Source organism: Ambystoma mexicanum, chromosome 6p (assembly GCF_040938575.1).
Source record: "Ambystoma mexicanum isolate Mex_15411 chromosome 6p, UKY_AmexF1_1, whole genome shotgun sequence".
Taxonomy (NCBI): Eukaryota; Metazoa; Chordata; class Amphibia; order Caudata; family Ambystomatidae; genus Ambystoma; species Ambystoma mexicanum.
The window spans coordinates 758876067-759020245 of record NC_090935.1 but is presented as its reverse complement, the minus strand read 5'-3'; the positions used below and the strand labels follow the sequence as shown (position 1 = coordinate 759020245).

Here is a 144179-nt window from a genome sequence, read left to right as displayed (position 1 = left end):
GCCACAGCTCTGCATACGACTATGCCTTCTTCCCAACCATCTGGAGAAAGTACTGTTCCCCAGATCTGCATCTGGCCTCTTTCCTTGCATCTTCGTATTTCTTCATCAGTCTTTCCTTGGCAATTGCGCTTCTTATTTATTTCCCATATGATTCCTGCTCCTTTCATTACAGGCTGCTCATATCTTATCACATGATCTCTCGTGTGTGCTCTTGCTCTTGTCTTCAAATCTTGAACATAATCATCTTCTTCTGCATCTGACCATTCAGTCACACATACCAAGGATGCTGTTCGACCCTGGAATTTACCTCTTGTATGGCAGAGTGCAAGGTGAGTCAGGCAATGAGCTGTCTGGACGTCTTTTTCTATAGCTATGACTATCTTAGACTTCCTCATAGCATAAGGTAGGAGAGCACAAACATAGCAATCCTCTGAGGTTCTCTTTCCTACCTCCTTCATGTGTTGATACCACATGTTGTTCCCCAAATGTGCTGTACTGTCTAGATAACTATTTTGCTCATAATCATCATCCCTTGCACTTCTCTTGGGTCTCTTTCTTGTAAAATGAGTGTGTACATAATGATCATGGAGTATATCAAAAACAGTCCTTCCTACAGTGGGAATCATAGGAACACTTGTCGGAGAAATAGGTGACCTTACATGTGTCACTGGTGTAGAGACAATGACATATGGCCTTGGTTTCCTTGCAACATCTAATTCTGCATAGGTCACTGGAGTGAGGAGAATCAAAGGGACTCCTACCTTTCTGGGACCAGCAGGGTAAGTAGCGTGTATTAGCAAAAACAGAAAGACAATGATAGGTGCTGTGCACGCATATATTATGCACCAATACATGCGAGCCCACCACTAGTGTCTCTTCACACGTCGTCGTGTCTGCTCCCTTTTTGGAACTGAATTATTTTCAACGGACCACATTGTGCCTGTGTACTACTTTTAAGGAAGGAAAAAACCTTTTTAATCAGGCAGCCTTGTTAAATGCTCAGGTAGCTGCAATATCTGCAGAAATTATCGCTGCAAGCAATCTTATAATCGCAGGGCCATTCTTAGGATCCTGCACAAAAACATGCATGTCAGTGCTGCACCAACAAGAGCAGGGTAAGCTCGGAGTATAAAAATGAAGACAGCAAGAAGGAGTCTATGGGCATCGCCGTCAGATAGGACCATGAATCTGACCAAAGAGAAAACTCAGTGAGGAATGAATCGGGGAACTGCTCCCTTTTCCAGACGTCGAATATGAAGTCAAGATCTGGCATTTTTTTCACACCAGCACTTTTTAAAGTCCAAATTGACATGATCCCTGTGGCTCAAGCACAGTTACTTTTTGCACTCCTACTAAAATATCTGTAAAGAGTGTCCAGGGTAAGCCACAGTCCAAATGCATAATGCATTTATTTAATCAGCTATCTTAGTGTCCTTCTTCCTCGTCATTGATCGAGTCTGCACACACTGAACTGCTTCTTCTTGTCTTCCGAATCAGGTGGGGGTGTGCCAGTCTCACCAACATACGGCTTCACGTCTCCCAGGTGAATCCAGGCATGCTTTTCTTGGACCTTTACTGCTGAAGGAGTGATATTCTCGACAATGTACGGTCCACTGAAACGGGCTCATGCCACTTCTTATTGAAGTTGCGTATTAAAACGGAATCTCCAACAAATAATTTTGGTACAGGAAGTTCTTTAGGTCCGGTTGCTGAATGGTCTTCATCTGTGTCCTGAGACCGACACCCCTTACGCTTGAGTTGATCTGGAATGACAGGGATACTAGCGGTCATACATGTTAAATATGCATGCAGCTAATTTCCTAACAATTCTGCAGTTGTCTGGGCATCACTTCTACTCCTCCATGGTGGTGACAGGAGTGTTCTCATTTGCCTTCCTGTAACTAGCTCATGGGGTGTGAGGTGGTGGTCCAACCCAGGCTGATTCCTTATTGCATGTAATGTAAGGGGGGGAATGCAGCCATTACTTCTTCAGTATCAATTTGAATTTAGAAAATGTCTCTTTAAGAAGATCATTGAGTCTCTCACATATCCTGTTCGCTTGCAGGTGATGAGCAGAAGAAAACATGTGTTTTATACTAAGCAATAGGCTGATCTGTTCAAATACTTTATTAACAAAATGGGGCCCATTGTCGGTTCTCAGCACCTCACGTACACCCAATCTAGGAAATACTTCTCTGAGAAAAACCTTCTCAGCACAGGTGGCATCAAGGTGTGTACATGGACCAGTTCAATCCATCTCAAAAAGGGGCACACCACCACTATCATATAGATATATCCACTACATACTGCAAGCATATCGGCCAATTCGGTCAAGGAATTACTCCTCTGATTGTTCGCAATGTTTGCCCAGCAGTAAACTTTTGACATACAATGCAATTTACTACATAAAAGGTAACGTGTTCTAACAAATTTGGTACCAACCAGTCCTCCGCAATAGCTGCTGCAAGGCTTTCCCTAGTTACATGTGCAGGGTAGTGTAGCTGTTCTAGCTCTACCCTTAATAAGGCTAGAGACATCACCAGCTTTCCAGTGCTATCCTGTCACCACAATGCTTCAGAGAGGGGTAACCCCCTCTGCTTCCATAACTCTTTTTCTTCCTGAGGAGCACTGTCTTGAACTTCTATCAACTGTGTTCTGGACAAATGATTAAACCCTTCATTTACAATCATAATCATGACCACTTTTGACTTCACATCTGGAGTATCAAAACTAAAAATATCTGGAGAATATGCAACCCTTTTGGCCTATTCATCTGCGGCTTCGTTCCCACCTAAAATAAAGTCAATTCTCTTAGTATGTGCTGTGCATTTAACTATTGCGATGGCTACTGGGAGTTGTAGTGCTATAATAAGCCTGTCCAATAATGCAGCGTGTTGCACTGGAGTGCTGTCTGCTCAGAGATAGCCCCTCCTTTTCCAACGTGCTAGCCCAGCATGCACAGTTGATGGCACATAGGCAGAGTCACTGTATACTGTTACTTCCTGCCCTGCGTGATTCTCGAGTGCAACAATAAGCCCACCAATTCTGCAGCCTGTGCCAAAAAGTGAGACAGTAGTCTTGCTCTTGCTACCACTTCAAATTCCATATTCGCTCTGTGCCTTACCACTGCTGACCCTGAATGCCTTTCTCCATCAGTTTGATAAATATGGGATGACCCGTCAGTAAAGAGAACCCCCACCCTCCCCGCTAGAGCATTCTCCTTCACCCTTGGGATCTCTTCATAAAACTCTTTGTAGTTGGAACAATCATGCACTTGCTCATCCACCGTCACGGGTAAGGCTACAAACCTGACATGGTTCACTATTTTACATCTGACTATTTTGATTGTTGGATTCAATATAGCTACCTCATACGCAGAAACCCTCTGAGATGTCAGTGTACCGTTATGTTTCTCCAACACAGCAAACAATGCATGCTCAACAAATAAAGTCATGGAACACCCCATCACAATGCTTGTAGACTTCTCAATGCCGAATGTGGCTTCTGCCAGCGATTGTTCGCAAGGAAAGTATCCTCTCATAAGTGGATTTAAAATCCCACTGTAATATGCCAGAGGTGTATACCCTAGTGTAGTCCTCTTTATAAGTACCGCTGTCATAACTGTCCCATTCATGTGCGAAAACAGGAAGAACTTGTCAGAATAATTTGAAATTCCTAAAACTGGAGCATTACAATTTGCTTTTTTAATTCTTCAAACCCTCCCTCCATTTCCTCAGTCCATTCTATTTTTTCCTTGTTCACTTGGGCTTTTTTCAAATCCTTCAACAGGGGTCTTGTGTGTGAACTATAATGAAATACCCATGCTCTAACATAGTTGCACAATCCCAGAAACTGCTGCATTTGCTTTATTGTGTCCGGGTTTGGTGTTTTCAGGTTTAACTTTCTTTCCCTCACGCAAAATTAACTGGCCTATGTACAACACCTTCTCCTGACAATATTGCAATTTTTCCTTGTCTACTTTATATCCCTTCTCTGCTAGGATAGTCATTAATTGAATCGAATCTTGTCTGCACTCATCATCTGTCGTGCTGCAAACTAAAATGTCATCTACGTACTGCAGCACGACACTTAAAATCGATATTGCTTGGATCCATCTGCAGGACCCTATTAAAGATCGATGGAGATTCACAGTACCCCTGGAGCAAACGAGTACTCTTCAGTTTAGTCTTACGAAATGTGAATGATGTAAGGTCTTGAGAGTCCTTATTTAATGGGATTGAGAAAATCACATTTTTCAAGTCATTCACTGTGAAATATCGTGCCTTTGTGGGGATACTACATAAAATCATTGCAGGTTCGGAACTAGAGGAAACTCTGCCTCTACAATCTGGTTAATTGGTCTCATGTCCTCTATTAATCTCCACGACTCCTCCTTTAGATTTCTTCACAGGTTACACAGCAGTATTACATGGTAATCTGATGTCACTAAAACACCTTGCTCCATCATAGTTGATATAGTCTTAAAAATACCCTCAATCCCAGGAACTGCTGCATTTGCTTTATCGTGTGGGGTTTTGGTGTTTTCAGGGGTAACTTTCTTTCCCTTATGCGAAATTAACTGGCCTATGTACAACACCATCTCCTGACAATATTACAATTTTTCCTTGTCTACTTTATATCACTTGTCTGCTAGGATAGTCATTAACTGAATGAAATCTTGTCTGCACTCATCATCTGCCGTGCTGCAAACTAAAATGTCATCTACGTACTGCAGCACAACACTTTGCAAATCGATATTGCTTAGGTCCATCTGCAGGACCCTATTAAAGATCGATGGAGACTCGCAGTTCCCCTGGGGCAAACAAGTACTCTTCAGTTTAGTCTTCCGAAACGTGAACGATGTAAGGTCTTGAGAGTCCTTATGCAATGGGATTGAGAAAAACGCATTGTTCAAGTCAATCACCGTGAAATATCGTGCCTCTGAGGAGATACGACATAAAATCGTCACATAATTCGGAACAGGAGGAAACTCTGCCTCTACAATCTGGTTAATTGGTCTCATGTCCTCTATTAATCTCCACAGCCCCTCCTCCCCTGTTTCGATTTCTTCACAGAGTACACAGCAGTATGACATGGTAAGCTGATGTCACTAAGATACCTTGTTCCATCATGGCTGATATAGTCTTAAAAATACTCTCATCCGCCTCTCGAGACATCAGGTACTGCCTTGCCTGAGGTAAAATTGCTTCTGGTTTCAGTTTAATCTTAACTTCTCCCACCACCTTCAATAGGTTTACGTGATAGGGCCTGTAGTCCATAAAGAGGTTGGCGCTTATTCCATGTCCCCATCCAAAAATGCTGGGTGCTGCCGCACTATCACCATTCGCTGTGGGATTTCCCTTCTCTCTATTCTGATCCAATATGTAATACTAATCCCGAATGCTACTTCATCATCTGGCGTATCATCTGTAAACATATATTCGTCTGTGACGTCAGTCAATCTATACCCTTCCCTAATAGCAATTACCGCTCTCCATGGCCTGCCCTTGTCATCGGTTCCTTCGAGCATGGCCAATTCCCCTCGCACTATGGCTGCCTGTAACTCTAGGGGAATAGTCTATCCCCCCTCTTCGTCCATAGGTACCTCTGGCCTGAACAAGAACTCATCAGGTATCCTCATAATTTTGCCCACTAAGCTGGGTAGCCATGTCAACAAAATGCATACCCCATACAGAAAGACTTCTGGCTCTAATGGCATCCCGTGCAGACCTATTTGTCCTATAAATGCCATGATAAATTCACCCACGTTTAGATAATGTATTCCTGGAGTGGAACACGGTGTCCAGTCAACTGGTCGACTGCAATTTGGTCGACTGCAATTTGGTCGACACCATTTGGTCGAATGCCAAATGGTCGAATTTTTTTTTTTTTTTATATATATGTGTTTTGTGGGTTTTCGTGTGGGGAAAAAAAATAAAAAAGAAAAAAGGGGGTTGGGGGGGGACCCCCCCAAAAAAACCCAAAAAATGGGTAAAAAAAAAAAAAAAAAAAAAATTCGACCATTTGGCATTCGACCAAATGGTGTCGACCAAATTGTCTGTCGACCAAATGTTTTCAACCATTTGACTGGTAACCGTGGAACACACTATGCCTTCATCAGTGAAGGAAATCTTCATATTTAACTTAGTCATTAAATCTCGGCCCAGAATATCAACCAATGTCTGTTTTGATACATGCTTTGAATACAATAACGGTACAGACATGTCACACTCTCCTATAGAGACTGGTAATTCGACAGTAAAAGGAACTCTACTTGTAGCTTCAGAGAAGCCCTGAGCATTCATGGCATTTCTTGATAATGGATATTTTCCCTCTCGTATAAATGAGCGAGTTGCCCCAGTGTCTACTAAAAAAGAAAAAGATTTGCCTCCTATGGTAACATCAACCCTGGGTTCCTCTTGGGGGTTCGGTGTTACCGAGAGTACTGAACACATCAAGTCACCCTGTGAGCTGCCCTTTCTTTTGTGGATACAAACTTATCCCTGTACCTGTAAAATGACTTCCTCCCACGACAGTGACACCCCCTTCTCTAGGTGTCAATAATTGTCCCGTATTTGCACTCTGCTGTATCTGCATGGGTGGGTATGTGCTGTGACTGCTCTTGCAGCGGATTCAATGGTGCTTGCTAAGGTTGCAAAGTCTGTTGCATTTGCGGCGCTTGTGCTTTGTTCACTGTCTGACCTTGGGCAAACCCATCCCTACTATGTGAGCTATATGCTGGAGGATAAGCTGTTCCCCCTCTTGAGAATTGCCCATTCTGTACATACCCTTGGCTCCCACATGTTCGCATGATGTTCCCTGTCAAGCCACATGTCCAACATATACGAGGGAGCCTTCTAATTTGCCCTCCTTACATATTTTGATTGTCATTCTGCATATTCTTAAACCCCCTTGATTATTTTGAAAGCCAACCTAATTATTCTGGAAACCACCTCTTCCTCTGAAGCCCATTCCTTTGCCCCGCTGCATAAACCCATTCCCTCCTTGATCTGATTGGCGTTGATTATTTGCCTGCGATGTACCTATTGCTTGCTGCATTCTCAGTCCTTCTCAGTACCGCTCCTTCTATTGTGTACTTTGACAATTTCTTCTGAACTGGCTTAGCGTCCTCGAGTTTCCTAGCAACTTCCTTCCTCTTATTTTTCTCTTTTAGCAATCAGCAATGATGCGTGATAGTCAACTGTATCTCTGCCCATGGCTCCGCTTCCATTCCCACTAGTTTCTTGAGCTGTCTGTGTACTTGCTCTCGCTATCCCTGGCACAAAATGTGGTAAAATACTGGCACTGATTTCCCCCAAGGCTCTCACATTTCCAAAGTCCAACATTCCTGAATACTTTGAATATAAGCAAGCGGATCTTCGTCATCTTTCATTTTGCATGACATAATTGCACCCATGTCTGACATATCAGGATACTGAACACTGAGCGCTTTCCAAACAGCCGCCCTACAATTATTAAATGGTTCTCCATCATGAGCTGTGTTCTGTGCCGTGACACTTAAGTAACCTGCTCTCATCCAAATGTCATCAGCCCTTTCCCCAAGAATAGCTGCTATGAGACCCTTAATGTCCCCTATGGCTAGAGTATTTCTTCCTGTCATCTTTTCTAACTCAAATCCATTTTCACGCACTCGCCTTTAAACTAGTGAGTTTACATCTTAAATGATCCTACAGTCGCCGCTGAAAGCCTCTACTTCTCAGTTTACTCCAATCTACCTGTTCAATCGGCACCAACAATGACTAAAGCATACATAACAACTTTTCACCTCTATTCAACACAGCCTATCTTTGTTGCTCTTCGAACACTTCACTTTTTCAATACAATAAATACATAAACAGACAAACTAGTTGACTTTAACATGTATCTCCTCAGCGCTTTTCGCTGCTATCTCTTTCCCCTAAAATACACCGATAGAAGTTTGAATCATTTCCTCTCATAGATCCATCTATGTGCCGCTTAAGTACCCCTTGTTTGTTTGTTTGTTTGTTTGTTTATTTGGTAATACGCACCAAACCCTTAGGTAGCTGGGTGCAGCGGAACAAGAATACTTAATGCTTAGTTACAACAAAAACAGTGAGTACAAACATGCAAAGAGAAACTCTGATTGCCACTTGTGGGTTACAGGGAGACAGTGGTAATGTAGGTCACGTGTCTCATTCAAATAGTACAGAGGATCACATGGATATAGTGATTATGGTAAGGCCCAGGCCAGCGTTACCATGAGACAATATTATTGAACATGAAATAGATAAGGGGAAAAAGGTACCTGGGGTGGCCTGGGCTGGCGCCAAAGTGATGTTAGTGGTTGCTTGTTCGTAGCCAGTTTAGCCTGTCGTATCTACATTTTGTTTAGGGTTGTTCCGTTCTTAAGGCAATGGGGAGTGCGTTTCAAGAGAGGGCTGCTTTGACCGAGAAGCTGGAGCTGCCTGGTTTGGTTAGTTTGTATTTAGGAATCTCTAGCAGATGGGCATTGGCAGATCTAGTGGGGCGAGTTGACGTTTTACTATTTATTTTATCTGAGAGATACGGTGGTGCTACGTTATTTAGACATTTGGAGGTGATTGATGCTGTTTTGAGAAGAATCCTGTCGTTTATGTTTAGCCAGTGGACGTTTCTTCTGAAGTTGGAGATGGGCTCTCTGTTAGGGATATTCACTGCTGCTCTTAGGGCATTATTTTGTAACATTTGGATTTTGTCAATGATGTATTTATTAGCACCTAGTTAAAGGCCATTGCAATAATCCAATCTGGACATTATTAGAGCGTAAGCCAGGGTGATGCAGCTAGCTTCAGAGAGAAATGGTCTGCAAGCTCGGATACGTTTGCAAGTGTAGGCAGTTGATGATGCTAGCGAGTTGACTTGCTTCTTGAGTTTTAAGGTGGAAGCAAGGTAAAAGCCTAGAGTTTTAACTACGGGCATCACTTTGATTATGTTACTGTCAATGTTGAAAGAGGCGTAGCTAGGTCTGAGTTTTTTTAGGTTTGCCTCTGAACCCAGGATCAGTTTCTCAGTTTTGTTGTCGTTCAGGCAGAGGCCATGGGATGCCATCCATGCCTGAATGAGGAGGTATATTTTGTTTACCAAGGCTGTATCCTTGAGAAAGTTGCCAGAAAGGGGAATGAGGATCTGGGTGTCGTCTGAATAGTTAGTGTAGGTGACACCCAATCTATCTAACTTGTCGAACAGGGGCTTGGTAAATATATTATACATAGTAGGTGAGACACAGGATCCTGTGTCCTACTAACGATGTTAGTATAGGGTCAGCAGAGGCTGAGGGGGAGAAGACTCTCATTGTGTGGTTTGCCAAGAAGGATTGGACCCAGGCTATGGAATCACTAGAAAAATGGGCAGCCGACCTGAGATGGTTGCATAAGACTGCATGGTCCACTAAGTCGAAGGCTGCCAATAAGTCAAGGAGTAGCATAGCTGTTTTCCCATTATCCTTCAGTTCGTCAATTTGAGTTTTGAGTTCTATCAGTGCCGTGTAGTGGACGAAAGCCGGACTGACGGGATACTAGTAGGTGGTTAGTTTCAAGGTAGTCCTGAATTTGAAGATAGGCTAATCTATCAATTATTTTGTGGAGGAAGAGGACTGTGGTGATGGGTCTTTAGTTAGTTGGGATGGATGGGTCTAGGGTTTGCTTTTTTAGTAATGGGAGAACCCAAGATTTTTTGAGAATGTTGGGCACTGTGTTTGTCTTACATGAGGCGTTCATACGCTTATAGATGAATGGGGCTATGTCTCTAGCTGCGTCCTTTATAATTTGGGCCGGGCAACTGTCACCTTGAGAATTTTATGGTTTTAGGGAGAGTATGATTTTCTCTGCCTTAGGGATGGAGATTTTAGTGAATCTAAATGGTAAGGTAGTGCTGTCCGGTGTGGATGGAGGATTGGGTTGCTGCTCCAATGGGGGTAGCAAGGCCTTTTTGTTGGCTATTTTAAGTTGGAGGGATGCAATTTTATTCGACAAAGGATTTTGTATGTCAGTGCACTATTGCTTGTCTTTGGGGACATTGTCAGGGAGTGTTATAGGTGCTTCCATTTTCCGGGGGATAGTGAATAATTCCTTAGTATTGGAATTGGCCTTTGAGAATCTGTCGTTGAATGTGTTTTTTTTGTGTGAATTATTTCTTTTTTATACATATTGGCAAAGTCAGTTAGCTTGGCTTTATTCTCATCAGTGGGCGAGTGACGCCAGGTGGATTGGAGTTTTCTTTTTTGGAGTCTTAGTTCTTTCAGATGAGGTGTAAACCAGGCATTGAGGTGTGATTTTATTTCCTACTTTAGCAAAGTTTGACAGGTGCGATAGTGTCCAATGCCTGGGTCATGGAATTGTTAAAGACCTCCACTAGGAGGTTAGGGTCTGTATTGCTAGTGAGGTCATTGATGGAGGGAAGGAGGTGGGGGGAGTAGATTTTCCACAGTAATATCCTTTTTACTTCTAGTTGGGAGCGGTGGTGCCATGGCAATAGTTTTTGGGCTAAGGAGTTCTAGTGTAGAGGAGAATGTAATTAGGAGGTAGTCGGTCCATGCTTGTGGGGCAATGTTAGTGATTGAGATATTGCAATTCAGATCAGCCACCCAGTCAAGGGTTCTTCCTTTGATATCGGTGGGGGTAAGGACCTTTTTGTGAGAGGCCATGTTCCGCCAATATGGCTGCCACTGATTGGGTGTGTTTGTTGTCAGGGTCATTAAAGCCTAGGTTAAAATCTGCCATCAGTAGGATCTGTGAAGAGTTTTTCGTGTTGTTGGCCAGAAGGTTGGTTAAATCCTTCTCCAAGGTTCCCAATGGACCAGGAGGTCTATATATCAAGTGGATAGTTAGAGTACGGTTACTGGATAAGGGAAGTTTGGCTGTAAGTACCTCACACGATTGGCATATGGGTGAGGTAGCAAGTCTAGTGGCAAGGTTAGTTTTAGATATAATTGCGAGACCGCCACCTCTGGCATTTGGTCTGTCAACTCTGAGTATGTGGTTACTATCTGGTATAGCTAGCATGAGGGCGGGGCCTGCTGCCTCATGAAGCCAGGACTATTGCTAGAAAGTCCAAGTTCCCATTTGTTAGAGTGTCTGCAATCTCGGTGGCATGTGCCACAAGGGATCTAGCATTAATAAGGGAACCCAATAGGGTTATGGTCCTGTTAAGACTGGGTGTGGGAGGGTATTTAATTCTAGATGCGTTGATTCTCGTGAGGGTTTTACTAGAGGGGGCGTACGCATAATTGCGGTTGTTATGCCGATCCTCCTGCCCTGGCCTAGTAGAAGATTTAAAATATTGAGTGAAGGCATTGGGTTTGGGGTGGATATTTTGGGTAGCTTTGTTATTCATTTTTGGGTCATGGTGACGGGACAGTCTTGATCTAAGTCTGTTGTTTCTATTCAGAGGGGGCCATGATGCGATTTTAACAAGGTCCATTATAAAATAAATGCTGAGTAGTAGTAGGAGTAACTGGTTATGCTGGTTGGTTTTACTCGTATTCATGGTCTCGCTGCATAAGAGGGGGGCACTCCTAGTAGTCTTAGTTAGTAGGTGGGGGTGGGGTTGGGTCGAACCCTTGGGTTTTGAAGTCACTCCTTTAAAAGCTCTTTTAGCTTAGGACTCTAGGCTATACAGTGCTCCTCGTCTAGATGCTCCTCGTCATATATTAACCAAATAACCCTGCTACCTTATACTTTTACCACAATCCCCATTCCCTTATTTTGACAGCCCCCTCAATCTACTCACCATTCACCTTTCAGCTCCTGACCCCCGGATCGTCTCCTCCTCCAACCAGCCACCATCACCTTCAGTCCTCTCGGCACCTGTGGAAACCAGGAGGGATTTCGTAGAAGAGGGACCCTTCCCACCTGTATCAGTCTTCTTGCAGGAGATCTATAATGGCCACTCTCCACAGGAAGCCTTGCGATCCCCCAGCTAAATGGCAGAGGATGCCCAATATTCGAAAAGTTCTAAAAGCCTACTGGCCGATGGGTCTGAACCATCCTCTTTCTGCTACCAAGTGAACCCATTAGGGTTCTTTAAGACGAGGTAACAGTATGTGAGATGGATGGGGATACTCATACTTCTCAGGAGCATTTTTCCCTACCTCTCCTTCCCGAACAGACTTGCTGCTGTTATGTCTATTGTAATGTCGAGACTTGACTATGCCAACTCCCTATATCTAGGGGTCCCGGCATACCACCTTAATAAACTCCAAAGAGTGCAAAATTCTGCTGCTAAACTACTCCTCGCCTGAGTCCATGAGACCACACCTCTCCGGCTCGCCGAACCCTCCACTGGCTCCCATTTGGACAAAGGGCCACTTTCAAGACCCTGTGCATCACTCATCGTGCAGTGGACCGGACCGGCCCACTATGACTGCGAGATAAGCTAAAACCTTAACTCCCACCCGCACCCTAAGATCAAGCACTGCCCTCCTTTTAGTGATCCCAACCACTAACTCCATCAGGATCAGAGGATTCTCTTTCTCAGCATTGGCCCCGACTCTGTGGAACTCGCTTCCACCACACATTCAACACACCCATGACCATATGACATGCCGCAAAGCATAAAAATGTGGCTCTTTCCATAACACCAACACCAACTTTAAAGATGCAACTGAACCTCCATCAATCCAATGACTAAATACACAATGTGACTCTCATCCTTGTCCACAATGAATACACTAATAAATCTGACTCTTTACAAGAAAGACTAGAATAAGAGATACATGATTTGCCCGAATAGGCCTATGGAATGGATGGATAGGTGGAATGGATGGTATGGGATCGATAGACGGCACGAATGGCATGGATGAATGGATGGAATGAACGAATGGATGGATGGAAGGGATGGAACGTATAGATGGAATGTGTAGATGAAACATATGGATCGAACGTATGGATGGGTGGCGTATGGATGGAATAGGATGGGATGGAGGGGATGGAATGGATGTATGTGAAATAGATAGATGGAATGGATATATAGAATGGATAGGTGGAATGATTGATTGACTGGATGGGTGGAATGATTGATTGATGGATCGATGGATGGATCGATGGATGATGGAATGGATGGAATGGACAGATGGAATGGATGTATGTGGAATGGATGGATGGAAGAGATGGAATGGGTGCATGTGGAATGTATGGATGGAAGGGATGGGAGGGATGGGACGGATGAGACGGATGGAACAGGATGGAATGGATGGGATGGGATGGAACGAATGGGATAGGATGGAACGGATGGGATGGAATGGAAGTGACGTGATAGATGGAAGTGACGGGATGGATGGAAGTGACGGGATGGAAGGATGGAATGGAGGAGATGGCTGGATGGAACGGACGGGATGGATGGAAGGTACAGGATGGATGGATAGAAGGGACGGGATGGAGGTGACGGGATGGATGGATGGAAGGGACGGATGGAGGTCACAGGATGGAGGGATGGATGGAAGGAAGTGATGGGATGGAGGCATGGATGGATGGAAGGATGGAAGTGACGGGATGGATAGATGGATGGAAAGATGGAAGTGATGGGATGGATGGATGAAAGTAACGGGATAGATGGAAGGAAGTGACAGGATGGATGGATGGAAGGAAGTGACGGAATGGATGGATGGATGGAAGTGACGGGGTGGATGAATGGATGGATGGAAGTGATGGGATGGATGGATGGAAGTGATGGGAGAGATGGATGATGGAATGACGGGAGGGATGGATGGAAGTGACGGATGGATGGATGGAAGTGACGGGTTGGATGGATGGATGGATAGATGGATGGATGGAAGTAACGGAATTATAAACCCACGCAAACACTCCCATCCCATATCATTACGATTACTTTCAACTCTACACCATGACACAATTAGAATGCAGCTATACCCCTGATCAATTCAGCCTAGCTGTTCGCATATGAATATTACCCCATGAACACCTCATCACTCTAATAAAAACGCAGCTATCCCATGACATTCCAGCCTAGCTGCTCACATAAGCGTCCTACTGGCCTAACAGTCAGAACCCAGTCTGGGTGTCCACCCACCAGTCTAGACACATTCAACTGATACCTTCACCACCTAATGCTAGGATGCAGCTACCACCTGGCATTTACATCAGCTGCACACATAACTGGTGCACCCACACACCCTACAACACTTTCTCTCTCTACTGACCAGGACTGTGGTTCCCGAGGGCGTTCAACCTACCAGCGCTTTGAGATCATACCAATGATATATAGGGAGCTATATAAAAGCCAAATAACAAAACATAACATACATCAATAATCAGACCGGCTCAGGAAGTTTGGCAAAAATCACAACTGTTTTATTAACAATTATCTGAAACAGGGAGTACAATGGACATCAACGGACGTTCGCTCGAGTCTCTCAATGATTTACATGAAAAAACACAACTTTGTACAAAAAATGTGTCATAAGTGACATCATACTATGTGGACAAATAAGAAAACCTACTAGGGGATGTGATAGGCTTAAAGGGAACATCTATGTATACTTTCTGTAGGGGGCGATCGTGATTGGGTCTCTAAGGTCAGGTGGGCAACTAAGCCCACCCCAAGTGCAAGTTATCTTCCATGTCAGACTCATACACAATGTTCTATTGTCTTCTCAAACTATAGGGCTCCTTGCTACGTGGCCCTCTACAATTGGTTGCCACGTTTGTACCCTTCTGGAATATTCCACTCGCTAGCAGCATGCAAGCTGGTACCCCAAGTGCTGGGGGGTTGGCTTTGGTCATGCTCCCCACCCAATTAGCCCAACATCCATCATCACTCCTGTGGTCTGCCATTCAATAACTTCGTTTGAACTCGGACTTGCAAAGGCTCACTGTGCCTGAGAATAAAAGGGAGTGATGGCATGGCCTTATCTTCTGGTCTCGGTGTAGCTTGCACCAGCGTGTATTTTCATCTGACCATGTGACTAGAGAACACATTCCCATACAGCTCCTTTGTTGTATTTAATACTATTAAATGAAGAATCCTTGGCACTTCTAGTGATTTTCCGTTACACTTCAAACAGGAGCTCATCTCGCTTCTCACGTTCATTGTATCTTCTCGAGTAGATAACCAGGCTCTTGGCAGCCTGACTCTTGACACTGGGCCAGACAAGCCTTCTCAAATCTTCCTTCTATTTTATTCAACTGCACCACATTTCCATCCCTTTTATTCACGGGATCCAAGTTTGCTAAAATGCGTAGTGGAACATCCTGATTCTATACATTCCTATATATATGCATTTGCGGCACCACCTGCAATCTATTCACTTTGTAGCCAGCCTCATGATTATTTCGTCTACTTGCGTTACTGCATCTGTACATTTGTGAACTGGTTTTGCATTTTCTTCAGTGCTTCTCCTCACGTGCAATCTTCATTTCTCTCGTGAAATGTTGCTTACTTGCTACTTTGTTATCAGATTCTAAGCTCTATATTCTTTCTTCATTAGCATCTCTTCTGGGTGTGTCATTTCTGCTTCATGTGATGTCACCAGTCTTCTCTTTCACTCATCTTCACACTTCTTCTGGAAATTCCTTCAGAAGACCGTAATTTCTTTGCAGGGGTTTTCTCAATGGATACCTTGTTTCAAAGACTCTTCGTGGTATAGGTACCATTATTGGCTTTGCGCATGTCCCAATTTCCGGCTGCCAACATATATGCACAATAGGCCAGGACTTCCAGTAGAGGTACTTGGCTCCTCCTCTACAGTAGTAGCAGCAAAACAATAAGACCACAATTAAAGAAAAGGCAGGTCTGCGATTCACACCTATATCGGGAGAGAGCCAAAGTAATCTTCATAGTCACAGTACTTGGCAGGAGAGTATACATGGTTGGCTGTGAACAATGAAGTAGTAGTAGAAGTAAAACAAGAAGACCACAATTAAAGAAAAGATGAGTCTGGGATTCAAACACATAACAAGAGAGAGCCAAATCAATCTTCATACTCCCAGTACCTGGCAGGAGAGTATACCAGGTTGGCTCAGACCAACAAAGTAGTAGTACTCAAACAATAGAGAAAATACAATCTGAAAGCACTCTTCATGGTCACAGTACCTGGTGGTATGGTGTACCAGGTTGGCTGTGAAACCAAGGAGAATACAAGTGGAAACAAGATCATAATTGTCATGATCACAGTGTCTGAGAGAAACGAGAGCCAAGTGAGTTGTCAAATATGCTGGGTAGAAACTAGGGGAAGGGAAGCCACCTCCCTAGCAATTTGTATAGACAATATCGGGGACATTTTTGGAACACTAAAAGAGGAAAGACCCTGATTGGACATTTGCAAGGTGCAGCAACCTGGGAGCAAGGATTCCTTGCTTTTGAAGTTTATTTGTTGACACTTTTGGAAGACTAAAAGAGAAAAGACCCTCATTGGACATTCAGAGGGCATGACAGCCTCGCAGTAAGGTTGTCCTTTCTTTTGTTGCACCCTACTGGAACTTTGTTTTTCAAGTTGTACAAGAACTTTGAGAGGGCTGGTAATGGGATTTTTGACACAACTGTGGACTTATTCCTTTGGACTATCTTGACAGACTCTGTAGAAGATAATTTCGAGGCAGGGAAACCCCTATTGGTAGTAGGGTCAGAAAGGTATTTCTCCAACCTTTTATTGTTTAATAAATGTCTCTGTTTTACAAAAAGGCCATCCCCTACTCTGTCCAGGACTGGGGATTTTTTAATACTCAACACGAAAAATTGTCCCGACAGAAAAGTGAATCTAAGCAGGAAATGATTTCTTATAACTAGTAAGGCATAGAGTATACAAGGCGAATTCACAAGTAGATGCCTATAGCTATTCTAGTACAGATTTAGAATTTTTATCTTTGTCCAAAATGAATCACTTCCAAAGACATATTGATATGTTTTCTTTGCACCATGCAGCATTATTTACTCTGTAACTATTTATTCTGAACTAACTCAAAACTAAGGATCTGTCATGTAGTTGTCTGGTCTGTTAGAATTTCCTTCAGGAACCCAACTCGTGAGAAAATTGGGATCAAGTGTGAGAATTTGTTGGGTCGTATTATTGCGCAATGGGAATTCTTCAGGGTAACAAGTTTAATTTTCCACAGTTGCCAATATGTATTGATTCCCCAATTTCGATGGTTCAAGCATCCCAACTATATCCATACCTATATGTTAAAAGTGCATATCAATGATTGGTAAAGGTTGTAAAGGAGCTGGAGGGTGCATCTGAGAACTGGTCTTCTGGCACAGAGCACAAGTAAGCACAACGTGTTTCAGCTCTACGTAACTCCCTGGACAATTGAACTGGCTTAACATTTGTGCCTCTGTTTTAGCTGTTTCTAAGTGACCACCGGTCAAATAGGAGTGAGCGATTTCTAACACCAACCTTTTGTGGCTCTTGGGTACCATTATCGGTGATCTGGGAGTACCATCTGCACCTATATCCCCTCTATAATAGTAGTCCAGCCTTTAGAAAGAAACATGGTCCTCCTTTTTCTCTGCCTTCCTCTTCAGGTAATAACTGAAGAAAAGGTTTTGCCAGTAGGAGATAATTTCTTTGGGCTAACTCCAGGTCTGGAATGATTTTGGCTTCCTTCCCAAGGGCTTTGGGTGGTAATACCGCAGATGGTTCAGGGATTTCTACGTCTCCCTCTCCAAAACCTTTGCTTCCCCTCTCTGTTTTGTCAGAATGTTTTATTTCTATTGTCTTGGGGAATAGAGTCCTCTCTAAGATTCCTTGGGCTATTCTTTCCCCCGCATTGATTTGATATGCCTCTTTCCCGCTATTCTGAACCAATATATTTATGTCACACCTGTAATCAAGATCTAGGACACCTGCTAAAATGTCTAGACCACAGCGCCAGGTGAGACCCAATTTAGAGGCAAGTCTGACATTGGTTCCTGTATTGGCTATCCCATGTCTGACACCATATATGAAGAGTCAGGAATGAAACTCGGCACAAGTTAGACATGCTTAGTGAAAGATGGGGCTACTTCAGCTTAGCTGCGCTTGGGAACATCGATATGGGGTGGACTGCCACTACGGTAGGTGCATGAGGGCTACCCCACAGCCCATAACAATAGGACGTTTATTATTACTGCACCATATCCTATGTGGAAGTCCCATATTGTTTGTATTCAAGCTGATTTAGGGCTGGTATCCAATGAATGATCAGGAATAGCAATTCGGTTAAATGTCCTGGTGAAAATTGCTGATTGCCTTAATTCAATTTTACATACATTCTGTATCTCTTCAAATAGTACTAATGCCCTGGAACAGTTTCTTTTTCACATTATTCCTTGAGAGAGAATTACACAACCACCTTCAGAATTGAAGTTTGCAGACTGCCATACATCACCAGTGCTAATTGCCTGTCGGCCTTCACCATTTGCCACAAGTGGCATCAAACAGTTGTGAAGAGTCAGGAATGAAACGCAGACACACATGATAGATGGTTTTGACTAAAGACATTTATTGATAAATACAAAAGGGGTTGGGAAAATGCCTCACTGTCCCTGCACTATAGGGGTGTTTCCCTACCTGAACTCAAAACTAAGGATCTATCAGTGTCAGAATGTCCAAAACAAAACCGTCCTGTGAATAAAGTACCATTCTGGCCCTCACATTCTAAAGAAATGAACTCTAAGGTGAAAAGGATAATGTCTTTGGCATTCAGTGTTCTAGAAATGTTCAAACAGGTAAATAAATAGGTAACTCCAACAAAAAGCCTATCAATGATATGCTCCTTGTTCTATAGCGTGCTTCCCTTCCACTGGATTCTTCTTCACATTTTCTTATAAATAATAGTTCTTGTTTTTCTTCTGGGTGGATAACAAAACCATACACAAAAATCGTTTGACCCTTTTCTCTTGTCCGAATACCCGGTGAACTTTCCTGCCAGGTTTTGGCTCCCTAGTCTCTGGAACCAGCACTACCTTTTTGGTTGTTCTTATATGCTCCTCAATTCGTCCTTGCTCGGTATGTTTCCCTACAAGGACTTTTCTGCCAGGCTTCCTGGAATCACATTCTTGTAATTGCTTGGTATACTCTCCTACCGTGGCTTTCCACATGTGTGCTTTTGCTTACACTTGCACTCTGGATAGTTCACCATGTTAGCCTTATTGGCTAATATACTCTGTCCACTGTATGTTGCATGTTTAGCATTTCTTGTATGCATATGCGGCACATACTCTCAAACTTCAAAGTCTCCCTTCTTTAGAAGACGCACTTTCACTTTCTCTTGCTCAGGTTTCGTAAATGGCTCTCTTTCTATCTCAGTTTCGTTATGTTTAATAGTTCAAATTTGGTGTGGCTGACAATATGCTTTGGTGTTCCCTCTGTCCCATCATGGACTCACCGGCTCTTCATAGCATTCCTTATTCCTCTCGCAGCCCGCCGGTAACAATCTTCGGGTATTTTGTTCCTCAAGACCATTGGCTTTCTGCGTCCTGGCCCTCTGCGGCTCCAGCTGGGCTCGTCTGTTTCGCACATGTCTCTGGTATGTGAACTGCTGCTTTCCGACCCCATCGAAAACCCAGGAGTCCAGCACTGACTTCTGGCATTCCTGCTGTGTGTTATAGTCTCTGCATAGCCTTCTGCTTCTGAGCTCTGTTGTGGTAGTTGAAAAGGGACCCACGGATAAAGAGAAGTTTGAGTTGCCTGCGCCATTTTGGTGGTTGGAGTGACTGCGATGTTGACATAATGTGGCAATTTAGCATGTATCCAGTGTAGATAATGGCAATGAGATGCGCATTATTTTTAGTGTTGTTTGTGTTTCAGTTGATACATTTTCAAATTGCATGTGCACAGCATGATAAATGTCAAACTGCAATATGAACGCAATATAGATGTGTCAGTGCACATATCACTTAACAACCAGGCAGCGAGGAGCTCTACATATGCATGCGAGGTAGGAGATTTGCAATGGGAAAATCAGTGTGAGGGGATGCAGTAGTCCTGAACATACATGTTTAGGTACACATACATGGGGGTCTCTAGGGAAATATGTTTCGGACATTATGAATATACAGATCTGTTTTGCTGCAGAGTTCTCTGACAAGTTAGGAATTGCGTTGGCTGAAAACCTGGGTTGGGCAATTGAACTCTGTGTGACTGAGAAACTAGTTTTACAAGGTTGGGGAAAGACAGCAGCAGTTGCGATGAATATCAGATGGGCAGTTTCGGGCAGGCCTTTTTATGGCCTAACTGCATTGTGAAGGGGAGATGCAATCATTGTAAGTTTATAAGAGTCTGTTCTTGAATTATGGGCAGATTCCAGCCACCTGGTAGGGCTGGACTTTAGTACTGGACAATTAAACCTGATGCGGGTTGCTTGCAGGGAAAGGAGCTATGCTAGATCATGGATTTTCAGTAGAGTTGTCAAGATGTGGGTTGGGACCATGTGGGCTGGAATGGTAAGTCGCATAGTTTAGAGTGAAACGTGGACACCAACATATTTGGGTGATAAAACCAGCAACAAAAGATCAAAAGGAAATGTGTTTGCTCTGCTCCTCTTCGCGTCAATGGCCTTTTCATAGAATAGCTGTATGCGTCACAAGTAGGGATAAAGGTTTATAACCAGATGGAACCTGTGATAATTGAAATTGTTTGTAAGTTGTGTAAACTGTGTAACTAGGAGATGAGGCTATGACCAAATATGGAAAGGCCCCAGAGAGGGGTGTAGTGTAAATATGAAACATGCCATTATAAGTTAAAGAGGATGGTGCTTAAGAAGTGTGGGAACTAAAGGGAATATGGCTACATTGTATAGGTTTAACCAATCGTATGTGAGGGGTTGACTCTGTAACGAAACCTTTGGGAGTGTTGTAACTGTTTCAAATTGTATAAAATGCGTGTTCTTTGTGTGGTTCGGAGAAGCAAGTTAGTTTGACTCTTTGATGTCATCTTAGCCCTCCTGGCCGTTTGTACAATAACTTGCTTTAAGGACAAAGTGTGAACATACTCTTTAAGGGTAGGCCTGCTTTTGGTTACAGTGATCAAATCGCAAAATCCTACAGCTCCTGAGACGGTTGGCTCCACAAACCTTCTTGCAGCCCGTCGATCGCAGAGACAGGAGCAGCCCGCTCCCACCAGCAGTCTCTCTGAATTTTTGTCAGTCCTGATTTAAATGTCCCGGGCACAGGTGTTTTCTCCCAGCAACTAGAGCGCTGACTGTGCGTGGGGCTTCGCTTACTCTGCATTTCCCCACTCCTCTTCCTCGTTGCAGTGTTGGGGTGTTTATGGGAACAGTAGTCCCTTTTTGGCAAATTGCATGAAAACGTTGGATGATGGTTCATAATGGGTTTTGATGGCAAGCTAGTCATGGAGTATTGGTATGCAGAGTTATGACAGATTGTTTTAGCAGATTTATAAGGCAAGTCCATGATTGAGAGTTGGCCTACAGGTTGTAACAAAAGGGATTCAATACTGTCCATGGAGGGAGAAAGGGAGGTATTACAATAGGCCATTACAGTGTTGTAAATGGGAGGTTCATTCTGCAAGGGAAAAGGGGATACCATGTCTCACCCGCTGCTACCATCCGCCCCTTCCCGGAGGTTGTCTCCCGCCATGTGATCCACCCTCATATAGCTGCCCCCAGGGTCAGGATCAGGTAGCGGATTCTGTCCCCTGGCCACATGGGAGGAGGTCACTGTCGGGAAAAGAGTGGTGATACCGTTGGATTCATCACACAGTCTTTTGATAAAATTAACAAGACCCTCATGCTTTTAAGAATCGCATATAGTTTTGGGAATTCTTCCCCATCCACCTCCCACCCCCACCTGTAGTTGCAATGGAGGTATTCTTGTTTTGGGGGCTCCAAGTTTTTGACAGTGGCCAGTGATCAATGAGAACTCTACCCCCTATGCAGAAATGGTTCGCTGCACACAAGAATAAGGATTTCCTGTCTGATGATTTGACATCTAATTAGTATGAGCTGCTTTGCTCAATTTGGTAAGTTTGGATTCTCTAAGATGACTTGTGAAGTGATCACTATGTTCATTTAGTGAAGATAAGTACCTGGTGATTTCAACTGAGATCACATATTTTTGCTTCTGATGAAGGGACCGTGGTCCTGAAACCTGTTGAATGTACCTTTTATGAATAAAATAGATATATCCTAAGAAGAAGAATATTGGAAGATTTTTTGCAGCATCCATTTTGAATGTTTTACCAAATGTTCTATACAAAGTGTTCCTGAATGTTTGTCATTTTCTGCCATAATAGTGTAGAGAGGAGGGGAAGTCCCTAGATTGGGAACTGTGTTTTGCTCATTGGTATGCCATCTATGTGCCAGAATTGATAGTTTCGCCCCTGCACCTTATGTGTTTTACTTGGATTTATCTATAGTACTCATCAGTTATGATCATCTCTTCATCACTACTGATGTGCTGTGTGAGATTCTTTTGTAGCGACTTATTTGGCCCCAGAGAAAGAGGTGGGTAATCCTGCGGATCCCTCACCAAAATCCTGCCTAAAGTCTCCTTCCAGGTGGTCAAGAGAGGGCAGACACTTCCTGATCCCAATCCTAGGGGTGGTGCACTGCAGGAGGATCACCTGGGTGAAGTCAAGGCACAGGGTAGTGAGGAGATTCCATGGGATGAGACATGGTTTTCTTCCTCTCAAAAGAATACCCTTACTACCATTCCAGAAGAGGTTATGGCTTGGTGTAATTCTAATGGTTTTCAGCATAAGGTAATAAAACCTAAGACTGAAATATATAAATCTATTTAATCGAAAGAACATTTCTTTTTTTATCCTTGAGCTTAAATGTCTGTCAGGATACACCAGGTCCTGATCAGGCAGCCCGAGAGAAGAACTCGAGGAGTAGTCGTCGAGTTCTTCCTACCAATGTATCACTTTGTATTTCCAAAGTAAACTACAAAGGAATCAATTAGTCGAAAGATGGGAGCACTGCACCAGCTGTCGAAGGACACGGACACTGTTGACTGCAGAAAAGGAAAAACCTTATATCGGAGAATATCTTCCTAAGAACAAGAACACTGTATAACAAAGATCAAGAGACAATGGCAGGAGGTCAATACATCAACATGGATCGAGGAATGAACAAGGCTAGACTTACCAATGTGGGGGTATAAGGGAGGAACTCTGCACAACCCAGCCTATCCCTGATACACGACGGCAAGAGGACGCCTAGGCTGAGTCAGCAGTCTCTAGTCCAACACCTACCTCGACGAAACAAGGACGCCTATCAACCTCAGCGCCAATAGTAGCAGTCTCTAGTTCGTGCACTTTGGAGTTGGGTAATGCAGGTTCACTCAAGGTAGTGTGGTAGTTCGTCCCCACAGCTTGGAGCGGGAAAGATGAATTACTGTAATACGTCAGGTTTTCTCAAATGGTTAATGCCAGGATGAGGAGAAGAAATGCAGTAGTTCCTTTTTAGTATGAGATGTAGATTTCCTGAAATGGGCTGGTCATCCCATGCGTGCGAACAAACTGTGAACTAATTGCTGAGACAGCAGAATGGTCAAAAAACGTTCCGGAGTCAGCAGCATGCAGGCACTACAGGATTTAGCAATTAGGATGCAGAAGCAGGTCAAAGAACGTTCCGGGGTCAGCAGCGTGCGGGTTATACAGTGTTTGGCAATCAGGAGGCAGAAGCAGGTCAAAGAACACAAGCCGTGGTCGGAATCAGGGGAGTCAACAACAAGGCAGGATAGGGCACGGTCAAAAAAGGATAAAAAACAGTAAACACAAAACGGAGCAACAGCGCTAGCTATGATTCAATCAAAATCAGAAGCAGCGAGTGTGGCAACCCGGAAGCGTTATAACGGGTGGCTGCGACCTCGCTTAGTTCCTCCTCTCCGAGGTGCGATAGAGTTGCGCATGTGGAGAGGACGCCATAGTTGCCATGGTAACCTGGCAGCCTGTGTTCTGGGGAAATGAAAGCGAAAACAAGGCAGTGCACGTTGCGGAATGCTTGAATGAGCGTTTTCAGGTTTATTAATGGACAGGGGATGTTTCCTTGGAGTATGCAACGCTTGCTGTCTAGGGCTGATCCTGACAATGTCCTCCTCAATATCAAAGGTACACCAAAAGGAATGACGGAAATGTGGCCTTTTCAATACTATCTGTCTCTAATAAGATTAAACCCCACAATCCCGCTTCTAAAAATATCAAGGAAGTTAAAACCTTACTTAAAAATGTAAAAGGAGTGGACAAATCTAATTTCCTTAAAATGAACTACAAGTTCCATAATACCATAGGGACTGAGATGAGAAGAGGACTGAGGAGGCATGTAGAAGTAATGGACAGTCAAGTAGACCTAGTAGCCTTTGCTAAGGTCAGGCAATTAACATTAAGGGCCTGCACCTGAACTTAATTGCCCCACCTGAGAGGCACAAAAGGCTGCAGCAGGGAGGAGCAGAAGGAAGGAGCTAGACCAGGAACTGTAAAACTGGCAGTAGAAGGAGATGAGCATGAGACTGGCAGTTCACGAGGAAGTAGGATCACTAGATGGACGCCGGGACGAGAGAAGAGCAGATTTCACCTGCAGGTTCTGAGTTGGTCCTGTGTTCACAAACCCTATTTGGCTGTGGCTGCACTGAGAGTGACTTGGCAAAGAGAAAGCTTTCCCCAGGTGCGCCTAATAGTTGTGACTGCAGAGCTGAGGTCATGCTGCACCCGGAGGCCTGTGTGCAGAAGCAAGCCGAGGACAAGAGAAGATAAGGAGACTCTCTGTGGTCGAGGCCGGACAACAGAGGGGTGTGGGTCCAAAGAGTACCTGAAGTATTAGTAGCAGGAAGAAAAGTCGGGAAGTGGAAGCCACCCGCATCCACAGTATTCTTGGAGCTTGTGAGTGAAGCTCTGTACTTGAATTAACTGAAAACTCCTTGCTGGTAACTGTAACCAGCTCAATTAGAACTTGTGTAAAAGTGGGAATGAGTAAAAGTTGTTTGTTGCCGTAGGAATTCTTGACAACAAAGGAAATTTATCATGCGCACGTTCAACAGAAGTCAAAGTCCTTGCAAATAAGAAAGGTTTCTATTTTCCATTCTTGCACTAAATAACTCGACCAGAGTGGTAACGTGCCTCCAAATAAGAGGGAGAATGCTGTTTTCAATCACTTGAAAGACAGAGGCTGACTTTCCCGAATTGTTACAAGAACTATTGCATCAAGGAAAGGTCGCGTATGGTTGATTGTGATTCCTGATCCACATTAAAGTATCACTCTGTATGAATGAAAGGGAACTCAAGTCCTTACAGTTCTTTTAAGTTAAAATTCTCCATCAAAGAGTGGTCGCATGTACCTAAATATGTTCCTTTGTAAAACCTGAATCTTGTAATATCCAGAACAAGTATCTTTTAATTGTAGAAGTTGCTGAAGTAAAGAGAAGAGCAAGTAATGCCCAAACCAGTAGAAGAATCCTTTCTAAAGTGAAACCAGCCCTATTAAGATATAACCACCTATATTTTTAAGTTGTCATGGTACAGTGTCCTCTGATACTATGGTGACAAGGTTATTCAGAGCTGAAAGAGTGGCAATACAGTTTGGGGTAACTGCTGGAACCATGAAAGTGTGCATAATGCTGGGGAAGGGAGCTGGGTGCTTGTTAAAAGAACCAATCAACAATCTATAAAGCTGGAAAGTTGAAGCTGAGGGAGAGAAGCAGTCTCTAAGCCAAGACAGATTATATTGGTAGCAGTAAGACAGACAGAAGAGGCAAAGAGGCTGCCCCTTTCTTATGGCATATGAGGGAAGAGTGGCTTGCCTACCCTTGGAGGTCGTAGAGTCTTGTCTTTAAGTTACCTAACAAATCCTAAATGTACCAAGTTGCAGCAGAGCTAACAGTACTGTGGTTGTCTATAATATTGTCAGAGAACATTATATTCAAGGTGAACATTATATTCAAGGTGGTTGAAGCAGTAGTACACTGTGAAGCAAAGGTGCCTGCTTCCAAAGTGCCGTTAGCAGAAGGGAGTTGGCAAGAGAAAAGTAACCCCCGAAGAAGAAGCATCCTGACAAGTTATACTAAAGATGCTGCAGAGGTTACAAGCACATGGACAGTTGTTGAAGCTGAAGTTGTACTTTTTAAAAAAACTTTGTCACGTCTATCCTGGAAGGAGGTTATCCAGGATGAGCATCGGTGCTGTTTTCTTAGCAGAAATTGGAAAGGGAACTCTTCAACAAACAGAGAAAAAACTGTTACCAGTGGATTTTTGTTTGGGTGAGCATTTGTTTCTTTTGCAACTTTCAAAAACTGGTTCAGGTAATTACTTTTCTTTGTGAACACTTGGAGAGATTGACTTTGGACATTCCTGGGAAAGGAAGCTACCCAGGACAAGTGGAAGATAGCCAAGTCACTGGTTATTTGGTAATCCTATATTTATGTTGTTTATGATTTACTTTGAATGTTTTGGTGTTCAGTGTGAGAGCCAGTTTGGTGTATTCTAGGAGATTTTCCCTTAGAACATAGCCTAGGTATGGAACTCCCTGGTAACGTGGGCTTAGACTGATATGCAAATGGCTATTTTCCATCTGTGAAAGGTACAGTGAGCAAAAAGAAGATGGCTGCGAACTCTCAAAGTGGTTAATAACCACTGAACAGGTTATCATGATGTGTTCTTTTGAGAGAGGGACACCTGCTACCTTTTTTGTATTTTTGGAAGGAACTTGGGGTTGGTCACCCTAAGTTACCTGGGGGCAACCAGATGTGCACTCCCTGCTCACTGTGCTCAGAGAGGCACAGCTTCACCTCACTGATGAGGCCCAACAAGGCTGAAACACGTGTATGGGGTTGCTATTCGTACTCTTGTTCAGAAAGGAATTGCCATAGCATTTCAGTGCTGGACTGCCCATGTGGGCGGGACAAAGACTGATATGCAAATGGCTATTTCCCATCTGTGAAAGGTACATTGAGCAAAAAGCAGATGGCTGTGCCGTGTTCTTTTGAGAGAGGGGCACCTGCTACCTTTTGTTGTATTTTTGGAAGGAACTTGGGGTTGGTCACCTTAAGTTACCTGGGGGCAACCAGACCTGGACTCCCTGCTCACTGTGCTCAGAGAGGCACAGCTTCACCTCACTGATGAGGCCCAACAAGGCTGAAACACGTGTATGGGGTTGCTGTTGGTACTCTTCTTCAGAAAGGAATTGCCATAGCATTTCGGTGCTGGACTGCCCATGTTGGCGGGACAAAGACTGATATGCAAATGGATATTTCCCAACTGTGAAAGGTACAGTGAGCAAAAAGCAGATGGCTGCGAACTCTCAAAATGGTTAATAACCACTGAACAGGTTATCATGCCGTGTTCTTTTGAGAGAGGGGCGCCTGCTACCTTTTTTGTACTGTCATTACTTACCATTACAAAAAGACTCTCCCCAATCACCTTTATTACAATTCATAAAAAAGGATTTCCAAATTCTTTTGAAGAAACAGAATTCTTTCATATAGAAAACACCACTTAAAACTTCTCTTACATCATCTAATGATTCATACTGTGTACCAAATCCCATATACAATTCATATAAAACAGCATTTATCCAATACAGTATTTACATTAACTTTTGGGCAATAGTATTAAAAAGAAATACAGAAACCATACATGTAAACAGTGCAGGCAGATCCAAAAATAGAGAAAAACCTAAATTCCATTAAGTACAAAGAAAAAAGGTCACCATTTATCAAATTTCTGTGCTTGGATTATTTTTGCAACACTAGGTCCAACCTTTTTTAAGGCCCTTAAGTACACCACATGTTATAGCAGAAACACATAGCCCTACGTGTTTCAGTCCTCTCACCCACTTCTATAACTTCATAATTGACTACAGAGAACAGTCTGCTTTAATATAAATATGGTGTCACACTAAAGTACTAATTTACCAATTTCTCTGATTGGCACTCAGTATTCCAAGACCACTCTTCTTTTGTTTTTATATGGTCCTTGCCAAATAATTCTCTTTACTGTTCTATTCACTTTCTTATTGGGGATATGTTAATGTAACTACTAATAATAATATATTATGTTTAAAAAACCTTTAATCGTTTTATGAAACAATAATAAACTTTACCTTGCAGCATGGGATTTCCCATATTCAACTGTGTTTTTAATTCTCTGGATAAATGTTCTCTTCCATGTTTTTAGGCAAAGTTAAGTCTACAATTGAACTGACATGCTATTCCTTCTACTGTTGTGTTAGGTTCTAACACAGCATTTGGACTGGTGGCGCAGCAATGATAGCGCGGACATGGAGCTCTGCAGTAACACGTCTGTTTTATTCCCTCTACAAACTCGAACTGAACTCCCCTTTCCCCCTGCCCCCTCCCGTGTCATTTCCCTACCTTCCTCTCTCCTCCCGTTACCCCGGAGACATCAACGTGACATCTTGCCCCTTTTTAAACAGTTACCAGATTCTTTGCAACGGGCGACGGTCTGGTGGGCCTCTAGTCCATTTCCTCAATCCATCGTCGAGGTTTGTTCTGGGCCCTCTGTGGGCGTGTCTGACTCCGCCCTGGTGACGGTCCACTCTCAGCATTTTCCATCCCCATGTCCGGTTCTGATTCGTCCGAGTCCCAATGATCTCCTTGGTAGGGATCATCCGATTTATAGTCCAGGCAAGCTTGCACTCTCCCACTCAGGCATCTTGCTCCAGTCTGTGGAAGTTCCTTAAAGTGAGACGAGTTCCTCATAAAAGATCCTTCCGATCCTTGGGCAGTGATCATGGATCCCTTCTTGTGAGTGACGAGCAGGGGTTCCTCACGAAATGCTAACGTGTGCTTGTGCGTCAGCGGTTGTCTGACTGCCACCGCATCTCCCACCTCTATTTGAGATGTCTGTGCCTGCCGGCGGGTGTGGGCGTACTCCTTCATTCGAGCTTTTGCTGCTTCATCTCGCTCCTGCACCTCCGGGTCCAGGGCAGGTGGTGGGCTGATCATTTCTGCCAGGGGGAAGCGCGTTTGTGTGTTCCGTCCAAACATTAGTTCTGCCGGGGTCTTCCCTTTGGTGCTATGAGTTGTCCCCCTGTAGTCCCTCATGAGTTGGTTTAATACTTGTTGGTATGGCTGTCCCGTCAACCGGGCTCTCTTCAGGTTTGCCATAAATCGCTTGATCATCCCATTGGCTTGGGGCCAGAGGGGAGTGATCTTCCTATGATGGAATCCGAGGTATTCTGCACACTGGGTGAACTGATGTCCACAAAACAGGGTCCATGATCCGTCTTGAGTACCTTGGGTACTTCATATGCTGAAAACATGTGGTCCAGAGCGGGAATGACGTGATGGGCTGCAGTTGAAGATATCAGTTGAACATCAGGATAACGTGAATATTCGTCCATCACGGCCAAGACGTATTTCCCTCCTTCGATTGGGCCAAAGAAGTCAGCTGCGACTGCCTCCCATATCTTCGATGAGAGTACTGACATGATCAGTGGTTCGGGTGGCGATTCGGCATGGTGAGGCAGCATGTGGGCACGCTTTCAACGCCACTTCTACCATGGTGTCCATGTGGGGGAGCCATACCTTTTGACGGAGCATGCGTTTGGTGGATGCCATGCCCTTGGGAGTCTCGTGGGCGAGTCCGATGACCTTTGCCCTCATGTCTTCCGGGATTACCAGTTTGCAGTCCTTTAGGAGCAAGTGATCTTCCGACACTGCAAGCTTGTCCTTCACTTGAAGTAGGTGCTCCACGTCCTCTCGCACCTTGCCCCCCGCGGCTCTCCCCCTTTCTTTTGCCCTTCGCCATAGTCCAGATTCCAGTCCTTCGCAGATGATGCGACAGGCCAGGTCACTCTCGGTTTCTCTGACGAGTGCCTGCATGTTGACTCCCTCCGGTGTGGTCTGGTGAATGAGATATCGTAGGTACCTATCGACCACTGATGGTTCAGGTGTGCTCTCCTCTCGTGGTCTGCTGGACAGGAAGTCTGCCGGGTTGTCACCTTTTCCCGGCCTGTGAATGATCTCAAATGCATGGTCTTGTAATCTGAGGCCCCATCGGGCGATTCGCGGAGGCATCTTGGCTTGGGGATTACCATACAAGAACAGTAGGGCCTGGTGGTCTGTGACAACCTGGAAGGGTTTCCCGTACAGAAACAGGTGAAAGTGCGTGCATGCCCATACAACTGCGAGCCCTTCCTTCTCTGCTTGAGAGTACGCCTGTTTGGTGGTGGACAAGCTGCGGATGGCGTAGGCCGCTATGTGTTTCTGAGACGGGTCCTTTGTGTCGAGTTGCTCCAGGATGGCTCCCAGCCCCATGGAGCTGGCGTCGACCGTTAGTTCGGTCTTCCTATTCGGGTCGTATTATGACATGTTTTCCGCTGTGGCGACCCGCTCTCTGATTAGCTCAAATGCCTTTTGACAGTCGCTGGTCCATTCAAATTTCACATCCTGATGTGTTAGACGTCTGAGCAGCTCGTTTTCAGACGCAAAGTCCCGGATATATCGGTTACAATAACTGGCCAGGACCAGAAAAGACCAAAGTTCTGACACATTGCTTGGGGCGGAGGTGTCATTTAGCGCCGCTACCTTATCCGGGTCAGTGGTCATTCCTGACTCCGAGAATATGTGTCCGAAGAATTTCAGTGTGTTTTTACAGAATTCACACTTGTCCTTGTTCAGAGTGAGGTTGGCATTGTGATGGGCCTTGCATACTCTCACCAGGGTCTTGTCGTGCTTGTTCACGTCTGTGCCGAATACTAGTATGTCATCCGAATAGTTGAGGCAATTTGGGATATGCTTAATGATGTTATGGACCTCGGCCTGGAATGTTTCTGCTGCCGAGGACACCCGAAGCTCAGTTTTTTATACCCGAAGAAGCGCGACGTGAGTGACAAACGTTGTTATGTTCCTGCTTTCGGGGTGTAGTATTAGTTGGTGGTACCCCTTTTGCAGATCGAGCTTAGAAAAGACTTTTGCCCCATTCAGTAAGTGAATCATATCCGTGATGCGGGGCGCGGGGTATCTCTCCCTTCGGATGGCTTGATTTGGGCGTCGCATATCCACGCACAGTCCTATGGCCTCGGATCCCTTTTTGGGGACTGGGACAATTGGGGACACCCACGTGGTGGGTCCTGTGGCCCTTTTCGATAATGACTTGTTCCAGTAGTTTTTGGAGCTCATCCTCGACTTTCTTCTGGATGTTGACTGGAATCCCGCGGTATGGTTGGGCTACAGGGCATATGGAGTTTTCCACATGAAGCTTGACTTGCCCATTTTTTGAGTTTGCCAATTCCTTTGAATATTTTGGGGTACAGATTGTTTATCATTTCTACTGGGTCAATGTACTTGTGGACCATGATGTTGTATAAGATGTGTATCAAACCCATGTTGGCGGCTGCTTTAAAACTCAGGACACAGCCACTGTATGTCTCTGTGGCCAGAACGTGTATTGGTATCCTCATTTCATGTCCTTTGTAGCGACAGAGCCCACTGAACTGTCCCGGACATTTCAAGGGTTTCTTGGGCCCCATATGCATATATATCAACGGTTGCTCGATGTAGCTTAGGTTTCTGGGGGAGTTTGGTGTAGACTTTCTCACTTACCACGTTAACCGTGGCGCCGGTGTCTATGAGGAACTCTGTTGGCCTCTCTTGCAGTTTAATGATGAGCGTAGGGCTGTGCGCTGTTGCGGTGGGGTTTCCCAGAGCATACACGTATGCCTTTTTCTTCTGGTCGCTCCCCGATGAGCTGGGGTCAGAATCTATGGGGGATTGTTCCACCAGGTATATTACGTGGCACCTTGACCTGCGCTCGGGTCTTGCGCGCATTATGAACCTTCTTTTTTCTCTCCTCTTCTGCCGGTCTTCTCCGGAGTCTCTGTCTCTTTGTTCACCGGTGCGTTGACTCTGGGTGGTCGGTGTACTTGGGCGGGGTTGTTGTATGATGACCCCCCCGTACCGGCCTCTCGAGCGGGAAGGATTGTCTTTGGGTCGGTCTCTCCCTCGGTCTCGGAACAGTCTACACACGGCTTTGAAGTGGCCTTCTTCGCCACAAGAGGTGCAGCGTTGTCTGACTGCGGGGCATGTTCCGTTGTGCGGGTATTCAAACCCACATTTGTAGCAGAAGAGCTCTTCTTTTTTTTTTTTTTAACTTTGTTTATTTTAAATCAAGGCAGGATGGCAAATATACAAATCATGACATATCACAAGTAATGCGTATTCAAGTTCTTCGATCCCCAGTCCTCATTTCCCCCATCAGGCTTCCACCTTCCCACCTCCCTCTGGCCGCTCCCCTCCTCATGTTCTGAGGCGGAATTTCTTTCTGGGTTGTCCAGTTCGCCCCTTAGCGGCTATGTGTCTTCTCCCGGGTCCTCTTGGTGTTTCAAGATCCATCGGGCCCTGGTCGGTTTGTAGGTCTGGGCGGGGAAGCGCTGGTCGTATTCCAGCACTGGGCTCCAAATATTCTGAAAGCGGTGGAGCGTTCCCGCCTGTGCTGCCGTGACCTTCTCCGCGATCGGGATGTCCCAGAGTTTAGACCACCATTGGGCTATGTGAGGTCCTTCTGGGGATTTCTAGGCCCTAGCCAACACCGTTTTCCCCGCAAGAAAGCAGTGTGTCAATAGTTTAGACTTGGTCCCGGAGCGCGGGTAAATCACGGGGATCGGGGCCCCCAGCAAGACTGGTTCAGGTTCCAGAGGAATCGCCGTTCCTGTAATTTGTGCGATGGTCTCTAGGCATGTCCTCCAGAACTGTCGTATCTTTGGGCAAGCCCACCACATGTGGAAGAAAGAGCCTGGGTGACCACATCCCCTCCAGCAGGCATGATCCACCTGTGGGTTCATGTGGTGAAGTCGAAGGGGTGGGTAATACCACCGGAGGAGCACCTTGTACGCACATTCCCTATTGGTAACGCACGTGGAGGAGGTGTGCGTTCTGGTCCAGATGTCCACCCAGGTTTGGTCCTCGACCGGATGGCCCAGGTCCGCCTCCCATTGAGCCATGCAGTGGGTCTTTGTGGACAGGAAGTCCCTTAAGAAGCGCCTATATAGGGTGGATACCCTGCCCCGGGTTGAAAGGTCCCCCAGTGTCAGCTCCAGGGCGGTGGGCGGGCGAGTTGCTGCCTGCAGAGTCTGGGGGTGCGAGCACCAGTGGCGTAGCTGGATATAGGTGAATCTGTCCCTTTCCTGGAGTTGGAACTTCTCCTTACATTGGGCGAAGGTGAGGGGTGTCCCTCCCATATATAGCTGGTCTATGGTCTGCAGCCCGCCCTCTATCCAGTTCCGGAAATTGCGGGGGTCTGCTGCGGGTGAGAAGGATGGGTTATGGAAGACCGGGGGGGAGCGTGGGCTCAGTCCTCTGGGCACACCCTTCTGCTTTAGAGCCCAGTCCCAAGAGCTAAGGGTGTGTTTAGTTGATAGGAGGAGGTCTCCCCAGTGTGTTCTAAGGGGGGGGCGGAATGTGTGGCAGAAATCACAAGGGTAAAGGTGTTTGTGATTGTTCCAGCTCTACCCACCTGGGGCGGTTTGTTATGGTCTGCCATGCCTGGAATTGTGCTAGTTGTGCTGCCACACTGTAGGCCCTCAAGTCCGGGACCCCCAGACCTCCTAGCTTGGAGCCCCCCAGCATCGTTTTGAGAGGGATTCTCGCTCTCTTACCTTTCCAGATGAATTTCAGCATTTTCCTTTGGATGTCCTTAACGGTTGGTGTGGGGATCGCTACTGGGAGGGAGGCGCAGGCGTATAGGAACCTCGGCAATAGGTTCATCTTGCATGCTGTGATGCGCCCCAGCAGTGAGATCTCTTGGGTCTCCCATCGTTTCAAGTCGCCTTCCAGTTCTTTCAGTAGCCGGGGGAAGTTGGCTTTGTATGTGTCTCTTGGGTTAGCCGGGATGTGGACCCCTAGGTAGGGGATGGCCTTCTTCACCCATGTCATCGGGCACATCGTCGTCAGTGGCTCCCGTTCCGCTGGAGTGAGCCCGATGCCCATGGCTGTGGATTTGTCAAAGTTTATAGTGAAGCCTGAGACCTCACCATAGGTGGTAAGTTCTCGTATTGCCTGTTCCAATGATGGTTGGGCTTCTGAGATCGTGAGTAGGACATCGTCCGCATATAGGGCGATTTTATGTTGGTTGGGGCCGTCCTGCAGCCCTTTAATTTGATCGTTTCCCCTAATCCTTTGGGCCAAAGGCTCCATGGTGAGAGCGAAGAGTAAAGGTGATAGCGGGCAGCCCTGCCGGGTTCCGCATGATAGGGGGATCGGAGCTGAGTTGTGCCCATTCATTTTAAAGGCTCGTACTTGGGCTCTTATAGTTGGCCAGCACCATTGTCTGAAAAGTTGACCCAAAGCCGAAGGCCTCTAGGGTGAGTTTCATAAAGGGCCAATCTACTCAATCAAATGCCTTGGCTGCGTCCAGAGCCACTAAGACCAGTTTTTGGGAGTTCCGAGAGGCGAGGTCCACCAGGTTCAGGGTTCTTCATATGTTGTCTCCCGCTGATCGATGGAGGATGAAGACTGCTTGGTCGGGATGAATGATCTTCGGGAGAACGCGATTCAGGCGGTTTGCCAGGATTTTTGAATATATATTTGCATCAATGTTTAAGAGTGCTATCGGTCTGTAGGAGGCTAGACTCCTTGGGTCCTTTCCCGGTTTGGGCAGGAGGATGGTGGTTGATTCCTGCATCGATGGGGTGACCGCGCCTGTGTCTCTGAAGGAGTTGAACAGGGTCACCAGATGGGGGGTCAGTTGTGGCCTGAAAAAATTATAGAATCTGGTCGAAAAGCCGTCTGGGCCTGGGGCTCGTGTTTTAAGTGATTTGATGGCCTGCTCGACGACCTCCCCCGTGATGGGCTCCTCCAATTCGTCTCTCGTCGTGTTGGCGAGACGGGGAACCGCTGCCTTCCGTAGATATTCCACCTGTTGCGGTCGGTTCCGAGGGGTTGCCTTCATGATTTGAGTCAGGTAGTCTGTCGCGAGCTGTTGTTTTTCGGGCTCCGAGTATCGGGTGACCCCCTCAGGATCACGTAGGCCTGTAATCGTGTTGACGCGTCTCCGTTTGGCTAGTTTGGCCACCAGGAACCTGTTTGCTTTGTTGCCCTTCGCGTAATATGATTGTTTGGCTTTTGCCATCATTAGAACGGTTTGTTCCGCGTAGTGGGCCTCAAGCTTCTTCCTCGCCATTCGCATGATCCGTTGCGTCTTAGGGGACCAGCCTTTTTCTTTGTGGATTGCCTCAGCCTCCCTTAGCTCGTCCTCTAAAGCAATTCGAGTCTGGCGTCTGTTCCAGTGGTAGGCCGCTCCCTGAGCGATGAGGGAGCCCCTGATTACTGCCTTCATGGCGTCCCAGTTATTTGCCAGTGAGGTGTCCGAGGCTGGGTTTTTCGTCAAAGAAGTTTTTAATTCCTGTCGCGATCTTGTCTCTCGTAGCCATGTCATTGAGAATCGGGTCATACAGAGACCATTTGCGTGGGTTATTGAGATTGGGGTCCTGAACCCGGAGTTCCAAGAACACTGGAGCGTGGTCGGACATGGCTCTTGTGCCGATGGAGACCTCTTTGACTGAGGGGAAGGTGTGTGTGGAGATCAGAAATAAGTCAATCCTTGAGAAAGTGCGGTGTACGAACGAGTAGAAGGAGTAGTCTCTTTCGTCGGGGTGAAACACCCGCCACAAGTCTATTATCTCTAGGGACCTGAACAACCGGAGGAGGCTGAGTGCTTGGGCGAAATCGCTTGGAGCCGGGAGGTGTGACCTGTCTTTAGTGGGGTCGGGAACCCCATTGAAGTCCCCTGCGACGATTGTTTGGCCCTCCACAAAACTAGCGAGGGTCGTGCCCAAGGAGTCGTAGAAGAGTGATTGTCCCGTGTTAGGGGCATATACCGAGATGAGGGTGTATAGGTCTCCCAACAGGAGGCATTTGACTGCTGTGTATCGGCCTTCCGGGCATGTTTTTGTTTCCAGGATTTGTGGGTTCAAGTCTTTTCTAAAGAGAATCGCCGTGCCCCCCTTTTTGCTTGAGCCGGAGGCAAAAAATTGAAGCGGGAACGATCGAGAACGAAGCCGGGTCACATCCGCCGGCAGCAAGTGGGTCTCCTGGAGCATGGCTATCGCAGCGTTTTCATCCTGGAGCTTTAATAAAATTGCCTTTCGTTTGTTAGGGGAGTTCAGTCCGTTAATATTTAGGGAGAGGATTCGCAGAACCTGGTGGTCCAGAGGTGTCCCATTCTCTACCTCTTGAGTTGGGGGGGGGGAGTTCGGGTCGATGGTTCAGCTGCCATGTTTGTCACGAGATCTTGTAGTACCATCCTGCACTTGAGGTTTTAACGCGGGACCCCAACGGGGGGCCGCAACTTTAACTGGTGGGTAGACCAACATTGTAGGTACGGGCCTACCTTTGGCCAACGGGGCCAATTGTCCCATCGTGTATCGAGTACTGTGGGTTTCCAAGGAACGAAAGTTGGAAAGTGTCCTTGGAGTGGGTATGAACCGTGGGTATAGTCCGCCGTCTCCGCCCTCGAAGGTCGTCAGATTAAGCGTTATGTGGCGGATCCAAATTTAGGCCGGGTCAGAGGAGACCAGGGGGAGCCGCAGCCGGAACCCGGAGGTGCGGAGGGCACCATTGTTCATTTCTTTTTGTTGATCCGCTGGGTTGAGGACCATGGCGTACGTTTAGGTTTCGGGGAGGAAAGCGGCCCGGAGACCTCAGCTCCCTCCGGGGTTGGAGTGGAGAGTTCCTGGGGCGAAGATGGATGCATGATCCTCTCCGCATCCTCCAAGTGGCTGATCCGGCGTAGGGTGCCTTTGTATGTGAATTGTAGAGCTGCTGGAAACAGCCATCTGTAGCGGATTTGCTGCTCCTGGTGGAACAGTGCCAGGGGTCGGAGTGCTCTTCTTTTCTGGAGGGTGAGTGGTGAGAGGTCCTGATATATTTGGAGTTGCGTGCTCTGAAATGTAATTTCCTCCCCTTGGCGGCTGATCGCCGAAATCGCTTCCTTAGTCGTAAAGAAGTGGACCCTCGTAATGACATCTGGGGGGGGGTCAGAGACAGCCCCACGATGCGGGCGAAGTCTGTGGGTGCGATCTAGCAAGAGCTGAGATTTATCCAGGTCTGGGAGGAGGGCTTTGAAGAAGCGTCCCACGTAGTCCGCTAGCTTGTTGTCGGGGATGGAGGTCGGGACCCCCCGAATGCGGAGATTATTGCGGCGCGCCCTATTTTCAAGGTCCTCATGTTTAAACTCCAGGATCTCGCATTTCTGATGCAGGGCGTCAATGGCTCTTCGCATTTCCCCTAGAGTGGTGGCGTGGTCCCGCGAGTGATCTTCGATTTCTCCAAGCCTCTGTTCGGCCTCTGTAACCCTTTGGTCCGTCTGTTTGAGTTTGGTGGTGAGTTCTGATAGGCATGAGCGGAACTCCGACTTGATGTCCGCCATGAAGGCTATCAGGTCCCCTTTGGTAGCGAGGGTTCCCCCGTCCTCTTGTTGTTTCTGTGGAGTGAGTTTGGGGGGCTCTTGCTTCCTGCTTTTATCTAGCGTAGTGAGCATGGTGGAGATATCTGCACCCTTGCCAACCTTTGTTTGCCTAGACATGGTGATCGTGTTTGGCGGTCTTGGCTGGAAGGGTTGCGGCGAGGCCGGAGCTGTGACTGGGTCACTGGCTGGATGGGTGGGCCGGGGCGCCCCAGGAAGCACCGAGTGGTGCGTAAAAGGAGGGCCCGCGAGGTCGGGCTTCTATGGATGGCTCTCGGGGCTTATCTAGTGGCCTCCGTGTTTCCCCTGTCGACCTGGCCAAGTGCAGCCCCAGATGAAGTTCTCATATGTTCACCGGGCAACCTCCGTCTGCCGCTCCTCCCCGGTCCCCCCGAAGCCCGTCGCCATCAGGTTCGTAGTATATTGTGGAGTTCCGGCGCGGCCGCCATCTTGGTTTCTTCAAATGGCGACGGGGGAGCGGTTCGGTCGTTAAGTTCTAGGAGAACGCTCCAGCGTTCGGAGGTCATTGTAAGCCACGTTATGCCTCATCGGTTCCGATCGTCGTAGATGGCATTGACGACTTGGATACTCGGTCAGAACCGCTTGAATTTGGCAGCGGCGGCAGACATCCCATGGGCGGCCTCAAGGGAGCGACCACATCGATGGCGCTCCAAGCCACGCCCCCCCAGAAGAGCTCTTCTGTTTTCCTCTCTGGTTGTAGTCTATTTAGAATTTCTCCTGCGTTGGTGTTGCCGAAGCTCTCCACTTGTGAGTCAATGGCTCTTTCGACTCTTGCTAGCGCTAGGGTTTCCTCCAGCGTGCAGGATTTCTGAAGTAGCTTCCTTCGGAACGCTTGGGACTCGCATCCTGATATGATCTGCGACCTCAGGGCTTCGGTATCAGAGTAATTTGCGAAGTCGCAGTGCTTTAGCTTGGTGCGCAGCCGCATCACATATGCATCCATGGTTTCCCCTTTTGCCTATTTGGTGCTGTGAAATAGGTGTCTTTCATAGTCTACATTGGTATGCGGTGCAAAGTTCGCTGCTAGCGCGTCTTTGAGGTCTTGGACCGAGTCTATTGAGCCCGGGGGTATTTTGTCAATGATATCACGTGTGGCAGATCCCACGGCCAGTTTTAGGAGGCACACTTGGCTGGCGTCAGTGACTGGCCCGGTGGCACCCATGTACAGATCAAAGTCTCTGATCCACTTGGTCCACCTGGGACCCATATTGCTGGTGTCCGGCACATCGAATGCTCCCGGCATCTGAGCTGCCAAAGTGTCTGGTAGTTGGTACGGCACACAATCTGGTGTCGGTGTCACTGGTGCTGGGGGCCCGTTCCCTTGAGCTTGTGCTCCTTGCCCATCATCTTGGCCTAACATTTTGCTTGGTGGAGTGGCCACTTACTGGATGATGTGTTGCTGACTGTTCCCTCTTCCTGATGGCCGCCGCTGGGGCACGACCACCATCCGTTGGGTGTGCTGAGTATTTGTGTGCAGGTCCCTTGTGCTTTCTCCCCCTTTTCAAGGAGTGACTTTGAGTCTCGCCGACGTTAGATGGCCGCCACATATGGCATGAGCACCATCAATATGTCCAAAGCCCCTTCTGGGTTTTTCACAGCACAGTGCTGTAGATCTCCGTTATGGGCCTGCTGCGTCATCAGTGACAGATCTTCCCCTCTGCTGGCGGTGCATGCACGCTGTGTGCCTCCCTCACTACATGCAGGCCTGGAACCACGTGGGGCCCTTCCCTCCGTGGGACACACGTGCACCATGTGATTTCAAGACGGGCTCTGCTGGGAGGAGGGGGAGTTGTGCGCCTACCGTTGTAGTTGCGGCTGGGATTCCACGGCCCATCCTCTCAACCGATCACCACCGCTCGCCCGGGCTGCATGCTGTAATACGCACCAGCTGGGCGGGCCCGCGTCTTCGGGCGCTCCACTTCTCTTCGTTCGCTGGAGGCGGGTCGTGACACTCTCCTTATGAGAGCTGCTCCGCTCGTTCTGCCGCCCTCCTCGTCGCCATTGTTAGGTTCTAATGCAGCAGTTGGACTGGTGGCGCAGCAATGATAGCGCGGACACGGAGCTCTGCAGTAACATGTCTGTTTTATTTCCTCTACAAACTCGAACTGAACTTCCCTTCCCCGCCCCCTCCCGCATCACTTCCCTTTCTTCCTCCCGCCACCCCGGAGACATCAACATGACATGTTGTATGTTTAGCCTAAAACATTGATCAATGTCTTACCTACAATACATTTCTGGAGGCATGCAGTCATCCTAAATGGTTAGTGCCACAGGTGCCATTCTTCCTTTGAGCAGACTGCAAAAAAGAAAAAGTTCGAAGTGAAACCACTGCTGTTTACTGGAAATCTCCAACAAAAACCAGAGAGAAAAAATCAGAAAAATATCTAATGATCAAATAGAGTTTCACCCTCATCTCTGTTTTGCCACCATCGCGTCTCTAAAGCTCCCTCGCTTTATTTTCACACCATAGTTGTTAACAGCCAAAGGGAAACCCTTATTGAGTAGTCTGCCTGGTGCACAACCAGTGCTTTAAAAAATCGGACATCTACTCCTCTGAGGTATTGATATTTATGAGAGCTCTTTTCTCTAATGGTGCAGCACACTCTCCCGGTTGACATATGAGACGGACAGACAGACTCTATATATATATATATATATATGTATATATATATATATATATATATATTCAGTAAAAAAAACTTTGTTAAAGGGACGTTATGGTTAGGTTGTGCTACTAAAAACCTATGAAATTCACTAAAAAAAACTTTAACGGGACGTTATGGTTCGAAGTAAAACCGAAAAACCCTTGAAATTCGCCAGTTATGGTAAGATAAGCAACCATAACTCGCGCCACCACTGTGCACTGCTAAGACTAACACCCAGGACATCAAATGACAACTACACAGAAAGATAGTTACATTGCCAAAATTAATGTTCTGGTAATAAAAAATTAAATCTCGTTCCAGTGTAGAGTCATCAAAAGTAAACTTACACCATATTTACCGTCTCCATTGTCTTTCTGAAACTCAGACAGCAATGTACTTGCACCAAATAATCTTCTTGAACTGATATTACATGTGCCTTACAAACGGTTTGAATACATAACCTTATCACATGGTATTTTTTGCAAACTTTCACTCCCTGCATTCTTACTGAATTTTCCCGTTCGCTCAAGGTCAAAAAACAATTCACCCTTATGGGTTCAGTCGGATGCGTGGGCCTACTGAGCTCGCAACCAAAATAGAAAACCAAGTGACCTTCACTCAGAATGCAAATACATTCTGACTTTGCAACAACATGTCTCAATGCATTCATGAGAACTGGTACTCCCATACACTTGCAGACCCGCTGTTTCCATCAAACAGTGCAGGTGGCTGCCTCAGATTTCAAACTCTAGGACGCCAGTCTGACTGCAATATTATTTTAAATACATTGTAACACAGACACAGTAATTCTTAGCCTGTACTTAATGGACACTACATTGAGCAGCAACTTCCAATTTGCTGTATGACTTTAGTGACATGAAAACACCACTTTTTGTCTTCCTGCTGCCACATCCCATCCCAGCCTCATGAACCCTCACCTTCCGAGACAGTATTTCATAAGTTTAACAAGTGCAATGTTGTGTTGTTTTATATGTGTTAACGGCGATATCCGCGTACACCAAAACACGAATGAAAGATAGCGGGCGCAGCGAAACAATCTGACGCACTTCACGCTGTTCAACATCCAATCAGTGAACGCGTCACATGTCTGCGGACATGACTCTACGGATTAGCCAATCGGTATCTTGTCCGCAGAGCGAACAGGGAAGTGTGACCACGGAGTGGACATAGATATCACTAATTTTTTGAGACATACTTTTTGGTAATTTTAAAGGAAACTACTGGACAGATTGGGTCAAAAGCACACTTTCGGGACCAAGCTCCTGCCGCAAATTTGGTGAAAATCCGTCCAGCGTTTTGGGCTGTAGGCGTGCGCAAAGTTTTTCCCCCTTTCAGTCTATGGGAAAAAAAGACGTTTTGGGACCCCCCTATAACTTTCCCCCCCTGGTCCAAACCTCACCAAACTTTGCAAGAAAAATCAGAGTGGGCCATATACTTTTTTTGCAAAGTTTGGTAAGGATTCGTCCAGGGGGAGCGAAGTTATAAGCCACCCAAAAAGTGCTCTTCCTATGGAAACAGCAACTTAACCATAACTACACGGCCACTATTGTGGCCGTGTAATGTGCATTTAAATATTTACTACTATATAGCTCAATTAGCCCGAACAGTGCCCTAGTTGTTGTCAAAGGACGGAAGACTAATTCCACATACCTCGCCCATAATCCACCCTGCGTTAGCAAACACATTGGTCTTACTCAAGTTATGGACACATACATTTCCAAGGAGGTTCATTTCTCTAATAACAGTGTGTCTACTCTCACATAATGCACTTGACAACAAGGATGGTGAAATTGATCTTTCAATACACCACTCTCAACGATCTTCTGTTGTTTTCAATATGGAACCCACATATTTTGTTTTACATAATCCTCATTACCATTGTATACTAATGACCACAACTTCACTCATTAAGACTTCCCTCATGACTTTGTGTTAGAAATATGAATTCCCCTTTTTTTCTCATAAGAACTCCATCTCATTTCATTAGCTCGATCTCTATTGATAGAAACCTGCTTAAGAACTGTCCATATGAAACCAACATATTTGTGGTCATATTCTACGAACAGCTGTAGCAAAGCTGTGTTCAGTATTTTTTTATAGGTCATTTATTATGCGCCTACATATGTTTGTGTCTCAAGGGCATCAAGGGAAGGGGGCGGGGCTGAGGGTGGAACGATCTTACTAGGCCTTGTACATTCAGATCGTGCAAGTGCAGGTTATTTATAATGCGCTTGGTTTCAAGCAGATCCGTGATTCAAACCTGTGTTGCTCAGCATGGACTTGCTTCCAAGACCGGCTTGTTGCCCCAGATCTATCTTTCCATGTTGTTCTTGCTACAACCACTGTGTTCCACCACACTGGTTCTAACCTTCCTCTTTGTCTTGCCAATATAAAACCTCTTGCACAGACACTGTATATCGTACGTGGCCATTGCAGAATTACAATCAGTCAATGCAGTATGCTTGCATGAGGATGGTAAACCAATAATTTTGTTTGCATGATATGCATTGGCCAGTAGGGGTGTGACCTATTCTTGTAGGCATTGCCCACTATTCCAGATATCATTTTAGACTTCTGATCTTTACGTTTAACATCTTTCCTCATAATCTGAACTTTCAAATTGCAGCTGCATTTAAATTTAAATGCAAATACTGGGTGTTGTAGAGAACATTTTCCATCTTTTAGCTTCTTTCAATTGCATGATATCGCTTTCTTGATTTAATAGGAAAATTAGTGTATGTACTTGCACAAACAATTGTATTCTCGTCTTTCTTTTGTGGCATGTATTGCAATAAAGACTCTCTATTATTATTATATGGTTGTTTGGCGGATTTCTTTACAAACTGTTCTGGATATCCCCTCTGAGTTATTTATTTACTGAGAATATTTGCTTCTTCTTCAAATGCATGTTTTTTTAGAACTGTCTCTCTTCATATGGAGGAATTGCCCATATGGCAAATTGTCCTAAACATGTTTCAGATTAAAGCGACAGTACATCAGAAGAACATGTTTAACCTTTTTTCTTGTTGTTTAGTTGTACCCTCAATGTTATAGTCATAACATCAAGATATGTGGTAATATCTAGAAAAGCCACGGAAGAAACATGATCACCTCTTCCTTGGTACCATCCGAAATGAGCTCCACATTGTCTATATAATGCTTTTACAATGAAATCCTGTCTTTGAACTGATTCATATTGGACTAGATTTGTGTTACTTAAAGCATGTCAACATAAAGATTAGCTTTGCTAGGTGCTTCTGTAGCACCCATTGCTGTGCAATGTTTTTGTCTGTACAAAGCATCCAAAACTGAGCCATTTCTATACACCACATAATACATGGCATCACTATAGAAGAGGCCTGCAGAATCATTGTATACATAGGCATAACAGCCACTCAATAAGTGGGTTTCAGGAAGGGAAATCCAGAGCTTCCAATATTTGTATACCCTGTGTTGTGCCCTGCATATATGATTTCATGTTTTATTTTAAGAAACTGTCTTAAGTAGAAATCAGCACATTTTGAAAGGCTTTCTAATACCGATTCAATCCCTGAGACTATAGGCCGACCATGTAGATTCTATAGACCTGTGAATTTTAGTTAAGATATAAAATGCAGAGATGCTTGGTCTATCTTTCAGTAAATACTCTGCCTCCTTGTCAATATACTTTATTTACAGGTTGCACAGGTGGGGGGATCAGAACTGTGTCCTTGGTAGGAACCAGTATTCTGCCAATTGTTTAACCACTTGTTTGTCTCCTATATCTGGTGTTGGTTCACTTGCTATTAGACTTGTATGTCATTTACAACTGTCAGCAGTTAGTGCATTTGAAAGGAGTCACAAGTCAACTGTGGTACCATATAGAGATTGTGCATATTTATCATTGTAGTATTGCCTGAGCACAAAGTGTGTTATTGTTTGTGTATATATTCCGAACCTTATTTAAATAAAGAACTGTGTTATCACTAACATAGTGTGTGGACATTCGTGTGTGAGGGCTTGGGGACTAACTGTACTTTGGAACCAGCCTGCATCACCTTCTGAGAGCTTAAGCCTTGATTGCTCGTCCATTGCTACCCTATAGAGAATCTTGGCTGGGGTGCTCTGTGCTTCTACTATGCCATATAGAGGGCAGGAGTACAGATAACCCCCCTCGAGCCTTTACACCATATACTTTCAAATGCGCATATATGATCTGTTGATGTGATGATGCCAGCATAGCTAGCGTGTTTCTGCTAGTGGAACCACGTATATCCTACGGGCATATGGAAGTAGCTTATGTTGCTAAGCCGCAGGCATTCACATGAAAACTTAATTTTCTTTTTGTAATGCAGCGTAGAGTGGAATCTGCATAGATGGATCTGCTTCCCTGATATTCCATGCAACTAAAGCTACACCTTCCTGATAAAGTGCAAGCAGGCAGAAGCAATTCTGAAGTTGTTTTTGTTCTATGCAGAGTTTTGATTGGACTGTTTGATGTGTGGTCAGACTAGTTTGTATGTTATTGATCTTATAGGGGCAAAGTGAATAACCACAAATGATGCAATACAGTTAATAAGACGTACCCTTGTCAACCTGCAATGCAGAGATGCAAGAATTCACACACCCATTGTTTTTTTTAGGACAAGGTCACATGGATATATGAAGGAGCCCACATCATAACGGACAACTTTCGTTTTACTGCAAAAGGGTTGCTAACCATTGATGATAAACAATCCAAGAAATCTAGCTAAGAATGTAATAAGACTGTTCAATGGTAGGGTCTTTGCTTACAACTTAATATAATGCTTTGGTTGATAGGCCGCAGCATGTTTCCTTGTGTGATCTGTACAAGTCATAGGTCTCATTAGCTCAAGTGATATGGCACAAGTTTTGGAATCGTTCATTGACAGGGGGTGTTACTTGATCTGGGAAACGTAGCTGTCAACACACGAGAATTGCAAAAGAATCGAATAATAAATGCCGAGATGTGGACTGAAATAGACCAAACTATTTCTCGCTTCACAGTAAAATAAACCCATAAGTAAACACCATGTGCAAGGTAATTTAAATATCGCTTCACACTCATTCGCACATTCAATTTGTCTGACAAACTTGTGGTGAGGCATATGCCCGTAGTAAAATGTTCTCCAAAAGTTAGACTTAGATTGTGAACCTTAATCCGAAACAATACATTTTTTAATCATATTTTGTTATCGACGTCATGCCTGATTTTGTATGGTTTTTGTATTTTGTAGTGGCATGCCAGGGTGAAAATATGACTTTGGATGGGTTGAGATTGTCCAGAAAATGATGCTTGATTCAAAACATTCCATCCAGCACTTTTCAGTTTTACATATGTCACCTCTAACTTTGTTCCATGTCACAGGCTGGAAAATGGGGCTAGGGTGATCCTGGGGTCTGGCTGCTACCACACGCTCAGTAATGTAGGGCTCGGAATAAGAACATGGAAGATCCCACAGGCTCCTCAGGTCATTACCAGATTTAGACAAACAATGCCTCACAACTCCTATGAAGGCTCCATACCGGATAACAGAAGGGGCACTGGGAGAAGGTTGAGCCAGGGTCTCCCAGGGAGCTGCTTGTCCAGCAGACAGGCAGGCATAATGAACAATATCTGCAAGTCACACTCTTGCACATTCAGTTTTTAGTGAGGGGTTCCCTGCAGCACCACCCAGAGTACAAAAAAAAACATACATGCTCCTTGTTGTAAGGAAGGCATGGTATCAAGAATAGACAGACACACATGATCACAGTTCAAGGGAGTTTATTAAACTGTTTAGGTAGGGTGGAAAAACACCTAATCCAAACCTAGATCTAAGATGGTAGTAAGTACGACCATCAAATCAAAATAAGGCAGTCCTAGTGGTGTCTTGGCCTATACTAAGATAAACCTATTGCCAATCCTTACGTTAAATACAAAAGAGTGTTGGATAAGGTTTCACAAGAAACAAAGAAGTGTTCCAAATGATAAGTCAGGATGTATTAGCCGGGGGTCTCCCTTCACAGTGTTTTGAGCATGGGACAAGGCGGAACTCCTGAGCACAGCACACGCTCGAGCTTTCCAAGCACGAGACAACAGTTTGGCTGTGGGTATCAGAGCCGTTGGTGGTTAAGTCTCTTTTCTACAAAACGTCTCTTGCCTCCAAGGACCTTATAGGCTCCGAAATAACAAACAAAAGTTCCTCTCCTTATGGATGTTGGGTGATGACGTTTCACCACTGGATCCCCCTCATCCGGACTTAGATCCCCAAACAGTTCTTAACGACATCAGGATCTTCAAAGGTTGACTTTCTTGCCTCTCGTGGTCTGATACATTCAAAATAAATGTTCCTTCTGGATTTGCACATGAGGTGATGATTCTTCATCCCTGGGTCAGCCTCTTCTGGGCTCGGACCCCTCTCGAATATTAGCCACACTCCCGTTGGGTTCACTCTGGCTTGTATTCAAAGATGTTTCCTCGCTTGCATTCAAGTGTCATTGGGGTAATGGCTTCTCACCCCTGGATCCCCCTCTTCTGAGCTCAGACCCTTTCTTAAATGTTTGCCTCCTTCTGTCAGGTTCACTACTACTTTTCACAAATCAATTTCTCCTGTTACATTCAGGATTCCTAATGTCTTTTTTAACAGTTTACTGCGGACATCCCTCTGTCGGGTTCACCCTTGTCAACACACTGTTCCTTCGGGACTTTAGGTTTCACCCCTTTCATCTGCATCCCTCCTTCGGGTTCACTCTTGCCAGTTACCCAATTTCTTCTACTTTCTTACGATGCAGGATTCACTTTCCTTTTTTTACAATGCAGGATTCACTTTCCCTAACCTTACAATCTTCTGCCGATCAAAGACTTTCAACTGTACAGAGGATTTTGCTAGACCCCTGTATGACCACTTTGACCCTCTTCTCGCGCCGTTCCCAAGTCCTTCTGGTAACATTAGTTTCAACCATAGGGTACTCACCCAGAAATCCTCAAGAGAACACCCACATGGTGTCTGACTTCTCTGTAGCTGGTTTTCCCCTCTTGAATCAAAATACCAGTTATTTGTACTTTCTTCAATTAGCCGTTTGCTACTTTTGTTCAACACAGTTTGGTTTCTTATCGGCTCTCCCCTCTGTAGAAGAGGAGCCAAGTAACTCAGAAGTTCCGGCCCTATTCTGCCTACATGTTGGCAACTGGAAATTGCGACATGCGCAAAGCCAATAATGGTGCCTATATCGTGAAATGTCCTTGAAACAAGGTATTCATTGAGAAAACCCTATATGTTTCCGCAGAGAAATGAAGGTGAAATTCCAGAAAAAGTGTGAAAATGAATGAAAGAGAAGACTGGTGATGTCATATAAAGCAGACGTGACGCACCCAGAAGAGATGCGAATGAAGATAGAATATAGACCTTATAGGAACTGATGACGAAGTAGTAAAGTGAGCAACATTTTGGGAGCAAAATGAAGATTTCACGTGCAGCGAAGCAGTGAAGAAAATGCAAAACGATTTTACAAATATACAGATGGAGTAACGCAAGTAGACAAAGTAATCATGGGGCTGGCTACATAGTAAATAGATTGCATGCGATGCGCCAATGTATTTATATATATATATTCAGTGAAATAACTTTGTTAAAGGGACGTTATGGTTCCAAGTAAAACCGAAAACCCCCTGAAATTCGCCAGTTATGGTAAGCTAAGCAACCATAACTCGCGCCACCATCGTGCACTGCTAAGACTAACACCCACGACATCAAAGATGACATCACAAATGTCATTGATGACATCACTGATGACATCACATGTGTATTTACTTTTCATAAAATATGTCTACAAGGGATTCTTATTATAATGTTGAGAAAAAAGTGTCAAGGATCATTGCAATAAATATCATACCCTAATTAGTGCATTGAACGATGCATTGCTATAAATAGCATTCCATTATGGGGTTCTATCTAGTATACTGAGCTACTCATGCAGAGACATAGCATTGTGTGCAGCGTACAAGATGAAGGTATAATATTCATAATGTTGATATGTTGAATAATGAAATAATTGTTTTATTAATAGATTTGTGTGTACTGTGAAATATGTAATAAGTAGCTAATAAAACCCATGTATTACATAATTGCATTACTACAGACAAAACTCAGAGACAAGAACACATACAAATATGGGTATATACAGGGAAAGTGGAGTTAGCAAAAAAGCAGTAGTAGTAGCAGAAACAATTCATAACCTAACTGATTATTATCATGCAAATAAATGATTGCTCTGTTTAAAATCTGCTATTTACCCTATGTATATGTATCACATGATGTGATTGGACCCTAAGGAAAGTAGTGCGAGTACAATGTATACAAATATGAGTATATACAGGGAAAGTACAGCCATAAAAAAACAACAGAACTATCAGAAAGTGCTGATAACTCTATTGATTATCTTTATGCACAGAAAGGATTGCTGTCTTTCAAGCTTGTGTCTTCCCCTATGTATATGTTTCATATGATGTGACTGGACTCCAAGGGAATTACTGTAAGAACCTACTTGAAGAATAGGTCTACAAATAAAATAAAATGTTTAGTTTCTGACTGTTACTGAAGAAAACCATGTGGCCTAGATATGTCAGTAGAGGAAAAAAGAGTGAGCCAGACATGTGATGTCATCAGTGATGTAATCAATGACATTTGTGATGTCATCTTTTATGTCGTGGGTGTTAGTCTTAGCAGTGCACAGTGGTGGCACGAGTTATGGCTGCTTAGCTTAGCATAACTGGCGAATTTCAGGGGTTTTTCGGTTTTACTTGGAACCATAACGTCCCTTTAACAACGTTTTTTCACTGAATGTCATAGGTTTTTAGTAGCGCAACTTAACCATAACGTCCCTTTAACGTTTTTTCACTGAATTTCATAGGTTTTTACTAGCACAATTTAATAATAATAACTCTGAATTTATGTACATGTCAAATTGAACATACTGAACCCCCTCTACTGAGTTTGATGTCCGCGAACTCTTTTAATGTCCGCGGACATGTTCGGACAACAGCAAAACTACCCAAAAACTCTGGGGGGGGGGTTATATTTAATTGTTATATCATAACATATTAACATTTTACAAATTCACAAATCAGCACACATACACATTATATGTAGTAATACATAAGAAGTGTAACCCATATATGTAACGCACTAACCTAACCATTAATTTCAATACAATATGTTCTAAAATGGAATATACCAAAAGAAGAAAGATAGGCTTACAACATAATTACCTCAGACACTCCACAACTAAGAACAACAGCAGATCTACAGACCACTTACAACATACCTGAAATAGTAAGTGTACTGCATTTTACTCATATATTTATAAACTTTCTGTATTAGATTTAAAAAAATGATGCTATGTTTTTTTTTCTCACAGAAATGTCTAGTACTCTGGAGTGGCTAGAGGAGCATTTCCCAAATGAGGAAATGTCAGAAGATAGTGAATCTAATGGTAGACACTTTACAATATATACCATTTAATTATTATTATTTTATATAAATTTACCATATATATTTTTGTACAGAGCATACCAAAATAGAAAGTACTACAGAAAAAGATGTTATGGATAAGACTCTTCACAGCATACAAGAAAAAATGGATCTACTGTTGGCTAATTTTAATAATTTAAAAAACTTTGTGGAAGATACTTTTAAACAAAAGGCCATGTACTATTGTCCCACATGTACCTGTCCCCCCTCACCATATCCCAGTCAATTATCCCCAAACCCTCTCCATGAACCAAAACGTTTTGATGAGACTTCCATCCCTTCTTCACCTCATACAAATCCTGTTGAAACCCCTACTTCTCCTATGTTTGTTTCAGTTTCTGCCTCACCTTCTCTGTCCTAAATTAATCATACATGTTAAATAAAGTTACATTTTTATATTGTGTTCTAATTCATTTCATGTTGTTTTTTTTAAAAAAAAGCAATTTAGGTGTCCGCGGACAGCGCGGGTGTCCAGAATGTCCATGAAGAAACAAAAATGGAGGTGTCCTGAAGAACACTATACCTGTCCGTACTGTTCGCTAGCAAGTTGAAACTGTTCTAAGAACACTCGCGGTGTCCTGAAATGTTCATAAATAAACAAAATAGGGGTGTCCTGAGAACGGTATTCCTGTCCGTAGGCAGGTTGAAACTGTTCTAAGAACACATCATGTGCCCTATAATGCTCATAAATAAACGAAATAGGGGTGTCCATAGAACACTATACCTCTCCGTAATATTTGCATTCAAGTTGAGACTGTTCTAAGAACAAACACGGTGTCCTGAAATGTTCATAAATAAACAAAATAGGGGTGTCCTGAGGACGCTATGCCCGTCGGTATTGTTCGCAACCAAGTTGAAACTGTTTTAAGAACACATGTGGTGTCCTCAAATGTGCGTAAATAAACAAAATGGAGGTGTCCTAAGAACGCTTTGTCTGTCCGTATTGTTCGCAAGCAAGTTGAAACTGTTCTAAGAGCAAACGCCTGTCCGTAACTATTCGTTTGACGTGTGACGCACTTTTAATGACTTCAGGACCCGAACAGTGTCCGTAGAACATCAACGCGCATGCGCAAACCAATGTCCGTGACCGCGCCCACGCTGATCGTGTGTTCTGAATGGGGACACTGTTCGTGTCCCCGAACAATTCGAAAGTACATTTTCAAGTAATCCACAATATTTTTCAATAAAAACTCACCATAGCACAAGTCCCACATACTAATCCTGAGTTTCTACATACTTTTTGAAACTTTTTTAACCTTTTTTTGTGTTTGATCTGTCCGCAGACAGCGCGCATGTCCGCGAACCGCGTACAAGCACCCCTATAAAAGACCACGCAGTAGAGCTTATTCTCATTGTGTTTCTGGCTATTCTACAGAGCACAGCAAATTTTACTGCCACCTGCAGATTTCCATCTTGAACCTGATGGCATCCATGGCTGCACTGCTGCCACCTGGTGCTGCATCTGCCTCAGCACCGCCCCCACCACCACCTCACCAAGGGCCTGAAGAGGGGAACAGGAGTGAGGATGCAGAGGAGGAAGAAGAGGATGATGAGGATGAGGTAGTTGAACTCCCTACCAGCACACGGCGTGAGTCTTGGGTGTGGCGGTTATTTACCATTCGTGGGAATGGCCCTAAGGCTTGTGCGAACCAAGTCACCTGCAACAAGTGCAAAATGGTACTCAGTCGCGGGAGGCTTGGTTCGTACAGTTTTGGGACCACTACCATGAAGCGACACCTAAGGTCATTTCACACCGGGGCCATTCGCAGGGTTGTACCTTGCGAGGAGCATAGCAGGTTGACTTCCTCTACTTCATCCTCCGTTTCTGATCCTGTCACCACAAGGAACACAACCCTGTGGGACAGCGTATTCCTCAAGCTGCCTCACAGGCCATACACAATGCTGATGACCCTTACCTTTCGAGGGTCACAGTTGTGTGTATGTACTGCGACACAGTACTCTGCAGGGGGAGCGACTTCGCAGTGCTTTTGAGACTATCGTCTCAGAGCACGAGAAGATCTGCTCACTACCCAAATAAAACCCACTCTACATCTGCCTCTCTCAGCGCGCCGTTTCTTATCCCCGTGGTTGGTGTCCCCCCCTTTACCCTTCTTTCCCCTCCTCTCCTAGTGTGTCTTGTATAAAGAAAACAAAAACAATATAAAACAACAAAAATCCCAAAAAATAAGGCTCTTTTCAGAGCCGCCTTTCACAGTTACAAAATAGAAGTGAAAATACATGAAGCAGGGCCTTTTGTATTTTTTAGATGTCTGCGGACAGTCCGCGGACATCTAAAATTTTGGGGTGCTACCCTATCATAACCATTGCAATTTTCTCTGGGAGGAAGTGGTGGCTCTGAAAAGAGCCTTTTGGTGGTGGTTGTGTTTGAAAAATGATAAATACTCAACACCTACTACAAAATGGATGCTGTAATTCTAAAAAAGGTCGCAATACATTTTGTATATTTCTCAGAAAAATCTGATTGCCAGCATAAGTTAGATGGACTCCATCTCTGCGAAAAATGTATGTACTACGAAACATATTTTCATTGTGAAAAGAGGACATGCCAAAATCTCTTAGAAAGGCACAAACAGCCTTATTGACATTGCGCCTTGCTTTCTCCATTTGTGGACCAAATGAAGAAGAACGAAGCCACATTTGTCTCTGCACAATCCGTGAAAAAATTACTTGAGAATTTGGAAACATGTCCATGACCTTCCCAAGTCCTTCTTTCATTGCAAATTGCAAAGAAATTCCAGACACATGTCCTAAACTGTTCCCTCCACAATGAAATATAATTATCTCTGGATGTTGCTCTGTCTCCAAAGTAGCACAGAGAGGTAGCAAGTCCAACCACTTCATTCCACATACTCCATGCCAGTGTACTTCCACATGTGGAAATCCAAGATCTACAGCTACTCCACAGCTTTCTGCATGCACCTTCAACCAATGTATCCACGAATCTCTCAAAATCCAAACAATCTGTTTTCTGAAACACACAGCCATAGCTATCTGTTCTTCTCTCAATCAGCAGAAAGAGTATCTGAGAAACTCTCTACTGGCACAACACACCCACTAAACTTTCCTGACCAATCCCTTTCTATGCTCATTCTAATTTGCATGGCTTCCCAACCCAAAAATCCCCGGATGTAACACCCGATGTCCGCGAACTACCGCCATATCCACGGACATATCGTAACATGCACAGCCTTTCTACCATTTCCACTTCACTCTCTGTGCCATTCCCTCATTGGATGTAGCTAAGAAGTCACATGACCATTTACCAATCACATAGAAGACCTCTACATCTAACTGCATCATCATAGATCAGCACTGCAAATGTACTGTGAATCTCTCTTGTGTACAAGTGTCATTTCATTGGAAAGCACATTCTACAAGAAATACTGTACAAGTCTTCAAGATTTCTACTTGCAGCTCCGTGCACAAACTACAGGTATGCATATTTTCTGTAAAGTACATGTACAATTCTGCTAGTTTCATATAAACAGATTAACTGACTTTTACCTTGTATAATCTGTAAAATGAACTTACTGTCTTTTTTCCATCTCCTGAAATCAACTGTCACTTACAAACCTTGATACTATTTAATTTCTTTTTACACACACATATTCAAATAATGTTGAAGTAACATTTTTTAAATAAAATATATAGACTGCATATAGTCAAACAAAATTGCATGCACACACTATGTTCAAATCTCAACCAACAATACTTGTACAATAACATAAACATTATTTATTTATTTATTTACTTATATTTATATAGCGCAAGCAGCCCATGACATTGAGGCACTATTACTTACAAGAGCTTAGTTACAGGAATAGTGGTATTCACTGGTACATTATGAATTTCACAACGCATAGTAAAGATATTTTGTTTGCTACAGTTAGTCATTGCAATACAGTTTATTCATTAAGAACATATGATATGTATTCAACTGGTGCGACGTATCTTGTGTGAATACAATAGTTTTAATGGTTTTGAGGAAGGCGCTGAGGATGTCAATTTAAAAAATCAATGTCTAAATTAAAAACAGTGCTATATACAAACAAAATTACTGATTTGTTTCTTTTACAATTGTAGTGAAGACTATTCTCCTGAAAAGAAGCAGTCGAATTTGAAGTACAAAGAACAACTAAGAAGTAACCTGCTAATTTTAGAAAAAAAGTAAGTTGAATACCACCATAATATTTGTATTATTACTCAAACACACTGTAAGGTTAATTCATGCTATTTCTGTGCCTAAAAATAGAGATTGTGCACCATTCTATCCAAAAATCCCCATTTCTTAAACAGCGATTTACAGCCAGAATGGCCCACAAATTCCTATTTTTCGACACACAAATTACCCAACTCAGCCGCTAGAATTTTGATGTTATAGAACAAACAACTGTTTTAATTGTATAGCATTAGATTTACTATTTGTACTTCTCCACACCACTAGCTTACTTTTTTATGTCATGTGAACCCCAGTTTAGTAACACATTAATTCAAGAAAACCCATCCCTACCAGTTGTAGTTGCCCAATGCACAATCGCTCACCATTACATACATCTTTATCATCTTACTCAAACACTCATGCACACAGCACACATACATTGCAGAACACCCCAACCCATACCTTCTTTATTTTTTTCAACAGACCCTAAAGAATGCCTACAAAAAATCAAGTCCGTAGAAAGCAACGCAGAAGCAGAGCAAATGAAAATAGAAGTGTCCAACATAAGCATCCATCTCTAGCAGAATTTGTAAGAAAAGTTGAAACAAAACAGCTAATACAGTTATTTAGTGAAACAAAAGAAGTTTCAAGTACAGAAACTTTGCCTCCTCTATCAAAATGTAAAACAAACCAGAAAACAAATAACAGAAAATCAGCTATCACTACTGATAAAGCTGCTTCTATAAATCTTGATATAGTGCAAAGTAAGCATACCAAGAAAAGTATTTTAACCAAAATGTTCTGTCACAGAGTCCTTCAAAATCTTATAAAAACAGGAGAGAAACCAGGTTCAACCCTTAAAACCTATCGTAGGAAATTAATCCTAGAAGCGTTGATAGATAGTGCAATTCTTCTCAAAAGAAAGTTATTTATTTTAGTATTAAACAAAATGAAACCACTAACAAAACTAATGACTAAATTACAAAAAAGACTTCTCAATAAACGAAATTTTAAATATCTGTGGAGGTGAATGGAGTCACACTACAAGCACAGAACCATACTTTAATGAAGAAGCATACAAACAAAAGCAAACAAATACAATTGCCATACATAGCAGTGGTCGAGGTTATGAAAAAGTTAATAATACCATAATGGAACAAGAAGTACTGCTTACAAAAATATGCCCTGAAAACTTAGAATTACCTCTCCATTCAACTGAATCAGAACGCCTAGTGTACAAATGACCATGCACGTCAATGTATACCATTCCCAAAAGAAATTTCAACTCTTTACGCCAATTCCTCAATCAATATGTGAAAGGCAAAGACAAAATCAAAATTAAACTACTGCAAAATATGGATACCTGTCCAGTGCGCAAGTACACAGTACTACAAGGACATTCATTGGCCTACATTACAGGACCTATTTGCAAAACCACCTTCCATGATATCAAAAGGATATCAACACAGCATTCAACTATAAGAAATGTCTATAAACTGCACTATGCTAAAAGTCCTGCTTTAGCACTAGCCAATTTAAATAACATTCTTCTACATGGTACAGCAAAAGACCTACTTGAAGAAATCGACTATATCCAGAAAAAATATTTTGGAAGTGAAAGCCACTTACAAAATGAAATAGCTTTAAACCAAATTAGCAACAATGTTACGCATGGCAACCTTTTACTACACACATAAAAAAAGAAATACTAAAATTAAAAGTACATTAGCTGAAGTACCAAATCATGTGTGTGTATGTTGCCGCAAAACTTTTTATAAAAGTAACACAAAAACTGTAGACCTATCATACAAAATAGAAGACAATGAAGATTCTAAATGGTTTGAATTATCTCTCTACCTTATAGCAGAAAACAAATATGAAATAACTGACCCCTTAATACTTTGCAGTTACTGCACTACAAAACTTGACAACCACCAAACTCCTTCACGTGCTATTACAAATAATTTGGAATTATATCCACTACCAAAACCCCTACAACAACTTAATTTATATGAGAGCATCATAATTCAAACAGTAAACCCATTTCAAGCAATAATACGCCTTCAACCAAAAACAGCAAAATGACCTCCCTCTGAATTAGTGAAAGGTATTCGTGGAAAAGTAGTGTATTTACCATTAGATCTAAAAGAAAATATGCACACTCTAGGAGTGCAAGGTCCAATGCAGCAATCTTTAATTATCTTAGTAAATGGAGTACCTACAAAACACAAAAAAATGTCAACAGCTGGTAGATTTACTTAAAGTTAGACAAGCCTTGCAATATCTTAAAGAAAATAATGAATACTACATAGAAATTAATATTGAAGAAAACTTGAAGGATACAACTGAAATAATTCAAGAGACACAAGAAGTTGGTCAATTTGAGCTCCTAGATCCTGCTACAATATCAAATACTTTAGAGCATTATACAATTCATACATTGCACTCTAATGACACCATAGAAGGTGCACTAGAAACATACCAAAAGCGTCAAACAAAAGGATCACCAATCAGCATATGGGAAAAAAGTATAGAAGCACGTGCTTTTCCTCTACTCTTTCCTACTAGCAAATGAGGAAGGTACGATGATAGACCTATTCAAATATCAGCATCAGAATACCGCTCATTACGGATGTATTCTGAAGATCCCAGATTTAGACAGAATGTGAAATACATATTCCACCTACTCTTTGAAAGTGAACTAGCAACTTTATGTTACGGAGTTGCACACACATTAAAATCAGGATCCCACTTTCAAAATATGTCAGCTACACAATTATTCTAAAAGTGCAACAAAAATATGAGGTTTTACAATCAAATATTACAAATCTATTAGCAAATATGCGTGGTACTAAAGAGTACTGGTTTCAACGTCATGGAGATGTACGTTGTATGATCAGAAACCTTGGCCCACCCACTTGGTTTGTTACATTAAGTTGTGCAGAATATGCATGGGAAGATTTACATGATTTCCTACACATATCAAACAAAAACAAAACAAACATAGATATACTAACACCTGTAGAACTTTGTTCTCTGGATCCTTTTAATGTTTCAAGATATTTTCTCCATCGCTTCAATGCTATGCTACACTTTTTGTAATAAAACTGTTCCTCCCCTTGGAGAAGTACAACACTTCTTTTGGAGAAAAGAATACCAAGCCAGAGGAGCACCATAAATCCACATGCTTTTATGGATTAAAGATGCTCCTAAATTTGGTCAAGACAGTGATGCCACTGTTTTACAGTTTATTGAAAAATATTTCACTTGTGAAATTCCATCGGAAGCCACAAATAGTGATCTTCATGCACAAATTTTACAATTTTAAAGACACAAATGTGGCAAATATTGTTGTTGCAAATACAAAAATAAAGGGAAATACTACACCAAATGCTGCTTTGGTTTCCCTAGACGGGTTACAAATACAGGTCAAGTGAACAACCTCATGTCTTCAGTTAGACATAGTGTTAAAGGTAAGTCACCTAAAAATACATATTACATAAAAAGAACAGAAGAAGAAGAATCAATGATTACAATGCAATCATTGCCCACTTATGGAATGCAAACATAGATGTGCAGTACATTGCAGACAATTCCACTGCAGTTGCACGATATGTTTCAGCAGATCGTTTAACTGGTAGTGCATTGTATGGTAAATCTGAAATATAGTATGGCTAAGTCTTGGTCTTGCTAAATCTAGAAAAAGAGTTCTAAAATCATACGAAGATATAGAAACAATAGCCAAACATGATCCCAACAGCCAAGACATTTTAAAAAACAATTTATTGGGCACATACTACCCAAACAGAAGTAATACTTTGGAAACCATGTGTCTATACCACATAGCCCAAAACTTCACATACAAAAATAATATTAAACCTGATGAAAACAAAGGTAAATACAGAGTGACAAACTGTGAAGGCAGCTTAGTAAAACTCATCAAACCAAATTTAATTAATCATATCAAATTGTCATTAAAGACTCCTCAACATAAAGAACTATATTACATGTCCCTGCTACAACTCTTTAAACCATGGAGAAAAGAAGAAGAAATACTAGATAACTATGACTCATATGAAGACGCTTTCAAAGCAAGTGAAAGCACTATGACTGATGTAAACTTTACACAGTACAAAACAATGTTGCACAATGAACAGCAACACGAAGAAGAACTGCAGGCCCAACTAGATAAGGACACTCCTGACAGTAGTCAACCTTCTGTAACAGGAAGCCAAGAACCACTGGGAGAACCACTAATAACAAATGAGGCAGGATTAGCTATGACAGAAGTAGAAAACGCCATGTGTCAGTATGAAGTTAAAGAAGACTTAACTATACCACAATCAAAACTAAACAATGAGCAATGTAGCATTTTTCAAGAAGTAACAAAAGAAATTGCACATGGTGTACAACATGAAAACAAAGAATGCACCTGCCAAAATTACAAACCTATACTACTGTACATCAGTGGTGAAGCTGGTTCTGGCAAAACATTCCTAAGCAAAATCATCAGTAAGTTCCTTCAACAATTGACAAACGACAAACTGTCAGCTGTTGTCACTGCCCCCACAGGTTTAGCTGCCTACAACATAGGCGGTGTCACTTTACACCGATTACTACTCCTGCCAGTAGAACACCAAAACAAATTAGACTATTACAAACTTTCTACAGAAGCTGCAATGGAACTACCCAGAGTATTAAAACAAATGAAAATGCTGCTAATAGATGAAGTGAGCATGGTGTCCAACCTAATGTTGGCTTTGATTCACCTCAGATTACAAGAAGTACTCAAAACAAACTACGAAGAGCTCTTTGCAGGAAAACACAGTGTTTTCAGAGATCTTCTTCAATTGACACCAGTAAAAGGTGAGCCTATTTTTAAAACATTAGGACACAAACTCTGCCGTAAAACTGTTGGCAGCATTGGAAATGTCAACCTTTGGCAACATTTCCAATACAGAGAATTAACAGAAAACATGCGGCAATCTGCAGATCACACTTATGCCAACATCTTAAAAAGTGTTAGAGTTGGTATACTATCTAAAGAAGCACAAGCAATATTGAAAACCCGGCACATTCATGCACTTTATGGCGATAATGCATGTGCTACAGACGTTATGGAACAATTAGCCCATAAAAATGTCAATTGTATGGCCTTAATGCCAACTCTTGCAAGCTGTTTCAAATTCAATGAAATAATGTTAAATAAAGAAATGCAACCAATAATGGAAATTAGCGCCACAGACAAACTAGATGTACATGGTATGACACTACCCATGTGTGAGCAAGCCACAACAAGACTAAATAGTTTAGGAAATTCAATCTCCAACACAGCTGGGTTGGAAAAGATATTAAAATGACCCTTCAATTGCAGAGTAATGCTTAAACGTAACCTTGACGTGGACCAAGGACTAGTTATTGTTGGCTTTCAAACATACCCACGTGACAACAAAATTCAGTTTGTCAATATTCTCTTTGACAAACTTTCAGAAGTAAAAAGGATAGGACGCTCAACAGCTCGATTCCTTCTATTCAAAGACATGTATGTACGCAGAAAACAATTTTCTCTAACTCTTGCATACGCAGTCACCATTCATAAATCACAAGGTCTTACCCTAGACAAGGCAATGATAGACATCGGTAACACAATCTTTAAAGAAGGCGTGAGCTACGTAGCACTATCACGCTTACGTACACTTGACAGTCTATTTCTAATCAACGTTGATGCAAGTAAAGTAAACGCTAATATTCCTTGCATTTTAGAATACAATAGACTTCGCTCACTACACACCCCCCATCTAAACACATATTCTGTTCCACAAAAAGTAAAACGTTGTAAAAGAAAACTAAATCAAACAGAAATGCAACAGGATATCACTGCAAATCCTCCAAAGATAGTAAAAGAAACTAAAACTTCATCAAGTACCACAAACATAAAAGAACCAATTAGGGAAAGTAAGCCAGGTACTTTGTCAAAGAAGGAAGACAGATTTCATACATGTGGAGACATACATGCACTCTCTGCAACAATGTGACACAAGAACAAATCCCCAATGAACTCTTTGTATAAATATCAATACCTAATTGTGAATACATTCCATTTCAGCAACTTGTACAAAATGCAAACCATGGTAGATTATGTACTACCTGCAATTCGGATAATCGCTCCACCTTATTAATACAAACACATAGTAAATACGTAATACTAATGCTTCTACGTTACAATGCAGATGGTACCAAAAACAACTGCAAGCTGACTGGATTCACACATGGTCAAGTATCACTTGGTAAGAAAACCTTCACAATAATAGGTATAATCTACCACACAGGAGCCACAACCAATTCAGGTCACTATACTGCATATATAAAAAAGAAATGTGGATGGTTTGAATGTAATGATAGTACCATTACTCTAAAGCAGAGATTACCAGCAAATCTTTCAAACGCTTATTTAATGTTCTTAAAACCAAAATGTATTAACTAAACTGTACTTAAACCTTAACTAAACGTGTAGTAAACAAGTATAAACTGTTAGGATATTCCAACAGGTATCTAACTGCCCAAAGATTCTACAACAAGTAATCAGATAAAAGAATACCACTAAATTAGAGCAAAAAATAGATAGTTAGAATACACCAACTGGTATCTAACTAACCCAAAATTTTACAATATCCAAACTAATTATTCAATACCACTAAATTATATCAACAAATAGACAGTAAGAATATGCAAATTGCTATCTAACTGCCCCAAGATTTAACAATATCCAAACAGATAAATCAATACCACTAAAATATATTTAAAAAAATAGACAGTTAGAATACGCCAACTGGTATCTAACTGCTACAAAATTTTACAATATCCAAACAAATAAATAATATGTAACTGCTCCAAAAATCAGCAACAAGCCAATATATAGAGCATTAGCCAGAAACAACAAGTGAACACTGAAAACAAACAAACAAATAGACTGTAGCATAACAAAAAAGTTTTTTTTTTAATCCAACATGGATATTTTTTTTCTCCCACAGACCCAATGATTTTAGCAACAAACACAGAAACTGAGCAAATTGCACAGTACACTGGTTTGTAATGTACTAAATATGAGGGTAAAAAAAATGTCGATTATTCAATGTTATAAATATTTACAAAATACCAATACTAACATGATCTTTTCTTTTATCACAGAAATGAACAAGAAATACATGTACTCCAGTTACTAAACCAAACAGTAAGTATATTATAATAAGTACAACCATCGCAGCATATCACACCCATAGTGGCTTATAACTTTGTTCCTTATAAATTTGTTTTTGGATCCCAAAGTTATAAGCCACTATGAGTGTGATATGCTGCGGTGGTTGTGGCCAGGGCATAGAGTCTTGGGTGCATGGACTAATGGCCATGCTCCCAAGACTCTATGCCCTGGCCACAACCACCGCAGCATATCACACCCATAAAGTCAAACATTTTAACCATGCCTTATGGGAACTTTTGATGTTCGCAGACATAATGAGTGTTCTTAGAACACTTTCAACTTGCCAGTGAATAATACGGACAGCGTCCTCAGGACACCCCCATTTTGTTTATTTACGAACATTTCAGAACACCGCAAGTGTTCTTAGAACACTTTCAAGTTGCGAGCGAACAATACGGACAGCATCCTCAGGACACCCCCATTTTGTTTATTTACGAACATTTCAGGACACCGCGAGTGTTCTTAGAACACTTTCACGTTCTCAGCGAACAATACGGACAGCGGCCTCAGGACACCCACATTTTGTTTATTTAAGGACATTTCAGGACACCGCAAGTGTTCTTAGAACACTTTCAACTTGCCAGCGAACAATACAGACAGTGTCCTCAGGACACCCCCATTTTGTTTATTTACGAACATTTCAGGACACCGCGAGTGTTCTTAGAACACTTTCAGCTTGCCAGCGAATAATACGGACAGCGTCCTCAGGACACCCCCAACTTCTTTACTTAAGGACATTTCTTGACACCGCGAGTGTTCTTAAAACAGTTTCAGCTTGCTTGCGAACAGCACAAACACATATTGCGTCCTCAGAACACCCCCATTTAGTTTATTTAGAACATTTCAGAACAGCCGTGTTGTCCGCAGACGAATCGAACACAACAAGAGGGTCTACCACATAAAAAAATGCAACATTTAACCCATCTCATACTCTTCCACCCTCTCCAAACACTCTTAGACACCAATACACTCTACTAAATACAATTTTTCAACCAAGTTTCACTGCGCTGTCCGCGGACGTCCGAAAATCTGACCCGCTTCACGCTCTACGCCGTCCAATCAGCGAGCACGTCGCATGTCCGCGGACATGACGTAAGCCGATTGGCCAATCAGGACACTGTCTGCAGAGTGAACAGGGAAGTGTGTCCGCGGACCGAACACAGATATCACTAATTTTTTTTAACCTACTTTTTGGTCATTTTAAAGAAACTACTGGATGGATTTTCACCTAATTTGCAAAAGCACGCTTTCGGGACAAAGCCGCTACTCCTGGTTCAAATTTGGTGAAAATCCGTCCAGCGGTTTGGGCTGTAGGCGCGAGCAAAGTTTTTTCCCCATTCAGTCTATGGGGAAAAGAAGTTTTGGGACCCCCCTTATAACTTTGCCCCCCCTGGACGAATCCTCACCACACTTTGCAGAAAAATTCAGAGTGGGCTGTATACTTTTTTTGCGAAGTTTGGTGAGGATTCGTCCAGGGGGAGCGAAGTTATAAGCCGCTCAAAAAGTGCTCTTCCAATGGAAACAGCAACTTAACCATAACAACACAAAAGGTGAGTCTGATTACCCCTCTTTCCGTTGCCCTGATGTGTCGCCGTGACACTTAGTTACAAACTAGACATATCCCATCTTGCTATTACGGGACATCATGAACCCAAAACAGGCACAGAAATAAATTCACTTTTTAATATTGTAGATAAAAAAAGGGCGACAAATGCCCCACATACAAAATTACACAATTAGACCATACAAAATTTGTTAAAAACCAAGATACAAAAGCACTCATGGAACAGGGGGTGCAAACAACACACAAATGCTTTGTTTGTATAGAAATCCCACAGTTCAATCATACGAGTATTTCAGATAAATGTCGACATGTTTCGGCCATTTTCTTGTTTCAGACACTATCTCTAGTGTCTTAGATCTCTCATTTCTTAGGCCATCTTCAGGACACGATTCCTTCAAAAAGTTCAACAAAGACTCTATACCCCAGGATTGATGAGCATGACCACTTTTCTACAAAAAATATATAAAACACATACCACATATAAGTTACAGGCCTCATTCATTACATGGGTTCAAAAAAGATTTCCAAACACTAAATAACATTACAAGTTATACATGTCAACGTAATCACAATACCAATGTTAAAACAAAACACAACATGACATGAATGTACAGTCGTCACTAAAACAAAAAGTACAGCATCAAGGCAACGTAAGCGAGCTATTCTTAATCTAGCTCTTTCATTTAATTCAGGGCTCAATAGTAACCCAGACTCTTACAAATACTTCTCCAATCTAATGTTCTACACAAGGCCAAATTTGCTTTTGTTCTTAACAAAAGAAACTGTCAACAGGTCTCATGTGTCACATTTACTTGTAAAAAGGGGGCTAGGTGAGTCGAAAATCCTAGACCTCACAACCCAAAATACATAAGGTAAAAGGAAAGGGAAAGAAGGGAAGAGGGTGGGGGGAAAGGAAAAAACAAAGGAAAAAACAGGGAAGGGCAAAAGCTACATTTCATCAAGCTTGTCATTGTTTCTGCATAACAAAACATTCACTTGGTGCATTCACAGTTTCTCAAATAAATAGTGTATCACAAACCAGAATAAATCTTTGTGCTGCCTAATAAAACTTTTATCTATCACAAAATTAAGGACCATGCTCATAGTCCACATTGGTCTGATAAACCTTGTATTTCAAGGAATGTGCTCTCTGGGACTCATAGAAATGGATAGATACGAGTGGAAGGGTGGCTAATGTAAAATAAATTCTGCTTACCCCACTTGAAGGGCAGGAGAATGCAATGCAGGATAGGGGATAAGTGCCCTAATTCGGAATAAATTGTTCAGACACACACTGTGAGTTTGCGCGCTGGCTCCCATGTGCAATGTCAGGAGGCTACAGATGCATTAGGGTTCCTAACAGGGTCATAAAGACACAAAACATGCATCAGTTAGAACAAAATCTTAACGACACTTAGGAGTTAGCAAGGCACCTTTTGCGTGCCCCCATGATTTATGATAGCTGGTACATCTGCTTACCGGCAAAATGCAAGGTCTTTTCGCAACACTGCAGAGACTCGGCAGAGTGGGATATGTCTAGTTTGTAACTGAGCGTCACAGCAAGACATCAGGGCAACGGAAAGAGGGGTAATCAGACTCACCTTTTGTGTTGTTTACTTTGAATGAATTCCCTTTGAGTTCTGATACCCCAAGAAAAAAAGCTTGGGAATTTACCTGATTTAGGTAATACTTAACCATAACTACATGGCTATATAGGAATGTATGGAATCTGGATGATCCACGACGCATTTTAGCAAACTTGGACCCCGTGAATGAAGGGGCTGGAAGTGTGGCACAGCCAGATAAAAATAGCTGACGGTGAAAGAAGGTTTGAGAAAGGCTTGTCTGGCACAGTGTCAAGAGTTGGGACCGCTGAGCGCCTTGCCATATACTCGAGAAGATACAATAATGTGAGAAGCATGCTGAGTTCCTGTTTGAGGTGTAACGAAGACCCCTGAGGGTGCCAAGATTTCTTCATTTTCTAGTGTTAAATACAACAAAGAGCTCAAAAACGTGGTCTCCAGTCGCATGGTCACATGAAAATAGACTTTGGGGCGAGCTACACCGAGACCTGAAATAAGGCCATGCCACACTCCCTTTTATTATCGGGCACATTGAGCCTCTGCAATGCCGAGTTCAAAGAAGCTAATTGAATGGCAGACTGCAGGAGTGATGATGGATGTTGGGCTAATTGGGTGGGAAGGCATGGACAGGACAACCCTCCTAGCACCTCGGGTACCAGCTTGCATGCTGCTAGCAAGTGGAATATTCCAGAAGGGTACCAGCGTGCCAACCAATTGTAGAAGGCCACGTATTAAGGAGCCCTATAGTTTGAGACGCCAGTTGTATGTTGTGTATTAGTCTGACACGGAAGATGACTTGCACTTGGGATGGGCTTAGTTGTCCACCTGATCCTAGAGACCCAATCACATCCCTGTATCCCATAGAAAGTATATGTAGATGTTCCCCATAAACCAACCACAACCCCTAGTAGGTTTTCCTATTTACCACATAGTTTGACATCACTTATGATGAATGATTGCTATAAAGGTAATTTTTTAATGAAATGTGTTTAGATTATGTGGAGCGAACATCTGTTGATGTCCATTGCACTGCCTGTTTTAAAGACTTGTTATTAAAACAGTCTTACTTTTGCCAACTTCGTATGTTGGTCGGATTATTGATGTATGAGTAAGCTCTGCATCCCCACCATCCATCTCAGATACTGTTACCTTGTCTTAAAGGACCCGGTCCTCGGGTTCACTTGGAAGCAGAGGATGGTTATAGAAAGACCCATCAACCCAGTAGGCTTTTAAGATTACAGACTATCAGGCGCCCTCTGCCATTTAGCTGGAGGATTTGTGGAGAGTAGCCGATATAGAAAACTTGCAAGTAAAGAAGATATAGGTGGGAGGGGCCCCTCTTTCATGAAGTCCCTCCTGGTTTCCACAGGTGCTGAGCGGACCGAAGGCGAAGGTGGCCGTTTGGAGGGGGAGATGATCCTGAGTGTCAGGAGTTGAAAAGCGAGTGGTGAGTGGTGTCATGATGCCCGCTCCCGGGGAGCCGGTTCAAGCCCTGCGTCCCCGAAAGCGGACATCCAGTCCCCAAGGAAGGACCCAGCAACCCCATATAGGGGCCCTTTGGACAGTGTCCTGGCGCCTATGGCGCCAGGCTCATAAAAGACATCAGTCCTGGCGTCATAGGCGCCAGGCTCATTATGGGAGTTCTTGGGTGCACTTACCTGATGCAGACCATGCTGCAGGATCCCGGCCTACTTGAGGCCTGAAAGGAACTACTTTACCTGTGGGACTAATTTACCATCCGGGCGTGGTCGAGGAAGGATACATACCTGATTGGAGGAAGGATACATACCTGGAACTTCTTCCAAGGCTATTTAAACCCCACCCGAACAGCCACACGTGCTTCGCGTTGTTCTGCATCTAGCAGCTGGACGCTCACCGTGTCTGCTCCTGCATCCTGACTTCTGCCACGCCTGCCAGCATCCTGGATCACCTGCAAAGGAAGAGAAGAAGAGAACAGAAGAAGGAAAAGTCCTTACCTGCTAAATCCGCATCCTGGAGACATCTCGCCGACAATCCTGAAAAGGAAGACTTATTTAAAAGCTCATCGCGTCGATCGCTGCAGCGCCGCATTCCACTCACCTTTACAGGGCGCCTCCATGTTCAGCAGCGATCATCCGGATTCGCAGTCACGCCCCAGCGCCTAGGGAGAAAAACACCAGAACAAAAGGTGAGAGAGAGAAGGGAATAAGGAAAGCTAAATCTCCATGTTAAGACTTACCTGTTGATTCATTCCCTCTTCATTTCGGGTCCGCGCCGCATCCTGGCATTTCCGGACCCCGGCCCCTAAGGGGAAAAAGAGACATCAGCGATAATGAGCGAATGAAAGGACATTACCAAAAAAACGCTCATTAAAGACTTACCTGATTTCTACAAGGATTTCACCTCTCATCTCGGGTCGGTGCCTGTTCCCCGGCATTCCATACCCCGGCCCCTATGGGGAAAAAGACACAAGCATTAGTACATTAATGCATGGACACAAGGGGAACCTCTTATCAAAAAACTTACCTGGAAGCCAAGCAAGTTTGGTTCTCACCAATCCGAAAATCCAGTGAAGTAACTGGATACCAACGCGCCCCTGCATCAGAAGCAGGATGGAGAGCTCGTCCTTCCAGACCCTAAGGTGAGACGCTACGAGGAATCACAGAAGGGTTTCAAGGAGGGTGAGAGGGGAAAGTGGGAGGCCAATTGCATTACCCCGCAGACAGTTGATCCCCTATTTTCGCCTAAAAAAAGGATACTTCTGCGAGCCAGACAAGCCAGATTTGGGGGCCCGGTCCAGTCCGTCTTCCGAACCCTGCGCATCACCTTAGAAGAGGTCACAGCAGCGCGAACCAGGCCAGCGCCTCCGTGGGAGTCAGGTGAGCGTTACAGAACGCGAAGCCTTCCTACAAATTCCCACCCAGGCGCTATGGAAAGTTCTGAGACTGATCAGTTGGGCCAATTACTGGGGGAATTACGGGCCGAAGTACATGCCGCTCGTCAAGAGACTAATGCCCTCAGGAGGGAATTAATAATATCAAAGGAAAGAACTGATGACTTGGCCAGACAGCTTTTGCAAGGTCAAGCTGGGCAAACTCCTCTACCCGGTTCCGGAGGGAACCCCGCTCCTGTGGTTTCCAGTAACCCTGTGCAGATGAATCTACCTGGAAACATGCCGCTGGCCCCACCCGAACGCTTTGCTGGGGACCCCAAACGATTCGCCGTATTCATGAATCAGTGTCGTTTGCACTTCCTATGCAGACCTGGGGCCTTCCCTAATGATCAGACCAAGGTAGCCTTTGTATTGTCATATCTCAGCGGCTGCGCTGCCGATTGGTCAGTTCCACTGGTTACTCAAGATGACCCGATTCTCCGTGATTTTCAAAGGTTTCAAGCAAGCATGGAAAGGTTATTTGCTCGACACTCTCAGGGGCAGGCTCTGGATGACGAACTTCTATCCCTGCGACAGTGCAATCAGGACCTCCTATCCTATATTGCAACCTTTAATAGACTAATTGTGGAAACGGGATGGCCAGAGGATAAAAGAGTCACGTTGTTTTATCGAGGCCTACGCGGAGAACTTAAAGATGTCTTGGCCCAAGTTGTAAATCCGCCCCAAGAATGCACAGAGTATATAGACTTAGTGGTCCAATTGGATCACAGATTTCAAAACAGAAAAGCAGATCGGTCCAGGTTTGAGACCCGGGAGTTGGTCAAGACCCATGCTAATCCCAAGGGAGTTGATGTCTCTGAGCCTATGCAAATTGGAGGGGTTAAAGGACCCTTAACTCAAAAGGAACGTGAAAGGAGGCGGCAGTTAAAATTATGTCTTTATTGTGGGAATTCTGGACACTTTCTACGAGATTTCCCGGCAAAACTTCCCCGAAAGACGGTAGGAGTCGCTGATAAAAACCATGAAGACTCTGTTTCGGGAAACGACTCCGCCCGACAAGTGTAGGGGTCCGCTTGCCGAGCTTGAAAACTAACTCTCAGACCTCGCATTTCATTGTGCCAATGGTTCTCGTAGATCCAGAACAGCCTAAGCGGTTGCATGCAATAAAGGCATGCATCGATAGTGGGGCTATTGGAAACTATGTGGATCGTGAATTGGTCTCTAGGATTAACCTCCCTCTCCGTCCTAAAACCAGCAAAGATGTCATCACCAAAGTCGATGGACCTGAAATTGCCTCTGGACCGGTAACACATTCCACTACTGAGGTGACTCTTATTGGTCCCGACGGCCATCAGGAGGGTGTTGTATTTGATGTAATCAAGGCTCCACAGTTTCAGGTTATTCTTGGAATCCCTTGGTTAGAGACACATAATCCTCGAATTGATTGGCGAGCTAAGAGAATAACCTTCCCGGATTGTACACAAACCTGCTACCCAGAAAACCTGAAGATTAATCTAGCATCTGTAACCTCTGCCTCCATGCAACTACCTCCAGAATACCAAGACTTTCAGGACGTCTTCCAAAAGGAACAGGCCAACACGTTACCTCCTCACAGACCGTACGATTGCCAAATCGATCTGGTGCCCGGTGCACAACCCCCTTGTAGCAGGATTTATGCCCTTACCGAACCTGAGAACCTGCATTTGAGACAATATTTGGATCAATACCTAGCTAATGGTTTTATTCGCCCGTCAAAGTCCCCGGCATCCTCGGCTTTGTTCTTCGTGCCCAAAAAAGAAGGCAACCTTAGAACTTGTATCAATTACCGCGCATTGAACCAGATAACGGTTAAAAACTGTTATCCTCTGCCTCTGATCCCTGAACTCCTTGACCAGGTGAAGGACGCTTGCATATACACCAAGTTAAATCTCCGGGGGGCTTATCATCTGGTACGAGTTAAAGAAGGCGACGAATGGAAAACTGCCTTCCGTACTAAATACGGATTATTCGAGTACCAGGTGATGCCTTTCGGATTGTGTAACGCGCCGGCTGCCTTCCAATACTTCATGAATGATGTCCTTCGGGAACTCATCGATGTTTGTGTTGTCGTATATATCGATGACATTCTGGTGTACTCCTCTTTGGAATCTGATCACAGAAAACACGTCAGGGCAGTACTTGAAAAACTGCACCAACACAAACTATTTGCTAAATTGGAGAAATGTGTTTTCCATACCACAGAAGTCGAGTTTCTAGGTTTCATCCTGACACCCAAAGGAGTCCGAATGGACTCAAGAAAAGTGGATGCCATCCTCAAATGGCCATCACCTAGCTCTGTAAAAGGGGTTCAAAGCATGCTCGGCTTTGCCAATTTCTATCGCAGGTTTATCCCGGAATTTTCACGCGTGGTACAACCCATTACTGCACTCTTGAGGAAAAATAAACGTTTTGAATGGTCTGAAGAAGCCGAGCAGGCCTTTCAGGATTTAAAAGCTAAGTTTACCTCCGCACCTATATTGAAACACCCGCGTCCCGATCTCCCTTATGTCGTCGAGACTGACGCATCCAGCCTAGCCATGGGAGCTGTCCTGTCCCAAAGAGATCCCGAAACCAACCAACTGCATCCCGTAGCATTTTGGTCCAGAAAATTCTTGGCACCCAAGGTTAATTATGCAATCACGGACAAAGAAATGTTAGCCATTAAGTCCGCTTTTAAAGCCTGGCGGCATTATCTGCTTGGCGCTCGACATACCATCACAGTGATCACTGAAATTTACAGTATTTGAAAACCACCAAGGCTCAGTCATCACTGCAGCTCCGATGGGCTTTGTTTTTCGCTGAATTTGATTTCGTGATTACCTATCGACCTAGCCGCAAGAATGGCAAAGCAGACGCCTTATCCCGAATTGGAATGGGAGAATCTGATACAAACTCAGAACCAGTACCAATAATTCCCGAACAGAGGATTCTAGGCATGACTTTGTTACAGACGCTTGAAGACATTCAAGCCAGAGTGAAACAACTCCTGGACCCAACAACCTTACAGGATTGGATACAAAAGGGATCAGACTTTACCATAGATAATGGTTTACCTTATTTCCAAGGACGCTTATTCCTGCCACATAAGGAATTACACAAACTAGTTATTTCCGGTTATAATGATACATTAATAGGGGGACACCCCGGTATTGCCAAGACAGAGGAAAAGGTGAAACGACAATTTTGGTGGCCCTCTTGGCGAAAAGATGTTAAATCTTTTGTGATGTCCTGTGGTGTTTGCGCCCAAAATAAAAGTCAAAAGAAAAGACCAGCCGGTCTCCTTCAACCTCTAGACATACTGCCAGCACCCTGGCACACCTTATCAATGGATTTTATTACGGACCTGCCTCCTTGTTCGGGGTACAATACTATTCTGGTAATTGTGGATTTGTTTTCCAAAATGGCCCACTTTATTCCTTTGAAAGGTTTACCTTCAGCTTCTGTCCTAGCCAAAGAATTCCTTGAAAATATTGTACGGCTACATGGATTCCCATCTATACTAATCTCTGACCGGGGAAGCCAATTAATTTCCCACTTCTGGCGCAAATGTTGTCAAATGGCGCAGATCGACGTAAGATTATCGACCAGTCACCACCCTCAGACCGATGGTCAGACCGAGAGGACAAATCAGACCCTTGAACAGTACTTACGTTGTATGTCACAGCAATCTGAAAGCAACTGGAAAGACATTCCTTGGATAGCCGAATACGCATATAATAATTCGGTACACTCTGGAACTGGCCACAGTCCTTTTTATACTTTGTTTGGGCATCACCCTCGAACCTCAAACCTTGACTCAACTCAGAACCTCGGAATGCCTGCAGTAGAACATCTGCATTCTACAATTACCCAAGCCTTCAAAGAGGCAACTATGCATTTACAACAAGCCAAGAGAAAATACAAGGAGAATGCTGATCTACATCGGAGTGAAGCACCTCCGTATCAGATTGGGGATCAAGTGTGGTTAGCTACCAGACATTTACCACTCAAAGGGCCTCGAACTTTTAACCCAAAATATCTGGGACCTTATTCTATTACGGCAATAATTAACCCAGTGGCTGTTAAACTTGATTTACCAGCTAGTATGCGAATTCACCCTGTTTTTCATGTCACTTCTGAAACCAGTGGTACCCGGAACCCGACTACTCAAACCTCCAGAACCTAGTCTAATAGATGGGGAGCCCGAATTCGAAGTGAAGAACATTTTAGACTCAAAAATGTTTAGGTCAAAACTGTTCTACCTAATTGATTGGAAGGGGTATGGACCTCAGGAGAGGTCGTGGGAACCCAGCACCTCGATTAGTCAGGAAATTCCACCAACTCTTCCCAGACAAACCAAAACCCCCAGAGGGAACAACCTTGGGAGGGGCCTTGGGGGGGAGTGCTGTCGTGATGCCCGCTCCCGGGGAGCCGGTTCAAGCCCGGCGTCCCCGAAAGCGGACATCCAGTCCCCAAGGAAGGACCCAGCAACCCCATATAGGAGCCCTTTGGACAGTGTCCTGGCGCCTATGGCGCCAGGCTCATAAAAGACATCAGTCCTGGCGCCATAGGCGCCAGGCTCATTATGGGAATGCTTGGGTGCACTTACCTGATGCAGACCATGCTGCAGGATCCCGGCCTCCTTGAGGCCTGAAAGGAACTACTTTACCTATGGGACTAATTTACCATCCGGGCGTGGTCAGGGAAGGATACATACCTGATTGGAGGAAGGATACATACCTGGAACTTCTTCCAAGGCTATTTAAACCCCACCCGAACAGCCACACGTGCTTCGCGTTGTTCTGCATCTAGCAGCTGGACGCTCACCGTGTCTGCTCCTGCATCCTGACTTCTGCCACGCCTGCCAGCATCCTGGATCACCTGCAAAGGAAGAGAAGAAGAGAACAGAAGAAGGAAAAGTCCTTACCTGCTAAATCCGCATCCCGGAAACATCTCGCCGTCAATCCTGAAAAGGAAGACTTTTATTTAAAAGCTCATCGCGTCGATCGCTGCAGCGCCGCATTCCACTCACCTTTACAGGGTCCCTCCATGTTCAGCAGCGATCATCCGGATTCGCAGTCACGCCCCAGCGCCTAGGGAGAAAAACACCAGAACAAAAGGTGAGAGAGAGAAGGGAATAAGGAAAGCTAAATCTCCATGTTAAGACTTACCTGTTGATTCATTCCCTCTTCATTTCGGGTCCGCGCCGCATCCTGGCATTTCCGGACCCCGGCCCCTAAGGGGAAAAAGAGACATCAGCGTTAATGAGCGAATGAAAAGACATTACCAAAAAACCCTCATTAAAGACGTCCTGATTTCGACAAGGATTTCACCTCTCATCTCGGGTCGGTGCCTGTTCCCCGGCATTCCGTACCCCGGCCCCTATGGGGAAAAAGACACTAGCATTAGTACATTAATGCATGGACACAAGGGGAACCTCTTATCAAAAAACTTACCTGGAAGCCAAGCAAGTTTGGTTCTCACCAATCCGAAAATCCAGTGAAGTAACTGGATACCAACGCGCCCCTGCATCAGAAGCAGGATGGAGAGCTCGTCCTTCCAGACCCTAAGGTGAGACGCTACGAGAAATCACAGAAGGGTTTCAAGGAGGGTGAGAGGGGAAAGTGGAAGGCCGATTGCATTACCCCGCAGACAGTTAATCCCCTATTTTCGCCTACAGAAGGATACTTCTGCGAGCCAGGCAAGCCAGATTTGGGGGCCCGGTCCAGTCCGTCTTCCAAACCCTGCGCATCACCTTAGAAGAGGTCACAGCAGCGCGAACCAGGCCAGCGCCTCCGTGGGAGTCAGGTGAGCGTAACACAGACATGCCTCTGAACTTCAGTGGCCAATCAATGGTAGTTTTGAGATCCCTCGTATTGAATATTTGGAGTCAGTCTTGTTAAAGAAGAAGGCTAGACCTGCAGCATTTGATGTTTTGCAAAATTGGAAAAGAGAAGCGTTGCTACAGCTTAAACGTAGGGAAAAACATGCGCGCTGTCATAAAACGAACGCTGAAAAAGCGTTGTTATATGATCAGGACAAACAGTCTGAGGCGACAAAGAATATGGATAGGGCTTTCTCACTCGGTATTCAGAAAATCTATCCTTCTAAAGATCTTCATGTTTCTGATGAGTTTATTGACAAATTGCTAAATGAACGAAGGCCTGGTGCCTCTGTACCACTTCCGTATGTTCCTCTTCCCGCTGCTGTACCTCTTCCTGCTGTTATTCCTGCTCTTCCTGCTCAACCTGTTGTTCCTATTCCTCCGGTTGTTGTTCCTCCAGCTGCTCCTCCGCCTCTTCCCATTGCACCGGTAATAGTACCTCCATTGAATTTGCCTGCACCCCCACTCCCAAGTAGTCCTGTACCGCTTGTAGTTGATGAGGGTGCGAGGTCGAGGGTTGTTACTCGTAATACTGTTCCTACAGAAGAGAAACAGGATTTGTTTGCATGGGCTAAGCATTGTATAGAGAGGGATGATCAATCTAATGTTTTTGCCACACTTTCTAATATGGATAATTTCCCTGAGAAAAATGTTTTCATTGAAGGTTTAGGGATTCATTTGTGTGTAATGTGGGGAAGATTAAATAATGCAGATCTCCCACAAGGGTTAAGAGATTTAAACACTTTAGCATTTTCAAGAGACCCTGTGGAGAAAGTAAATGAGCATGTTGAGATGATATTTGAGTATATAAAGGAGTTGGAAATTTTACAGAATGAGGATGACGAAGGGGAAAGTATGTATGTACAGAAACTGTTTCTTCCGTGTCGTAAATCGATATCTGAGGAAACGCGAATTTGTAAGAAAGACGCGATTAGATGGATTTCAGACATATCGATAACTCCAGTTGCGGCATATGACACAAACAGCCAATATATGCTAGAAATGCAGAGGAAAGTGATACAGGTAATGGTAGAGTACCTGCAGGATGAGTGTGTAAAAAGGAAGATTAGTTGTCCCACAGAGTTATTAAGCATTTATAAGAGAGCTTTTTCACTTGACACTTCTTCGACTGCTTTAGCACTAGACTTGGCTTTGTTGCTTAGTAAGCGTTCGGAGTTGCCTACATCTCAGTTGCCTATGAGAGAGGTTCCTCCGACATTTGTCCCGAAGGTTGAGATTGCGGCTGATCCTGCGGGTAATATAGTCGCTGTGAACATCCCTGCACATTATGTATCACAGTTTGTTCACGTTGCGTTTTCATGGCAGGAAGTGAACACTATTAGACAGTCTATTCCTGACATTAGGAAAAATCCGACAGGGTTCTATAAAGAGATAGAGTCCGTTTTGCAGTCCTCAGTGTTCACCCTAGGCGACATTGATTTGTTGTTTCCTGTACTCCTGCCCATAGATTTGTGGAAACAGGTTAGAACTATAGATGACGTACCTGGGTTGGGAGATACGTGGGCTAACATAACTAGGCTTGACGGAGAAAGGCCAGCTGGAGAGAGACCGCCTCAGGTGATACTAACTTTGCCTGAGAGAATCGTTGCTAAATTAAAAACCATAATTCCCGAAAAGAGAATTATTTGGGACAATCTTACGGCCTGTGTCCAAGGAAAGTTTGAGGGTGCTACCGAGTTCTTTAATCGGTTCGAACAAGTATTCTCGGATTTCAATGGACAAGACTTAGGCACAGAATCTGGGAAAAGATTATTTGTGGACAAATTTGCACGTGGATTGCTGCCTGACATCCAGTCACAAATTATGTCTTCCGAGAGCGTTTGGCAGGCAAAATCCCAATCAGAAGTACTGCACATGGCTCAGTACTACGAGAACCATGTCAATAATGAAAAATATAGAGTCGAGAAGAGAAAAGGTGATTTAAAGACTAAAGTATTGTTACAACAAATTGTTAGAGGTCCCAGAGGGGGTAGTTCGCAGATTAGAGGTCAGTATGTTCCACAAGGGAATGTGCCCTTGGGTCCCGTGAACATTAATCAGTGTGCTTATTGTCGCCAGGCGGGTCATTGGCGTGCATAATGCCCCGTCCTTCGACAGAGGTTGAATAACACATTTGGAAATATGGGTAGAGGATCCAGAGGTCGCCCGGGTGTAGGGGGCCCTGGTAGAGGTCAGTTTTCACAGGATCCCCAGCAACCTTTTTCACAGGTCAATCAGACTTCGAGTGTGGATACTAGAAACATATTTGATCATCCTTCTGCTGCATATCTATCTGAGGAGCTTCCTTTTGTTGATATTTTGTTTCGTTAGGATTGCCTGAAGCAGGGTTTGGAACCTACACCTATTCCCGTTAATCAGAAAGGTCCCTACGTTGAAATGGTAGTGGGAAATAGGAAACATCAGTTTTTGATAGACACTGGAGCACAGAAGTGTTCCATTGATCCTTCCCGGGTTCCAAACATTCCACTGTCAGGGCAAACCAACGTTTCTGTAGGGTTTTCTGGCACACCAGTTGTCTGTCCAGTATCTTCGCCGGTACCTATCTCTTTGGGTCCCTTTACGCACCAGTGTCCATTTCTTTTGACTTCGAATTGTGGAGAGAATTTGTTGGGGTTAAATCTGTTGAAGGAATTAAATGCGGTAATTCATTGTTCTTCTGATGGAGTGCGTTTGACGATTTCACCACAGCAACTTTCTGTCTCTCAATTCTTGACTAGACCTTTGCCGCCTGAATTCAGTAATGTACCAGAGTGTTTGTGGGCAGTTGATGACAATGATGTCAGTGTTTTACAGATTGAGCCTGTTAAGATAGTCTTGAAACATGGAATTAAGCTGCCGCGCATTCCACAGTATAAGATTTCAGTTGAGGGTGCGCAAGCCTTGAAATGCATTGTTTCCGATTTTGTGCATCGTGGGGTGATTGAGGAAATTGCAGCTAGTTTGTGCAATAGTCCGATTTTACCCGTGTACAAGAAAGGCGATAATGCAATTCCATTCCGTTTCATAATTGGTTTGCGTGCCATTAATAAAGTCGTCGCTCTGCAATTTCCAACTGTGCCCGATGTGACGACAATATTAACTATGATTACAGCTACTTACTTTAGTGTTGTGGATCTGAAGAATGTTTTCTTTAGTATTCCTATACACAAGGATAGTAGATACTTGTTCGCGTTCACCTTAGGGGGACGCTCGTTCACATTTACTCGTGCACCTCAAGGTTACACTGAGAGTCCTAGTATTTATAGTAGGGCTTTGAAAGAACAGCTTGATACCCTTGAATTGCCCCCTACTTGTACATTGCTTCAGTATGTTGATGATTTGCTTTTGGCTGCTGACTCCGAGAGCTCTTGTAAAGAGGGCACTGTGTTGTTGCTTATTCATCTAGCTAAACATGGTCACAAAGCTTTGCTTAAAAGGTTTCAATATTGTTGCCAGGAGGTCGCCTATTTAGGCTATCTCCTGTCAAAGGAGGGAAGAAGATTGATACCTGCAAGGATAAAGTTAATTTCTGGCATGTCTGTCCCAAATACACAGAAGGAAGTTAGAGCCTTGATAGGTATGGCTTCTTACTGTAGGTTGTGGATCCTGAATTTCTCACTAGTGATAAAACCGATGTTGGCCTTGACAAAGAAGGGCATTTCTTCGCCATTGCCATGGAACACGGAACACCAGCAATCATTTGAGTTGCTCAAGACTGCATTATGCTCGGCACCAGTTTTGGTCACACCAAATTATGAAAAGGCCTTTGTGTTGTTTGTGCATGAATGTGATGGATGTGCTTTGGCTGTATTAACGCAGGAACATGGAGGGAAGAATAGGTCATGCGGTTACTTTTCTTTCGCCCTTGATCCTGTAGCATGCGCTTTGCCAAGATGTTTTTGAGCTGTCGCTGCTGCTGCTGCGTCTGTAAAACAGAGTGAGGGAATGGTCCTAGGCCATGATCTAACCCTGATGGTGCCTCACTCTGTAGATGTTCTACTGAACAAAACCCAAACGCAACACCTCACTTCCGCACGGTTGACGAGATATGAATTGATCTTGTTTGCTCCTCACATTCAAATTAAGAGGTGTTGTGTTTTTAGTCCGGCTGAACTCCTACCTTTCCCGCAAGGTACTGCTTGCAGTGACGAAGAGTCACACGGTTGCCTGTATGCTACTGAACAAGAAACAAAGGGTAGAATTGATATAATAGACACTCCTTTGGATAATGCACAAGGGGAGCTGTTTTGTGATGGCTCCTGCTTCAAACTTCCGGATGGTACATCCACAGCTGCTTATGCAATCACCACATTGAGCACGGTTGTGGAGACCAAGAGAATCACGCATAACTCCGCGCAGGCTGCAGAGATTATAGCATTGACCCGAGCTTGTGAACTTTCCAAAGGGCTTACAGTAAATATATATACCGATAGTCAGTATGCCTTTGGGGTGGTTCACAACTTTGGGAGACTTTGGTCAGAGAGAGGGTTTTTAACTTCGCATGGCACCAAGATTCAACATGGCTCCCTGATAGTACAACTGCTCTCAGCGCTTGCGCTCCCTACTCAGTTAGCGGTCGTGAAATGTGCAGCACATCGAAAGATTGTAGATGATATTGGAAAAGGGAATGCTTTCGCGGATCAGATAGCTAGACAAACTGCCACTGATCTCTTCACAGAGATGTATGTTTCAAGGGAGACTGTAGATGCCTATGCAATGGATGAGGGTGTTGGGTCTGTACGGGATATCCAAGCTGATGCCACAATGGAAGAGTCTAAGAGGTGGGCTGAAGGCTTGGGGAAACTTGATGATGATGGGTGTTGGGTGGATACGGTCGAAGGGAAATGGCTGCTACCTGACGCCTATGTCATGATGATGGTCGTCATGGCACACGGTCCTACACATGTTTGTGCCCAGCAGGTTACGAAAATGTTAGAGAAAGTTTGGGCAAATGACAAGATTTCGAAAATTGCCCAGCACTATGTCCAGAACTGCATGATTTGCCTACAACACAATGTGGGAAAGGGGACATCAACTCCAAGGGGAAGTTTTGGGCCACCCTCTGTCCCATTTGAAGTCATCCACTTTGATTTTATTGAAATGGAATGGTGTAGCAATTTAAAATAAGTCCTTGTGGTCGTTTATGCCTTTAGTAAATGGGTCGAGGCTTTCCCTGTCAAAGATGCTACAGCCATGACCACTGCGAAAACCATGTTAAAAGATTACTTCCCGCGGTTCAGTTTGCCGAGAGTTATCTGGTCGGACAATGGTCCACATTTTATCACTGCTGTAATTCTACAGATATGTGCGGCATTGCAAATTGACAAACGATTCCATTCGGCCAGACATGCTCAGAGCGCCGGACTAGTGGAAAGACACAATGGTATCATCAAGAACAAGCTTGCTAAGACGTGTGCCGGCACCAAACTAAAATGGCCGGACGCCTTACCGATCCTGTTATTATCCATGCGTACAACCCCTCAAACAAGACTGGGCTCTCTCCATTTGAGGTGGTAATGGGGAGACCTGCCAATATCTGGAATCTTCCTAAATGCAAAGCTTTGAAGAATGTCGAAAATGTATTACTTTCAGATTATTGTAGCCAGTTGACTAAAAACCTGTATTTGATTTATCACCAGGTACGAGAAGCTTTACCTGTGCGATACGAGGGCCCGGGCCACAGCATACGGCCTGGGGATTTGGTGCTTGTAAAGGCTTTTGAGCGATCCACTTGCCTTGCACCCCGCTGGAAGGGCCTGTTCCAAGTCCTGCTGGTCACCCAGACTGCAGCGCGGGTAGCAGGCGGACGTCACTGGATACACGCGTCGCATCTGAAGAAACTTCCTCACCCAGTGCCACACGTTACAGAAGAAACAGAACCCCTCGCTAACGCTGCAACCAATGATCCCAAAGCAGTAAAAAGCGCCGAGAGTGTGTCGGAGAATCTCTCTGAGCCCGTGAGGCTTGGGGAAGCCGCCATTTTGTCTCCACACTCTCCAAAGGTTTTGCTTCCAGAAATCGTTGCTTCAGGCTCTGCATCTGTATTTGCTCCTGATACGTTGCTTCCAACGGGAAGTGACGACAGATTGTTTCCGGATCAATCAGTACCAGGAACAGCAAAGTACAATCTGCGTCCAAGAAAATAGGCATACGGCACGGTTTTGCTGTGCATCTGATAGACTTACGGCACGGTTCGGCTGTGCATTCGGAGAAGGAAAAGAGTCATCGAGGGCTTGCTTTTTGCCCAAATTTGAGAAAAGGGGATTCTGTTGGCTAGGGTTGTGGAAGGACTAAGAAGTCGCGCGACCGGGGGGTCGCCAGCAACGAAGATTGGGGTTTCCATCCGAAGACTACAATGCCTGCTACCGCCACCGCTCGTATTGGACTTGTAAATGATCGGGTGACCAGCCGGGACAATGGAAAGAATGCATGGGCCCCAAAAACGTATTGCTATGTTTTTATGATAATATTTGGTTTTATAATAGTCACTGTTTTAGGCCTTTGGTACTTTGAAGAAACTCATCCTTTAGAGTCTTTGCTGCCGACTGAAAATGTACCCACTGTTCCTACACCTTTTGTACATTTGCATACTTTGTCTCCTAGAGATTTCCAGCATAGACAAAAATATCATAATAATACTTTGCTACTTATCATGAACGCTACACATGCCATCTTTAATAAGTCCAACTGTTGGGTCTGCTCGCATTTACCGCAACATGGGGATAAGGGGCTAGGTTGGTATATTCATCCTTTACCATTGACAACTGCTTGTTATGCTTCTCTCAGAGCACTGTTCTTTGGCCGTTGGAACGATAGCATCTCAGGGAACTTTGATGGCACTAATTTGAATAGTTTTGAGAAACGTGTTTTGACTCCCCTGGGATGCTCGCTTTTCGCAAATAGGAGTAAGCTCAACATTGCTTCTATTAGGCCTTCTGATAGACTGTCTCATCCTTTCCAATCTTTGATTTCCTTAAAAATGGCTCCGATAGGCAATAAGGACGCCATGCCTCCTTCCTACAGTGTTAACCATAGCCCCAATTGAGTTTCTTTCTGCATACAGAGGAATGGCACTCAGTCAATGGGGGATTTTAAAGGTTGTGCCAACGTTGCAAATTTGACTGGTGAAGACAGACCTTTGTATGTAGGCGAACCTGTCTATTTCGTTTGCGGTAATGTAGCATTTCCATGGTTACCCAGAGATTGGCAGGGAACTTGTTATTTAGGAATCCTATTACCTGGGGTGTTCACACCAAGTACTGTAGAAGTTTCAAAGGCTCGTCCACGGCGGGACGAGAATGGTGACACTACGGCACAGGTTTTGGGAGATGTAGCAAAATCATTCCTTACATTCTTTGGGCAGATAGCGAATTCCGAAGACATCAGGAGACTAGCGAGAGTACTGGAGAGAACCATCAACTGGACCACAGATATACTCTATAACATGACATTAGAGCAGAAAACAATCAGATTAGTAGCACTTCAGAACCGAATGGCGTTAGATGTCGTTCTGGCTGAACGTGGTGGAGTATGTAAATTAGTGGGGTCCGCTTGCTGTGTTTTCGTACCAGATTCCTCCTCAACTATCTTCAAGGCAGTACAGAATCTGCACGTCCTTAGTTCAGAAGTGCATGTTCCCGAGGGAAACTGGGATCTTAGCGCTTGGTTCTGGGACTTCTTGCGATCTTGGGGTTGGAAAGTGCTTTCAGTCTTGCTGATCATTTTGGGAGTTCTGTTGTTCCTTTGTTGTTGTATCCAATGTCTACCTAGTATATGTTCGATGCTAGGGGGATGCTGCGCTCAGGTTATAGGTGCGATAGGACATAAAGTGTATGCCCCGGATAAAACCTCCAAAGAATATGTACTGAAAGAGATTTTGGTAAACGATCTGATGGCAATAGATATTTCTGACAGCGATTCAGGGTGTATGGACGATAATGCATGGAGTTATTTGCAAGGAGATCAGAAGTAGTTTAGCACTTGGCATAGGCCAAAAGGAGGGTTTGTCAAACTGGAAATTATATTGTGCCTTCTATTGCTATGAATATATGTATATTTGCCTACGCCAAGCTGCTAACAAGCTACTTGTAAAGAAATTTGTGTTGCAAGGTCCTGACCCTAGAATCAATGTAAACCGCCATTTTAGGTTCTCTCTCCCTGTAAAGTCACCCTGTGAGTTAAAATGGTGGACGATGTCTTTCAGAATAGAACACGGCTGTCATGACCCCTGTGTACAGCTAATATGTAACTTGCCTGCAGGCCACTTGTTAGGGTCATGAACTGAGACCTTGTCCTTTGCTGACCTGTGTGTAATGGATTACCTGTGTCAACGAAACTGATCTATGAACATATATTAACTGCAATTTTGTTTGAATAACTGAATGGGAATGCCTGTTAACTACATTGTATAAACTATGTCCTAAGGCTTAATGTTAAACCTAGAGAATACACTGTTGCCATTTTGACTTGTTGATGTGTAAACCAAAGATGAACTAGATACATATAGACGAACAAATTAGAAGCAAACCTGGCACGAACCCTAGATCAGTAATGTATTTATGGAATAGTTAACCCGCAGTAGGGCTGGACAGCAGGCTGAAAATTGTATAAAAGCCTGACTGTTTCAATGAATATTTACACTCACTGAGCACACCGAACCATGCTGGAGTTCGCTGTGTTGTACTGAGGGCCGATAGCTATCTGATTTGTCTTTGACTTTTTGTAACTGTTTAGCATAAAATAAAGACCATTGTATGTTCCTTTGTAACCTGTGTTTGGTGTATTTCCTTTTTGGGCTACCCAGCCTCATATTATTTCTTTGTTTTCACAACTGCTGCTTTGATTATGTGCTAAATTAAGGACTGCTGCTTAGGTTCTGTGCTAAATTAAGCGCTGCTGCTTAGGTTCTGTGTCAAATTAAGCACTGCTGCTTAGGTTCTGTGCTAAATTAAGCACTGCTGCTTCGGTTATGTGCTAAATTAATCACTGCTGCTTAGGTTCTGTGCTAAATTAAGCGCTGCTGCTTAGGTTCTGTGCCAAATTAATCAATGCTGCATAGGTTCTGTGCTAAATTAAGCACTGCTGCTTAGGTTCTGTGCCAAATTAAGCAAGGCTGCTTAGGTTCTGTGCTAAATTAAGCACTGCTGCTTAAGTTGGGTGCTAAATTAAGCATGACTGCTTGGGTTATGTGCCAAATTAAGCAGTGCTGCTTAGGTTCTGTGCTAAATTAAGCATGGGTGCTTATGTTATGTGCTAAATTAAGCACTGCTGCCTAGGTTATGTGCCAAATTAAGCAATGCTGCATAGGTTCTGTGCCATAGTAAGCCATTCTACTCAGGTTCTGTCCTAAATTAAGCACTGCTGCTTAGGTTCTGTGTTAAATTAAGTGATGCTGATTAGGTTCTGTGCCAAATTAAGCACTTTTGCATAGGTTATGTGTCAAATTAAGCGATGCTGCTTAGGTTCTGTGCTAAATTAAGCACTGCTGCTTAGGTTCTGTGTCAAATTAAGCACTGCTGCTGCTTAGGTTTTGTGCTAAATTAAGCACCTCTGCTTCGGTTATGTGCTAAATTAAGCACTGGTGCTTAGGTTATATGGTAAATTAAGCACTGCTGCTTAGGTTATGTGCCAAATTAAGCAATCCTGCATAGGTTATGTGCCAAATTAAGCAATCCTGCATAGGTTCTGTGCCAAATTAAGCACTTTTGCATAGGTTATGTGTCAAATTATGCGATGCTGCTTAGGTTCTCTGCTAAATTAAGCACTGCTGCGTATGTTCTGTGCTAAATTAAGCACTGCTGCTTCGGTTCTGTGTCGAATTAAGCGCTGCTGCTTAGTTTTTGTGCTAAATTAAGCACTGCTGCTTCGGTTATGTGCTAAATTAAGCACTGCTGCTTAGGTTATGTGCCAAATTAAGCAATGCTGCATAGGTTATGTGCCATAGTAAGCCCTTCTGCTTAGGTTCTGTACTAAATTAAGCAATGTTGCTTGGGTTCTGTGCCAAATTAAGCGATGCTGCTTAGGTTCTGTGCCAAATGAAGCACTGCTGCATAGGTTCTGTGTCAAATTAAGCGATGCTGCTTAGATTATGTGCTAAAGTAAGCACTGGTGCTTAGGTTCTGTGCCAAATTAAGCACTGCTGCTTAGGTTCTGTGCCAAATTAAGCACTGCTGCTTAGGCTATGTGCTAAATTAAGCACTTCTGCATAGGTTATGTGCCAAATTAAGCACTGCTGCATAGGTTCTGTGTCAAATTAAGTGATGCTGCTTAGATTATGTGCTAAAGTAAGCACTGGTGCTTAGGTTCTGTGCCAAATTAAGCAATGCTGCTTAGGTTCTGTGCCAAATTAAGCACTGCTGCTTAGGTTATGTGCCAAATTAAGCACTTCTGCATAAATTCTGTGTCAAATTAAGCAATGCTGCTTAGATTATGTGCTAAAGTAAGCACTGGTGTTTAGGTTCTGTGCTAAATTAAGCATTGATGCGTAGGTAATGTGCTAAATTAAGCACTGCTGCTTAGGTTCTGTGCCAAATAAAGCGATGCTGCTTAAGTTCTGTGCCAAATTAAGCACTGTTGCATAGGTTATGTGCCAAATTAAGCACTGCTGCATAGGTTCTGTGTCAAATTAAGCGATGCTGCTTAGATTATGTGCTAAAGTAAGCACTGGTGCTTAGGTTCTGTGCCAAATTAAGCAATGCTGCATAGGCTATGTGCCAAATTAAGCACTGCTGCTTAGGTTCTGTGCCAAATAAAGCGATGCTGCTTAGGTTCTGTGCCAAATTAAGCACTGTTACATAGGTTATGTGCCAAATTAAGCACTGCTGCATAGGTTCTGTGTCAAATTAAGCGATGCTGCTTAGATTATCTGCTAAAGTAAGCACTGGTGCTTAGGTTCTGTGCCAAATTAAGCAATGCTGCATAGGCTATGTGCCAAATGAAGCACTGCTGCTTAGGTTCTGTGCCAAATTAAGCACTGTTGCATAGGTTATGTGCCAAATTAAGCACTGCTGCATAGGTTATGTGTCAAATTAAGCGATGCTGCTTAGATTATGTGCTAAAGTAAGCACTGGTGCTTAGGTTCTCTGCCAAATTAAGCAATTCTGCTTAGGTTCTGTGCCAAATTAAGCACTGTTGCATAGGTTATGTGGCAAATTAAGCACTGCTGCATAGGTTCTGTGCCAAATTAAGCGATGCTGCTTAGATTATGTGCTAAAGTAAGCACTGGTGCTTGGGTTCTGTGCTCGGCTTTCTGTCCTTTTTAATATGTTTGGATGCAATGCTTGGGATACCTGGGGAAGGTTCCTTTTCTCATCGGATCGCTTTCACGCGTCCCATTTATTAGCTGCTGTCACATTGAAATTGTTCGGCGCTAGAGCCCCGGGTATGAAAGGTAGCACAGCTGTCTTAATGAATTTTGATTTTCCTCAGTACCCCGGGTGCTGCGTGAGAGCGAGCTCGTCGTTTCTCCTGGAAAACGCCCCTGGTCACTCTCACCGTCATCGAATTACTTCAGACATGGCACAACGTTCCTCATGGAAACGGGTTTACGCAGTGGACGCGGGGGGGTTCGGTCCGTCCGAGCCGGAATGGGCACAGGGTGTGGTTGCAAGCCGAGTCGCAGCCTTCCTGTGGGTGCTGCATGAAAATACTTCCGCCGCACCTAACGCTCCGTGTGCTCTGACTGCAAGCCCCAGTCTCGCTCACTTGTAAATAGTTCCGGCGCTGCTCTCCCTTCTGCTGGTGGCTTTTGCAGTCACAGGTCGAGTAAGAGAGCGTCCTGGAATATTGGAATCTATGTATTCATGTGTAATATACTCGTAGCCAACATGGCGTATCCAACAAGGATATCTGTGGGGGCAGTAAAGTTACAAAGGAAGCAGTTCATCAATAAAGAAATAAGCAAGTAAGTCACTAAAATAGCCACAGTGAAGAAGATAGATAAAACAAATCACAACTATCGATGCAAGCTACCTTTTGATGCATTATTGGATTATATGGTCGCTTAAGGCAAGTGCGCCAGTCGTGGGGAGTCTAAGGACTGTCCCGCCACAAAGCGTGTGGTCTTTTTGTTTAAAAGAAAGATTCTCCCATCGAGATCGATGAGCACTCCCCTCCCTGGAGCTATGGTTTACCGTGTGTTTCTCTGCAAAGCTGTGAGACGCTTTAGTTGCAAGGTGTGGGAATTAGTGGCTCAGCTTCGTCTCGAGCTGCTGGAACGGTGTATTAAATGCACAAGGTGTGGATTCCCGGCTACTCGCATTTTACCACCACACTGTGTGATCCTGCGCATATTGTTTCAGGTCGCTCTGCCTCATTTGCAATGGGTGCCAAAAGGCGAGAGCGACTTTCGTCGCTGTTTAAACGAGTGCTTGGAAACTTCAAACTTTGATCAGCCCCAACATGAACTCGGCTACCGACAGGGCTTGGACGGTGCTACCAATACGAGCACACGGCGGGAGTATTTATTTTGTGCTTACCTTGTTCATGTCATGTTTGAGATGCAGAAATAACGCGCTTGCCTAAGGAGAACCAGGCTTGTGGGGGTAACGAGCTACCCGCCGCTGCAGGTGTGTTGGAACATGCCACTTGGATGTGCTGGTCACAGCAGTGACCGTACCTTCTGCCTGCGGGTGCGGTGACAGACAGGGCCGGCCCCCGGGTGCACATTTTGCTCGCCTAATTGCCCCGCCAGAACCCCCGTGCGGGGCAGCCTAGTCTCCGCGTGGCCAGAACACGCATGTTCACTCCCGCCGTCTCCGTTTGCGAGTATTCGCCCAGATTGGCGACCGGGCGTTATTTGCATAATGATATGCGCGTGTTTGAAGAGAACTCGGCCCCGGATTTCAGGGGTCAGCAGCCCAGCCCGCGACAATCGGGGTTTTGAGCAAAGTCCAAGACGGGATGAAGTTTCCCGGGGACTTTTTACTTCTCCCAAAAGGAAAGGTCGTCAGCCCCTGAATGGACGCCGGCTCCTCCGGCTCCTCCAGGCGCCATTGTCAGCGCGCTCCGTTTGAAGCCGAGCCAGAGATTAGCTTGTAGCGCCGAGCAGGCGACCCGAGAACTTTTCTTCAAAGGCGCTTCACTAGCGCCGGGTTCGTAGCCACTTTGTGGGTCGTGCTCAGAGCCAGAGATGTTCGTGGGCAATTATAGAGCCGACCTTCACCGAGCACAGGTTGGGAATAGTGGACACTGGAGGAGTACCCCAGGACTCCAGCCGCACAGTCACTCCTGAGTTCGTAAGTGCGCCATGTGTCCGTGGTGCCAATGCCATGGCACAGCCGCCTGGCACACATTACCCACACCTGGGCACTTTACAGGGAGCGCACCAATAACCCGCGCACCCCCCGGGTTCGTAGAACGTTCCCTTTGTTTCCCAGCCCGAACAACTGGACCTCTTTGAGTAAGTTCTCTCGCTTTTCGGGTGCAAAATGCAGGGTCTTGTGCCCTTTGCCTGGAACGCAGCTGTGCGATGTCATTCTAATGGCATCTATCCGAAAAAAACATATCTATTAAATACAATGAAAGAAAGCCCCCGCAAACCCCCCTCACACCACGCCCCCGCCCCCCTCTTTTGAGAATAACGAGGTTGCATGGAAAATAAATACAAACATGTGAGTATTTCTTTGTGTGTGCATATATAAGTAATTTATTTTGTATTTGCAATCCTTTGTGGTCTGTACTATACGTTATATTAAACCTTCAAAGGGCAGATTTGAAGATTTACAAGTTTTCCATGTGACAAAAAAAACAGGAGAGGGGAATGGAGTGTGTGTATATATATATATATATATATATATATATATATATATATATATATATATATATATATATATATATATATATATAATCTAGAGAGAGAGAAAACCCAGCACATTTATGGTGGGTTTAAAAGACTTGGGAAACAATCTTTCCTCCCTGAAAAAAAGCAGGATTGGGTCTGAATTGAAATTAAATTATATATATATATATATATATATATAATTTATATACATATATTTTTGGCATCCGGATGTTTTATTGACCAAAACGACTGTGAAGAGTGCCACTCACTTGCCTGATGGAAATCAGTTCCCCAAAGAGATATATATATATATATATATATATATATATATATATATAATCACTGAAAAGGTGCAGTTAAGTTGTGCAGATTTAACACGACAGAACCCTTGAAATTCAGAGGATGTGGGAAGTCATGACCAGCTCAACTTGGCGTGTTCTGTTGATGTACCCCATAATGTTATTGTGTATGTTTTTGCGAATCCCTTCTCTAATAGTATGAATGCACTCATGGGCTTTGCAACAGGAACGCGCCGAATTAAGCTGGTCTTGACTTCCCACATCCGCTGAATTTCCGGAATTTTGTTGCGTTAAATCCATGCAACTGAACTGCACCTGAGCGAAAGGTTTTGCAGGGAATGTCACGGGTTTTGACCTACGGGTTTTTATGGGCCACTAGCCATGTCCTTGGGCTGTGCCCACTGTGGGTTTCAAGATCCTGGCTTTCTTTCCCGCTCACTAGCCATGCCCTTCACCCCACCCTTGGGCTGTGGCCCCTTTACATATTGCCCCAATAGCTTTTCACCAGTCCCACTGGCCGTGGCCTTTTGCCATGGCCAGTGCCCACGGCCGGGCCGTGACCACTCTATATATTGCTCCAATGGGTTTCCCAAACGGGCCAGCTAGCCAGTGGCCACGCCCTTGCCCCAATAGGTTTTGTTGGGACCCACTAGCGATGGCCTTCGGCTGTGTCTACTTTCCAAATTGAACCATTCGGTTCCTTAAAATAACCCAGTACCTATAGTCTTCGGCCATATCCATTTCCCCCTCCCCCACCTCAATGTAGCTGTAACATTCCACTTTTTTTTATCCATCTCATTTTTTAACTCTATTTTTTTTTAAAAAAAGTTTCCCCATAACAGCAGTCAGTATAACCCTGATAATAGCAATGTACTACAAATAACCACGGTCATCCGTAAAATAAAAACGCTGGTTATTTGTGTGACGCACTTTCATTCCCAGACAGGTTTTCTACTGTAACCCTGGTTGTGCGAAAATATTCAAGCAACATATATTATTACACCAGGGCACGTCTACGGGCCGATTCATGGAATTTTGTGTACAGTGCAAAGTGACTTTGCACTGCTGACACACACCCTGATTCATGGAACTGTGGAAAGTGCATGTTTGCAGTGCAAAGCAATTTTTGAATTATAAAGTGACTTTGCACTGAATTTGCACTGCAAAAATACACGTTGCACAGTTCCATGAATCAGGGTGTGTGCGGGCAGTGCAAATAATTCCATGAATCGGGCCCCTACATGTCTGGGTGGGATGTATAAAGCGTGCCCCTCGCCAGTTCTGTGGAGGGGGGTGGACATGCTGGAGCACAGGGGGGCGGGTGGGGAGCAGCACGGGTTAACGGTACACGGGTGGCCTGCAGAACACGCACCTTCGGGAAGCTAAGTGCAATTTATCGCCGAAACCTGTCGGCATTTCATTCTCAATGCGCCTGGTGATCGATGGCGTTTAAACAAAGGGTTAACGACCTGGTTCCGAGCTCCGTGCAAAACAGGCCACGTGTCACGTGCCGTGTTGGAATGACTCGTGTCTCATGTGCTCCTTGTTATCTGGCTATATTGGCGTAGACAGAGAATATGGACCAACTGAGAAAAGTGGCCTTCCAGCACGGAAGAACACTTTTCTTATTTTACACGGGCCTCAGAATGAAGCCCTGCGTGTCCTCCAGGCCCGCAACTGGGTCAGCCCGGCTCCAGGCCACGGGCGGACGGGCTGTGTGAGTGCAAGAGGGCCTCGCTCACATGCCCTGCCGCCAACCGAGGGCCAGATGCCCCAGCGATGCCGCCCTTGCCCGCCGCGAGGGGAAGGGTGAAAGTCCGGGCGGCCCTGCCGGGGCTCGAACCCTTGATCTGCATGCAAGGCTCTGTGGGGGCGCTCGGTCTGCTGCCCCAGCTGGCCGCGTGCTACGTTTCGCATAAAGAAATGCCCCGCTTGTGAGTCCGTGTCAAGTGAAATGCGGCTTCTTTACAATGGGAGATAAAAGCGCGCAAAGAGGGACCGCTTTGTCGAGGCGTTGTCTTGACCCACTAATGTCTGGATATTCTGCTTCGTGGTGGGGCGCAGAAAGCCGCCCGAGACCCGCAGGCTGCAGGGGAGCGCGGGTACCGGCTGGGGCGCGTTGTGGGTCGGTGTTTGCCTAGAATGTGGGGGAGTGGACGTGAATGATATGGCTCGGCCATCGTGTTCTATGTCGGCAAGCAGGGCTCCCGCACCTGGGATGGGTTCCCCAGTACCAGGCTGTAAACTGTCTGGTGCAGGCTAGTCGCAGAGATGAGTAGAAGCACTTTCCCGGCGAACTCTGTGCGTGTCTATTTGCGAGTGGAGTGTGCGTGTCTATCTATCCCTGGGCTGGAAGTCTTCCAGAACTTCGGGTTCCAGGTAATGGTTCTGATGGCTCTGCCCTAACCCCATTCGTGCATTGTTGGTGAACTCTGAGGTACTTTCTACATGATCTCGTGAATAAAAGACGCGCTTCTTTTATTCCGGTTTATGTGTTATGCGGCCATGCTTTGGATATCACCAGGGCTGTGGTGCAGGCGCACATTTCCCAGGTGGACGGGCTCTGAAGGCACGTGCATCGCGTAGATATTAAAGGCTGCCGTTTCTCTCTTGCAGTGACTGCCAGGGAGTGCGATCTTTAACTCCATGCCCGGGGTGCCCAGCATGTCTGTGCAGTGGCTGCTATTCGCGCAGGCCTGGTGGGAGGTGGCGGGGGGTGTACAAGTCGCCAATACATCGTGCTAATGCGGCAGCACCTTATTGATGCCGTCCATGGAACGTCGCTCATTGTAACATCGCGCTTAGTTCACCGGGTGGCGGGAGAGCGGGCGTGGGAAGCACTTGCTGCGTGCGGGGCGGCCACACCGAGCCCGGTAAGCAATGGTGCAGCCGTGACAACCCGGCTAGTTTATAAAGAAAGATATTTCAAAGTAAGAATGGATGTGAGGTTTTTTTATGTTCAGAACTGGCCCCGCGAAGAGGCACGCCCCCTCGATTTGAGGCTAGAGGGTGGAGGGACGTCATGTGAGCGCTCAGGGCAGCTTTACGAGGATGCTTTGGCGCCAAGCGTTGGGCGTCTGTGTTTCTGAAACGCGGGTTTGACATGAGCGGGGCACCCCCGTGGGCGGCAATACGCCAGATCTGGCCTTGCGTACACCTGAAAGGGGAGGGGGGAGGGTCGTGCAGCAGGGACCCCCCTAGCCAGGGCAGCCTGGCCTGGATCACAGAAGCCAGGATGGGATTGTCTAGGGCAACCCTAGACATCATAGCGCGTCAGTGTCTGAAGGTTTGGGTCCCAGTTACACGCATTCCCAATGTAACCAGTCCAATGTAAAGGATTGTTTTCTGGGTAACGAGCTTTATTTTTTTAAACCCAGTGCTGCGATCGGGATTAGGACACCAACCGAAAAATCTCAAAATACGGCCACGAGACCCGACCCCCGTCGGAACCCCCCCCCCCCCCCCACCGTCCATGGAATTTTCCATTAAATTGTAGTGTTCTGTTGCAGTAATTAATGTGTAAATTGACATAGGGCCTAATTCACAGCGCGTTTTTCAATGGCAACATCCCATTGAAAAACGCGTTGTGAATCTGGCCCATTGTGTACATCTAACAGGGGCCTTCCTGGAGTTAAATAAAGGGACTGGTTGTCAGTGTGCCCCATGCCCCTGGCCGCACCCCACTGGTACCCTAGAAGTCGCCCAGTGGGCGCCACCCTATATACACTAGGCGGGTGCCCCAGAAGCCACCTAGTGGGTGCCTCCCTGCACCCGCTATGGGCCCCAGAAGCAGTTCAATTGGTGCCCCACCTTCCTGCACCACGCTTGTGCCCTAAATTCCGCTCAGTGGGTGCCTCCCTGCCTGCACCCCGCGGGGGCATAACAAGCAGTTCGGTGGGTGCCTCTCTGCCTGCACCCCGCGGGGGCATAACAAGCAGCCCGGTGGGTGCCTCTCTGCCTGCACCCCGCGGGGGCATAACAAGCAGCCCGGTGGGTGCCTCCCTGCCTGCACCCCGCGGGGGCATAACAAGCAGCCCGGTGGGTGCCTCCCTGCCTGCACCCCGCGGGGGCATAACAAGCAGTTCGGTGGGTGCCTCCCTGCCTGTACTCCTGAGAGGCATCATAAGCAACCCAGTGGTCGCCACCCAGACTGCACCCCGCTAGTTCCCGAGAAACCGTCCATTGGGGGCCACCCTGCCTGCCACCCCGCATTGCTCCCGGCTGGGGTATTATTAGCAGTGGGTGCCACCCTGCCTGCTTCCGGCTGGGGTGTCATTAGCAGTGGGTGCCACCCTGCTTTCTCCCGGCTGGGGTGTCATTAGCAGTGGGTGCCACCCTGCCTTCTCCCGGCTGGGGTGTCATTAGCAGTGGGTGCCACCCTGCATTGCTCCCGGCTGGGGTGTCATTAGCAGTGAGTGCCACCCTGCCTGCTTCCGGCTGGGGTATCATTAGCAGTGGGTGCCACCCTGCCTGCACCCGGCTGGGGTGTCAGCAGTGGGTGCCACCCTGCCTGCTCCCGGCTGGGGTATCATTAGCAGTGGGTGCCACCCTGCCTGCTTCCGGCTGGGGTATCATTAGCAGTGGGTGCCACCCTGCCTGCACCCTATCAGCGGCGTAGACAGGGTAGGGCCTGAGCCCTACATTAGCTTCAGGACACGCTTGTTAGATAATCCTGGAAACGCCTCGGTCCCTGCTGGAGTCTCATAAGCAGACCATTGGGTGCCTCCCTGCCTGCACCCGCTGGTGTACTCTAAGCAGTACAGTGGGTGCATCCCTGCTTGCACCCCTCTAGTTCTCCAGAAACAGTCCAGTTACTGCCTCGTTGTCTGCACCGTGTTGGTGTATCATAAACAGTTCAGTGGGTGTCTCCCTGCCTGCACCCCACTTGTGCCCTAGAAGCAGTTATGTGGGTGCCACCCTGCATGCCCCCCGCTGGTGTATAATAAGCTGTCATGTGGGTGCCACCCTGCCTGCACCACGCTGGTGTATCATAAGCAGTCCAGTGGGTGCCTCCCTGCCTGCACCCTGCTGGTGCCCTAGAAGCAGTCATGTGGGTGCCTCCCTGCCTGCACCCTGCTGGTGCCCTAGAAGCAGCTGTGCATGTGCCATGCTGCCTGCACCCTGCTGGTGTATCATAAGCAGTCCAATGGGTGCCACTCTGCCTGCACCATGCTGGTGCCCTAGAAGCAGTCCATTGGGCGCCATGCTGCCTGCACCTTGCTGTTGTATCATAAACAGTCCAGTGGGTGCCTCCCTGCCTGCACCACTCAGGTACCATAGAAGCAGTCGTGTGGGTGCCATGCTGCCTGCACCTTGCTGGTGTATCATAAGTAGTGCAGTGGGTGCCACCCTGCCTGCACCATGCTGGTGCGCTAGAAGCAGTCATGTGGGTGCCACCCTGCCTGCACCCTGCTGGTGCCCTAGAAGCAGCTGTGCATGTGCCATGCTGCCTGCACCCTGCTGGTGTACCATAAGCAGTCCAATGGGAGCCACTCTGCCTGCACCATGCTGGTTCCCTAGAAGCAGTCTTGAGGGTGCCACCCTGCCTGCACCCTGCTGGTGCCCTAGAAGCAGTCCAGTGGGCGCCATGCTGCCTGCACCTTGCTGGTGTATCATAAGCAGTCGAGTGGGTGCCTCCCTGCCTGCATCACTCAGGTACCATAGAAGCAGTCCAGTGGGTGCCATGCTGCCTGCACCTTGCTGGTGTATCAAAAGCAGTCCAGTGGGTGCCTCCCTGCCTGCACCCCGCTGGTGCCCTAGAAGTAGTCGTGGGGGTGCCATTCTGCCTGCACCCTGCTGGTATATCATAAGCAGTCCAGTGGGTGCCACCCTGCCTGTACCACGTGGGTACTCTAGAAGCCGTCGTGTGGGTGCCCTGCTGCCTGCACCCTGCTGGTGTATCATAAGCAGTCCAGTGGGTGCCTCCCTGCCTGCACCACTCAGGTACCATAGAAGCAGTCCAGTGGGCGCCATGCTGCGTGCACCTTGCTGGTGTATCATAAGCAGTCCAGTGGGTGCCTCCCTGCCTGCACCCCAGAAGTAGTCGTGGGGGTGCCTGCACCCTGCTGGTATATCATAAGCAGTCCAGTGGGTGCCACCCTGCCTGTACCACGCGGGTACTCTAGAAGCAGTTGTGTGGGTGCCCTGCTGCCTGCACCATGCTGGTGTATCATAAGTAGTCCACTGGGTGCCTCCCTGCCTGCACCCCACTGGGGCCCTAGAAGCAGTCGTGTGGGTGCCATGCTGCTTGCACTCTGCTGGTGTATCATAAGCAGTCCACTGGGTGCTACCCTGCCTGCACCATGCTGGTACTCTAGAAGCAGTCTTGTGGGTGCCACCCTGCCTTCACCCCGCTGGTGCCCTAGAAGCAGTCGTGGGGGTGCCATGCTGCCTGCACCCTGCTGGTGTATCATAAGTAGTGCAGTGGGTGCCACCCTGCCTGCACCATGCTGGTGCGCTAGAAGCAGTCATGTGGGTGCCACCCTGCCTGCACCCTGCTGGTGCCCTAGAAGCAGCTGTGCATGTGCCATGCTGCCTGCACCCTGCTGGTGTACCATAAGCAGTCCAATGGGAGCCACTCTGCCTGCACCATGCTGGTTCCCTAGAAGCAGTCTTGAGGGTGCCACCCTGCCTGCACCCTGCTGGTGCCCTAGAAGCAGTCCAGTGGGCGCCATGCTGCTTGCACCTTGCTGGTGTATCATAAGCAGTCGAGTGGGTGCCTCCCTGCCTGCATCACTCAGGTACCATAGAAGCAGTCCAGTGGGTGCCATGCTGCCTGCACCTTGCTGGTGTATCAAAAGCAGTCCAGTGGGTGCCTCCCTGCCTGCACCCCGCTGGTGCCCTAGAAGTAGTCGTGGGGGTGCCATTCTGCCTGCACCCTGCTGGTATATCATAAGCAGTCCAGTGGGTGCCACCCTGCCTGTACCACGTGGGTACTCTAGAAGCCGTCGTGTGGGTGCCCTGCTGCCTGCACCCTGCTGGTGTATCATAAGCAGTCCAGTGGGTGCCTCCCTGCCTGCACCACTCAGGTACCATAGAAGCAGTCCAGTGGGCGCCATGCTGCGTGCACCTTGCTGGTGTATCATAAGCAGTCCAGTGGGTGCCTCCCTGCCTGCACCCCAGAAGTAGTCGTGGGGGTGCCTGCACCCTGCTGGTATATCATAAGCAGTCCAGTGGGTGCCACCCTGCCTGTACCACGCGGGTACTCTAGAAGCAGTTGTGTGGGTGCCCTGCTGCCTGCACCATGCTGGTGTATCATAAGTAGTCCACTGGGTGCCTCCCTGCCTGCACCCCACTGGGGCCCTAGAAGCAGTCGTGTGGGTGCCATGCTGCTTGCACTCTGCTGGTGTATCATAAGCAGTCCACTGGGTGCTACCCTGCCTGCACCATGCTGGTACTCTAGAAGCAGTCTTGTGGGTGCCACCCTGCCTTCACCCCGCTGGTGCCCTAGAAGCAGTCGTGGGGGTGCTATGCTGCCTGCACCCTGCTGGTGCATCATAAGCAGTCCAGTGGGTGCCACCCTGCCTGTACCCCGCTGGTACTCTAGAAGCAGTCGTGTGGGTGCCCTGCTGCCTGCACCCTGCTGGTGTATCATAAGCAGTCCACTGGGTGCCTCCCTGCCTGTACCACACTGGTACTGTAGAAGCAGTTGTGTCGGTGCCATGTTGCCTGCACTCTGCTGGTGTATCATAATCAGTCCACTGGGTGCCTCCCTGAATCCTGCTGGTGTATCATAAGCAGTAGAGTGGGTGCTACCCTGCCTGCACCATGTTGGTGCCCTAGAAGCAGTTGTGTGGGTGCCACCCTGCCTGCATCCCGCTGGTGCCCTAGAAGCAGTCATGTGGGTGCCTTGCTGCCTGCACCCTGCTGGTGTATCATAAGCATTGCAATGGGTGCCACCCTGCCTGAACCATGCTGGTGCCCTAGAAGCAGTCGGGTGGGTGCTATTCTGCCTGCGCCTTGCTTTTGTATCATAAGCAGTCCACTGGGTAGCACCCTGCCTGTACCATGCTGGTGCCCTAGAAGCAGTTGTGTGGGTGCCACCCTGCCTGCAGCCCACTGGTGCCCTAGAAGCAGTCATGTGGGTGCCATGCTGTCTCCACCCTGCAGGTGTATCATAAGCAGTCCAGTGAGTGCCACCCTGCCTGCACCACGCTGGTACTCTAGAACCGGTTGTGTGGGTGCCATGCTGCCTGCACTCTGCTGATGTATCATAAGCAGTCCACTGGGTGCCTCCCTGCCTGCACCACGCTGGTACTCTAGAAGCAGTCGTGTTAGTGTCATGCTGCCTACACCCTGCTGGTGTATCATAAGCAGTCCACTGGGTGCCCCCCTGCCTGCACCACGCTAGTACCCTACAAGCAGTCATGTGGGTGCCATGCTGCCTGCACACTGCTGGTGTATCATAAGCAGTGCAATGGGTGCCTCCCTGCCTGCACCACTCTGGTAATCTAGAAGCAGTCGTGTTAGTGTCATGCTGCCTACACCCTGCTGGTGTATCATAAGCAGTCCACTGGGTGCCCCCCTGCCTGCACCCTGCTGGTGTATCATAAGCAGCCCACTGGGTGCCTCCCTGCCCTCACCACGCTGGTACCCTAGAAGCAGTCATGTGGGTGCCATGCTGCCTGCACCCTGCTGGTGTATCATAAGCAGTCCACTGGGTGCCTCCCTGCCTGCACCATGCTGGTTCCTTAGAAGCAGTCATGTGGGTGCCATGCTGCGTGCACCCTACTGGTGTATCAAACGCAGTCCACTGGGTGCCTCCCTACCTGCACCACGCTGGTGTATTATGAGCAGTCCGCTGGATGCCTCCCTGTCTGTACCACGCTGGTACTCTAGAAGCAGTCGTGTGGGCGCCATGTTGCCTGCACTCTGCTGGTGTATCATAAGCAGTCCACTGGGTGCCTCCCTGAATCCTGCTGGTGTATCCTAAGCAGTAGAGTGGGTGCTACCCTGTCTGCACCATGCTGGTGCCCTAGAAGCAGTTGTGTGGGTGCCACCCTGCCTGCATCCCGCTGGTGCCCTCTAAACAGTCATGTGGGTGCCTTGCTGCCTGCACCCTGCTGGTGTATCAGAAGCAGTCCAATGGGTGCCACCCTGCCTGCACCATGCTGGTGCCCTAGAAGCAGTCGGGTGGGTGCCATGCTGCCTGCGCCTTGCTTGTGTATGATAAGCAGTCCACTGGGTAGCAGCCTGCCTGTACCATGCTGGTGCCCTAGAAGCAGTTGTGTGGGTGCCACCCTGCCTGCAGCCCACTGGTGCCCTAGAAGCAGTCATGTGGGTGCCATGCTGTCTCCACCCTGCTGGTGTATCATAAGCAGTCCACTGGGTGCCTCCCTGCCTGCGCCACACTGGTACCCTAGAAGCAGTTGTGCGTGTGCCATGCTGCCTGTACCATAAGCAGTCCACTGGGTGCCTCCCTGCCTGCACCATGCTGGGACCTTAGAAGCAGTTGTGTGGGTGCCATGCTGCCTGCACCCTGCTGGTGTATCATACACAGTCCACTGGGTGCCTCCATGCTTGCGACCACGCTGGTGTATCATAAGCAGTCCACCGGGTCCCTCCCTGCCTGCACCACGCTGGTGTATTATGAGCAGTCCACTGGATGCCTCTCTGCCTGCACCACGCTGGTACTCTAGAAACAGTTGTGTGGGTGCCATGCTGCCTGCACCCTGCTGGTGTACCATAAGCAGTCGACTGGGTGCCTCCCTGCCTGCACTTTGCTGGTGTATCATAAGCGGTCCACTGGGTGCCTCTCTGCCTGCACCACGCTAGTACCCTAGAAGCAGTCATGTGGGTGCCATGCTGCCTGCACACTGCTGGTGTATCATAAGCAGTGCACTGGGTGCCTCCCTGCCTGCACCACTCTGGTAATCTAGAAGCAGTCGTGTTAGTGCCATGCTGCCTACACCCTGCTGGTGTATCATAAGCAGTCCACTGGGTGCCCCCCTGCCTGCACCCTGCTGGTGTACCATAAGCAGCCCACTGGGTGCCTCCATGCCTGCACCACGCTGGTACCCTAGAAGCAGTCGTGTTAGTGCCATGCTGCCTGCACCCTGCTTGTGTATCATAAGCAGTCCACTGGGTGCCTCCCTGCCTGCACCACGCTGGTGTATCATAAGCAGTCCACTGGGTGCCTCCCTGCCTGCACCACGCTGGTGTATCATAAGCAGTCATGTGGGTGCCACCCTGCCTGCTGCTGCGGAGGTTTCCTTTACGGCCGGGCTCTGCGCGCAGCACCATGGACAGCGCTCACCGCCCCGCTTATGCCGCAGACGGGTCCTGGGGAGTGCCGCTGTCGCCCGCCCCGGGCGCCGCCCTGCACCCACAGGGAAGGGAGCACGGAGTGAACCACGGCGACGCGTTCTTGCGACGAAGGAGGATCCCCGTGTCATGCGTTTTTACCCACAACAATTCAATCTCCTCATACCGGCTCCAAAAAGTCAAATCGGTATCACGCCCCCTACCTATCGCGACGCAACAGACCAGAGTGCCCGTGCCCTCCAGTCACGTGCACCAACAAGTTACGGGCGCGCTGGGGCTCACACAGCACCTTATATTTAGGGCACACGAAAAAGGTGTGTTCTTATAAAAGCCGTTTAGTGTGGAGTCCCCCCTTCCTTGCCTCGTTCTCTCTCACACACTCATAAAACCGAGACACATGTGCACCCAACGCCCCCCGCCCCCCTCCCTCCCTCACTCACACGCACACACAACAGGCGCACCGACACTGTTCCACAGCACACACACACACATTACACTGCCCTAAAACGCTCTCCATACCAAGCCACAAAGCTACAATCGCACAAAGACACGCTCCTGGTGCCACAAACACAGCAGGTCCCATAAACAGCTGTCCTGCGGCCGGACCCGGTGGTCCTGTGAGTAGCTCAGGTGGTGTGGCACAACTCGCTAATTGGTGCCACTGACGCCCGAGGGGACCTGCTAAAGACCCTGACAGCCACTTGAGCGTCAGGAAGAGGCAGAGCAAATGTTAAGTGTAGCCCCCCGCCCCCCCAACACTACAACCCTACTGTCGGACCTGATGCTACCGACGGATGAGTGCGTTGAGGGTGTGGCCTATGCCGTGGGTCGAGTACTGACCGGGGAGCATGCATGTAGCCCAAGCGGTGCCCGACTACGCATAACCCCACCCCCCCACCCACAGGAGTTTCCAAGTTAGAGGCACAGGCCTGCCCTGCCCAGACCGGGCACTGCTGCTGCTCCCCGGGTTCCAGTGCACGGGGGTGTATTTTGGGGGTTTGGGAACACAACCATCGCCGAAACGGATTTTGCTCGTCCCTGCTTTGGCTATATCCCCCCGGAGCGCGTGCACAGCGAAGCCCCCCCACTGCCTCCACTCCCTGATAGGAATCGGGTTTGTTCCTGGGAAAGGCGATGTCCGATACTTGAGAATCCCCCCCCTCCCGTGCTGCCGCGGCCCCCGTGCACGTTTCCTCCGCGTCTTCTGTTACTCGCAGGGCGGCGGCGCATCTCAAGAAACCGCCGGGCGAACAATAGCGCGCGCCTCCTCCGCGGTGTGACTTATTTATTCACTATACACTTAGGCAAAGAGGACAAGAAGTCCCGGCCACTGGAACACTGCTGCGTGTCCTTCAGAAGTGGCCGCGTCCCGGCCGCGGATGCCAGCGGGTAATCATAGCTGCGCGGCTTGCGCGCAGGGGCGCGGTGTTATTTTCCGTCTCTTTGTCCCCCACCGGACCTGTTGAATGGACACCCGAGCCCCCCTTGGCGGTGTAGATTACTATCCGCCCGCAGAAAGGGTCAGCCAATTTATAAAGTAACTTTCTCTTCGCCCCACTCCCCCCCCCCCACTGCCCTCGTTTTTCTGTATAGTTTCACCGGTTCGAAATGTTTTGGGAACTGGACCCGGCCGTGGGGGGGGGGGGGGGGGGCTACAAAGTGGGTGTTATTAGTGCCCTGGGATCCGGACACACAGGGTACAGGGGCGAGGCATCATGTGGCATCATGCGTGCTTAGTTTCACTTGAGTGTGTGTCCAAAGCAGGCTCCCGGGCGCGCAGGCTTCCCAGGTGCTTGTTAGTGCTCTCAAAACTACACCCCTTTTCAAAGATATATTAATGACGTTTCCCAGTTCTATGTGGTCTCCAGCGGCACCCCCTTTTTTGAAACATATATCAATAAAGTTTCCCAGTTGTATGCGGTCACCGGCTGCAACTTTTTAAAACATATAATTATTCATTTTCCCAGTTGTACGTGGTCTCCAGCGACACCCCTTTAAAAAAAAAAACGTGTTAATAAAGTTTCCCAGTTGTGTGGTCTCCAGCGACAACCCTTTTAAAAAATATATATAAAAAAGTTTCCCAGTTGTATGTGGTCACCGACTACAACTTTTAAAAACATATTAATACACGTTCCCAGTTGTACGTGGTCTTCAGCCACACCACTTTTTTTTTTTTTTTTAAAAAACGTATTTTAATTAAGTTTCCCAGTTTTATGCGGTCATCGGCAACAGCTTTTTAAAACGTATATTAACAAACGTTCATAGTTGTTTGTGGTCTCCAGCGACACCCCTTTTGAAAAAAAATATGTAAAAAAAGTTTCCTAGTTGTATGCGGTCACCGACTACAACTTTTTAAAACATATTATTATACACTTTCCCACTTGTACGTGGTCTCCAGCGACACCCCCTTTTTTTCTTTTTTTTAAAACGTATTTTAATAAAGTTTTCCAGTTGTATGCGGTACAGCTTTTTAAAACATGTTTGTGGTCTCCAGCGACACCCCTTTTTATACATATATTAATGACGCTTCCCGTTGTATGTGGTCCCCAGCTTGTGCTAATAGCGCGTGCTGGGCTGTGTTGGCCGGTCCGTCGAGGCCTCTCGCAGTTAGGGTACTGGGGTACTGGTGTGATGAGGAGCCCGGCCATCTGACACATGCCCAGGACCCGCTCGTAGTGTTGTGAGCACATACAAGTAACTCGGGGTTCTTACCTGCGAGCTCCAGGTGTCGTGTGTGGTCATCGCAAGGCCTCTTAAGAAAGCAGAACTCCAACTTTGCAAATTCCGTTTCACGTCCACCCAACAGTTGCGAACGGGGAGATAAACGCACATAAAAAAAGAAAAAAAAATCCAATGCATAGTTAGTTCCCTGTTGTTTTAATATATTCCCCTCCTTACGAATAACCCATAGAAGTCCTTTGACGTGACTTTTCTTGCCTCCTGGCCATTTGTCAACGTCAAAGGCAAGCGGACTATTCAGGGAACGAAGCGGTTATCATTTTTTTTCTTTCTTTGTATTTCTCTAAATCAATAATTCTTGCAGGCTTCGTCCGGTCCCCGGGAGGGAACCAATAGCGGGCTTATTGCTGGGGGAATTCCCGCGCGAGGGTCCCAGTAATCCCAGGACTCGCCCGGCGCGACCCTGGCCACCGTGTAGCGCCTTCAACTGGGACGCGCCGGCTTCTATTGGCCTTATCCCATCTTTCCCGGGCAGCTGGGCTGTTCTGGCCCGAAAGGCTCTGGTTTCGGGGGTGTATGCGGGCATAACGCTTATATGGCTGTGGGCGAATCGTTGTAGATTTGTCAGGAGAGCCGCGTCTCTGCAAAGGCAGCGCGGGGCATTACACAAAGGAAGCCCGGACCTGCGGCGCGGCCCGAACGCGCACTTGACACAATAGAGCGCGGAGCAAAGCGCAAACGAGCCCGGACACACGCGGCCGTCGCCTGTCTGCCCCCACCGCAGCCGGAAGTCGCGATAGGCGAGGCAAGGGTATTATTTCGTAGTTTAAAGAAACGAATGTCAACATCGATTTCTTTTTTTGGGGCATACAAATATACGGCAGAATAACATATGAATCGAAAGAAATGTTCAGATGTTCAGGCCTTGGTGTGTGACGAGGAGCTGCTGCCGTGACTTGCAGACTCGCATTGTTTCAGCCCAGCCCACGCTTATGGCAAGAAAATGAATACACAGCATGCCGTGTCCAGTGTCGGTGCACGACTCCCCCCCCCTTCCAAAAGAGCCACTCCCATGCTAAAAAAGACACGAAAAAACACCCCAAACCGCCTTCTCGTCGGTTTAGGAAGTTTAAATTAAAATAATTTAAAAAACGACCATTGCAAGTAATGTGGTTATCCACCTGTGCGCAATTTCGGGGGACACACACTCGCAGGTGCAAACGCCCTATGACTGCTGGAAATGTCTCGGGCACCCGCCCTTTACGCGCGTCTCTGAGTTCGTCTTTCCCCCCTCATAGCACACAGCCGCGCTCACCCGCAAATACCGACCCTGGGAACACAGTCCACATATGTGTCTCGAATTTTACACAAGTGCTGTCTGGCCGTGAGCAAGACGCTGAAATCAGCCATTTAACACAGCATGTAAATATTGATGTATTCACTCCGATTATTGTCTGTGCACTGTATATATTTATTTAATGAATATGCTATATATGTATATATTATATATGGTTCCATATGGATATATATATACACACACACACATAAATATATATATATATATAGAGAGAGAGAAAGACATATCTAGACACCCCTCGCTTCTATAGACGTGATCCCAGCTACTTTGCTTTCACCTGTGTGAATGTGGACTTTTTAGAGGCTCCGTGACGCTTCCGTGCGTTTCTTGTGCACACAATAATACTTTCTGCAAGGTACTCCGTTCTGTACTTCCCCGAAAGCCTCGTTTCCCTGTGACACTTGCCTGTTCAGTGGACCGAAGACCTTCTTGCGAACGCAACCTGCGTGCGCCTAGAGCCTTGAAATATATTGGAAGGTGCTATAGTCTTTCCGTGGGCTGAAGCTCACACTTGCCCGCCTCAAAATATGTAACTAAGTTCTTGCTAATTGACTTAATTCCCAATGCTCCCGTGCCACGGGCATTCATTCTCCCCTTTAAATACTCGGTGGCAAAATATTAACTCTGTTTCGAGCGTCACTTTTTTGATATTCACGTGTATCCTTCCGAGGGCAATTTAGCATTTTTGGCAGGTTCGGCGTGGCTGGGGCTGCCTGGGTGACGCGCGTGGAGCCGGAAGGCTGCCCAAGGCCGGCGCCTCCTGCGCGGGAGGGCGCCACCTAGCCGGCAAGGCCGGGATGGCAGGGCCGGCGCTGCCTGAGGCAAGACAGCGGCCTAGAAAGGGTCTGGGGCTGGGAAGATGGCAGCACATGGAGCAGGGGTGATAAGAACAGGGCGAAGAAACACAATATGGCGAATGACACGGGAGAGGAGGGCACAGGGCGATAAAAAAGTGGGCACGGACACAGGAACTCAGGAATGGGGGGCTGGGGGTAAGGGGGCGCGGATGCGGGGCGGGGGTGAGAGCGCAAGGGCGGAGAGGCCATGGGAAGAATGACATGAGGGGGTGGCAGCTGAACAATCCAGCGAGATGGGGAAAGAAGGACCGGAAGGAGTACAAGATGGCGGCCTGGGGGGAATGGGGGTCGGTGACGGGGGCGCATAATCCACAGAGGGTTAAAGGCACCTGGAGGCGCAGCGCTTCATACACTGGCCGCCACTTCCCCCACACTCGCCCAGGCGCAGGGGGCCTCCCTCTGGGCCGTGTGTCCGACCCAGCCCCAATGCCGACAGTGCCCGGGCGGGACACTGGGGCCCAAGGGGCCGGAATCAGCCCGGGGTCCCGCAAGACCTGCCGAGATCGTCATGATCTTAGTCAAACAACATAGAATGCCAACCCAAAGCACGGGCCACCACTCGCCTGCTCTAAACATGCGTGTACACTGCATGTGGCGCAGCAATGACTGCTGGGTTTCTTTGTGACTTGGCAACCATCCTCGTGCAACAATCGGTGTGATTACGGAACGTGGGCCCGACACACAGCCCCAGTGCAGGGTCCTTGGCTCTAACCTGGATAACACACGTGCACGACGGACATACCCAGGCCAGTGTGCACCGCGCACGCTCTCTGCAGGACAGGTGGCAGTGCACATGCTTACTCGTGTTCACACGTCATGCATGTGGGAATGCAGCTGCAGTGACCGCGCAGTCTCCTTGGACTACTCACGCGCAAGGCTAAGCCGTTGGCGCCCCCTCCCCAGCCACCTGTTCACGCATCCTCTCCGCGGTAAAGGCGAGGGCGCCGAGCTAAGGTTTATTGGGCGCTAACATTTCTCTCTCACACCTTTCAAGTTTTACCTTCTGGCTTCATTCTGCTTTAATTACAGTTTCTGCAATTAATTGCACCTGCTTTTTCGTGCAAGGTGACACATAATTGGAAATGAGACCTGGCAGGGTGGGTGGTGCTGCGTGCCCCGCTCCTCTGCTGCATAGTGCAACACTTGACACAAAGGCACCCCAGAAGACAGCCGTGGGAGCGTGCGGTGCGTGCGCAGCACGCGGGTTTCAGTGTCACCCCCACATGGCGGCTGTGCGCCTGCGCGGCTGCTGGTGGACGTCGCTCTTCTGGGCGCAGTGAATGATGGACTCTGGGGCAGTCCCTGCCTGCAAGGACTCTTCACTACTTAGTGAGCTGCGCGCATTTTCAGGGTTGTCTCTGACCCCCAAATCCAGGCCCCGGCTATAGCGCAACATGGCAATGACCGAATGAAACAGGCAAAATACTGCGTGTGGGCCCGTTTTTTGGGTGAAAATGGGCCACTTTTTGGGCCCATGTGGGCCAGTTTGATATGTCACCTCTCAATGCGTCTAGTAGTGTTGGCAATTGTTGGTGAACAAATATTATTTAAATTGCACAATTTGCGTTACATTTACATTTTTATCAAAAAAACTCCCCCATGGATACTATTCAGACGGTCTGTCAACTGTGGGCCACTTTGTTATTGTTGCCGAGACAGTGTTATGCCCCAGTCCGACCCTGCCCCCACCCAGCGTTGGTTCTTCTCGAGTGACCCCCGAGCAGAGCTGGTGCCTGCGCCAGGCCAGGCGAGGGCGCCCGCCCCGGTCCACACCATGAACGCAGCGCCGTGAGGCGCCTCGGTGGCCCGGGGCGAGTGCCCCGGGGCGAGTGCGCAGCTCGGTAACCTGGAAGCCAGACACGATTTAACTAAAGAGACATGTGGGGGCGTCCAAAGAATGATTTCACTACTCAGTCACTGCACACATGGGGTCCAGGAGCTCACTCAAAACTATTGGTTAAGCGCAGAACGTCCACAGCAGAGCCTTGGGCCTGGCGCTTTTCAATGGGCACAGCCCATTGAGGAACGCTTTGCGAAGTAAGCCACGATGGCTCGTGCCAACCACTTAGTTACACATTAAAAAGAGGGCATGTGGCACTGAGTCCGGGCTCCCTACTCGTGGAAGGTCAGCATATTGCCCCATAAGTGTTCACCGCAAGCGTGTAACCATATCTAACCGTGCACGCGCCATTCCCACTCCTGGCGCCGCCTGGCGCAGTCACAGAGTGTTGGCACGCGCTGCGGAGGGGGGGGGGGGGGCTTCATTCAAACGAGAGCACGTTCCCAAAATATAGGAAACGTGCACCCGGCCAGTAATGTTTATAGTAACCTCTACCACACGTGTGTAAGTGCATGCATGCATGCATGCATATACACCCACGCGTGCCTTTCCCGTGTTGCAGGCATGGGTGCGTGCGTGTGTTTAGATTCATGGTGGGTTCATTTGTGTGCATGTTGATAACGGCGTGCACTGTGCAGGGACATGCAGCACTGCCAGCGGACAGGCGCCCCCTCCAAGGTCATGTCTGCAGGCCACCCTGCGCACAGCCGGCAATCTCCACGGAACCCGCAGGAGCTTCTGCAGTACAGAAAAGGCGCCCTGAAGCGCGAAGCGCCTCTCTCTGTTGTGACGTTCATTCTCAAACGAGGGGTGCCAGCTTTGCGCGAACCAAATCCGAGCATATTAAAACACTCACATCAGATCAGAAGAATATGTGTATGGGCCGCTCTGCCAATAACCTAGACACGTGTGGGGGGCATCGTATTATTATCATATAATGCAGCCGAACCAGAACCTCCACGTGTGCACTGTTGTCGGTAAACCTGCACTGTCTGGTTCTTTGTATACACGTAGAAGATTGCATACGTGTACTCGCATAGGCCTATGGTATATAAGACATACCCTGCGATCTGGAAACAGGGGTGAGCATGCTGCTATGTGTGTGGCTAGTAACACATGTCGACATATACATGTTCAGTGTAGCAGCGTGGTGCCACTTGGCAGCCATGGCAAGCAGGAGCGCCCCCCCCCCCCCGCCCCTGCTCGGGTGCCCTGTTCTCTGAGAGCATGCCCCCTTCACGCGAACAGCAGGCGGTGGCCTTGTGCAGATTGTGAAACACACATTGCCATATAAGCATCAGCTATTGGTGCACATGCAGTCTGGCTCGGACTGGCCCATATGGCAATGCCCGAGCCAAACATGCAAAATGCAGGTGTGGGCCAGGATTTCTGGTCAAAGCGGAACCGTTTGACGAGTTCTAGGCGGCTAGTAGTTTTGAGCAGTGTCGCTGGACAGATATTCTTTAAATGGCACAGTGTGCATCGTGTGTTATCGCCATTGGGTACTGCTCGGGCAGTCTGCCACAAAAGGAGTGAATTGCCCTTTGCAGCTGTGGCCACGTTTTCGTTGGTGCCCCTCCAGGTAGTGTTGCATATGTTGCAGACATGTCATGGGTGAGCCTGGGCAGGTGGATCTCCGCGCCCACAGTTTAATCAGAGTGCATGATCGCACAAGTCCACGGGGCGTGGGTTGCCTTGGGACGCAGGCCTGCCCCGCCCCATCCACCACCACAGCTCTGGCCAGCTTAGGCTAGGGGATCGCCGTCTCCATGGAGGGGCGGGGGGGGGGGACTCGCTCGGCTGGTGCGAGAGGGCTGCTGAGCCGGGCAGACACTGGGGGTAAAAAGGCAGAATCACACACAGGGGATCAAAGCAAGCCATGAAAAAGAACACAAACGCGAGCTGCACTATTGCAGGCCAGTCCGGGCATCCTTAAAGCGCTTCTTCCAACATCCGCGCACTATGTGCCTGGAAGCCCCCGGGAAACTACCGCCCGGTGAATGCTAGTGTAAAAAGCGCCACTGCGTGCCCAGGCCTTACTGCAGCGCCCGCGCCGCGCCTTACCTTCCCGGCAAAGAAGCAAAGCTCCCATTTACCGCGCGTGGGGGGCAGAGGGGGGCACGGCGGAGTTCGCGGATCCGCCCTGAGCGCAGCCTGCACTTGCCGGCTCCGGCGGCCGCCTCCTAAGGGCTAGCGGGTCCAGAGACAACACCCGGGGTCAAGGGTTACACACCCGTGGTAGCTGCTATATATGTGAAGGCTAAGTTAACTCTACCCGCCTATCTATCGATCTATATCGACCTGTCTTCCTATGTCTGTGTCCATCTATCGATCTGCCTGGCTACCCATCTGTCTGTCTTTAGATGCCTATGTGTGTCTGTCTGTCTGTGTCGATATTTCGATATCTACATAACTATCAATGGATGTCTATATGTGTGTGTCATCTAATTATATATGTGTATATTCATCTGGCTATGCATACACATGTGTCACTCATCTATATACTATCTATATATCTAACCATTTATTTATTTGGAATTTGTAGAGCGCCGAACCCGTGCGTATCTGGGCGCTGGACAGGCATGTAATACAAACACGAGATAGTGAAATAAAGTTATACATGGCCGCTGTAAGTTACATTGTATACAAAATGCATTAGTGGCAGATAGGTATAGAGAAGCATGGCTGAAGATCATTTACAAATGCACACAATGCACAGTGTCTCTGTAACTGTATCAATAGTTATTCGCGTATCTCTCTCTACCCCTCTCGGTCTCTCTCTCTCTCTATATATATATATATGTCTATATATGGACCTATATATCAGTCTTTAGCTGTGTCGATCTGTCTATGTATATATGGAACTATGTCTCTGTACACGTGTGACAGTGTGTCCTCACTCTCTCCAGCTGTGCCGGTGCGTGTGCCCACCGCGCTGCCTTTCCCTCTGCGCGGGGCTCGGCTGGTTCTCACAGACGTGCGGCACCGCCATTGTGGGGGTGCTCAGATGGGCCCCGCCGCCCCTTTTCATCCCGAAGTGAAGATGTGACAGCTTTTGTTGTCTGCAGCACAGAGGGGGCTTTGTGGGCCGGCCACTCTCTTTAGAGAAAGAGCCCCTGTCCTTGGCGTGACTGCCCCCTTTGGCCCTGTGCGCAGAGGCCGCGGGGTCCAGCCCTCGTGTCACTCGGCACATTGTGGCGCTCGAAGCCGCTGGGGGCCCGTTCGCTGTCCACGTCCACTGCGGCCTTGCGCCCTTTTCCTGAATTAAAACACACCCAGATGGGGGCACGGAAACGCCTTGGAGATGGCCCTCTAAGGCGGTGGGGGGGGGGGGGGGCATGTCTGTGTTTCTTAGTTTGGTCCCTGTCACTCACAAGTGGCTGTTTCTTCCCCAACTCCCAGGGAACCCCAAGACGGTCAGTGCAAGCGGAGAGTGCGACAGCAGTGCGTGGTGTGCAGGTTAGACCGCTTTCCTATTCCTCCAGGAGACGTGCACCTAGGCCACCCTAGTGGGACCGCCTCCGGGCCTTTGCCATCATTCCTTCGGGGTCCTCTAATGGGGGCTATAGGCGAGCAGCAATACCGACCAGGTAGAGTACAGCCACATCTTCACCCCATAAACAGGACTTTGATGTCCGCGGACTGTTCGGGCGCTGGGTTTATGGCGGACTTCACTCTTGGTGGGGGTTCGTAGCCAAAGATTAGCACCCCTCCCCTGTTAGCAGTGACATAAACGCAATGCCTCCCTTATAATTTTGCTGCAAGAGACACAAAGAGGAAAGATAGCCCAGCATGGGGGCGAATGAGACAGGCAGAGTGTGTGCTAGAGGGAGAGGGAGGTGTGAGGAAAAGAGAGGCAAGTGAGAGGGGTGGCGATGGATGAGGCGAGACAGGCCAGTGAGAGGGCGGGAAGAAGCAGAGTGGACGCGTCTGTGTTTTACTAAGAAGGCAAGAGAGGAGAGAGGCGAAGAGAGGGAGAGCGAGATCAAGGGAGCGAGGGAGACAGGGACAGAGACAAGGACAGAAAGAGAAAGGGAGAGACGGGGATAGAGAAAGGGACAGACAGAGTGAGAGGACGGGAAAAAGCAGAGAGGAAGTGTGTGCATGTAAGTAAGAAAGCAAGAGGTGGGAGAGGGCGAGGAGAAAGAGAGAGCAAGATTGAGGGAGAGACAGGGACAGGGAGAGATAAAAGAGAGAGAGGCCGAGACGGAGAGAGGCAGAGGGAGAGTAGAGAGAGAGGAGAGGCAGGGGAGAGAGAGATGAATAGACAACTAAATAGACAGACAGATACACGTAGGAATATAGTTATATAGAGTGAGAGACTGCGAGAGCGAGAGAGGCAGAGACAGGGAAAGAGTGAAAATTAGAATGCGAGAGGCAGAGAGAAAGAAAGAAAGAAAGAAAGAAAGAAAGAAAGAAAGAAAGAAAGAAAGAAAGAAAGAAAGAAAGAAAGACGGAAAGACGGAAAGGGAGGAAGTGGAGAGGGAGAGAGAGAGAGAGAGAGAGAGAGAGAGAGATACATAGACGGCTAAATAGACAGACAGACACCTAGGTAGTTAGCCATAGATAGACAAACATAGTCCCACAAGGCACACATAACGATAGACACCGGAGACAGGTGGAGAGGTGGATAGACAGAGAGAGGGACCGACAATATATATATATGTATTTCGACATAGATATACGAATTGATAGACGGGTAGATAGAGAGACAGGCGGCCAGGTAGGTAGGTAGGTAGATCTTTACATAGATATAAGAATTGATAGACAGGCCGATGGACGGACAGACGGCCAGAGGGGCACACGTCGTGTTTTTCTCTCCAGAGAGGGGCACTCTCGGTGATGGCTCAGCAGAGGGCTCTGCATTCACCAACACGATGGCACCTGCACAATAATCCACTGGAAGCAAAGCGGGCGGCCTGGGGGGACAGCACGGCTGGGGCCCGTCCTTAGAACTCGGGGTGCCCTAAAAGGCCGTCGCGGTGACTAGGAGCGGGGCACGCACGCCGTGCACTCGGCTGCCAGCCCGTGCCTACACATTTCTTTTCAGAAACGAGGAGGGCATTCATAAAAATAAAGCTGCTTGGCAGACTTTATTTCAGGAAAGCAGATGTTAATTTCTGCTCGTCTCCATTTATGGCCGCGCACATGTGTGATGTTGGAAGGCGCCCAGCACGCCTTTATTATTTGCTAAATGGCTGCTGTCGGAGGGTTATTACCGTCACGCGGGCCTGGTGTGGCTTCTAAGAACTCCGCGCGAAACATCTGTGTGTTACCAGGCGAGGCCGGTGTCACTGCACCCCCGGCCCACCACGTTACCAAGGCAATGACCCAGCTCAGAGGAGATTGGGGGTGTCACTGCCTGGAAGAGTTCGCAACAGTTGGGGGGTGGGGGGAGGGCTAGTATCACGGGTTATGTTTGTGCTGGGCACGGTGAGTGGTCACGGCTGAGCTGTCACCACCAACTGCCCCGCCCCCATCATACATGTGCCCAGGCCTTCAGGCCTCGGCGGCCGGAGCCCGCCTCTGGAGTTCCCGCGATGGTTCCACACACTGTTGAGAGTTTGAAAATGTGGTCACTTTTGAAGTGATTTCCATCAATTACTGGTGAGTTCCAGAAACTCTGGGCGACGCTCCATCAAGGTCCGGAGCCCCTCCGCTCTGGAATGAAGTGGGCTCCGGGGCACCTGCCCGCAGCTTGAGAACCGCTCACAAGCTTCCCTGACATGAAAGAATAGCTCGGCGGGCTGTGCGCCTGCTGCTAAGCTGTGCATGCTTTCATCCTTTCAAAGTCCACCATTGGTGCCCAATTTAGCTTCTGGAAATGAGTTCTGTTTCTGAAGGGCCGAGTGGTTTAAAGCGTGCAGCCCCCCCCCCCCTCCCCTCCCCGGAGTGTGTGGGCGGGTGCACCGCGCTGGGCTCAGAAGGGGCCGGATTAGTGGTTGGAGGCGTCGCTACACCCCGACAAGCTCGCCGTCAGCTGGATAGACTTTCCCACGCCCTGAGGACAGGTGTCCGTCTCATCCCACAGGAACAAAAGACACCCGTGGCAAGGGCCAGGGACGACTACACCCGGGCTCGGGCGGGCCTGTAGTGCTACAGGCCCATGCCCGAACCAAACCCCTCTGGTGTGGGACAGTTCTTTTGCTCGAAGCAGTGGCACCTATTTTTGGTCTAATGTGGGCCGTTTTGAGGAGTTAATTCACTATGTGGTAATTGTTTTGGCCAGTGTTGTTGACTAAATATTCTTCAAACTCCACAATTTGCATCACACTTTCAAACTTTTCAAAAAACTCTCCCTTTGGGAACGATTCAAACAGTGTCCCAAAAGGAATGAATTGTCATGTGCAGCTGTGGGCCACTTTTTCGTTGGCGCCCGAGGCCATTTTACACCCCCCTGGCTACACCCCACAGCGCTTCTACGTGTGTGGGACTTCATGCCGGTTACTGGGCACAGCCAGAGGGCCTTTGGCCCAGAGTCACCCACAGAAAGAAGGTGCCCATGTAAGCCACAGCAAAACCGAGAGTGCCAGGAGCTCAGGCCCTTGGCTTGCCAGGGCACCCTGAGACAAAAGGCCCGCATGTTGGCGCTTTATTTGGGCCCCGAGCCTTAATCTCGGAGTGTGGCTCATGGGTCCGACTCAGCCATCCCTCATTTCCAATAGAATAAAAACTCGCTGATAACAGCTACTTATGCGGCGCTTAGAAGCCAGCGCAATCCAGCGCGAGGCAACATTAAAAAAAACACCAACATTATTAGTTGTTCGAAATAAAGAAAGGTGTGTATTCGTTGTTCTACGAGCATTCGCCGTGTTTAGTTTGGATTCTTAGTTCCCTGATTGAAGTGCAGGTTGGCAGGGGGCGTTATCCTTTCCACCTCATTGGCATAAGTAAAGGCGCATGTTCTCTTCCTGGCATATGCTCATCCTCGGAACTTAGGTTATGCATGTTTCATTCTTGACATGGCCTGTGCCTAAGAAACCGTGTGAGCGGGGCTCATTGACATACAGAAAGGGAAGTGACGTGCCAGGAAGCGAACCTATGTTCCAGGGATATGATGTGCACACGTCATTCAATGCGCCTTTCCTAATGGCAGAATGTGCACAGGGCGAGTGAGCAGTCAGCACCCAGGAAAGAATCGGCCTGCTGGAACTCCCCCAGAACAGACACTTAACAAGACTTAACTTTTCAACTAACTCCCCTTAAGACTCATCAATCATCCTAATGCATTTCCCTCTCCCTGTCTTTTTTCCCACTCAATGTAATTAGCGCCTAGATACCCAGCGCCTAGGCACGAGGGTGTTGTGCGCTGTAGTAAATACAAACATAAATAAATAAATAAATGTGCTCGCCGAGAAGTGGATCATCAGCACCTGGACAATAACGGGAGGGGGAAATGGCCCCTTAAAGTATCAAATGAGAGCACCCTTGAAATCTCAGAATCCCTATCGAGAAAGTGCCGGCAGAGCAAAGTGCTAATAGGACAGCGTCTACTCGCTCTCTCGTGGGGCCTTGTGCATAAGAGGGGGGTGAGGGGGGGGGGGGGAGCGGCTTAAGAGTCCCGGCTTCAGAGTGGCCGAAATCAAACTATACCATTCACCCAAACTATACCTGCGGGAGACACGCCGCCCGGGGGTGCTGTGCCCTCCCCTCCCCCTCCCATCCAGCCCAGGACCCGCTGCCAATGACAGCCCAAGTCCAGCCCGTAAGAAGGGAAAGTCTTACTGTGCGCCCTCGGCCGCCGCCCGTCCCCGCCGGCGCTATATTTCTCCCCGGCCTGGCAGCCCCGCGCGGCCCCCCGCACCCGCAGCCTTTGAGTGCACTCTGCCGATTGAGACATATCGCCCCCTATAAAAGGATCGCTTCGTGTGGGAGGTTGGACACAAACTTCGGCCTCGTGACTGGCATTCCCGAGCGACATGCATATTTTAAAACAACAAAGCCGGCCAGGCAGAGGGGCTCGGAGGAGAAGGGGGGTGAGGGGGCTCTTGGAGCGAAGGGGCCGGGTGACTAACATCTGCCAGTATGGCACCGTTCCCCCTGCAGCCCGCGCCTACCGGGGTGGCATTTTAGGGCCGTGGGGGGGCGTGGGGGGGAGAGGCTCGCCCACGGAGGGGAGGCTGGGGCCACCCCCATCGCATTATGAAATGGCCATGCTCCTGGGACAGCTGGGGACCAGGGCCACTGGCCCCTTGCTGCCCACCCTACCCAGAGCAGGTGCACGGGGTCCCTCAGGTGAGGGAACGCGAGAGTGCACGGAGGGTGGGAGTTCTGTGTGCATGACTACACGGCCAGGCTTTCATTTGAATTGCCCGCCACTCAAGGCGTCTGTGATTGGTGGGGAGAAGTAATACGGGAGACGTGTGCAGTTGGCCACCGAGGCCTGCTGTTTGCGTCTACATCTGTGGTGGCTCTTGGCGACGTGAGGACAAAAGCCGGGCGGCCTATCTCTGCTGCTTGTCAGCGCAGGCCCATGGGCTGGGAATGCTAATGAGGCGGTGGGGGTGGGGAGCCGGCCTGGGAGACTCGGCCCCTCTCCCCCGCCCTCTTCCGCGGGGATCGATGGCTGACCCCACGGTCCGGCTAGCGCCCTGTTTATCTGGCCGAGCAATGATATTATCAGCCGTAAACGTTATATACAGCCAACGTCTTCTTAAATCAACACAAAGGATCGCTTACAACTGCCCGGCCGGCCCCCGTAAAGGCCCCTCCGCCTCGCTGCTGGCGGGGGCGCTGTGCTGCTGGAGGTCTGGGCCTGACCCCTTGTGTACAGCTCTGCAGAAGACTGGGGAGAATTACAGGGCGTCTGCTGGGCCCAAGCGCATGGCTTCTGTCAGCCTGGCCAGGCCGCTATACATATCACGCCTGCCTGTGTGCATGGGGTTCTGTGCCTGCGCAGTCTCGCGGGGCCGTGGACCTACCTATGCATCCATCTACTCGTTTCTCCATTCAGCCAGTCCATGGACCGTCTCTATCTGTCGGTCTATGCATGCACCACATCAATGTAGCTGCATTATACATGCACTGCATGCATGCACCCGATTCGTGGGCAGTGTGCATGGACAGCGCGGGCGTCCTTTATCTATATGCACAGCATGCTAGCGCATTATATATTTCTGTATAGTATGCATGTACATTCGTGCATTATATGCAAGTGTATATATATATATATGTATATATAATATGCATTTTCAGAGAAGTATGTAGACACAATGCACGCACAGAATGTCTACAGCGTTAATGCACATTACCTATGTATTTAAAATATGTATGTGCACTTACCGTATGCATTCTCAGGGTGTGTGTGTAAATGCACTTGCGCGTTCTCAATGTGACTGGGCCTAGTAAGATCGCTGTTTTGTTCTCCCCTGCCCCCCCTCCTCCCTTGCCTTGTTGCACTCTGAAACACTTGTGTAGGAGCGCGATAGAAATAAAATATCAATGTATGCAGAATATGTGTGTGTGTGTAGAGTATGTAGATACCGTGTGCACAGTAAGCATGCATGCGCAATATGTATTGCTGGGGTGCCATAAGCGCACGGCAGGCGTGCACTGCGCGCGCGTCCTCGCGGGAGGTAATGTACACACAGCCACGGCATACGCTGCGCCGCCACATGGCTGCGAACCGCCGAGCAGGCCGCGCACGGGCTGCGAGAACGGCGCCGCCATCTTGGAAAAGCTTTCTTTATTAGCGGCGCCTGGGCGCAGCCTCTGCAGCTCCATGTTAAGTGCCGTGTTTACTGCTCTCGTCGTGACGTCGCTCCACCGAGCGGCGGGGCCTTTGGTGCAGATGACGACGGGAGCATTGCTGGCATTTTTGGGAGGGGTTGCTCAGCCCCTCCCCCGGAGCGAGGCCGGAAAGGCTGGAAAAAGAGGAAGCAAAAGTTGGAAATGGATTTGCTGACAAGTCGCGGTAATAGATGAGGGGCGCTTTCAGGGGGATACCTCAGACGTGAAATTGCACCCAGCTGGCTATGTAAGCAAACAAATAGGTCCATGTTCGCAGCCCCGATTTGCGGCCTGATGAATGGGGCGCGACAGAGGGAAATGGAGCTGTAACTCGTGCAGGAATCCGGGCTGCGCTGTTCCCACTGAAAGGGCCGGACCAGGGGACCGGGCCCCGGGGACAGGCGCTCCCATTTGTCTCTCAGACCGCCCTCTCCGTCCAGCAGACATGCCACTCCTCCACCGAGTGTGTGTCCAGGCACTTTTCTTTTTACTTACACACTCACCCACTCACTACTCCCCTAAGAGGGATTCCGAAACCAGCATCACACTCAAAAGAAACAGCCCCGAAAAAAGTAACCTCCAGCGCATGCACCACACACACGCATTTCTGGGTGGGGGGGGGGGGTCACGTGGCGTGCAATTACTGAGCGGAAAGAAGGTGGGCCCCCAAGGCGTCCTGAAGCGGCCGAGGGGGGCTTATTCCACCCCTAGTGCAATGCTCGAGTACTGGGTTATACACATACATTCGACACTCAGTTTTCTTAGTACGACTTTTAAACCAGTTAATTCTAATCTACTTTAGGAAAACGACCTTTCATTTTTTGGGCGGTGGGGGGGAGGCGTGCGCGGAGGTCCTAATACATTAACAGCTGTAACTGTGCATGACCTCTGTGGAAGGTTAATGCCACTCACATGACTATCGCCCCACTCTTCTCACACGTGGGTAATGTGGCCATTATCAGGGAGAGTGATACTAATGATGACTTTGCTTTTCTTCGGCTGGGGCTTGTATTACATTATGTATTGCCCGTGTTGTGTTGTTTTCTTTCGCAGTCGTGGGCGAGTCCTACCAATACTACACCTCATTCGTTCAGCAGTAAGGCAGAATTTTACTAAACCAGATCCCAGGGGCTGCCCGTGGGCGAGTGGTGCCCTGCATGTCTTGGTGGCATTCGCGCAGGCCCATGAACCCGTTTATCGCCCCCTTCTAAATAGCCTCCACGCCTTGCTGGGGCAGCTCGCCAAGCTATGCCAGGTCTCTGGAGAAAGGTCGCCCTTTTAAGCAGGGGGGCTCGAATCAACTGAACGGACTTGCAATTCCTAAAATATATTTGTCCCCTACCTACACGCCTGTAATGTCTGCATCCCTGGTGAAAAGTGGCTAGACGCCACTTCCAACTCCCCCCCCCCCATCCCCCAAAACGCGCCCTCGGCACAGGGTTTCCTGGCTCAATGTGCCAATGGTTCTTAAAAAAAACATGCAATTTGCAGGATCCCAGCAGGCCATCAAATGCCACGTTTCAGAGGTGCCCCCGGCCCGGCCAAGGGTTCCACATGCATGGGATTGGTGCACTCGGGTTGCCCTCTGCGGGATGTGCTGCACAATCTTAGTTCACGTGTATGCTGTCCCACGCCATCTTGGGTGTGCAAAGCTATTCTTTTCATTTGCACGCGGAGGGGCACTTCCAGCCCTGGCATTGCACCAGAGCACACTGTCCGCCACTCTGCCTCCATACTGCGAAGCAAGGCCATGCCCAGGGCTGCCAGCCATACAGGCCCGGAGGGGCATCGCACAGGGCTTCGACTCTAGGCCGTTTGGCCCCCAGCAGCTAAGAATGCACGCCTTCACAGCACTGCCGCGAGTCAACACAACACACAACTATCTACACCCAGCTACGCCGCCGTTTCTAAACACAAATATGCACGTATCCATAACACGGACCTTCTGAGACACATTTGATTAATATATGTAAATCTCTCTATATATATATATAATATAGAACTAGGCAGATTCCTCTATAATATGTAGATATATATGCCATCCTTGATTTCTTGCAAATGTGTGTGTGAGTGAATATATATGTATGTATATATATATATATATATATATATATATATATATATATATATATATATATACATACATACATACATACATACATACATACATATATATATATTATATATATCCCCCCGATTCATGGAATTTTTTATTTTTTGCACGGCTCAAAGTAACTTTGCACTGCTGACATAAACCGTGATTCATGGAACTGTGCAAAGTGTATTTTTGCAGTGCAACATGACTTTGCACTGCAAAAATACACTTTGCACAGTTCCATGAATCAGGGCTTGGTTCAGTGTGCAAAGTCACTTTGAACCATTAAAAAACCCACTGAATCGAGCGCATAGAGAGAGAGAGAGAGTGAGAGTGAGAAATGCAGAGCTAGAATCCTAGGAACATTGTAAAACATCTTTGCGCGCACACACATAGACACTCCTATTTGCGAGCCCCCGTGTGGAGCATAACAGGCGCTGAGCAATAATATATGAAATGCATGTCACAGTGAAGCTCAGGCTCGACCGTGATCCCTGTGTGTGGGCATTACCCAGCCCTGCAGTGCCCGCGGGAAGCCCCCTGCACTCGCATGGGCGCTGCAGCAGCGCGAGTACCATTCTATGGACCCCCTGCGAGGTGCCGCAGGCAACACAACTCTTTTTTTTTTTGCTAAATTCTTTTTTATTTTTGTTTAAATTTCCACTTCAATTTTAATTCTTGAAGAACATAGCGTGGACAACATATATCTGCACTCATTATAAGAAGCAAATGGTTATATCAAAAATGATTAGTATAGAGTCACAAGAAAACCTGGTTTGGAACCAGAAAAAAATACAAAACAGATAATAGATACGTAGACACAGGACAACTTCATTTTTAATAATTATTCGGAAAATGTTATCTCCCCCCTAAATCTCGCTTCATTGTTCTTTTGATGCGCGGAACGATGTCTTAAATTTGTTTTCGTTTTTGTTTTTTACAAAAAATGAAAATAAAGACTACTATTTTACAAAATGAATCAGAATGTCCATGGAATAAGTGTGTCTGTTTGTCTTGCTTTTCTACACGGGGCTGGGGCTGGGAGTTCTCTTTGTACAATGCATAACCCGAGCACTCCACAGTTTATCCACGGGAGTCCAATGCGCAGGCGCCGGCAAAATCCAAAGTCCGCGGACTCCGTGCACTCCGGGCCCCTGTCCTTCGCACATGTCCGTGGGGGCCCAGGGGGCGACCCCTCCAGAGTGTCTTAGCCGCCTCTAGGAGCACTGGATGGACATGTAGGGCCAGTTGAAGCTGCTGCCGGACAGCAGCATGTCCCGGATTAGTGTCTCGATGGGGGTCTTACCTACGAGGCGCACAAAGAAGAGCTGCTCGATGACGGACGAGGACACGGTGCGCAGAGAGGGCAGCCGCAGCAGCAGTTTGCCGAAGCGGCTCGGTTGGTTGGGGTACTGGCTGCGCACGTACTCCTCCAGCGCGCACTGGGACTTCTCCTGCAGGCTCTCGATGTGGGCGGCGTCTGACAGGCCGCAAGCGTCTGCCCGGGGGCCACACGAGCACAGGAAGGGAGACAAGCAGAGGGGCAAGCCGTTAGTATGCAGAGTAGCAGCGGAGACACAGTGCAACGTGCAATTAGGTACATTGGGCCAGAGGACTTCATCAAAGCATTCATTCACTCGGACATGCATCCACCAGCCATGCACGAACTCCGGTGTTAACCCCCACACCAATCCCTGGGTGTCTTTGTTCAACATCCTGTACCGCCTGACCGTCCCTCCTTCGTTCTCTTTTTTCTCTCCCTTCTTCTCTACATCTCTGTCACCCCCCTTCCTTCTCATCGACCGACAACCGCATTTTCACCTTTCCACCCCCCTCCCTCCCTCCCCCTTCCTTCTCCCCACCCCCTTGCTTCTCCCTCCCTCCCTCCCTCCCTCCCTCCCTCCCTCCCTCCCTCCCTCCCTCCCTCCCTCCCTCCCTCCCTCCCTCCCTCCCTTCCTTCCTTCCTTCCTTCCTTCCTTCCTTCCTTCCTTCCTTCCTTCCTTCCTTCCTTCCTTCCTTCCTTCCTTCCTTCCTTCCTTCCTTCCTTCCTTCCTTCCTTCCTTCCTTCCTTCCTTCCTTCCTTCCTTCCTTCCTTCCTTCCTTCCTTCCTTCCTTCCTTCCTTCCTTCCTTCCTTCCTTCCTTCCTTCCTTCCTTCCTTCCTTCCTTCCTTCCTTCCTTCCTTCCTTCCTTCCTCCCTCCCTCCCCCCCCCTTGTCGTGTTCTCCCCACAGGGTGGACGCCCCCTTCAGCGTGCGCAGAGGGGCCGTGTTGGCAGCCTCCCTCTCCCGGGCTGCATACAGGCCGAGCTCGTCTGTGAGAGCGCCGCGTTCCCGACAGGCTGAAGTATTTCCTCTTGCGACGGGTGACATTTTCTAGATGTGGCGGTGGAGGGCCGCTACCCCTCGCCCTGGCCTGCTTCCTAAACCCGCGGTGCTGCACCTCCACCCGAGACCGCTCGGAGCCGGTGGGGTACGGGGGGAGGGCCCCTCGCCCTTCTATGGGGGATTCTTTCTGGGTACCCCCGCCACCCGTCCCCGGCAAGGCGTGCATTTGCTGCTCGCGCTAATAGACACATTTCTGGCGTATAAATAATGCAGCCGGGAGAGCAAATGGCGAGAGGTGCGTGCGGGTGGGGATGGGAGTCTGAGCGCGGCAGCGACCCTGCCTTTAGTGTGCACCCGTGGGGCCCCCCAGGGGCCTGGGCATGTCACGCGCCGTCCTGGGTGTCCTTGTTCATAGTACATGTGAAACCTAGGCCTCCCATTGGGAGAAATATATTATACAAAACAGGTCAGCTCCGTGACATCTGGACAAAATAAGGCACACGTGTGTGACCCCCCCCGCACCCCCCAACAAATATCTGAATTAAGGACCTGAAAGGAATTCAATATATATACATGTACATGAATTTATTTATGCATTTTCTGCCGGCATTTTAATGTGTTGATTTTGAAATGTCTCTCATCCGAGGGGAGTAAACGACATGCTGAGAGTGCGGGGAGACAGGCACTCGGGCGTTTAAACGCGCACGAGGCCCCGAGATTAAGAAAGTGGATTAAAAGGCGCTCTCGAAGCCCGCTCGGATGCCAGCGCCTCGAAGGCGTACAACTAACCCACCGGCGCTGCATTGCGGGAGGTGTCAAGGGCCGGCCCTGCAGGACGGATCTCCGATAAGATTTTGCAAGCACAACTCCTCCACCGAGGGCCCTTGTAAGCTCGGCACGGGACTCGTGCACAGGCACACGCTGCACATGTGACACCCCTCCGCCGAGGCCCCGTACAGGATCCGAGACGGTGTGTGTGTGAGAGAGGGAGGGACACAAACACGCCGCGAAGGTGACGCCCCTCCGCTGAACTCGCAGCTTACTTATAAAGTACACATGTGATGTATACGCACTTTAGTCTTCCAGTACATATCAGGCGTGGCACTTCGGCGAGCGAACAAGGGGCCAGGGGGGTTGCAGCTGCGTGCTTGGACAGGGAGTGGAGCTCCGCCCCTGCAGGCCGGGGCACTGTTTGTCAGGCACGCTATACCTGTCACCTGTTTGCAAGCTCACACTCTGTGACAGCAAAGTGAGCAGCACGTTCGCTAACCTGCCCCCTTCCTCGCAAAGTCGCCGTTGCCAGGAAACACGATGATGCGGCGGCGAAAGGCGGAAAAACAAGTCCTCGATTCATGGCAAATTGACTGCGCACACGCTATCTTACTGTGCCAGTGACCGGGGGCAAGCTTTACAGTATTCTAAGTTTCCGAACGTTATTGTTATTAATTTTTGCGATATTATTGGGAGAGCTTCGTGGTGTGGCGGCGTTGTATTAATCAGTGACATATTTACCTTTCTCTTAAAAGCTCTTTAGGAAATATTTACACCCCACAAATACACATGCATGACTGCATGCACGACTGCAAGAGGGGCGGGGGATCCTCGCCCCAACATGTCCCCGCTTCGAGGTGTAATCCCAGTGCCAGCCAGCAGAAGCGGTGTGCACGCTCTGTCCAACAGAGGCAGGTGGATAGAGACACAGACAGACACATAGTGGATTTATAGATAGGCAGAGAGGAACACAGGCAGAAAAACTGATGGATGGCTGGATGGATGCAAAAGAACAAATAGACAGCCAGGCAGAAACACAGGCAGAAAAACGGATGCATGCATGGATGGATAGATGCAAAAGAACAAATAGACAGCCAGGCAGAAACACAGGCAGAAAAACGGATGCATGCATGGATGGATAGATGCAAAAGAACAAATAGACAGCCAGGCAGAAACACAGGCAGAAAAACGGATGGATGGATGGATAGATGCAAAAGAACAAATAGAAGGCCAGGCAGAAACACAGGCAGAAAAACGGCTGCATGCATGGATGGATAGATGCAAAAGAACAAATAGACAGCCAGGCAGAAACACAGGCAGAAAAACTGATGGATGGATGGATAGATGCAAAAGAACAAATAGACAGCCAGGCAGAAACACAGGCAGAAAAACGGATGCATGCATGGATGGATAGATGCAAAAGAACAAATAGACAGCCAGGCAGAAACACAGGCAGAAAAACGGATGGATGGATGGATAGATGCAAAAGAACAAATAGACAGCCAGGCAGAAACACAGGCAGAAAAACGGCTGCATGCATGGATGGATAGATGCAAAAGAACAAATAGACAGCCAGGCAGAAACACAGCCAGAAAAACGGCTGCATGCATGAATGGATAGATGCAAAAGAACAAAGAGACAGCCAGGCAGAAACACAGGCAGAAAAACTGATGGGTGGATGGATAGATACGAAAGAAGAAATAGACAGCCAGGCAGAAACACAGGCAGAAAAACGGATGCATGGATGGATAGATACGAAAGAAGAAATAGACAGCCAGACAGAAACACAGGCAGAAAAACTGTGTGGTTGGATGGATAGATGCAAAATAACAAATAGACAGGCAGGCAGAAACACGGGCAGAAACAATGATGGATGGATGGATAGATAAAAAAGAATAGACAGGCAGAAACACAGGCAGAAAAAAAGATGGATGGATGGATAGATAAAAAAAGAATAGACAGACAGAAACACAGGCAGAAAAACTGATGAATGGATGGATAGATACAAAAGAACAAATAGACAGCCAGGCAGAAACACAGGCAGAAAAAAATATGGATGGATGGATGGATGGATAGATAAAAAAGAATAGACAGCCAGGCAGAAACACGGGCAGAAAAACTGATGAATGGATGGATAGATGCAAAAGAACAATAGAAAGCCAGGAAGAAAGACAGGCAGACAAACTGATGGATGGATGGATAGATGCAAAATAACAAATAGACAGCCAGGCAGAAACAGGCAGAAAAACTGATGGTTGGATGGATAGATGCAAAATAACAAATAGACAGCCAGGCAGAAACAGGCAGAAAAACTGATGGTTGGATGGATAGATGCGAAAAAAGAAATAGTCAGCCAGGCAGAAACACAGGCAGACAAACTGATGAATGGATGGATAGATACAAAAGAACAAGTAGACAGCCAGGCAGAAACACAGGCAGAAAAACTGATGGATGGATAGATAAAAAAAGAATAGACAGCCAGGCAGAAAAACTGATGGATGGATGGATAGATAAAAAAAAGAATAAATAGAGAGGCAGAAACACAGGCAGAAAAACTGATGGAGGTATGGATAGATGCAAAAGAACAAATAGACAGCCAGGCAGAAACACAGGCAGAAATACTGATGGATGGATGGATAGATACAAAAGAACAAATAGACAGCCAGGAAGGAAGAAAGACAGGCAGAAAAACGGATGGATAGGTAGATTAATAGACATGGACAAAATGATAAATAGACAGCTAGGCAGAAACACAGACAGACAAACTGGTGGATAGATGGATACAACATGATAAATAAACAGCTTGGCAGAAACAGACAGAAAGATTGATGGATGGAACGATACATAAAAACAAACAGATACATAGACAGCCAGGCAAAAACAAAAAAAGAAAAATAGATGGATAGACAGAGACAAAAAAATGCACAGCGAGGGAAAGAAGAAAAGATGGATAGATAAATAGACAGAATGATACATATAAAGCTAGGCAGAAACAGACAGAAACAAAGATGGATGGATAGATTAATAGAGATAAAAGGGATAAATAGACAGCTCTGCAGAAACGCAGACAGAAACATATATGGATAGATAGACAGATAGAGTAATAGAAACAAAATGATAAATAGACAGCTAGGCAGAAACATAGACAGAAATAAAATAGATGAATGGATAGATATATGAATATAGATAAAAGGATAAATAGACAGCTAGGCAGAAACACAGCCAGACGAATAGTTGGATGGCTAGACTGAGAGACGCATGGGGAGATCGATAGATAGGGAGATAGATACTCAGCCACAGACACAGGGTGGGCACGCAGGCAGTTGATGCATGGATAGAAAGGCAGACCGGCAGCTAGATAGAAACGTGGCTAGGCAAATAGCTGTGCAATGAGACAGAGATAGACGGGCGGATAGATGAGGGTGCAGACACACGGCCGCCCATGCCCACGTTATACCGGTCTTTAAATCTCAGTACCAGTCAGAGATAGTGGCCATGCAAGTGGCTGCTCCATCTCTTGATGTGAACCTTTAGCCCCCCCCCCCACCATATCTAGTTTAGGAAGATGTAGGTGTGTGTGCGCTGGGGGTGGGCACGGGGCGCAACCCCCTAGTGACAGAACCGTCCCATACATGTGACACCCAGGATTCCCGTGCCATGACAGCGACGCTCTCAAGAAAATATACAGGAGACTTTTTCGGAGGGGGGGTGGGTAGATTTTCTACAGAAAGCCCTTCCACTGGAGCAGGAGCCTCGTCGGCTGCGTGCCCCTCAACAGGCCTTGTTTACACACTTCGAGAAAAGCTTTGCCAAACGCGTGGCCACTGCTGTTTTGGGCCGGGGCACCGTTTCTGCCCAGTTCCTCATGAGACAAGGTGATGTAAATGCGAACACCGACCTCGGGGCGGCCATGCGGCAGTCCCTGGCATGGGCGTTATCCCGGGGTGCAAGGCCCCATAGCCGGCCCAGATCCGCGGACTCTAGTGCACGGAGGCCACCTCCCGCACACCAACCATGCGCTGCCGCCCTAATAAATTATCCCATGGTCAAATCGATATTAATAGCGCTCGTGCTACTTTACAGTGCTGTGCAAACGTAGCAGCCATTTAATGCAATGTAAACACCCCTCTCCCGGTGCAGCGTGAGGGGGTGGCCGAGGCAGCCCGACGTGCTCACTCTTTGTTTAAGAATGCATTTTATTTTTATTTTGACTCCGCCTAATTTCAATTTAGATTTACGTTGGCTCGTTATGCGTCGCCACTGTGGCTGAGTTATGGGGGAAGATGCGATAAAAAGAGAGCGTCTGCTTTATTGCGCTTTGTTTATTTGGCAAGAGGCTCTTTGCGTGTGTCTCCTTCGCTCGGCGGGCTGATAAAACGTGCTGCGGGTGTGAGCGGCGAGGGGAGGCCTGCTTAGGGGGCGCGCGGCGCCGCTACCTTCCTCGATAAGCGGGGCCGTCCATTATAGCGCGCTTTGTTGACACGCGTGCTGCCACCGGCGCCGCCAACAGTAACAGCATGCAATCTGTTACACAGGCACGCCGGGCCCGTGCACGGGGGTTGGGATTCTTCAGCAGCCGTGCCCTGCAAGGTGCTTTTTAAAAGATACGCGCGTGTGTCTGCAAAGACGGGCGAGATCTGCTCAGGCAGCAACAAAGGGGATTTATTTCAGCCGTCTCTGCGCCCATTCTTTGCCGAAAAAACGCCCCGCGCAAATATGGCACGGTGTCGGGTGCAGGGTGAGCGAAACACGGTGTGTGCTGCAACACCCTCGTGGGAGCAGTGGCCAGGCTGCCCGAGGAGCACGCAAGGAGCCCCCGGGCAAGGGCAGGAGGACCCCAAGCTCGCCCAGCGGCCAGGAGACCCGAGGCTGTCTGGTGGTGCCCGATGCTTGCCTACGGGATAGCCCTGCCCTGAGCGCCAGAACCACCTCAGTCACCCCTCTTCAGATGTGTGGTTATTTCAACCCCTACCTCCAACCTTTGACCCCACCTCCTATTTACCCTGCCCCCTGACACGGCCAAGAGAATAGGAGACGCTGCCCCTGTCTGTCAGTGAGGCCGAGGCCGTGAACCATGCACCCTGACCTCGCACCTCTGCGGAGCACCGCAGCAGCCCAGCACGGCACGCCACCCACGCACACACAGACACACACACACGCACACACACGGCACCGCCGCCCCCCGCCCCCGCTCACCTGAGGTGAAGAGCACGATGGCCTTGAGGCAGCTGTACTCGGCGGAGTCGACGTGCAGGGCCTTGAGCTTCTCCACCTGCTCCTGGAAGATGCGGATGTGGTCCATGAAGGCCACCACGCGGTCGGCGGACATGGGCGAGGCGTGCAGGCCGGCGGCGGCCAGCAGCGGCGCCACGTGCAGCGGCATGGCGCACTGGGCGGCGTTCAGCACGAAGAGCTCGCTCCAGGTGAGCCGCAGCAGGGCCACCTGGTCGGTGATCTGCAGGTCCGGGAAGAAGGGGATGTTGCGGGCCCACTCCACGGCGCTGAAGAGCAGGCGCGCCGCCAGCTCGCAGATGTTCTCGATGCCCATGATGTTGTTGGGCTGCATGCACTGGCTGCCGTAGCGCGACGTGGGGTAGGGCTCGGCGCGCAGCAGCAGCGAGATGTAGCCCGACAGGTAGCAGTGGCCGTTCAGCGGGTCGCCGTTGGTCAGCGCGTACTGGCCTGGGTTCGGCTGGGTCGGCGGCATTCTTCCTCGCTGAACCGCTGACAAAAAGAAAGAGAAGGGAGAGGAAATGTGCAACCAGGGCTGACAATGCCACAGCGACAGTCCCGGCCCCCGCCACCCCCCAAAGAAAGGCATGCTGCTATTCGCCCAGGCTCCAAAAACAGACATGTGCATATATAGTGCAAAGAAAAGAATAAGCCCCCCGCCAGCCTTCTCTGTCCCACGCTCGCAGTAAAAGAAATATTTTTTGTATGTAGGCCCAGAATAAGGGAAAATGCAGTATATTGCGTGCGGAGCCAGGGCCCTTCATAAATGCCAGAAAATGCTTCCCCGTGCCCGTGAAAGACATACCAACAGCATCCAACATGAAGGCGGAAATGCAGGCAAAAGACCCCATCTCAGCGCCCGCACACACGCGACTGCCCCCACCCCAGCAGCGAAGGCGGCCCCGGCCAGGCACTCAAGGATGCTTACATCTCAATCCCGCCGCACACAGAACCCGCCTCCGGAGAGAGCCGATACACACACACACACACACACACACCGCACTCTGCAATCAAGTCTGGGGCTCTGCTCCCCAGAACCTGGGGAATAAAAAGAAATGCAAGAAAAGAAGAGAAAAAAGGAGAAATGGAAAAAAATGTAGGCGGACTTACTGTAGGTAAACATGAGTGAAAGTGGGTGGCAGGGAAAGAGTGGCCTGTTCTGGGGCTGGCAGCGGCAGACGCCTGCACACAGATTTGCACCCTGCATGCACAAGGTTGCAACTGCAGAAACACTGGATTCATTAACCCAGCTCGATGCAAAACGTAAGCAGGCTCCGAGTTCCAAAAGCTGACCAAAGTTTTTTTTTATGTGTGTGTGTGTGCGCGCGCGTGAGCGTGTGCGCTGCGTGTTTTGCCTCAGCGCTGCCAACAATTCTAGCTGGTTTGCGAGCAGAGGCAACTAGCTGGGCTCGGGGCGACGCAGGGCGGAATATTTCAGAGCAGTTGCCATTTTTCTGCTATTTCTCGCCCTCCGCCTTGCTTTGGTGGTGACTGCGCGTTTGCCGCCTCGCCTCCAGCGGGGAGTTCGGCAGCGCTCAGGGTAGTGTTTCTTGACTACACGGCTCTAAGTTTTGCCGAGAAGAACCCACAATAAACAAGGTGCCACTGCAAGCAGGAAGGCCTGATATTGAGGACTCTTGCAGGCTAGGCCCACAGAATTAAGGGCGACGAACCCGCCCGGTCTGCCGTGCTTTGTGAAAAGGGCTGGTGGGCCCCGTGTGGAAAGATTTCACGCACAGTGACACGCCACCCACACACGGCACGGAATAAATAACGTACATTTTTTTCCCACGAATAATTTCACCAATACTACACGAAGAAACTGACCTTCTGTAGCTCCATTTATTCGACATTGTGCTTTTTTCTAATAAAAAAAAGCGGACACAAATAGCGCGAGGCTGCCCTACGAAGAAGGGAGAGTGGCGCGCTGGAAGCGGGCCGCGGTGTCAACTGGGTGGCCAATTTGTGTGAGAAAAAAATAGGGGTCTGGCAATAAAAAATGCCCCGTGTGATGGCGATGCTTCGTGGGGAGAAAAGCAAGGCCGTGCTTCGGGGGCCTGCCTGCCGTGGCGACGGCGCCGCTTACACACGGCGCTGCCATTCACGGCCTGGCTCTTATTCTGCCATTCTAAGGGGGGCTCTGCGCGGAATTTAGGGGGCTGTTTGCAGCTGGGGTGGCTCCCAGCAGGTTGGCGGTGCGGGGAAGCTCGGCGTGGCCCAAATGGCCTTGCCACGGCCACTGCTCGCCGCCACGACGGGACAGCCCAGCCGTCACGACTGATATTCAGATTATGAAACGGCAGAAAGGGGTGGCGCTGTCAGTTCGAAATATCCCACATGCACCGTGTATAAATGTGGACCGTAACCATGCACACGAGACCTCACGAGGCGATGAAAAACACACGGGCGCACCACAACACCGCAGTCTCCCCCACATACGCACGAACATGCCCAATGCATACCACAGATGCACACACCACAGAATAGATGCACCCACAAACTGGCAGAGGCACAGAAAAACACACGGGCGCCACACAACACCACAGTCTCCCCCATACATGCACGGACATGCCCAGAGGCGTACCACAGATGCGCACACCACAGAATAGATGCACCCACAAACTGGCAGAGGCACACAAAAACACACGGGCGCACCACAACACCGCAGTGTCCCCCACACACGTGCCGACTTGCCCAGATGCATACCACAGATGCACACACACCACGGAATAGATGCACACACAAACTGGAAGAGGCCCACAAACACACACGGGCGCACCACAACACCACAGTCTCCGCACATGCGCACGGTCATGCCCAGATGCATACCACAGATGCACACACCACAGAATAGATGCACCCAGAAACTGGCAGAGGCATACACAAACGCACGGGCGCCCCACAACACCTCGGTCTCCCACACACAGGCACGGACATTCCCAGATGCATACCACAGTTGCACACACACCACGGAATAGATGCACCCACAAATTGGCACAGGCACACACAAACACACAAGCTCACCACAACATCACAGTCTCTCCCACACACGCACGGACATGGTCAGATGCATACCACAGATGCACACACCACAGAATAGATGCACCCACAAACTGGCAGAGGCATACACAAACGCACGGGCGCCCCACAACATCGCAGTCTCCCCCACACACTCAAGGACATGGCCAGATGCACACCACAGATGCACACACACACCACGGAATAGATGCACACACAAAGTGGCGGAGGCACAGAAAAACAGTCGTTAACACGCAACGGGCCTGATTCGCAAAGCTTTTTTTCCAGGGGGGATTTGCCCCTGGGAAAACGCGCGTGCAAATCCGGCCCTGGGGCACACACAGCATGAAGACTCAGTCACACACGAGCTCCCCGGGCATGTGCACGCGCAGGCAGACGCGGAATGCAATAGAAGAAACATTCACCTTCTCGCCGCATGCCCACCTTCAGGCACTTCTTGAGGCGGCAGTACTGGCACTGGTTGCGGTGGTGCTGGTCGATGGGGCAGTTGCGGTTGGCCCGGCACGTGTAGGTCAGGTTCCGGCGGACGCTCCTCTTGAAGAAACTTTTGCAGCCCTCGCAGGTGAACTGGCCGTAGTGCTTGCCGCTGGACTTGTCCCCGCACACCACGCACTCGATGTGCTGCTGCTGCCCGCCCGAGCCCTGCTGCTTCTCGGCCGTGCCGCCCAGCGCCCCCGGCGTGGAGGGCGCGCCGCCCGGCTGGCCCGGCGTCTGCGGCGTGTGCGGGGCGCCCGGCTCCCCCCGCGCCGGCTGCGTGCCCGGGTTCGGGGCCACGTCCTCCTGCGGGTCTCTCCAGCTGCTGACTACCATGGCCATATCTCGGGCCCAGGGGGGGCGGGCGGCGGCCAGGGCCTCGGGCCGGGGCCGCGGGCTCGGCCGTCCTGCTGTCTGGAGGGGTGGGAGCTGCGGGGCTGGAGGCCCCCGGGGGGCGGGCAGGGAGGCTGGGCGCTCACCGGAGGTCCCCGCTCAGGGCCTGCGGGTGTCCGGGGGCCAGGTCCAGGGCAGCCCGCAGGCAGCCATGCAGCTGCGTCGGCAGCACGCAGCGCTCTCTGCCCCTTGCCTTTCGCTTGCTTTTTTTTTCCTTCTTCTGGTTCACATGGAAAAGAGATCAGCCTGGTGGCAGGGGGTGGGGGGGCCCAGCTCACGGTGCCCGGGGCAGAGGTGCGTGCATTCGGCAAGATCCAAAGTGCGGCGTCGTGCAGTGAAACCCTCGCGCTCCTTCAGCGCCGGCGGCGGAACAATAACCCGCGGACCTCCGATTGTCTCTGCATTCGCCTCATTCTTTTTCAGTCTTTTAAATAAAAGTCCTCTCTGAAAGCAGCCACATTGTTGCCCCTTTTGCACGGCTCCCCTCCTCCCTCCCCCCCACCCGCCCCCACCCTCAAAAAACAAAAACAAAAAAAAAATGTGCACACCAGCAAAGCCCAACAATGCGAGGCTGCAGCGCCCTTGTGGTGTCACCTCTCCAGCGAGATCGAGACGAAGGCGGGGGAGCGGAGAAGGGGGGCCGGGGCGCCCCGCGAGTCGGCCGTGGTGGTGCTGCTGCCGCCGCCGCCGCTGCTGCTGCTGCCGGTGCCGGTGCTGGGGGCTCCGCGCGCCGCCGCCGCCTCCACCGCGCGCTATATACTGAACTTTGACACCACTATTGAGACTGACACGTTTCTATGGAGATCGCTGCCTTATATGGAGCCCCGTGTCAGGGAGCCAAGAGAGGGGGAGCGGGAGAGAGAGGGGCCGCCGGCGGCGCACAATCAAAGGCGACTGACTGGCCAGAGCCCGGCATCGCAGGGGAGGCCCGGGCGGGCAAGCCTCCCGCGCCCCATTGGCTGATGCACTTTCTCACCCCCCCACCCCCCACCAACCTTCTCCTCCCTCCCTCCCTCCCGCCCCTTCCCTCTCCCCTGCTCCGCTCTCCTCTCTTCCTCTGCCTCCTCGGTACCCACAGTGGCACGCGGCTGCGGTGGGCGAGGGGTTGCGGGGACAGGAACTCTCACTGACCTGGCGGAGGTGGGTGACAGGTGATGGGAAGCGCCCCCCCCCGCACCCCCCCCTTCCCTCCACATTCTCTCGAATGCGTTATTTTCCGCACCGACCATGGACCATTTTGATGGGGCTAAGAGGGATGAAAAGTGATTATAACCTTTATCCCCCATTTTTACATAAGTGTCTTATTTTGTATCCCTTCTTTTGTTCCCAAATTACATGTGTTGCTAAATCCCGTCTCGGTTTCCGCGTCCGTGAGCACAGCTGGCTGCGCTCATATCTCTGCTCCCGTATTGCACACGTACACACGTGTGTATGTCGTGTGGGTTTTAATTACGATGCTGGACGGCAGGGGCTCGGCCGGGCACAGGGCTCACATTGTAAACGGGCATTCCTTCCCCCTGGAAGGTCTTCACCTCCCTCGTTTTTTTTGTTTTTTTTTTCCTGCCAGCCTCTTCAAAGAGCGTGGGTGCTCCGATAATTAGGAATACTACAAAAGTAAGTTCTGGTTTTGTTGTTGGGGAGATGAATGCGTGTACGGGAGTGTCCCTGCGCAGGGTGTCGGAATCGCTGGCTGCGGCTGCCACCTAGCGGTCAGCGCGGGATCGCAGCCTGGCGGGCGCCTGCACCGGGCCGAAATCCCTGCCTCTCGGTCCCCCCTTTTCCCACACAGCCTGACTGACGTCCGCCGCGCACCCTACCCACTGTGCATGCTGTTCGGCTCCAAACACTGCACACTTTCCCACGCCGCGCCCCCGGCGTGCCGTGCCCGGCGGCCCCCAGTCCCGATTGAGATGTGTGATGTGCATTGCAAGGCGCGCATGCAGCTAGGCCACGTCACTCACACCACGTAAAGTTCTATTCACTGGAGCTGTGCTGAAAAAGTAGTCTTGCAATTCTCAGATTGTCCACCTGCATGAATGAAATTGTGCATTACAAAAAAATGCATTCTCGTTCCGTTTGTTTTATTGGGTTGGCGTAGAAGGGACCTGTGAGATAGTGAAGAAAACATGATCTTTATTCTCTGCAGATGTAACGGGGGTCTGTCGCTCAGCAGCCTCCGCCTCGGCGCTGCTTTTGTCTGTGCACTGACAGGGAGGATGTTGTTGGCAGTTCAGCGGGTCGCTCCCTGCCCCCCTCCCCCCCATACCCCCCTCCAAATAACTCTCTCCATTCTGTCTCCCGGTCAGTGAGAAGGTGAAACGAACAAGATTAAAGCAGACAATGGCGGAGCTCTGTCTGCCGATCCTCCAGCGTTCAGCCCAGAGGCTGCGAGGGGACCAGGAGTGAAAGAGGCAGAGCCAGGCAGAAGGACAGCGCTGCACCCCTCCCCCCTGCAGACTCAGACACAAGTGCAGAAAATGGACGTCCGCGGAGCTGCCCGGACTCGGACTTCTGGACCCCGCGCGTGTCGTGGCCGCACTCCCGCCGCAAGGACGGCCTTCACCATACCCCGCTCAGCAGGCAAGTACCTACGCCCACCCCTTGCTTCGGGGCGGCCCTACCCTGCGATATCTATTTTGAGTTTTGCTGCTGGGTGCCGTGACACTGCCCGGCACATGCTCTCCATGTGCCAGCCTCCCAAAAGCTCAATGTAAGCAGGTGCCGTTAGTGTCCGTGAACGTGAGGAGTGATTCTTTCTTTCTTTCTTTCTTTCTTTCTTTCTTTCTTTCTTTCTTTCTTTCTTTCTTTCTTTCTTTCTTTCTTTCTTTCTTTCTTTCTTTCTTTCTTTCTTTCTTTCTTTCTTTCTTTCTCCTTCCTCCTTCTTTCTTTCTTTCTTTCTTTCTCCTTCCTCCTTCTTTCTTTCTTTCTTTCTTTCTTTCTTTCTTTCTTTCTTTCTTTCTTTCTTTCTTTCTTTCTTTCTTTCTTTCTTTCTTTCTCCTGCCTCCTTCTATCTTTATTTCTTTCCTTCTTGCGTAAATGTACACGCGTACATATTTACTCTCTCAGAGAGCGGGGGTGGGGAGGCAGAATGGCATGCATATATTCTGGGAGTGGCAGCCGCCCTACTTTAAGCAGCCACCCCAATCATGACTGGTTGGATCCCTGATCTGTGCTCCCATCTGCCCTGGCGGGTGTTGCACACCCGGCCGATGCAGGCAGGTTCGTCAGAGTAATGCGGGTCAGCGCTGCCATCCAGCAGGCCCCCGAGGTCTCCCCCACAGCACAGGCCCCTTGCAGGAGGGCGAGAAACGCGCCCGGGTCACGCAGTGCCCGCGGGAGGGTCATTGAGTAGGAGAGACATAGCTGCAGGCTGGGGTAGCCTGGGCCCACAGGAGGAGCATTTGGGAAGCTACCTCCAGTTCCTTGCGCTAGCAGGGCAGAAGGTGACCCTACGTACCACTGCTGAGCCTGTTGCAGGCCTCAGACACAGGCAGAATAGACTGTTGCTGAGGGGGGTGAATTGTGTGCCTCGCAAATCGGAATCTAACGCTCTCTGATAACCGGCCTTTTCGGATACTTTTGGCCTGTTTCCCAGCGCCCAGGCCCACCGGGCCTCGCCTTGTCGTAGGAGGCCAGCAACACGCCGCTGCATTGCTATGGGACCACTTTTTATCCGAAGGGGCATTTCACATCACGGCCAATGTCGGCCTTAGGAGCTCGATGGTCATTGACAACACCGTTTCCTCCCTCATTTTTGGGAAACGTCACTCTGTAAATAATGGAACCTACACGTGTGTGCAACACGTATCGTATGTGGCGTTATCACCGCTGCAATTTGTTTGAACCATGCGGCAAGTAAACTCTATCCCAAGGTGTCCATGTGTTTGTTTTATGGCTTAACCGTGTGCACTTCTCCGATAGATGGGAGTGGGCACAAGGGGTGTCCGTTGAGCATCGGATAACCAGCAGATGTGTATTCCGATCTTGGTTAGTTGCGCAGACCAAACCCAGGCGTGATCCAGTGGAATATAATGTACCGAGGCCCCACATGTAGCCCTTGGCACGATCACACCTCGCGATTCCCTTTGCATGGCATTGTTTGTTTGCTGCGGGTTTGTTTCCCAATGCACTGGGGAACTAGTTAACCAGCGCGTGCGTACAGTAAGAAAAGCGGCTCCGGGGCAGGTTAGCTACATGCCTTTCTGGAACGTGTGTTGCACATAAATACATCCGGCCGCCCACACGGCCCTGTAGCTCAGTTCCGGGAATAAGAGGTCGCGCCGCAAACCTAAACATTCGGCCCCATTCGAAAACAAATTCGCTTCGTTTGCTCAGAGCGTGCAATGGAGAGACTTGCAAACCCGCAGTGAAGTGCCACAGTCGGTGCCGGAGTTTAGTCTCTAAACTCTCGACGGACACCTGCACTGCGCCGGCCTGGCCGGCACTCAATAAACAGAGCCATTTGAGGTATTGTGCTCGGAGGGAAATTGAAAAACAAAAAGTGCGCACGCGTTGCTTGTACAACATCCCAGCGCCTGATGTAAAATGACAAAGCAGGAGGCGCCATCTTGGGGGTAAATGTTAAATTTATTGATGGGCCTACTATCTGTCCAAAGTCTTGGAAAACTTCAATTCTGTGAATAAAGCTGTGCGTCGGTCTCGGGTGTGTAAAAATAATCACACAAACTCGAGGCCACATTTCTAAACAACAGACCATGGAGCCCTGTCCAACGGAGAGGGCCTGCATGTAAATGAGGGTGCCCGAAAGGACCGTGCCCCTTTATTCCGTGAGAAATGCAGAGCAGGGTGACATCCTAGACACGGCTATACATCTGAACCCCTCGGCAGAGCTCCACTCACTGACCCGTGTGACCTATTCCCGGCTCACTGCTGATCCCAAGGTCAAACATGCATTTCCGGCGCTCTGGATCCTGGAGGGCCTCTGGTACCACAGCACACTGTGCTCGTGTGTGCACTGACGCTGTGATGCGGGAGAAACGCATTCCATGGACGGGGCTTGCCATTGGGGAGACATAGCGGGTTTGTGGCCTGGAACCAGCAGCGGTGGCAATTACCAGCCAAACAGGGCCTTAAATGCAGGCTGTAGGCCACCGCCGCGCGGCCGGGGACCCCTCGCAGAGCGCCTGCTTTCAGCAGAGTCGCCTGAAGCAGACCAGTAAATCCAGGAGGCGAAACGCGTCCGTTTCCACCGTGCCAGAAGGAGGTGTGCGAAGGAAAGCGGGGTTCGTTCACTTGAAAGGCCCCGTCTCGCCGTAAAGGGCTCTCTCATACATTGTTCCCGAGCATGTGTTTGTAAATGTTGACATTAATGGCGCACTAAACCGCGGCCAGGCCTGCGCTGCCGCTGGGCTCGCCCGGCGGGAGCACGCTGTGAGGGGGATGCGTGTTGGGCCGCTCACCCCTGGACACTGAAAGGGAAAGCGCTTTCTATGCGCCGAGCCTTGGGCTATTCTGGGGCTCAGGCCCGCCTGAAAGGGACGGGGAGGTCACTCCAAATCTCCCTTTATCTACTCCCATTTCTCTCTGGATCGCCGGCTTTGAATGGACACCATCTAATCGCTCTGAATGGAAGGAAACCCCGCGAGAACGCTGAATGGCTCGGCCGTGTGCTCACGCGCACACGCCAACGCACCCACACAGCCACCCTGCACATGCATGCGCGCACACACGACGTGCATGCCAGAATCACCCCCTGGTACACGCACGCACATTCAAACACACATGTTCACAACCTCACCCCCACACTTACACGGAACCCCCACACAGAAACACACAAACTCCTAGTTAGATAAACGCACCCACACAATCATACGTCCACACACCATCCATGTGGAATTTATACCTGATATCTTTCCGCACTAAAATACTTTGCATCAGGCGTCGTCAAAGGTATAGATGGTAGAGGGAAACCCACACCGAGTTCACTGAATACACAGATCAGCGGTTATGCAATTGACTTAATACACGGATACACGACTGTCCAACATAAGTATTTTATTTTCTGGCATAAAAGCATGCAGTCCTTCGAAGGGTTGCAGTGTGATGTCTCACTGTGCGGCTTTATTCGTGTTTTGGCACAGTTTTGAACACAGCGACGGTTAGTAAATAAATGCCTGTCCAGTTCTACCTTCGGGCGCTTTAAAGTTATAACCCAATTCAGTATCATTCCACTTTTCTCTGCTAGTGGTGTGTGTGTGTTCTTGTGCTATATACACACGGACGTGCATTGCAACTAAAGACACGAAGCTGGGAGCACGGCCTGGCAGCCCGGCCGTTGTGCTTGTGAAAGCACACGATGTCTTGCAAAGTCTCTTGTGCAAGAGACCCAACACGCCAGTCACACTGAACGCAAATCTGGCCCCCAATAGCAAAGCGACTTGGAGATATGGTCTAAGCTTCCTGCCTACGCTACTCTGGACCCAGAGGGATGCCTGCCCAAAGTTACCACTGCATTTGTGTTTTTTTTTCTTTATTTTCCGGGCTGACGAAAGTCGTGTTTCCGTCGGCGCACTACCTCTCGCCGCCCAACCTGCATTTTAATTTCTGGTCAGCGTTTAAACATTCCCCTTAATCGTTACTTTGTTGCCAGGGTTACCGAGTACCACCCCAAACACACGCCTTTTTCTGAGCCGGCCCCAGTAACTTTGGCCCGAGCTGTGGGCTTAGCCGCAAAGCCCCTTGCACCCTGAGCAGCTTTGCGCGGGAATAAAGACCCCGCACCCCGCACTGGGGAAGTTCGCCTCTGAAGGCAGTGCACGGGAGCAGCGGGGAACTTGAGTCCAATCGCGATTAAATGAAGTAGAAGAAACCCAGTCGATGGGTACTTTTGTCGTCTGCTGGGGCGTCAAACCCGTGCTTTCACGCATCCATTCCAGTCACTTGCACCACTGAGGAAAACAGACCCCTCTATTTTAGGGCAAACAGTCCCAGCAGTGACGCCAGTTGCGCGAAGGGTCAATTTGTAAAACATCTTAACGGGTGTTTAACTCAGCGCCAAGACGCGGTTCAGTCCGCCATCGGCGCTATAGAAAATATCACTCATAAATACGTACTCCCAAATTCTGCCACAACATGTATTCGGCGAGAGCTTTGTTTTTTTTAAGTTTTACACATTACTAAACGCTCCCATGAATATGTAGCAGGGATGAGAATGGAGCAGCGAAACACGCATGCCTTGCTCCTTTCATGTAAAGCCTGGAGTGGGTCATGCCCACCTGGGGCAGGCTGTGCGAGTCGTGATTACTAGTTGCAAAAGTTCCCACGAGTGAGCAGAGTTGGAGGGGCGAGTCCTGTGTTGGCACACTCCCCCCACACGCAGGCACAGGTATGCTTGGCCCTGAAGTCCGCTAGTTGCGGGTGTTGGTTTACCCGGACTAATTGCACACAATGGAGGCGCGATGACCACTGCAATTAGCCGCGCGCTAGAGTTTACGCGCCCCATCCGACGGCCCCGGCCATGGGTAATTGCTTTACTGCTCCCAATACGATGGCCCCTTTAGAACATATGCGCTAATCACTCTGGATGGACTTCGGAAAAGGCACCATAAATCCATTAGCACTTCCACAAGTCTGCGGCAAACCCAGGCAAGCACCCCCTGGCTTGCAGCGGGCCCACGCTCGTGGAATGTGTGTCTTCCCAGGCTGGGTAAACAGCTCGGGGGGTGGGGAGGAGGTGGAGGGGGGTGCAGGTTACCCTGGAACCAGCAGAGCGCAGAGGAATGCCACCCCCTGGGAAACGGAGCACTGCAGCCCCCGCTCCCTTGCCTCCAGTTGGGACACAACATGAACCCGCGCTAGGGGGGGTGCTCGCAGACAGTATATCCCTGTGCATTGCCAGGCACTGAGGGCACAAGGGGTGTGCGCACATACACGCGGGCCCGCGGAGACATGGGCCTGCATTGCACAAAAGGGTCTCATTGAATAAACAGAAACACCTCACCGCGCCTTAACACACAGCACAGACCCTCACCATTTGCCCTAGACACACTTTGCTGGAAACATGGATGAACTAAAACGCGCCCGCACACCGCAAGCACAAGAAAAACACACACACTTTGTCAGCATCACGCGCACACGTACATCCCTACACACAACGGGCCTGATTTAAAAACGCGTTTTTCAATGCCTAAAACCCACGGAAAAACGCGTTGTAATCAGGACCAATATACAGCAAGGTACAGCACACCCAGCTTCTTGCTCGTGAGCGATGGCACCAGGCCATACACTTCATCGCGCCGCTCTAGATACCACTTGCTTCGGTCACACCTTATGCCGTCGCACGGTGTGAGAAGTTGGCTTTCGGCTAATTTATGCCGGCAGCCGTCAGCAGCTTCCGCGGGGAGCCCGTACCAGACCGACACCTGTCAGAGAGCGCCGTGCCCCGGTGGCATTCCCCTCACCTGCACGAGCTGCTGGATCAGATGCCAGCCTCCCAAAGCCGTGCCCAACACCTGAGGTGTTTCACTTCAGAGCCGCGCCAATGGAAGCCGGCGCCCAGTCCAGGGATCAAACTGCTGCGAACAGTGTCTGAAGGGACGGGGGCTGCCATCTGATGTGCAAGGCGCGAACGCCCCCCTCACCTGCCCCACACTTCCCGAGAAGGCCTGTGCGACCAGAGCACCGGCGCGAGCCACCGCCCCCAGTCCCCCTTCGCGAAGGTTCCATATGTTCACATCTGCATGGCCACTCGTGAAAACCGGTGTTTGTTTAGATATGCAAATATGCGTACACATGAGTGCACGTGCACTCCCATTTGCCTATCAAAGCAGTTAAGGGGAATTATTTTAGCGAGAGGGATAAAAATACGATTCGCTTGTTTTGACACAAAAGTCACTTTGGGCCCGATTCATGGATTTTTTTTAGCGCGATGCAAAGTAACTTTTCACTGCTGGAAAGTCGCTTTTCACTGCCAACACCTGATTTATGGAACTGTGCAAAGTGTATTTTTGCAATGCAAAGCCAGTGCAAAGTGACTTTGTCCTGAAGAAATAAACGTTGCACAGTTCCACGAATCAGGGTTTGTGTTGGCAGTACAAAGTGACTTTGCAGCAGTGAAATGTCAATTTGCACAGTGCAAAAAAAATTTCATGAATCGGGCCCTTTGTGTCTAAGGAGGAATTTTCGATTGCGTGCATTTTTCAAATTAATGTCCATACTACCCAAGTTAGGCACACATGTTTAGAAACACTCCAATGAAACTACAGGAGCGAATGAAGCACGCCTTGATAACGGCGGAGGGGGCAGTTGAGCACTCCCACTATACGTGTTCTGTTATAATGTGTCTGATGGGTAGAATGCTCGCGCACCTGAACGCGGCCACCTCGCAGGTGTTCCATACTTGCCAAAATTCTGTGACCAAAAAGATGTAGGATTTTCAAGTTTCATAAATAATTTACATAACGACATCACAGGAAAATACAAATCATACATTGTTGGCACCATTGAAGCATTCTACAATACAAAACACACCAAACAGCACATGGAAAGATGTTAAAAATGTTTAATTCTGAATGGTAAGTTAACACCACATTCAATTCCTTAACTTCACAGAAGGTAATCAGACAGACCTGGTAGGCAACGTCTGCCACTGCTCTGTAGCACAGCGTGGGCAATACATATGTATTCCTGCAGTGCAAGGCGAACACTGAATGACATGGAGACTGATACCCCCCTCAGCCTGATAGGCAGATGCAGTGTGATGGTGTTACACTCTGCCACTTGCTTTCACTGCTGGTTCACCTAAGAGTTGTCCCAGCAGGAGTGCAGGAGAGAGTCACGTAGCGGTCAGGTCAGTGGGTTGGTCTGAGCCCAATCAAAGTAATCACCTACCAGCCCACTGCACAGACATGTGTTGCATGCTTGGTCCTGCAGCCTGCCCTAGAGTCACATACATTACCTGTCCCTGCAAAAAGCAGTAGCCTACTGCCTAAATCTGTAGGGTTGGCAAGTATGGTGTTCTCTGTTGGTTCGAAGCTGCCTTACTGTCAGTGAGATTGGCTATATTAAACTGGGGGGGGGGGGGTTTACTGACCCCTGTGAAACACTCTCACTGCAAAGTCTGTGCCTATCACCACCCCCGGCTCAGTGGCGCCACCCTTAAGGGGGAGCGAAGGGAGTCAATTTTCAGTTACCACTTTATTTCTAGACACCCCTTTCACACGCGAAAAACTCTCGCGCCTTGCAATCTCTCTGCCAGGAAAAGAGAATGTATGAAATGGAAGCAAGTGCAACTCGACTTCTAGAAAGCACATCCATTGCACGTCAGCTGCCGCTAGGCAAGGGCCCTGCTTCCCTTTCGTGTGCAGGCTTCTGCAGGCAGCTCGGTCATTGTAAGGTTGTGTTCACGATTGCAAAACTTGGCTTGGCAGGATGTAGAAGTGCGCCTCTTTAAGAAAAAAAATACTTTTCCTCAAATAGAGTGACAGCTTCTAGGCGCTTCATCTTCCGTGCAGGGCCTGTTACCAGCGAGCCCTGTACACAGCAGTGCCTTGTTTAACCCCCACCCCCACTTCCCCCCCGCGAGCAGCCCTGAGTGCCTGCGCTGGAAATATCATGAACAGGTACTCCCCGAAAGCTTGGACCATACTAACACAAACACACTCCCCCGAAAGCAATATGCATACTCACAAACCACAAGACAAGAACACATCGGACAGAAAACATGTAGTTAATGTACCCCTGGGACAAAGCGTACTCCACTGGGAACCCCAATGTCCAGGTGAAATTAAGGGCCCGATTTTTGGCAAGGTTCTAAGTGACTTTGCACTGCTGAAAAGTGACTCTGCACTGCCAACACAAACCCCGATTCATGGAACTGTGCAAAGTATATTTTTTGCAGTCCGCACAAAGTCATTTTGTACTGCAAAAATGACTATGCACTGACTTTGCACAGACTTTGCACTCAGGGCTCAAGTCGAGGGTACACGCGGTGGACAGAGTCCACCCACTTTTTTCAGAGGGTGGACTCAGTCCCCCCAGTAAAAAATGAGAAATATTGAATGTCTACTTTGAATTTATGAATTAAAGCCGACTTCGCATATCGAATCTGCAGACCTCAGGTTTACAGGATGGACACTTCACCACTGCACTATATAAACTGATTAAAAATCACAAACCACTAAAGGTGAAATGTCTAATTTCCGTACTGTAAGGTCCAGGGAAAATATTTGTATTGGTTCTTGGAGTTTAATTTTTTTGTGGTTTTCAAAAACACTATTAATAGAAAATATCCTCTCTTGGTTTTCTGTGCGTTGATTTTTTGAAAGCCAAATTCCATTCGTCCAGTGCAATTTGGGTGGTTATGCAAATCCAATTTATTGAATGATGCATATTTCAACTTGATATGCTAATTTCTGGTGACATCACATCCCATTGCGTTTGTTGATGAGTCCCCCCACTTTTATTTTTAGGAATTGACCCCTGTTTGCACTGCAAAAATACACGTTGCATACCTTGCACAGTTCCATGAATTAGGGTTTGTGTCGGCAGTGCAGTCACTTTTCAGTAGTGCAAAGTCACTTTGAACCATGCAAAAAGTTCCATGAGTCAGGCCCCAATTCCGATGTCCTTATTTAAGCTATGCGTTGCAGCACACCCCGACCCTAGGATCCGGTGCTGGGGATGCTTACACTGGATGAGGTTTTGGTCGCTGGTAAGAGCTGATGTCACGCGTTTATCAGAGGTCATCGGTTGCAGTCAGTGGAAGGCACGGGAGTGTTTTGTTGGGCAGATGTGTGGGATCACAGAGGGCGTAGGCCGCATATCTGGTTTGGATGTATCGGTCTTGCCAGTCCTGTTGGTGTAGGGCCATTGGGCCTGGCATTGTTTCTGCTGAGGCTCTATGGAGGCACGAGGAACCTGTGGCAGCCTGAGGCCAGCGCCTGTTTCTTAGTCTTATGTTACACTATGTAGGGGAAAACCAAACAGAAATCCAGACTTATGGGTTTTTTCATTTTTATCACGAGCGAGATGGGTGTCGCTGAAACAGGCAAGTAGTCACCTGCTCCCTTGAGGGACAGCACCAGACAAATTGCACAGATTTAGCCACACACAAGGAACTGCACTGAACTGTAAGGCAAAACGCTCTTCAAACCCACACACTTGGTTTTGCAGAATCACACATTTACAACTCAAAGTAATGAAAGGTAATACAAATCCGCATCCTTGTCGCACTAAACTAATACGTTACTGGAATTAACAAACAAGACATGCCGGTGACGGGAAAATAGCATTGCATCTCACCAATAATCACTTCCTTCCAAATCAAGAAACTGTAGCTCTAAACCTGAAAAAGGCCCAGTGTGTCAGAAATGTTCCAATGCAAACTCTGTCTTACATGTTTGAAGGGCAAGTGCACTCTTGGTTAATTCCTTCAAGAATATATATTTAAAAGATAACAGCATCATCTTTATAAATGGATGGAAGAACCTATTCTCATTAAACAAGGATTGGTACATGCAATGTTTTAAAGCAGTGAATACATTACTGCGTAAATATAAGTGATCAATGGTTTTCTCACATGGCATAGTAACATATTATTTTTCTCTGTTTTTATGCTAATGTGACTTAAAGTGAAACTCTTGTTCATCACAGCCTTGCTGTGGGGTGGATATGATATATGATATATGTTATCTGTATCGCGCTCGTACACAAGTGTTTCAGAGCGCGAATAAAGGGCGGGATACTTCCCAAGTGATTTGGGTGGGCCCTCTTGGTGAGAAGGGGTTATTTGCCTTTAATCATGAAAACCCATTACATTCTCAGAATAAAAGGTCTTGTGGACTGGACCGCCAAGTTAATGAGCGACCCCCTACCCTTAAAGCTCATTTTAGTGCAGTATTTCTAATACATATATTGGAATGCATTCCACAAAGGCTGCATATTCAGTGTGCAGACCTGATCAGAATCAGGACTGTTCTCCTAGTGCTGGGCTTCAAACTGACCTTTTTGACATTAATGTGTCACCTGTGGGCCTCGACTATTAATAAAGCTATGAAAAAATAGCCCATAGGTGCCCCTCTGCGAGAACAAACACGGCTAAATGACCTGTTCTTTGGGAAGGTACCCACTCGAGAGTCCACAGCCACACTTCAGCTCACCGTACCTTTCACAGAAGGGAAATATAACCATTTGCATATCAGTCTTTGTCCCGCCCACATGGGCAGTCCAGCACCGAAACGCTATGGCAATTCTCTTCTGAACAAGGGTACCAACAGCAACCCCATACACGCGTTTCAGCCTTGTTGGGCCTCATCAATGAGTGTGTTTTCAGCCTTGTTTAGCCTCATCAGTGAGGTGGAGCTGTGCCTCTCTGAGCACAGTAAGCAAGGGGTCCACGTCTGGATGACCCTAGGAAACTTAGGGTGACTAAACCTAAGTCCCTTAAACAATGAAAAAATAGTCCATAGGCGCCCCTCTGCGAGAATGCACACGGCTAAATGACCTGTTCTTTGGGAAGGTACCCACTCAGAGTCCGCAGCCACACTTTAGTTCACTGTACCTTTCACAGAAGGGAAATAACCATTTGCATATCAGTCTTTGTCCCACCCACATGGGCAGTCCAGCACCAAAATGCTATGGCAATTCTCTTCTGAACAAGAGTACCAACAGCAACCCCATACACGTGTTTCAGCCTTGTTGGGCCTCATCAGTGAGGTGGAGCTGTGCCTCTCTGAGCACAGTGAGCAGGGGGTCCACGTCTGGATGAACCTAGGAAACATAGGGTGACTAAACCTATGTCTCCTAAACAATGAAAAAATAGTCCATAGGCACCCCTCTGCGAGAATGAACACGGCTAAATGACCTGTCCTTTGGTAAGGTACCCACTCGAGAGTCTGCAGCCACAAGTTAGCTCACTGTACCTTTCACAGAAGGGAAATATAACCATTTGCATATCAGTCTTGTCCCGCCCACATGGGAAAGCACTCCAAGGTTCCTGCCCATTTCTGGATCTTGAATTGGACAGAATTATTGAGGTAAATAAATAAAATGAAAGAAGAGCTAATAGCTCAGCCTCATATTATAAAAAATAAATTATGGCTACATGACTGGACTAAAAGAACTGAGGGAAAAACACATGTAAGCTATTCACTCAGTTGCAGCATGAGACTAAGAAATTAAATCAATTGCCTAATTATTTAAACCTACAAATAATAATTGTCAGGGCTTCTTCATGAGATTATGATTCAATGTTTTACCGACCGTCGAAATTCTTGGTGTGAGAAATAAGTGGATTCCTTGTCTCAGAGAATGTTGTTTTTGTGGGAAGGAGGACAAGCTGGAGACATTAAGACATTTAATAGTGGAATGTTCCAATTTGATATTGATAAGGGAAAAGTATTTCTCTACATGTGTACATAATATTGATAAGTTGCACACAAACTATTTGTGGACTATAATTTTAAATGGGACTCTGAGCTTCCTAACTATAGCTGCTTGTTCGTACATACAACTAATTTTAAGACGTAGGGAGGATTGTTAAATAAAAACAGTGCTTCATGTGAGGGGTCAGAAATGTGAGGTGGACAACATTTGGATGATTTATCAAAATATCCCATTTTATTAAATCATACATTTCATCAAATGCCCCACTATCCCTACTCTGATGAGGATTTCCCTGCATAACAAAACAAAAAGAAAACACTCTAACAAAGGATATCTGGCCCTCACACTTAAGCATGAAATACACAAATATATGTATATGTGGCAATTCACGATAAACATGAACAATGGTATTTCTCATATATTCAGTCTCTCTTGAAAACCTCGATGAGCTCCCCTTCCCCAGGTTTCAAGTTAGGTTCAGTTCAAATGTTGAACATGGAAAAACAAGGAGATCCGGGTGTGCAACAAAGTTACAATTCAGTTCTTGGCTCCTGCAATGTGTCATAAGAAAGTTCTGTCAACCAAAGAAAAGTTTCTCTTGTTCCTTGAACAATGATTTTCCACTTCATCAAATAGAACCAATGCTATTCCAAGCCAAGACGCTTTGCCACATTACCAAAGAAACACAGTTTCTTGTCAGATTCAAAGAACACCCAATTTCTGGCAAAGGTAAAAGAAAACAGCTTCTGGATAGCTCTTCTCAAGTTTCTCCTGATAGTATTAGAAATGACAGCTTATATCTTTGTATTGACAGCACCTCTGCTTCCACCAGAATAACTATTACACTAGGTTAATTCAAGCAAGAATTCACCATGTGGGTCTACTCACCTGCCCCATAGTGTTCCACATTCAATTGTGCTTTGGAAATGTTAAATCTACTGACAACCGCACGTATTTAACCACAGCTTGAGCAGTCTGCAATTCTGTGATTTTTAGCAACTCAGAAAAGACAATATTCACAACAGTGTTATTCAACCTCTTCAGGTAGGCAAGGCACTCTTACTCTAAACATTAACCTTTCAGAAAGGCAACCTCTTTGCCATTTGTCTTTCTGCAACATAAATGTCCACTACAACTTCAGCAGGATGTATTTTTGTGACTTTGAACAACTTTTCAGAAAAGACAAAATTATCTGTAGTGCCTCTCAAACACCCCCAATTAAGTAAGGCACTCTTCTTCTGAACATTTAATGTTACTTAACATCTTCAGGTAGGCAAGGCACTCACTCTTCCTCTGAACATTCACCTTTAAGAAGGGCAGCCTCTCTGCCATTCATGTCTTTCTGCAGCAACAACCAAACTGCCCTTAAGAATATAATGATGCCATTTTCTTATGGCAACGTAAGTTACACCAACTGATTAGGGAATATTTACTCTCAACAAGCTTCACTATTTCATAGCCTTGCACTCACCCTTTTCTTTATGCCAACCAGAGTAGCTTAACTGTATGCTGTGTTGTTAGTCACTTTTTGGCCCTTAGGAAGTGCTTGATTCAATCTTGGCTTTGATAATGTTTGTTTCACTCTTGGTTTGGGCAATGCTTGATCCCTAAACTCACAATTAGTCATGTTCATTCACTTAACTTTAATGTCACATTGTTTTTGACTGCTTCACAATTGATTCTTAGGTTAATCTTGACCTTAGAATCACGTTTAGGCACACACAACCAGTCTTTCAACTGTTTTCAGAGGTTTAAGTATTCATTTAATGTGCTTGAAAACATTGGACTCTTATGCGTGTGAAATGAATATTGT

At 47.6% G+C, this 144179-nt stretch overlaps 1 protein-coding gene and 1 long non-coding RNA gene across 5 annotated transcripts; both read right to left on the bottom strand.

Annotated features, from left to right (window-relative positions):
• Positions 1-62638: 62638 nt before the first annotated feature.
• LOC138510971 (uncharacterized) lies at positions 62639-111788 on the bottom strand. Its single transcript, XR_011280504.1, has 2 exons — positions 111692-111788; positions 62639-62983 (listed from the first exon to the last, which is right to left on the bottom strand). It is a non-coding gene; the product is annotated as an uncharacterized lncRNA (long non-coding RNA).
• Positions 111789-116601: 4813 nt separating this feature from the next.
• On the bottom strand, positions 116602-128523 carry NR2F1 (nuclear receptor subfamily 2 group F member 1). Of its 4 annotated transcripts, none has more exons than XM_069627627.1 (3): positions 127561-128523; positions 124082-124609; positions 116602-117288 (listed from the first exon to the last, which is right to left on the bottom strand). In XM_069627627.1, the coding sequence occupies exons 1-3, from the start codon at positions 127970-127972 to the stop codon at positions 117008-117010; spliced, it is 1221 nt and encodes a 406-aa protein (XP_069483728.1). In that variant the 5' UTR covers positions 127973-128523; the 3' UTR covers positions 116602-117007. The 4 variants fall into 4 exon arrangements, with proteins under 4 accessions (XP_069483728.1, XP_069483729.1, XP_069483731.1 ...); XM_069627628.1 differs by lacking the exon at positions 127561-128523 and adding an exon at positions 125228-127512; XM_069627630.1 differs by lacking the exon at positions 127561-128523 and adding an exon at positions 125046-125201.
• Between the last annotated feature and the right edge of the window lie 15656 nt (positions 128524-144179).

Coding starts and splice junctions, on each gene's coding strand:
- NR2F1 (XM_069627627.1), bottom strand. CDS start 127,972: ATGGCCATGGTAGTCAGCAGCTGGAGAGACCCGCAGGAGGACGTGGCC. Junction 124,610..127,560: donor GGTGGGCATGCGGCGAGAAG/GTGAATGTTTCT, acceptor TCTTTTTGTCAG/CGGTTCAGCGAGGAAGAATG. Junction 117,289..124,081: donor CATCGTGCTCTTCACCTCAG/GTGAGCGGGGGC, acceptor GCCCCCGGGCAG/ACGCTTGCGGCCTGTCAGAC.